We start from the raw sequence: 144179 nt of genomic DNA, 5'->3' as shown, positions 1-144179 counted from the left end.
TCCCTTTTCTTCCTCTCACTCTTGCCCTCCTTCTCAACCACATCCTCCTCCTTCGCTTCCTCCTCCTACTTCCTCCTTCTAAACCACCTTCTCTTCATCCTTCTCCACGTCATCTCCCCTCCCATCTCACTCCACCCTCCAACTTCCTCTATGCATCCTAATTTCCACTCAACTTTTTCCTCCTCCTCCTCCACCTTCCCTCTTCTCCCATCACTGCTCACCCCACCATCCAACCCCATTCCCTCCTCCTTGTCATCCTCCTCCTCTTGTTCCTCCCCTTTCCCATTGTTCTCCTTAGCCTCCAAACCCATTCCCTCCTCCTCTTCCCTACAAAATTCTCCTATTGTTTCTCCTATTCCTCCTCCTCTCCCTCTCTCTTTCCCCTTCTCCTCCTATTACACCTCATGTTCCTCCTCACTCCCCTCATGTGCGACCACCACATTCCCCTCCTCCACCCATTCCTCCTTTCTCACACCACTCCACCTCCTCCCCACTTCGGCCTCTTCCCCTACGCCTCCTCGACCTCCCCCTCCACTTCCTTGTCCTCCTATTATTCCTCTCCCTACCTCCCCTCATGCATTCCACCACCTCTGCAACAACCCCTCCTCCTTTATCTACCCCTATTCCTCCTCTTCCTCCCCCCCTTTGCTTCTCCTCCTCTCCCTCCATTTCTCCCCAATTCCTCCTCCTCCTCCTCCTCTCCCACCATTTTTCCCTATTCCTCTTCGCCTTTACCTCTGCCTCCTACTCGTCCTCTTTACCTATTCATATTCCCCCATTCCTCTTTTCCTTCACCTCTGCCTCCTCTACCACCTCCTCCTCAACCTCCCCCTCTTCTCTGATTACTCTAAATCCATTTCTCTTCCCCCTCTGCCTCCTCCTCGTCCTCTTCCCCCTCCACCTCTTCCTCCTCACCATCCTCCCCATTCTCCCCATCCTCCTACTACCCCTGGCACTCCTCTCCCTCTGCCTCCTCCCTCTCGCTCCCCCACCTCCTCCTTCTCCTCCTCCTCCTCGTCACTCTCCTTCCCCTCCTCCCCCTCCATCTATTCCCTCACCTCCTCTACCTGCCTCCTCTACCTCCCCATCCTTCCCCTTCTCCCCCTCCTCTTTTGTCACTTCCCCTCCGTCACTTCTTCCTCTACCCCCTCCTCCTCCTATCCATCCTCCCCCTCCTCCACTTCCTCCTCCACCTTCTCCCCCTCCACCACTCCTCCTCCCACTCTAGAATCCACCACCCCCCCTCCTCCTCCTCCTCTCCTCCTCGCACTCCAGCACCCACCCCCTACCTCCTTCCCCTCCACCAGCCACCCTCCCTACCTCTTCCCACTCCATTCTTCCTCTCCTGTCTATCCCCCTCGCCCCTCTGCCTCCTTCCCCTCCCCTCTTCACCTCCTCCTCCTATCCATCCCCCACCTCCTCCACTTCCTCCTCCACCTTCTCCCCCTCCACCACTCCGCCTCCCACTCCACCACCCCGCCTCGTCCTCCTCCTCCTCCTCCTCCTCCAGCACCCACCCACTACCTCCATCCCCTCCACCAACTACACCCCTGCCTCCTCCCGCTCCATTCTTCTCCTCTTATCTCTCCCCCTTGCCCCTTTAACTCCTTCCTCCTCTGCCTCCACCCCCTTTTCCTCCTCCACCTTGACCCCACTCCAATGACTCCTCCCCATCACCCATCCTTCACTTGCCTCCTCTTCCTACTCCTCCTTCCCCTCACCCTTCCCCCACCCACTTCCGCCTCCCCCCTCCCTTCGCCTCCCTCCTCCACACTTCCCCACCTCCTCTGCCTCCCACCAACCTGGCCTCCTCCCACTCCTCCAACTCACCCCCCCTTCAACTTCGCCCCCTGCGACCTGCCCGCCATACCCCCTCCCTTCTCCTCTACCACCTCCTCTTCCCCCTCACCTTTCCCCCACCCGCCGCCCCCTCCTCCTCCCCTCACCTTTCCCCACCCGCCGCCCCCTCCTCCTCCCCCCTCCCCAAACTCCTACACTTCCTCCTCAACCTCTGCATATTTGCTCCACCTCATCCTCTCCTCCCCCTCCTCCAACCCCACACCCACCACCTCCTCCGCCTCCTCCCACTCCCCCACGTGCTCCCCATCCCCAACCCCATCACTTCGTCCTCAACTTCTTCCTATTTCTTCCTCTGTCATCTCATCCTCTCCTCCTCCTCCTAAGCCTCCTAACAAAAACATAAAAAGAAAAAATAATTACATATCATTTAATTTTCTTTATTTATAGTTCTTACAAATTTTCATATTTTCTCCTCCACGTCATCCTCTCCTCCTCCTCCTCCTCCTCCTCGTCATCCTTCTTAAAAAACATAAAAAGAAAAGAAATTACATATTATGTGATTGTGTTTATTTATAATACTTACAAATTTTCATAGTTCTTTACGATAATAATTCACATATCAATACATAAATGATAGTCCAACAAACAATCTGCATAAGAAAATTGCAATATAAATAATTAATTATGCAAAGAACAATTTAAGTAATAAAATTTATATAAATAATGTCAAACGTTGTTGAGTGAGAACAAAAAGAACTCAATGTTTATTGATAATATCCATAACTATCTAAAATCAGTATATTAATTATATAAAAATTTTGAAAACCTAAATAAACCAAAAACACAATTATCATATACAGAAATTCTAGAGAACCAAACATAATTAACATACAAACACAAGAAACTTCTAAAAACCTCCACTGGTCATAAATGTAAGTAAGATGGAACACCCACATTTTTTTGATATGGTCATAAAAGGCTTCCTCGTCAATGGACCAAATCAAGTTTCCGAAATAGAAAATTACAAAAAAAAACCATAATACTAGTTGGTCATGGTCTTCAGTACCTTCATTGTTAATATGTATTTTTAATCTAATGGTGCATTAAGAAAATGTATTAATTGATCACCATTATACAAACCTGTAGTGCCCTGTTTCGAAATTGTAACTAGCATAGCACAACACAGAAAGAACAGAACAGCAGAGTGTTTGGAAATTGTAACCATTCAGCTTTGGTTGTTATTTGGGTTTATATCTCAGAAGAAAATTTAATTTCCTAGCAATGAGTGAGGACTAACTGCGATTGCGTGTGAGGAGAGACGGATATTGATAAGAAATTGCTAAGAATTTCAAATACATGAACAAAAGTATAATGGGGCAATAAGCAGAAATAAATGTTATCAATAGTTGCATAAACATAATTATAAACAAGACTTCCAAACAAGTGCTCAGCATTTCAAATATGTCAACAAAATTATCCATAAATACTATACATAATTGCATGAAAAAATATAAATAAAACTTTAAAATACGGATTGAAGGAAAAGCTTTGTTGAATAATGTTAAAATAATTTGAATTGACAGAAATGATTATTTGGAGCGAATGGAGTATTATTGGCAGATTCATAAGAAGCAGTGAAACATTTCAAAATTTGCCCACACCCTTGCAACTTGAGGTGGGACAACAAAAAGAGAATCACACAGAAAGCCTTGGTTGAAAGTTTCCAAAGCGAAAGGTGGCAAACAATCCCTAATCATTCAAAATTATCAAATGCTTTTTTATGTACATATTTTGACTCTAACAAATCTTTTATTATTTTTTTATGCCAGCCAAATTAAGAACGATTAAATATAGAGAGCCCTGTACTTGAGCAAATTTACCAAATTATGAATAAAAAAATAGTTATGGGGTTTTATGTAATCTCATATGTACAAGCTAATTTGGTCGTGGGTGAGCTGGATTAGATATTGAGCCTCTGCATCGGCAAGGAGGGAGTGTGGGGGAGCTGGAGAGGATAAAGGGGTAGCCCAACAACTGAGCAACCTCTGCATCAATATGGAGCTGGAGAGGATAAAGGGGTGACCCAACAACTAAGCAGCCTCTGCATCAATATGGAGGGTGTCTCGGGGAGCTTGAGAGGATAAAGGGGTGACCCAACAGCTCAGCAACCTCGGCACCTCGGCATCAATATGGAGGGTGTCTTAGGGGGAGATGGAGAGGGGTGTCTTGGGGACAAATGGAGAGGATAAAGGGGTAACCCAAATAAAATCCATATGGTCCACATATGCCTATAGAGAAAGCTCGACCCATTAAATCACAAGTCCAACATAACCGAGAAATTCAATGTAAACCAAATATATTGAATCCAAATATAAAACCAGAAATTCAATCTGAGTGATATCGAAGGGCACCTCGAGACATACAAGCAGAGGTATCTATGTTATAGTTAGAGAGCGAGAGAATAGGCAGCAGGACCGGTGACGTTTGACTAATCAATTCCTGAACATCTGGAAGGGATACCCTCCAGAATCCAACCCCACCTCCTGAACCTACTCATTCTCGATCTCCCAGGCAAGGAATGAAAATGGTAACCAAAAAACCGATATAGTGGTAACCAAATAACTTATATATATTTTTGGATAATAGGTAGGTTTCAGGCTTCAACTACGTCTGGTAAAAAAATATCACTGAAGAGCAAGTCACGAATGATAAAATAAATCAATGAAGAGCGTTCTGGGGGCCCTTGGATGTAATATGCTTAATCTAGAAATAGCTAATGCAGATTGCATCAATAATTCAGTGCAAAACCTGACATAGCTAATGCAGAAACAACCCCATATATTATTTACGAAACAGATAGAAAGATAAGGGAGAAGCTTACCCACTTTTACAAGAAATTGAATGCAATCTGAACAATCTCTTAATGACACATGCATTTGACGATGACTTTAAAACAGAGTCAGCCAAGAAAAGAAAATGTTGTGCTTACCTTCGAGGGATGAATCCACATTGATAGAAATGATATTTTCAAGGGTTGCGGTGCTGCTGAAGCCCTTAGATTCAATGTCTACATAGCAGGAATAATCTGGGAGAATGGCTGCTGCATTGGGAGACGATGCGTAAAACAAATGATGTGACCGAGAAACCCTGCAGCGTAAGTCCATCGCTCGATAACGAAACACAAAAGCCAATTCTAGAGCAAGCACCGGCCTATGCACTGTATACGAAGGTGTAATTACGCCCTTCAAAACCGGCTAAGGTAAGGGTCGCCGTTAACTCCATCTTTTAACAGCGGGCTCTCAAGAATTTCTCCTCCAGAAAAACGCTTCGGTTCCGGCAATATTCAAAAGGCATGCCCGATTTCTCTCGCTTTCTGTAACATGGATTCAGATGATCTAATTTAAAGAGCCAAGAAAGCCCTTCACCATGGATGCTCAGGATTTAACTTTAAAAACCAAGAAAAATGGATGCAGAGGATCCATTCTAAATTAAAAAACCAAGAAACCACCTCACCATGGATGCAGAGGATCTGATTTAAAAAACTAAGAAACCGCAAGCTCTGCGGAATAAAACTTTCCCGGTGGCCATTATTCGACGATGGTCACCGCCTAGATCCAACCATGATATTGTCCGGCCCTGTTTCTCTCCATTTATGCACGAAGTAGCGATCTATACTGCCGCCTCTCGCCAAGGATGTTGAGGATTTGATTTATAAAACCAAACAACACTGAACATCTCAATTTATTTACAGGAATGGAACTATGCCCATGATTTTTCTGAAAGCAGATTGATTTCTCTGTCATTCAGCTAATCTATTTTGCAATCCACAACCCATAATCAGAGTGATCTAGTACCGGAATGCCTCATTTACCTGTCATCGAGTCAAATGCACATTTAACTGTGATCCCTGCGCAGGGTTGTCTTGATTCAATAATTGATTACGCGACATGCCTCTTCCTTTTGCCTCTCAGGGAACACAAGCACGCCTCTGCCTCCACCTCTCAGATAATACAAGCACACCAGACAGACAGACACACCAAGCAGATGACAGAAACAGACCTAAGAACAGAGACCAAAACACATTCATATACAGACCCAATGCCAATGCCAATATGAATCCATAAATTTAATAGACTACTTAAGTAATCAACCTCCTTGACAGTTGAGAATCGAGATAACATGTTCGATAAGAAACGCCACATATCTCTCGCACTTTGCTATCACATACAACCAATTTTACTAAGAGCGGAGAGCTAGGATTGCCGCGCTGGTTATCTCGATGATGATGCCAATTCCGTTTGCAACTGGCGAATCAAATTATCTCTTGAATGATGCCAATTCTGTTTGCATCGGACGGCTCGGATTATCTCTCAGATGTGGAAAGATACTCCAGCTTTTTTCACAGCTACACAACAAAAGCGCAATCCATGTCATAGAACCAAACCAAAATACTTTAGTTTTTTTTATAGCAACAAAAGCACAATCCATGTCATCCAACCAAATCAAAAATAGTAATAGAAGCACAATCTATGTCATCTCAATGTCATCTCAGTAAAAATAGTAATAAAAGCACAATCCATGTTCTCCAACCAAAAATAGTAATAAAAGCACAACCTATGTCCTCCAACCAAAAATAGTAATAAAAGCACAATCTATGTCATCCACCCAAAAATAGTAATAAAAGCACAAAAATATAATCCACTATAGTGTTGGTTAATTTTTTTAAAATAGAAGCATGTAGATATAAAAAAAAGGGTCAAAACCCCTTTTCATGTCATCACAGTGACATTTTCATATCCTAGTTTAGGAGTTAAATAATTAAAACTAATTAAAATAATCAAAGAGCCCTCAGACTCTTGCCATAACCTATGTCAATTTTCTCCTCTAATAGGCATCACTATGAGTTAGTTATCATATATGTCAGTTTTCTTCTTTCATAGGCATCACTATGAGTTAGTTATCCTATATCTCAGTTTTCTCCTCGGATCAACTCTAAGAGTTATCCTATGTTGGTGTTATATTATGGGTGTTCCCACCTAATGGTCAATGCCTAAACTTCTATTTGTTAAACTACTCACATTTTTATAATCTATGAAACAATTAAGTAGATGGCATCAACTTGAGGAATGTTAAGATGAGCTTGTGTCAACACTCTTTGACACATATCTACACACCATGTCTCAAAATCTCAAGTTGTTTTCTTTACCCCTTTGCTCAACTAGCACCATTTCCTTCTCATGTTCCTACCTTTCTTTCTTTTTTCACAAAGATATCTACTAAGTTTGCTACGAAATTAGTTCAAAATCTCAATGATTCTCTCACTCCTCCACTGTTAATTCTTTTTCGTGAGCTTCTATAATTCATTCTTTCCTTTTCCACATTTTCTCAAAATGTCATATACTAGTTTCTTAATGCCAAAAGCCCATATTCCTAAATGTAGTCTGTCATATGTCAACACATATATGTTGATGAATTAATCAAGCCCTAATACAATTGAAACAGTTGAACTAAATTCTTGACGATCACAAGTATATTTCATCCAAGGCATCCAAAATTCAAATATGATAACTTCTTGGAGCCTATCATAGCTCTGATACCAAAATGAAATGGACCCACTCAGAATAATATTGTTTATGCATGTGCACAAGTGTGCCACTGACTTGCAGAAGACAGTGGTCTCGCAAGCAAGCACGGGGGAGAGGAGGTCTTGCCCGACGAATCTCATGGATGGGTGGAAAAAGGTAGCAGACAACGAAGGTGAAACTTAACCCAGGAGCTTATTTATCTTTCTTGAAAAGTACAGGTATGTGAAAATACTCCTGGATCAAACCTGCTGACCTGAAAACTTAGTCAAGTTTTATAAAATTCGAACATGTGTTTGCAAGTTCTTTAAGAGGAAAAAATAGAATAAGTGAAGTGGTAATAATAACCCTAGACTGGTAAGAGTAATTGAAATTGTCATAGTAGGCTAGGGTATGAAAACAATATTATTGGTTGATCTGTAATGAATAAAATTGTAATGTTATTTGCTTTTAAGAATGGTGTGAGTAGTAAAACTGTAACGATTAAATTATATTGGAACCATTGTACCAATTATTATGTAACAGTGAAGAAACAGTAAAAATAATATTAATCTGAACACCACTTGTAGCTACGGACTGGTGGGGTAAGCTGAATGGCTTAACCTGTAAGTCGAGAGAAACCAGAACAAGTGAACCTTAGTTTTCCAAGATTGGACACTTGTGTGAGTCAGAGTGAAAAATAAATGATTTAACGTGTGAGGAACGAACTAAGCCATAGGTTGGTTAACCCAGAAAATGGAGCAAATTCGGCTAAGTTATATTATTTCTCTAATGAAAATTAAGTAGCAGCCTAGACTCCTAACAATAAACCCTGAAGAAACCTCCAGGCTTAAGCAGGAGTGGCATTCGGGGAAGGAAACTCTAACAAAACCCTGACAAGGATTTAATCCTATAAAGTTCGCTAGTAAAAGCTGAGCGATATTAAGAGGAAATAGAAGAGCAGAAGCTCTGTTCATAAAATAGTAAACCCTACCCATTTCTTAACTTATAAACTCATCAACTGTAAAAACAAAATAACCTTCAAATAGAGATGCATCGTCACAAGTGAAAACGATCTCAAAAACTTAGCAGTATGCAAGGTTTTACAGCATAAGGAAATCATAATATTCTACACTGAGTAAATGAAGAATAGTAGCGTTCAAACAATATCTGGAGAAATGCTTACAAGTCAATTTAAATAATAGAGAATGCAACCTGTGTGTAAAATTCAGAATAAGACTTTCATAGAAGGAAACAAGATAATAGTTATGACTTCAAGAAACCATAAATAAGGTTGTAAAATGTCCATGGCTTCCATACAAATTCCATTAGGAAAAAAAAAATATAACTTATATAGAATGTCTACAAGGGCTGAGGCCGCTTGACAAGTCTCATTTCCAGAAAGGAGATTAAAAATACCAATAATTTACCGACAAGGAAATTACTAGGCTCTCGGCTAGAAATACATAACTACAACATTGTAGCCTAGAGAGCAACCTGAGTAGTAGGTCTGCGAAGAAGCTTCGTAAGGCTTTAGTGAGGCTTTAGAAGAGCCTTCCCCTCCGAGCAGTCGAATATAAAACAAACAATATCATGAAGCGGAGCACTCAGAACTCTATGAAAGAAAAGAGAAACCCTCATATGCCAAATGGGAAACACCTCGGACCATTGCTTACTTGGAAAACTTGTGTACCAGTGACTGCCAGATTCTGCAAACCTCAAGGGATGGCAACAGAGAATTTCTCACATTCAAACCCGTCAAACCCTAAGAACAGGGGAAAATAAAGTGATTAGTATCATGCAACCTAGTGTCGAAGAGAAATAAGGATAAGAAAAAAAAGAAAACATCAAATTTAAGAGAACTATACCACCGAGACTGAATTCGGAGAAGTCAACCGCTTACCATTAAAAGAGTAGCTCCAACTTTGATGGCTGGCCCTTTGTAAAGAGTTCCTGATACTTCCGAAGAATCAAATAGAGATGGGAGGGGTAAAGCTTGAACAGGCACCAAGAGTTGGGGAAACAAATGAGCCAAATTCCAACAACCCTGAATGAGTAAATCCGCTGAACAGATCATAGCCCTTGGATCAAAGAGCTGAGCGCACCACTGTTGATGGAAGAGAGAATCCCGAGGCGTCTAGCTAAGAAGGGGCAGCTTGCTCGTGCCACAAAGCCATGGCAGAGCCGGAGTTAATGTTAAAAAAATGCAAATGAATAGTCTAGAGATAGTTAAGACTTGGTTAAAATTAAATTCTTCACATCGGCCAGTTATGGGTATTTAATACAGGTGCAGTACACATGGATAAGTGTTCCTTATAGCACAGATTATGGTACAATAGTCGTATTAAAATATCAGGGTAAATATTGAACAATAAGATTTGAACTCCGACCAAAACCCAAGTAATAGATTTCTCGGAATAGTAGTTTAGCTTTCCAACCAAAGTTTCACTGGTTTCATTTATTTTTTTTGTTGTTTTTGTTATAGTTAATCCAGTTTTTGTTGACTAATGTTTCAGATGGAGGTATGACAATTTTGAATTTAATACACAATATAAATAGATCGTACTTTTAACAATAGGTGATATTTTATGTTAAAAATGGAAAATATAATAAATTTGATATAACGAAAAGAATATAAAACATTTCACTATTAAAAATAATAAATATGTTTTAAATAAGATTTTTACTAATATATCTAGTATTAGAACAATAAAAACAATTAAATGGGAAAAAACTACAATAATTTCATTATAATTTTATTTAATAAAATATCAAAATTCACTAAATTAATATCATGCAATATAAAGATCTAGTGGAAGAAATCTCTTCAATTTTGAAAGGAAACTATAGTAATTTCATTATGATCTTATTTATTAAAGTAATAAAGCAGGAGGAGGTGAAGGGGGAGGGGGAAGAGGCAAAGGGGGAGGTAGAGGATGCAGGGAGGAGGAGGCAAAGTGGGAGGAGGCGAAGGGGGAGGGGGAGGAGGTAGGGGGAGGTAGAGGGGGAAGAGGCAGAGGAGGTAGGGGAGACAGAGTTAGAGGAGGTGGAGGACAAGGCAGAGGGGGAGGAGTTGGAGGAGGCACGAGGAGGAGGAGGAGGAGGAGGAGGTAGGGCAAGATGGTGAGGCTGGGGGCAAGGGGGAGGGGCAAGGGGAGGTGGCAAAAGGGGGAGGTGGGGGAGGAAGAGGTGGAGGAGGAGGAGGCGAGGGAGGATGGGGAGGTAGGCGATGGGGAGGAGTTGGAGGGATAGGAGGTGATGGTGGAGGAGTGGGGAATAGGAGGAGGGGGAAGGGACAAAGGAGGAGGGGGATGAGCAGGCAGGGTAGGATGGGGAGGTCTAGGTGTGGTGTAAGAGAGGAGGGGGAGGAGGAGGGGGATGTGGAGGAGAGGAGGATGGGGGTTGAGGAAGAGGAGGGGGTAGGGAGGGAGAGGAGGGGGATAAATAGGGGGAAGAGGCAAAGAGGTGAGGGGAAGGAGGTAAAGGGGCAAGGGGGAGAGACAAGAGGAGAAGAATGGAGTGGGAGGAGGCAGAGGGGTGGTTTAAGGATGAGCACCAACACTGGAACACTTAGTGTTGTTCCAAGAACTCTTCCAAATATTGCATGAATTTAGGTCTTCTATTAGAGGAAGTTCTCCTCATTTTTTCAAGAGGGAGACCTTCAACACACGTAAAAAGGGAGAAACTCAACCTTAAAAGGGAGGTCTCAACTTGTGCTGGTTTAAGGATGACCAACAACTCTAGAATGCTTAATGAAATTCCTGGAATTCTTCCAAAACTATCAAGAAGCTGAAGTATTCTACTAGAGGAAGTGTCCCCAATTATTTTGAAGAGATGTCTCAAGCCCGCATAGATGGTTTAAGGATGATCATCAACCAAAGGCATGCTTAGGGGTAGCTTTGTCTCTCGCCACAACTCTGAATCTAGTATGGCAGGTTGTGGATCAAGCTCACTTGATGTGGATTTGAAGATGACCATCACTTCCCCCGTGTGAGATAAAAGGTGAGATGATGGAGAATACTCAACTACAAGATTGGTCAATACTCTAGAACATGTTCTAACATATGAATGAAATAAATTCTTGGCTATTGAAGCCCATTGTCAAGAAGCGATCCATCCAATATGAATCTTTGTTCTTATAGGAGGCTTGTTTTTGAAGCATTTGTTTGAAGAATGAGTGGTTTTATGACAATTCTCACATGGATGAAGATCATAAGAGTAATATTTCATATGGCCAACTTGGTCACAGTGTTGGCATTTAACAACTTTTGGCTACAAATGTGGAGGAGCATAATCTGGAACAAGTGAAGGTGAACTGTCATGAAGGAATCCAACACTCTGAAACTAGATGGGCTTTGAGTAATCTAGAATGTTAAAGGAAACCTCCTTATCATATCCAAGACATGTTTTGTGCTTTTTATGGACAAGCTCTTCCGAAGGTATGATGATGGGCTTGGTAAGCGTTTGTTGAATTTCTGCTTCTGCATTTAACTCTGATCTTGAGATGCGTAATTCATCTAAATAAATATTAATCTCATTGATATGATTATTTTATGGCAGCTCATGGGAGTCTATCTCAATTTTCTGAATAGAAATAGATTCATAATGATGACTCCATTGTTGTTATTCTGCTAGTTGGAGCTGAGATTCAAGCTGCAAAATTTCAATGTTTTGATTTTCCTTTTGTAAACAAGTTCGAATATTGAAGAGAGTGTCCCTAGTGATTTGGACCATCTAATAAAAATGGAATAAATTAGAGTATTTAGCAACTCTAATGTATCATCAAGTCTAGCCATTTTCTCCAACCTTATAAATAATATCTTAAGCTATAAATTGCACAAAACCCTCTTTTTTTATAGTATCTGCAACTTACAACCTTTTCTTTGAAAGGATTCTCTACACACTCTTCAATGAATCTTGATATGCTATGAAATTCAACTCATTAGCTAGTTCAATCGAATAATATATATACCAATACGGTCTTCAAAGAATATGACAACACTAGCATATGACAATGAATGATTGTTCAACTATATGAATGAAACACCAATGCATAGGAATATGTGTCAACGCATAGGTCACAGACATTTGAACCAGCTTGCCATACTTTGGATGGATGTTTGAATATATTTTTTGTAAACATCGTAGACAATACCCTATAAGATTTGTCAACTATTCTCTTCCTATAGATATTACCTAAAGATCTCCCATAGTTTCTCCTTTCACACACTTTGTACAATATTTAATATAACATTTGGAACAATCTAAAAGCGCTCTATAAACCGTTGTGGCTCTAAAACCGCTTTGTAAACCATCGAGGCAGTTCATTCACAATCAACCCAAAGGTTAAACTCCGTTAAATGTACGATCCTTCAAAGAAATTTTGAATAGACCGGTGATAGTGATGGGATATTGTATACCTGGGTTTAGGAGGAATTATCCTATGCATGAATATGTTTCTGTTGTACTTATCATAGTCGTTTTAATCATTTTCACGCTCGCAGATGCTCAGATGTCCCCGAATTTCAATGTTTTGGGAGTGATAACGGTCTATGGAGTTGTTCTAATGGATTCTTTCATTGGGATTTTACAGGAGGCAATATTTAAAAATGAATCTAGCCACTTCACATATGGAAATTTTTTTATGTTCAACGGCAGTTGGGCTACCCATTTTGATCGTACCCATGGGGCTAACGGGTGAGTTGTTATAAAATGATTAGGGTTTAGGGTTTATAACACTTTAGTAAATTCTTGTAATAGGCACTTAGAAAAGGTTACAAAACGATTTTTAAATGTTATAAAATTATTAGGGTTTAGATCTTAGGGCTTAGCATTTAGGGTTTTGGGTTTGTGGTTTAGGGTTTATACAAATGAAAAATGAACAATTCTTGGATAATGAAAATGACAAAACCTCCTTGCTATGTATAGGAGTGAGGGGTGACAATATAATCAAAGTTGATATAACAATAATAATATAAAGGCAAAAAAATAACAATAGTGGGCTTCTATGGGGCACACTAATAATAATATGGGACCAATAGGGGTACAACAACAACAATAAGGGCTACAATGAAAATAGAAATTGGGGAATCACTAGTATTTTAGGGACCTAACGTAAAATTCTTAGGGTTTGGTGTTTAAAATGTTATAAAATGCTTAGAGTTTATGGTTTAGGGTTTATAATACTTTAGTACATCCTTTTAATAAACACTTAAAAGAATGTTACAAAACACTTTTCAAAATATTATAAAATACTTAGAGTGTAGGGTTTAGGTTTTAGTGTTTAGAGCTTATAACACTTTAGTAAATGATTTTAATAAACATTTTAAAAAAAGCTACGAAATGCTTGTTAAAATGTTATAAAATACTTAGGGCTTAGGTATTAGGGTTTGGGATTTAGAGTTTAGGGTTTATAACATTTTAGTAAATGATTTTAATAAAAACTTAAGTAAAAGTTACAAAACACTTTTAAAATGTTATTAAATGCTTAGGATGTAGGGTTTAGGGTTTAGGGTTTGGGGTTTAGGGTTCACGGTTTGAGGTTTATAACACTTTAGTAAATGATTATAATAAACACTTAAATAAAAGCTATGAAACAATTTATGATTTAGGGTTTAGGGATTAGGGATTAGGGTTTAGGGTTTCGGGGTTTGGTCTAGGGTTAGGGTTTATAACAATTCAGTAAATGTTGTTAATAGACACTTAAATAAAAAATACAAAACACATTTTAAAATGTTATAAAATTCTTAGGGTTTAGGGTGTAGGGTTTACGGTTTGGGTTTTGGGGTTTAAGGTTTAGGGTTTATAACACTTTAGTAAATGCTTTTAATAAACACTTAAATAAAATTTACAAAACACTTTTTAAAATGTTATAAAATTCTTAGGGTTTAGGTTTTGGGATTTAGAGTTTAGGGTTTAGGGTTTATAATAATTCAATAAATTCTTTTAATAACACTTAAATAAATGTTACAAAAGAGTTTTTAAATTTTTGTAAAATTCTTAGGTTTTAGAGTTTATGGTTTAGGGTTTTGGTTTTAGGGTTTAAGGTTTAGGGTTTATAACACTTTAGTAAATTATTTCGATAAAAACTTAAATAAAATTTACAAAACTTCACCCTTTGTTAAATGGTGGAGGATTAATAACCATTTGTTGTTGCTAGGTTGGAAATGGGCTTGTCAAGGTAACAATTTGACAAGCAAGAGATTGTTGAATGAATTATCAATGAATCTCATCCATTGAGAGACACTAATGATTGAGATGGTCTTCCCCACAAATCTTACAAGGAAGATGTATTTTCTTCTTCTTCTCTTTTGAGCCAACCCCAACATTCTCTATGGTTTACGATGCTCCTTGTTCCTAACTCAAAGGTTTAGATTATTTCTCTTTCCTCTTACCTCATGATTACTAAGGGTTATTTGTCGATGTGGAATGAATAGAGTTAACCTCATTGGTGGGAACAAGAGAATTATGAGTCTGAGTAGGAGGCTTTCTAGCTAGTGTACCATAACATATACTCATTGACCCATTTGGAAGGTTGTGTCACCAATTCTTCAAGAAGAGATGGACCCCACTACACCAAAGGAATGGGTTCTTGGTGTATAATTCCCAGGATCAGTTGATGAGGAAGAGAAATAGAAATGATCTCATATAAGTTACCTACCTGATAATAGACCATATCAAGCTTATGGGCATGGAATGATGGCTCGCCCCTCAATTTGGTCTCCTACCATGGAAAAATATTCAATAATCCTAGGCATGAAGGACTGTATGAACCACTCACATAAGAATTCATTAAGGAACTTGGTTCTCAAGCGACTTCATCCTGTTCTCCACTCATGAATATGACTATAAATGTGGATGGAGGTATCCTAATGGAAGTTGGTGAGAATATCAGTTCTAGTATCATATCTAACATGAAATTGAGAGTGATTGAGAAATTCCAATGACAAAGACATGAAATTATCATAAATGGTGCACTCAAAGTCAATGTACCATTTGGAAACACCACCAATAAGAGTCTGCTAGAAAATAAGCAACCTTGAACTACCATCCATGAATGAGTTGGAAGAGCACCACAAGTTATAAGTGGTAATATGTGTTGTAGGGTCTTCTTTAGGCTTATCATTGAAATTCGGAATCTCTACTAACATTTTATGTGGTACAAGTGCCCATGCAAGGTTATGTTTGATGGAATTTTTCATTAACATAGGCAAATAAGACAAAGCAAGAGTTTCCAAGAAAGGTGAGCTGAACAATGCTTAGGGTTGGATAAATGCTCTTTATGGCCCAATTGGAGGTTGTGATCCACCAATAGGTTGGTTTGTAGTGTTAGGTTGACTTGTCAAAGTGGTTTGGATAGAGGTTCTAGTTGCAGTACTAATGTAAACATATTACTAGTTAATGCCTCCAGGGTGAATGCTTAGAGTGGAAAAACAATTTCCAAATGGTTGTTGAACTCGTATGCCAAAGGGAAATCCATGCAGGAAAATCCATTAATGCATGGGAACCACTATAGGAATTTCCTAATCTTGTTCACTATGTTTTGAGATCTCTAGGAGTGTAGAAGTAGGAATGCAATGTCCCCAGTTATTATCACTATATCCAGATGGGTGGTAGGGTTGTATGGAGGTACATTGAGTACTGTCAAGAAACTTGAAATTGTATTTTTCTCTTATACTTAAACTCCTACCATATCCCGATTTAAGAATAGTAAGACACTAATATGTGGTTGGATGCCAGAATGTGTTGTGGATTTAGTAACTCACATAGACTAGTTAAAGAGTGTGTGACCTTATTCCTCCACAATTATTACTCAATCTAGAAATAATAAGAGTTAATAAGGTTTCCATTATTATACCATTTTTCTCTTAATAAATTCGGGTAATCAAAATTTATACACTCATATCAGTTTTGAAATTATAATAAGTAAATTTTCAAAAAATGATGTTATGGAATCCTTTGCAATTATTGATAAAATATATGATCAAATTAAATTACAAATTAATTAAAATGTCTAAAATAGTTATTGGTTATGCATTTTTATAAGAAAAAAGAAATATTTAATTTATAAAAATAAAAATAAAAATAAAAAAATTTAAAAAAATCAATTAAACAACTTAAAAATTATATCGACTAGTAATAAAAATATTATAATAATATTTATTTTAAATAAAAAAATAGCTTTAAATTAAAAGTAATATGTAAGTTATGAAATTATACGTAAATTTGTTTAAGTTAATTACAAAATATTTGAAAAAAGTTTAAAACCTATTAAAAGTAAAAATAAATTTACAATAAAATATTTTATTGTCATTTTTAAAATTGAATTATTACACTTACTTACGTTTCTAATTAGTAAATTGTAGTTTTATGTATCAAGTTCAAATAGAATTATGAAATTGTAGTTTTATGTATTTAACAATCCATAAAAACTTCTTTGATACATCCTATTATTAAATGGATGGCATATTGGCTTAAATTCAAACTAAAAAACTCATTTAATTAAAAATCATTTTTATATTTTATTGAAAATAATGTAATCAAAATTATAAAACATTTAAAAATATATATAAGTAAATGTTATATTCTAAATAAATAAATGTTATACTCTAAATAAATAAATCTTATACTCAAAATATTTTCAAAACAAATGCTCTTCATTTTAAAAATATTATAATAAATTTATAAAAAAATATTTATAAAAAAATTTAATGCAATAGTCTAATCTGAGTGCTTTTTTGATCTAAAAGCAATATTTGATAAAATCTCGCACGGATTTTTTTAAACCCACATTATAGTTGTCAAACTTCAAGATACTTCAAGATTTTGGGTGCCCTAGAGGTTTTTTATGGCCCTGAATCAATTTCCACCATCAAAAACATGATTAAAACACTTCTACTGCAAGATTTCTTGAGATTGTTTTGCCTAGATTCTGGCCACTTTTGGTAGTCTGGCCAAATCCTCTGTCTCGATAAAGGATGCCTAAATTTAATAGCATAATATAACATATCTGAATATTAAAAAAGAAGCACCTGCTTTGAAGAGTTACTTGGTAAAAAAGGTGGAGTATTTATTATAAATGCATTGTTTTATGATTGAATCTTCATATTTGTAACCATCAATTTTTAAATATATAAATGATAAATAAAATTTTGAAGTGGAGATTTGAATGTAATTTAAAAAAAATAAATAATATGGGAATTAAAAAAAAATTAGCTTTTCTTATTACATAAAATTTGAAGTCTATATTTATAACTTGATAGGGATCAAATCTAATTCTAAAATTTAACTATCAATATTCCCCTGGGATAGCCTCAATGCCACTTCAATCGAGATAACTCATTAGTTCTATATTCATGGTTCTCTGTATTTTTTCTTTATATCCTTACTATTTCAACAAAATATTTATTTCTCTTATTCATTTCAGTCTAAAGATTTATGTGATGGAAGAAACATGTGCCATTCAGGGTATGCATGCATGAATTTTTGACATGGGCTAGGTTGAGATGCGAAATCAATTGTATACTTCGCACAGTTTATTCTCAAGTAAAGCATCCAATAGCATTTGAAAATTTGGAGACTATCCCATTGCAACATCTACTAGCCAATGATCAAACATTTATATTATCATAGGTTTTTACGATGGTGATTTTTATTTCATTAATAAATTATATGAAGTGATTTGAACAACGAAGAAGCCATGGTAGAAAACTAGGATAAAGATAATTGACATATGAAGTCACTGAATACACCATAGTAGCAAATAGGCATAAATGGAAATGTCGATCCAAAAAATTCACAAATCCAATGAAAAGTAAAAATAAAAACCCAAATGAAAAACAGGAGAGTAACCACGTCAAACATAAGGAAATTAAAGAGAGAAATAAGAACGGCTTTTCTTACCTCAGGAAAACACTCACATGGAAAAGTTTTGTGAGAGACCCTAAAGCTGGAAATGAAAATATTCTCTCTAAACAAAATTTCGCAATAAAGGTCAAAAATCCTATTAACAGAAATGTGGAAAACCTTGAATCACTAAGTGGAAGACTGGTACCCTTTTCTATTTTCTCGAACCCACGCATAGAAATTTAAAATCTATTAGATATAAACTCTTTAAAGCCGTGAGAAATAAATTATTCTAAGAAAAGAACAAAATAACTGTCAGATCAGTGAGATTTAAGGATAACAGTTACATGTTAGCAACCTCATAGTCACATCTAATAATAAGATATTAAACCACTTCAAACCACCATATTCTTTAGCTAAACCAGTATACCTTGGGGAGGATAGGTATGGGATCAAAGGAAAGAATTGTATATGATGCAAAATGATATGAGAAACCAAGAAGAGAAAACCCTGATCGAACTTACATATAACTTAGCTCCCAAACCCAACAATGTGAATGGTGAAGGAGACAATGAAGGGGGTAGTAACCCTAGTATTTTGTTGAGGGATTTCCCATCGTTGGGTCTCCAAGCTTAATTTATGTTGTCCCTATCTGACACATCACATAGGCACACCGATTCCCATTAAAGCAATCATAGCCACATTGCCATTATCCATATGGAATGGCATAGTGTGGTGGAGGTGCTTCAAAGTCAATGCATAAGAATGATAAATGGTGTGATGGAAATATATGTTCACTTTCAAAGCCATGGCCATGAGTTTCTAAATGTTTATAAACATTTTATCCAAAAAGATAACCAAAGGTTTTTACATGTTCATCACCTAGGTAATAAACCCTCCATGATGCAATGTGCATGGACCAACATTAATTATTTTTACAAGATACAGTGGTAGGGTGGAATATCCACCTTATTAACTTTAATCAGATGTTTTACAATGGAACAATTTTTTTTATTAAAATATGGTGTCCAATAAATTCCACTTGCTTAAGAGGAAAATAAAAATGATTTTGAGGTAGCAATGTGAACACAAAGTACACAAGCATGCTATACACTTAACTATTTAAGAAAAAATAATGTAAGGAAATGCACATATTGACAATAATGAATTAAGTAAGAATGCCTACAAGAAAACATAGAAACAAATAAATAAAAATAAAACAAAAAAAATTCTGAAAATTTTTGGGTGGAGTACATTATACTATTTTTTCTTTTTCTTTTTTTATATCACCATAATTTCTCCCTAAATTTGAAGTAACAATAATTTCAATGTTATCATTATTCTATACAATGACGCTTCCCTTTAGTTTTCAACAATTTAGCCAAGACTTACATCTTTGTGCCTTAGAGGTTTGAGCTACCAAGTGGTTTTGAGTGAATTTTCAAGCAATATTAGGAAATATCTCCTCTTCCATTTTGTTTATCTCATTATTTTATATTCAGTAAGTAGACGTAACCATCCTATCAAATGGGAAACACATGCTTCTATTATGAAAATATAATTTGGTGTATTGGCGTTAATTTTAAAATTCTAATTTATTAATGATTTTTTATTTGCTCTATCATTTTTAATGATTTCATAACTATATAAAAACATCACAACCACATTCACTGATGTGGTCAATATACGCCAATCAATGTCCTTGCATACTTCGATAGACATAAAAAGTTGGAAAATGTCGTCAATATATTTATTTTAACCCTATTAGTAAATGTGGTTGTAGTTACAACCGAAATGTGTATGGTGTATTTCTTGACCATGGCTGACCATGGTTGGTGAGGTTGTATGAGGTTGGTCAAGGTTGATGAAATTGACTATCATCAAGCTTACTGTTAAAAATATACATGGCGGAGGCAGAATATGAATGATAGACATTGAGTTGCATATATTATTGGCATGATATACATTTATAGTACATTGGATTGACCATTGGATTCCATATTCCAAGGTCTCTTGTAATCCAGTGGTTTTTCACCTTCCACACCAACCCATAGAGGATTAGGTGTCCAACATTCCCCCCTTAATATGAAGGGGCATGTATGAGTCCAAGAAAAGAGTTGTAATAGAAAATGTGCAAAAGTGGATGGCAGCACTAGGCTAAATGTGCTCTCTGGAATGTTGGTATAAGGGGGGTGGTTTAAGGATGAGCACTAACACTGGAACACTTAGTGCAGTTCCAAGAACTCTTCCAAATATGGCATGAATTGACTTCTTCTACTAGAGGAAGTTCTCCTCATGTTTTGAAGAGGGAGACCTTCAACCTTGAATGGGGGGTCTCACCACACGTAAAAAGGGAGGTCTCAACTTGTGATGGCTTAAGGATGACCAACAACTCTAGAATGCTTAATGAAATTCCTGGAATTCTTCCAAAACTGGCAAGAAGCTGAAGTCTTCTACTGGAGGAAGTGTCCTCAATTATTTTGAAGAGATGTCTCAAGCCCGCATAGATGGTTTAAGGATGATCATCAACCAAAGGCATGCTTAGGGGCAGCTTTGTCTCTGGCCACAACTCTGAATCTAGTATGGTAGGTTGTGGATCGGGCTCGCTTGATGTGGATTTGAAGATGACCATCACTTCCCTCGTGTGAGATAAAAGGTGAGATGATGGAGAAAACTCAACTACAATATTTTTCAATACTCTAGAACATGTTCTAACATATGAATGAAATATATTCTTGGCTATTGAAGCCCATTGCCAAGAATTGATCCATCCAATATGAATCTTTGTTCTTTTAGGAGGCTTGTTTTTGAAGCATTTGTTTGAAGAATGAGTGGTTTTATGATAGTTCTAACATGGATGAAGATCAAAAGAATAATATTTCATATGGCCAACTCAGTCACAGTGTTGGCATTTAACAACTTTTGGCTGCAAATGTGGGGAGCATAATCTGGAAAAAGTGAAGGTGAACAGTCATGAAGGAATCCAACACTCTGAAACTAGATGGGCTTTGAGTAATCTAGAATGCGAAAGGAAACCTCCTTATCATATCCAAGACATGTTCTATGCTTTTTATGGGCAAGCTCTTCCGAAGGTATGATGATGGGCTTGGTAAGCGTATGTTAAATTTCTGCTTCTGCATTTAACTCTGACCTTGAGATGGGTACTTCATATAAATAAATATTAATCTCATTGATATGATTATTTTATGGCAGCTCATAGGAGTCTGTCTCAATTTTCTGAATAGGAATAGATTCATAATGATGACTCCATTGTTGTTATTCTGCTAGTTGGAGCTGAGATTCAAGCTGCAAAAATTCAATGTTTTGTTTTTCATTTTGTAAACAAGTTCAAATATTGGAGAGAGTGTCCATAGTGATTTGGACCATCTAATCAACAATGGAATAAATTAGAGTATCTAGCAACTCTAATGTATCATCAAGTCTAACCATTTTCTCCAACCTTATAAACAATATCTTAAGCTAGAAATTGCACAAAACCCTCCTTTTTCTACAGTAGCTGCAACTTACAACCTTTTCTTTGAAAGGATTCTCTACACACTCTTCAATGAATCTTGATATGCTATGAAATTAAACTTATTAGCTAGTTCAATCAATAATATGTATACCAATACAGTCTTCAAAGAATATGGCAACACTAGCATATGACAATGAATGATTGTTCAACTATATGAATGAAACACCAATGCATAGGAATATGTGTCAACGCATAGGTCACAGACATTTGAACATGCTTGCCATACTTTGGATGGATGTTTGAATATATATTTTTTAAACATCGTAGACAATACCCTATAAGATTTGTCAACTATTCTCTTCCTATAGATATTACCAAAAGATCTCCCATAGTTTCTCCTTTCACACACTTTGTACAATATTTAATATAATGTTTGGAACAATCTAAAAGCGCTTTATAAACCGCCGTGGCTCTAAAGTTGCTATGTAAACCATCAAGGTAGTTCATTCACAATCAACCCAAAGGTTAAACTTCGTTAAATGTATGACCCTTCAAAGAACTTTTGAATAGACCGGCGATAGTGATGGGATATTGTATACGTGGGCTTAGGCGGAAGTATCTTATACATGAATATGTTTCTGATGTACTTATCATAGTTTTTTTAATCATTTTCACGCTCGCAGATGCTTAGATGTCCCCGAATTTCAATGTTTTGGGAGTGATAATGGTCTATGGAGCTCTTCTAATGGATTCTTTCGTTGGGATTTTACAGGAGGCAATATTTGAAAATTAATCTAGCCACTTCACATATGGAAATTTTTTTATGTTCAACGGTAGTTGGGCTACCCCTTTTGATCATACCCATGGGGCTAATGGGTGAGCTGTTCAGAGCATGGACCTCCTTCTCCCAGCATATATGCATTTATTTGGTGCTCATCTTTGAAGTGATGGCGACTTTCATTGGTCAATTATCAGTGCTCTATCTAATTAAAATTTTCGGTGCCATAATGACTGCCATGGTGACTAGCAGCCAGACAAGTTCTTAATTAATGAATCGATAAGAAGGACTTGGCTCAATACACAGGCATCCAACAGAGTTCAACAAACACACTAGCAAACAATGATGTGGGTATGGAGGCTAGAACGTTATGTGTATAAGTGATGCATAGATTTCAGGGCCTTCGAGTGGATGGAGCATCATAAATCATATGGTTAGAATGGACAGAGTGTCAAGAAGGAGTTACTAACGCAGAGAATGCAACTAAAATATAACTGATAGGATATTCATCAAATGCGAGTTACTAAGGCAGAGAATACAACTAAAATATAGTTGATAGGATATTCATCAAATGCAGGACTCATAGCCGAACTTTCATGCACATAGAAATCGCAAAATCATTGGCTCAAAATGAAGCAGAGCAAGAGAACGCCCACTTTGATACCATGTTAAACACATACATGGCAGAGGTAGAATATGACTGATAAACATTGAGTTGCATATATTATTGACATGATATACATTTATAGTACATTGGAGTGATCATTAGATTCCATATTCCAAGGTCTCTTGGACTCTAGTGGCTATTCACATTCCCCACCAACCCATAGAGGATTAGGTATCGAACACTTACACTAATGACAATGAGAAATGTTACATTAATGGTTGATGTGGTTAATGGGGTTGACCATGGATGAAGATGGTTAACCATTATTGACCATATTCAACCACAACAATATTGATTAACCATTATGGTTCACCATATTCAACCATAAATACTTTGGATCACCATGTTCGGCCATTCTAACCATGGTTGACAATGGTTAGGCATTAAGAGTCGATAGAGCATGGAATGTTCTAGGTTGATTATGGTTAACCGAAGATGAGCATGATTAATCAAGGTTAACCGCATTCAACCATAGAGACCTTGATCATGGTCGACGATATTCAACCATGTTTGACCATATTCAACCATGGTATAATCATGGTTGACCATGGTTGATCATGGATGACCATAAAGACATTTTTTTATCATTATGTTTGAAATTATTCAACATTAAAGACATTAGTTGACCATGTTGATCTAACCTAACCATAGAGATCTTGATTAAAATAAATAAAAATAACTCATTATAATATTATATAATTTTCTATGAAATTTCTTCCCAAACACGCCCCTATTATAATTCCACTCCACACTAAAATATTGTTAATACTGGAACCCAAAAAAATCAGACTTGTCACTAACAAACTCACATAAATTTGGAGGAAAGTATTAATGTAACAAAGTTCTAATTTTATATAGTCAGATATCTAACTGATCTGTTGGAATTTGGAGCAATGGTAACAAACTTTAATTTTATATATATAGAGATATGCGAGTAGGTATTTGTTGGTAATATAAAGAATTACCAACAAATTTGACATTTTAAGGATTGAGTTTCCATCAAGTGGGTCTTCCCCAAGACCACTAGAAGCATGACGATGATTATGCCATGCATTTTTTTTTGTTAGGATATGTACAATTTTAATATTCTTGAATTTTGTTGCAACCTGTTTCAATAAGGTAATATATTCATTATTTTAATTATTAATATCTTAATTTATTCAACGTATATTATAGCTTAATTTTTTTTTTTTTTTTTATATTTTATATATATATATTTTTTATATATTATATTTTCTTTATTATAAATATATTTTTATCATAATTGTAAAATTTAATTGAATTCTTTTAAAACTTTTCTAAAATTGAAAAGAGTTTTCCCACTAGATTTTCAGGTTGCATATTATTATTTTACTAAAATTTATTATTTTAATAAATAACATCATAATGAAATTACTGTAGTTTTCTTTCAAAATTGAAGAGATTTCTTTCACGAGATCTTTATATTGCATGATATTAATTTAGTAAATTTAATATTTTATTAAATAAAATTGTAATGAAATTATATTAGTTTTTTCTCATTTAATTGTTTTTATTGTTTTAATATTAGATATATTAGTAAAAAATCTATTTAAAACATATTTATTATTTTTAATAGTGAAATGTTTTATATTCTTTTTATTATATAAAATTTATTATATTTTCCATTTTTAACATAAAATATCCCCTATTGTTAAAAGTAGGATCTATTTATATTGTGTATTAAATTCAAAATTGTCATACATTAGTCAATAAAAATTGGATTAAATATAACAATTAAAAAAAAAACAAATGAAACCAGTGAAACTTTGCTTGGAAAGTTAAACTACTATTCCGACAAATCGATTACTTGGGTTTTGGTCGGAGTTCAAATCTTACTGTTCAATCTTTACCCTGATATTTTAATACGACTATTGTACACATAATCCGTGCTATAAGGAACACTTATCGATGTGTACTGCACCTGCATTAAATACCCATAACTGACCGATGTGAAGAATTTAATTTTAACCAAGGCTTAACTATCTCTGGACTATTCGTTTGCGTTTTTATTAACATTCACTCCGGCTCCACAGCTTTGTGGCACGAGCAAGCTACCCCTTCTTAGTTAGACGCCTCGGGATTCTCCCTTCCATCAACGATGGTGCGCTCAGCTCTTAGATCCAAGGGCTATGATCTGTTCAGCAGATTTACTCATTCAGGGTTGCTAGAATTTGGCTCATTCGTTTCCCCAACTCTTGGCTCCTGTTCAAGCTTTACTCCTCCCACCTCTATCCGATTCTTCGGAAGTAGCAGGAACTCTTTCTCAGGGGCCAGCCATCAAAGCTGGAGCTACTCTTTTAACAGTAAACGGTTGACATCTCCCAATTCAATATCCGTGGTATAGTTCTCTTAAATCTAATGTTTTATTTTTTTTCCCTATCCTTATTTCTCTTCGACACCAGGTTGCATGATACTAATCACTTTCTTTTCCTCTGTTCTTAGGGTTTGACGGGTTCGAATGTGAGAAATTCTCTGGTGCCATCCCTTGAGGTTTGCAGAATCTGGCAGTCACTGGTGCATAAGTTTTCCAGGTAAACAATGGTCCGAGGTGTTTCCCATTTGGCATATGAGGGTTTCTCTTCTCTTTCATAGAGTTCTGAGTGCTCTGCTTCGTGCTATTGTTTGTTTTATATTCGACTGCTCGGAGGGGAAGGCTCTTCTAAAGCCTCACTAAACCCTTACGAAGCTTCTTCGCAGACTTGCTACTCAGGTTGCTCTCTGGGCTATAGTGTTGTAGTTATGTATTTCTAGCCAAGAGCCTGGTAATTTCTTTGTCGGTAAATTATTGGTATTTTTAATCACCTTTGTGGAAGTGAGACTTGTCAAGCGGCCTCGGCCTTTGTAGACATTCTGTATAAGTTATTTTTTTTTTTTTTTTTTTTTTTCTAATGGACTTTGTATGGAAGCCGTGGACATTTTACGACCTTAATCACAGTTATACTGTTAATTTATTTATGGTTTCTTGAAGTCATAACTGTTATCATGTTTCCTTCTACGAAAGTCTTATTCCGAATTTTACACACAAGGTGCATTCTCTATTATTTAAATTGACTTATAAGCATTTCTCCGGATACTGTTTGAACGCTACTATTCTTGATTTACTCATTGTAGAATATTATGATTTCCTTATGCTGTAAAACCTTGCATACTGGTAAGTTTTTGAGATCGTTTTCACTTGTGACGATGCATCTCTATTTGAAGTTTATTTTGTTTTTACAGCTGATGAGTTTATAAGTTAAGAAATGGGTAGGGTTTACTGTTTTATGAACAAAGCTTCTACTCTTTTATTTCCTGTTAATATCGCTCAGCTTTTACTAGCAAACTTTATAGGATTAAATCCTTGTCAGGGTTTTTTCCTTCTCCGAACGCCACTCCTATTGTGCTGTTATTACTATTTTTACTGAGATGACATAGATTGTGCTTTTGTTGTGTAGCTATGAAAAAACTAGAGTATTTTGGTTTGGTTTGATGACATGGATTGCGCTTTTGTTGTGTAGCTGTGAAAAAAGCTGGAGTATCTTTCCACATTTGAGAGATAATCCGAGTCGTCCGCTGCAAAAAGTATTGGCATCATTTAAGAGATAATTTGATTCGCCAGTTGCAAACGGAATTGGCATCATCATCGAGATAACCAGCGCGACAGCCCTAGCCCTCCGCTCTTAGTAAAATTGGTTGCATGTGATAGCAAAGTGCGAGAGATAGGTGGCGTTTCTTATCGAACATGTTATCTCAACTGAAGGAGGTTGATTACTTAAATAGTCTATTAAATTTATGGATTGATATTGGCATTGGCATTGGGTCTGTATATGAATGTGTTTTGGTCTCTGTTGTTATGTCTGCTTCTGTCATCTGCTTGGTGTGTCTGTCTGTCTGGTGTGCTTGTATTATGTGAGAGGTGGAGGCAGAGGCGTGCTTGTGTTGCCTGAGAGGCAAAAGGAAGAGGCATGGAGCGTAATCAATTATTGAATCATAACAACTCTGCGCAGGGATCACAGTTAAATGTGCATCCTGACTCGATGACAGGTAAATGAGGCATTCCGGTACTAGATCACTCTGATTATGGGTTGTGGATTGCAAAATAGATTAGCTGAATGACAGAGAAATCAATCATTTCTGCCTTAAGAAAAATCATTGGCATAGTTCCATTACTGTAAATAAATTGAACAAATCATTGGCATAGTTCCATTACTGTAAATAAATTGATATGTTCAGTGTTGTTTGGTTTTTTAAATTAAATCCTCAACATCCTTGGCGAGAGGGGGCAGTATAGATCGCTACTTCGTGCATAAATGGAGAGAAACAGGGCCGGACAATATCATGGTTGGATCTAGGCGGTGACCATTGTCGAATAATGGCCACCGGGAGAGTTTTATTCCACAGAGCTTGCGGTTTATTGGTTTTTTAAATCAGAACCTCTGCATCCGTGGTGAGGTGGTTTCTTGGTTTTTTAATTTAGAATATGGATCCTCTGTATCCATTTTTCTTGGTTTTTAAAATTAAATCCTGAGCATCCATGGTGAAGGGCTTTCTTGGCTTTTTAAATTAGATCATCTGAATCCATGTTACAGAAAGCGAGAGAAATCGGGCATGCCTTTTGAATATGGCCGGCGTCGAAGCGTTTTTCTGGAGGAGAAATTCCTGAGAGCTCGCTGTTAAAAGATGGAGTTAACGGCGACCCTTACCTTCGCCGGTTTTGAAGGGCATAATTACAGCTTCGTATATAGTGCATAGGCCGGTGCTTGCTCTAGAATTGGCTTTTGTGTTCCGTTATCGAGCGATGGACTTACGCTGCAGGGTTGCTCGGTCACATCATTTGTTTTACGCATCGTCTCCCAATGCAGTAGCCATTCTCCCAGATTATTCCTGCTTTGTAGACATTGAATCTAAGGGCTTCAGCAGCACCACAACCCTTGAAAATATCATGTCTATCAATGTGGATTCATCCCTCGAAGGTAAGCACAACATTTTCTTGGCTGAATCAGTTTTAAAGTCATCGTCAAATGCATGTGTCATTAAGAGATTGTTCAGATTGCATTCAATTTCTTGTAAAAGTGGGTAAGCTTCTCCCTTATCTTTCTATCTGTTTCGTAAATAATATAAGGGGTTGTTTCTGCATTAGCTATCTCAGGTATTGCACTGAATTATTGATGCAATCTGCATTAGCTATTTCTAGATTAAGCATCTTACATCCAAGGGCCCCCAGAATGCTCTTCAGTGATATTTTTTTACCAGTCACCCAGAATGCTCTTCAGTGATATTTTTTTACCAGTCATAGTTGAAGCCTGAAACCTACCTATTATTCAAAAATATATATCAGTTATTTGGTTACCAATATATCGGTTATTTGGTTACCATTTTCATTCCTTGCCTGGAAGATCAAGAATGAGTAGGTTCAGGAGGTGGGGTTGGATTCTGGAGGGTATCCCTTCCGGATGTTCAGGAATTGATTAGTCAAACGTCACTGGTCCTGCTGCCTATTCTCTCGCTCTCTAACTATAACATAGATACCTCTGCTTGTATGTCTCGAAGTGCCCTTCGATATCACTCAGATTGAATTTATGGTTTTATATTTTGATTCAATATATTTGGTTTATATTGAATTTCTCGGTTATGTTGGACTTGTAATTTAATAGCTTGAGTTTTCTCTATAGGCATATGTGAACCATATCGATTTTATTTGGGTTACCCCTTTATCCTCTCCATTTGTCCCCAAGACAACCCTCTCCATCTCCCTCTCAGACACCCTCCATATTGATGCCGAGGTTGCTCACCTGTTGGGTCACCCCTTTATTCTCTCAAGCTCCCCGAGACACCCTGCATATTGATGCAGAGGCTGCTCAGTTGTTGGGTTACCTCTTTATCCACTCCAGCTCCATATTGATGCAGAGGCTGCTAAGTTGTTGGGCTGCCCCTGCTCAGTTGTTGGGCTACCCCTTTATCCTCTCCAGCTCCCCCAGACTCCCTCCATACCGATGCAGAGGCTCAGTGTCTAATCCAATCTCACCCACGACCAAATAAGCTTGTACATATGAGATTACATAAAACCCCATAACTATTTTTTTGATTCATAATTTGGTAAATTTTCTCAAATACCGGCTCTCTATATTTAATCGTTCTTAATTTGGCTGGCATTAAAAAAAATTAACAAAAGATTTGTTAGGTTCAAAATATGCACATAAAAAGCATTTGATAATTTTGAACGATCAGGGATTGTTTGCCACCTTTCGCTTTGGAAACTTTCAACCAAGGCTTTCCGTGTGATTCTCTTTTTGTTGTCCCACCTCAAGTTGCAACGGTGTGGGCAAATTTTGAAATGTTGCACTGCTTCCTATGAACCTGCCAATAATACTACGTTCACTTCAAATAATTCATTTCTGTCAATTCGAATTATTTTAACATTATTCAGTAAAGCTTTTCTTTCGATCCTTATTTTAATGTTTTATTTATATTTTTTTATTTATGGATAATTTTGTTGACATATTTGAAATGCTGAGCACTTGTTTGGAAGTCTTGTTTATAATTATTTTATGTAATATTGATAACATTTATTTCTGCTTATAGCCCCATTATACTTTTGTTCACGTATTTGAAATTCTTAGCAATTTCTTATCAATATTGGTCTCTCCTCACAAGTAATCACAGTTAGTCCTCACTCATCACTAGAAAATTAAATTTGCTTCTGAGATATAAACACAAATAACAACCAAAGCTGAATGGTTACAATTTCCAAACACTTTGGTGTTCTGTACTTTTTGTGTTGTGCTATGCTAGTTACAATTTCGAAACAGAGCACTATAGGGTTGTATAATGGTGATCAATTAATACATTGTCTTAATGCACCATTAGATTAGAAATACATCTTAAAAATGAAGGTATTGAAGACCATGACCAACTAGTATTATGTTTTTTATTGTAATTTTCTATTTCGGAAACTTGATTTGGTCCATTGACGAAGAAGCCTTTTTTGACCACATCAAACAAAATGTGGGTGTTCCATCTTACTTACGTCTATGACCAGTGGAGGTTTTTAGAAGTTTCTTGTGTTTGTATGTTAATTATGTTTGGTTCTCTAGAATTTCTGTCTATGCTAATTGTGCTTTTGGTTTATTTAGGTTTTCAAAGATTTTATATAATTAATATATTGATTTTAGATAGTTATGGATATTATCAATAAACATTGAGTTCTTTTTGTTCTCACTCAACAACGTTTGACATTATTTATATAAATTTTATTACTTAAATTGTTCTTTGCATAATTAATTATTTATATTGAAATTTCCTTATGCAGATTGTTTGTTGGATTATCATTTATGTATTGATATGTGAATTATTATCGGAAAGAAATATGAAAATTTGTAAGTATTATAAATAAACACAATCACATAATATGTAATTTCTTTTCTTTTTATCTTTTTTAAGAAGGATGACGAGGAGGAGGAGGAGGAGGAGATGATGTGGAGGAGAAAATATGAAAATTTTTAAGTACTATAAATAAAGAAAATTAAATCCCCGGATGCGGGTGCCACCTCGCATAGCCAGGAAGGGCCACTTGCCACGGCCGATAGGACACGCGACGGACGGAGTTCTTTAAGGCTCCTCGCCGCCACCTCCCTTCGCCAAGCAATGCAGAACATCAGCCTTAATGAAGGCGCAGGGACCATAGCTGAGGTTGATGGCCGCATTCAATGCGGGAGCACATCGAAGGAATGAGGGGGTCGATAAGAAATGCGATTTGGGGGCAGTTGATACCCAAAGCTATGGTGTTCATGCTCAGCATTCTGAGAATTCCGGGGTTATTGTGGAATTGGGGGAGGCTGGCCGACTGCTGGTCCTCCCTGGTTCATGCCTGCATTCATTTGTTTGCTACCCTGAGCCGAATTGGAAAGGAACTCTGTCTGAGGAAGAGGTTACTGGAAGAATGGTGCGGGAGAGAATGCCATGTCGTAGAGGCAGAGGTTCGGGGCGAGCCAGATCCTCTCGCGGGCCTGCAGCTGACTCACATCACCACTGCTGCTGCTGTTACTGCCATCGACGTGTGGGAGCTCCTCATGTGCAGGCTAGCCAATTTGTGGAAGCTGGAGGGTCCAACAATGGCGAGCCAAGGCTACCTGCGTTTGGCTCAGTCATCTTCACACTGGGCAATTCCAGAGAAAATTTGGGTATCAATGCCCACATATCTGTGTTATTCACCAGGATCCCGGAGGAGAATGAGGATGGCTTGCCTCGGCCACCTGCAATGGAAAATCCCTTGGACAACGAGGAAGGAATTCCCCTGGAGCAAGAAGGAAGATTGCCTCAGGCTCTGGCGGAAGATGGTCGAGTTGTTGACAAAGGTAAGAGGCCACTGGGGGAGGCTTCAAGCTCAAGGGGCTCTGCACCGCAGGAGCACGACCACCCATCCAGCCATCTGCGCGAACCTGAATTGCCAGCCTTCATGGACGGCTTACCAGAGGGACATGGTTGGGCTTGGATTCGTGAGGCTGAGCCCGAGGACGAGCCGGAGGAAGACGCGACCGAGGACTAGGCCCAGGTGGCTCTCCCGCATTCTGCCTGGACGCGTGTGGGATCGTGGTCGGTTCGGTTATCTCTCCTGTTGTCGTGTGTCTTTCTAGTGTTTTCTGTTCAATGATGTTACTGAGTCTTATGTGTCCTCCGCTGTCACTTGTTTTCTCTTCCGTTATGGATAGTAGCTTTTTTGTTTTGGGCCATAACCACATGCCCTGTATCCAATTGGCAAACTCTGCCCCTGCGTGGGTTTTACAGAGATGTTTAGGGACTTTTTGCTGGTGGTTTTTACAGAGATGTTTAGGCACTTTTGTTGGGGGGTTTTACAGAGATGTAACTGGTTTTTCGACTATGTCACAGCTGCCCATGGAGCCACTCCTGGACATGGGCAGCAAGAAATCTCGAATGTAAAGTTTCAGCTGTAAATATTAATACAAAAGTAGGTAGTGTTGCTTAGAAAAAAAAAAATAAAGAAAATTAAATGATATGTAATTATTTTTTCTTTTTATGTTTTTTTAGGAGGCTTAGGAGGAGGAGAGGATGAGATGATAGAGGAAGAAATGGGAAGAGGTTGAGGATGAAGTGCGGGGGTTGGGGATGGTGAGCACATGGGGGAGAGGGAGGAGGCGGAGGAGGAGGTGGTGGGTGTGTTTTACGGGTAAACTGGGCTTTTGCCCGTCAAATTCAAACCGTTGAGGATTCATGTTTTTTTTGTTTTTTTTTTAAATTTCAATTCTCGCGCTTTTCTGTTTTTTGGAAACTCATGGGTTGATGCTTTCTATTTTTGAAAATGCTTTTGTTGCCAGGACCATGGATTTTCCTTCAGTTCATGATTTTTCCGTCCACGCTGATGCTTTTGTTGCCAAGTTCATGATTTTTCTGTCCACGCTGATGTTTTTCTTGCCATGTTCCTATTTAATATTCATGAAAACTATTGTTGTACTCAATGATCGTTACAGATCTTGATATTAAGGAAATGAGCTCAGTTGGTTGTAGGAAGAATGGTTGTTTAGCTATATATTCTCGATCCGGTTTTGGTAATTGGTGAAGATGTCTTGTTTGTTAGTGTTTTCCTCATTTTTGGGGGATTCATTTATTCAAAATGCTAGTTGGCTAAATTAAAATGAAGAGATAAGCTACATTATCAACTTGAAGCAACATCTTTCAATGGCTAACGATTTCCCTTATAATTTATAAAAAGTCATGGTAACAAATATTCTTCCATACAATGCTATTAGATTGATACTATGTAAGATTGAGTCGTGATAGATTACAAATAATTTCAAACCTTTACTATGTAGATAAAGTAGAATGCTTGGTAATTTCACACAATTTGCTACATAGTGTTATAAGTTAGTTCAGCGTTTACCTTGATTACCCATAACAAAAATTTCTGTGTCATGACTACATATTTCTCTTACATGACATAATCTAGAATTTTGTTATGTTACCATCTTCAATAGTTAATGTGTTGCATTGAAGCATTATGATAAAATGAGTTAATGTGTTGCATTTAACCATTATGATAAAAATTTCTTCCTTGTTGTCTCAACAAGAGTTGCATACTTGGTATATCCTTTGGGTTTTATTTATTTTTATAATTTCACCATCAAATTTGACATTGAGTTGAAGAGAATCTATTTCAATTTCTCACAATTACTTTTACTTACAAGGTATGGTAATCATACATATCTTTTTGTGGTGTCTTCACAATTAGTTGTATAGCATTTGTGGATGCATCCTTTCTTTTGTTATTTTAGGTTCTTTTCTATTATTGAGTGGTTTTCCTCAATAGTCTATGCTCTTTTTTCAAAACAAGAACAAATTTTTTATTTATTTATTTTTTATTTTTTTCTGAAAATAGAAGAAATGATATTTCATGCTTAGCTCTTCATCTATGCCTGATGGGAAATTCAAAATAGGTGAAAACTAACCAAAGTAATTTTAATTTAATTAATTGTTTGAAATTGCCACAAAACTAATTAAAAAATCACCTTAGCATGTCTTACCTTATGGTTCTTATTTTAATTTTGAGTTGTTTGAAATAGCTCTAAGAGTAGGAATTTTCGATACAATATCCTCAACTTAATTTTCATGAAAATTTTGCAATACTAGAAAGGGTTACATATTTAGCACTTTGGCTATGCATGATGGAAAATTGAAAACTAAGAAAAATAGATATCTGGGTATTCCTTAGTCGATGGTACCAAATTTAATTTTCATTGTGTTTCAAATAGCCACGAGGAATACTAGATTTTAGTAAAATATCCTTGAGTTAGTCTCTGCAAACTTAATATCTTTTCGAACCTTTTTAGATTGTTGCACCTTTTAATTTGGGATTAACCTTCAGACCTAGTATTCGAAATGAAGTTTATTTATAGTTCCAAGGATAGAGAAGGAAAAGGTATCTCTTACTTTTCTAAATATATTTATTGCGACTATTGTTTGACTATATCATACCAATTTTTATTTATTTTGTTGAAATTAGGTTTTTTTGTATCATTAGATGCTAACGAGTAGATATGTGTGAAGGAATTTTCTAGAAAGAGGTAGGGAATTAATTAATTCACTGGGAATACTATAACTCTAAATGTAGAGAGTTATAACATTATTTGAATTTGTATATATATATGTTTGTGATTTTGAGAATGTTTTATGTATTTATGTTGATATTTTGAATTCAATTTGTGTACCATCTTTGTTTGTTCATTTGAAATTGCCTAAGCTTGTGTTTAGTTGAATTTCATGTATATGTGAGTGGTTTTGATGGTGTGTTTAGTTGAATTGTGTGTATACTTGTTTGAAATTTCTTATATATGAGTGGTTTTGACAATGATTATTTTCTTCTGTATTTGTGCACGAAATTGTATATTGTGTGTTTTCTTATTTGACCATGTATTTTGTATTTTTATTTTATTGAAATTACATATATACGTGAATGGTTGTATGAATATGTTTATTTATGAATATCTGTATCTAATTTGAAATTGTAATGATGTGTTTGTTGTATTGAATTACGAATTTCAATGTGTATGTATAATGTTTATTTTAATTTGTATGCTATGAGTTTACTTTTGTTTAAAGTTGCATAATCATATTTTAGTGTTTTCTTTTATTGATTTGAAATTGTATGTTGTGTATTTAGTTGAATTTGTATATTGTATGTTTGTTTATTTCAACCTTTACTTTGTATATTCCTTTATTTGAAATTGGATATATATGTGTGTGTGTGTGCGTGCTTATTTATGAATATTTTTATTGTAGGTGATTTGAAATTGTTATAGTGTGTTTGCTGTATTGAATAGTGATTGCAGTTAATTTTATAGCCTAAATAGTGTGTAGTAAATTTTGTATTTTGCTTTTGCTTATTTAATGTTGCAATGGCATGTTTGAGTGTTATTTTTTGTATTGACTTGAAATTGTATGATGTATGTTTCCTTATTTGGAATTGTATATTTTCTATTTAAATTTGTATTTTGTGTTTGATATTTAAAATTTTTAAATTGTATATTTGCTCATTTAAATTTGTATTCTAGGTGTTGTTTGAAATTGCATATACATGTCAGAACTTCTTTTTTTAAATGTTTGTATTGCTTCGTGGAATAATAACTGTAAAAGTAAAATATAAAAACACTTTGTAAAATGAAAAAAATTATTTACATAAATGTTGTAAAAATGAATAAAATTTTGATATAATACATAATTAAAGTTATTAATAAAACTATTGAAAATCAGAATTTTGAATTTAATACACAAATAAATAGATGGTATTTTTACCAATAGGTGACATTTAATGTTAAAAATGAAAAATGTAATAAATTTGATATAATGAAAAGAATATAAAACATTTCACTATTAAAAAATAATAAATATGTTTTAAATAAGATTTTTTACTAATATATCTAGTATTAAAATAATATAAAACAATTAAATGGAAAAAAAACTACAATATTTTCATTATAATTTTATTTAATAAAATATTAAAATTCACTAAATTAATATCATGTAATATAAAGATCTAGTGGAAGAACTCTCTTCAATTTTGAAAGAAAATACAATAATTTCATTATGATCTTATTTATTGAAATAATAAATTTTAGTAAAATAATAGTATGCAACCTGAAAATCTAGTGGGAAAACCCTTTTCAATTTTAGAAAAGTTTTAAAAGCATTAAATTAAATTTTACAATTATGATAAAAATATATTTATAATAAAGAAAATATAATATATAAAAATAAAAAAGCTATAAGAAAATTTAACTTGTAAGATACATTGAATAAATTAAGATATTAATAATTAAAATAATGAATATATTACCTTATTGAAACAGGTTCCAACAAAATTCAAGAATATTAAAATTGTACATATCCTAAGAAAAGAATGCATGGCGTAATCATCGTAATGCTCTTTGTCGTCTTGTGGAAGACCCACTTGACAAAAACTCAATCCTTACAATGCCAAATTTGTTGGTAATTCTTTATATTACCAACAAATACCTACTCACATATCTATATATATATATATAAAATTAAAGTTTGTTACCATTGCTCCAAATTCCAACGGATCAGTTAGATATGTCACTGTATAAAATTAGAAGTTTGTTACATTAATACTTTCCTCCAAATTTATGTGAGTTTGTTAGTGGCAGGTTTGATTTTTTTGGGTTCTGGTATTAACAATATTCTAGTGTCGAGTGGAATTATAATAGGGGCGTGAGCCAAACAGAAAATGAATTTCCTAGTCTCGGATATGAGCTTGCTGCCTTTCTTAGCAACCATCAAAGAGGTGGTGGTAGGTGGGACTACCTCTGGTATCTTGTATAATGAATTACCCAAAGAAATAATAATAGCGCGAGTCCTTGACTCATACACAGCATGTCGCCTTCGCAAGTATGGCTGGTCTAATAATACATCGCAAACATCTAGAGGTGTAACATCACACAATACATCATCTATGAATGGCGCTTGATGTTGTAGGGAAGGCAACACTACTAGCAAAATCAAAGATCTTGTCCTTCGTCAAGCCACCCAATACTGTACAATTGTTGGTGTGGTGTAGATGGTAGGCCCAAATACTTCACGACCTCTGTTGAAATGAGGTTCTTTTGGCTGCCACTGTCGACAATGAATATTAGCAGCGAACCCTTCACCCACACTTGTGAGTGGAAACGATGCTCCCCCTTTTTTGGATCTTCGGGGTCATTCTTCTGGATCTTGGCGGTGGCAATAGTGGAACTGGGCTTTGCATCAATAATCTTCTTCCATTTTCCATTCTCCTTGTTGGGTTCTAACTCAGGATTGAAACATGCATTTAATTCGGAAGCCTTCAACTCAACCACCAACATCTGCTTGGTTCGACACTCACTTGTGTTGTGAGTGGGGCTCTTATGGAACTCACACCACTTTCCTGTGTCCTTCTTTGATTGTTTGGTATTGTTATTTTCCTGTGGCTTCGACAGGTTATCTTGGGTCACCGAGCCTTGGCTTTGTCCTTTTATAAGATTTGCAGATCCAAAGTCCCACTTCTTTTGTTTAAAAATCTTCTTGATTTTGACAGCGTATCGGTATGTTGTACCGAGCAAGGAGATGTTTAGGAGCTTTATCTCTTCCTAGATGTACCTGTGTAGGCAGTTGTGGTATTTGAGTACCAAATGCAACTTAGGATCCTTGATATCCAAATGCGTGTGAAGGGTATGAAAAATGTTTGTGTATTCTGGCACATCTTGGTCCCTTCCCTGCCGCAACGTGGTCCACTTTATGTATTTGTCCTCATAGCTTTTGATAGGGTAGTACTATTCCTTGATGACATCTCGGAACGAATTTCAAGTGGGTGCGAGTGAAAATAGTGAGCCCGTACTTTTATCCTTCTACTTGTAGTAGGTTTTCCCCAATCCTTGACGTGCGGGGTTGCCTTTGGAAGAGTGAAAATAATCTTTTCGCGACTGGAAAAATCATGAACAGAAAAATACCCTTCTAGAAAATTTAACCATTTATCGACAATATCTACTTCTATCTGACCCTCAAATATGGGGATTTCAAAATTAACTTGTACCTTAAACGGCGTGGCATTTCTAGAGTAGCTGTTGGAAGTCGATGCGTTGCCTCTGGGTACCCGCTGAAGGATATGCGCAAAGCTCTCCATTATCACGTTCCTTTGTTGCTCGAGGGCTTCCTCGAGTGAGATTTTGATGGGATCTCTTACTCCTTCCTCTTTCTTTCAATCCACCACATGAGGTCGTCGAGAGTTGCGAGGATGGTCTTGCAAAGGTTCGACCAGTGCAAGCCCTAACTCCTTATATCCCGACCTTGTTGAGGACATGCAAAGAAAAACAGAGAAAAAACAGACCGCTCTGATACCACTGATGTGGATTTAAACATGAATGAAACAAATTACAAAGGTAACCATAAACACAGATATGCAACAGAAATAATACTTCATTTCATTAATGTAAAAAACTGAAATATGCTTACAAATAGAAATAGAAATAAACCAGCTAGGGCGATGGTAGATTATCTTTGAGAAGAGATGTAGCGACTACATGCCTCTGAACTGTCTTACAATGAGGTTAGAAGGCCTACTTATTATTTAGAAACAATGGAAAACCCTTAACATCCCAAAACCTAACCCTAGAAAATGGAACGCCAAATTGTGGGCCCTGTCTTGGATAAGTTGGTACATCAACTTCCTGGGGTCGTAACTTTGGCACTCGATTTTCGTTTGACGTGTACAATAGCTCGTTAGAAAGATATATCAGAGCACTAAAACTTCGGGAAGAGCAACATCCAACCATGGACCTATGCTTTTCCCAGATTTCCCAAAAAACGTTTTTTAGGGCCTCAAAATGGCTCTGGAAGTTCAGGACCCAAAAAACTACTAAAAATAGTAAATTGTGCTACAATTACGAAAACTGAAAAACTAAAAGGGACAGTTGTAGGGGTCCAAATGGGATAGGTGGGTGGCCAACAACATCCACCTGGATCATTTAAAATGTTATAAAATGATGAGGGATTAGGCTTTAGGGATTAAGGATTAGGGTTTCAAATGTTATAAAATGCTCAGGGTTCAGTGTTTAGAGCTTATAACACTTTGGTAAATGCTTTTAATAAACACTTAAACAAAGTTCCAAAATGATTTTTAAAATGTTATAAAATGCTTAGGGTTTAGGGTTTATAACACTTTAATAAATACTTTTAAACTATTTTTGAAATGGGTATACGGTTTAGTGTACAGGGTTTGTGGTATAGGGGTTAGGGTTTAGCATTTAGAGTTTAGGTTTTATAACAATGCAGTAAATGATTTTAATAAACACTTAAATAAAAGTTACAAAACTTTCTAAAATGTTATAAAATGCATATGGTTTAGGGTTTAGGGTTTGGGATTTAGGGTGAGGGTCTAGGGTTTAGGGTTTAGGATGTAGTGTTTGGGGTTTAAGGTTTAGGGATAAGGTTTTAGGTTTTATTATACTTTACTAAATTCTTTTAATAAACAGTTAGATAAAGGTTAGAAAACCTTTTTTAAAAGGTTATAAAAGGTTTAGGGTTTAGGGTTTGGGGTTTAGGGTTTAGCATTTATGGTTTTCTATTTTGGGTTATAACACCCCAGCAAATGATTTTAATAAACACTTAAATACAATATACGAAACACTTGTCACAATTTTATAAAACGGTTAGGGTTTAGGGTTTATAACACTTTAGTAAATGGTTTTAATAAATTCTTTAAAAAGGCTACAAAATGCTTTTAAAATGTTATAAAATGCTTAGGGTTTAGGGTTTAAGTTTTTGGGTTTGGGGTTTATAATAGCTTAGTAAATTCTTTTAATAAGCACTTAAAGAAAGTTACAAAATGCTTGTTAAAATGTTATAAAATGCTTAAGGTTTAGGGTTTATAACAGTTCAGTAAATTCTTTTAAGAAAAACTTAAAAAAAAGTAACAAAATTCTTGTTAAAATGTTATAAAATAATTGTGGATTAGAGTTTAGGGTTTGGGGTTTAAAATGCTATAAAATGCTTAGGTTTTAGGGTTTATAAAAGTTTACTAAATTCTTTTAATAAACACTTTAAAAAAGTTACAAAAATCTTCTTAAAATGTCATTAAATGATGAGGGTTTAGGGTTTATGGTTTAAACTGTTATAAAATGCTAAGGGTTTAGGGTTTATAACACTTCAGTAAATGATTTTTATAAACCCTTAAAAAAAGTTACAAATGGATTTTTAAATTTTTTTAAAATTTTGAGGTTTTACTGTTTAGGGTTTAGGGTTTAAAATGTTATAAAACGATTAGGGTTTATAGTTTACGGTTTATAACTCTATAGTAAATGATTTTAATAAACACTTAAAAAAAGTTATAAGATGCTTGTTAAAATTTTATAAAATGTTTAGGTTTTACAATTTACAATTATAACACTTTAGTAAATGCTTTTAATAAAAACTTATAAGAAAAGTTACAAAATAATTTTTAAAATGTTATAATATGCTTAGGGTTTAGGGTTTAATGTTTAGGGTTTGCAGTTTATGGTTTATGTTTTAGGGTTTAGGGTTTATAAGAATTTAATAAATTCTCTTAACAAACACTTAAAATAAAATTACAAGACAATTTCTAAAATGTTATAAAATGCTTACTGTTTAGGGTTTAAAATGTTGTAAAATGCTTAGGGTTTATTGTTTATATTTTATGGTTTAAAACATTTTAGCAAATTATTATAATATATATTTAAAAATGTTGCAAAATACTTATTAAAATCTTATAAAATACTTAAGTTTTAGGGTTTAAATATTATTAAATGATGAGGGTTTAGGTTTTAGGGATTAGGCTTTGGGGGGTAAAATGTTATAAAATGCTTAGGGTTCAGGGTTTAGGGCTTAGGGTTTTGAGTATATAACACTTTGGTAAATTATCTTAATAGGCACTTAAAAAAAGTTATAAAATGATTGTTAAAATGTTATAAAATTCTTAGGGTTTAAGGTTTTGGGTTTATAACACTTTAGTAGAGGCTTTTAATAAACACTTAAATAAAAGTTACAAAATGATTTTTAAAATGCGTATATAGTGTATAGGGTTTCGGGTTTAGGGATTAGGGTTTAGGGTTTAGCGTTTAGGGTTTATAAGACTTTAGTAAATGATTTTAATAAACACTTAAATAAAAGTTACAAAACACCTTTTAAAATGTTATAAAATGCTTACGGTTTAGTGTTTAGGGTTTGGGGTTTAGGGATGAGGGTTTAGGGTTTGGGATTTAGCTTTCAGGGTCTAGGGTTTAGGGTTTATAACACTTTAGTAAGTGCTTTTAATGAACAATTAGAAAAAAGTTACAAAATGCTTTTTTATAATGTTATAAAATGCTTATGATTTAGGGTTTAGAATGTAGGATTTAGGGTTTAAGGTTTAGGGATTATGGTTTAGGGTTTATAACACTTTAGTAAATTATTTTAATAAACACTAGAATAAAATTTACAAAACTGTTTTTAAAAGGTTATGAAATTCTTAGGGATTAGCATTTGGGCTTTGGGGCTTAGGGTTTAGAATTTAGGGTTTTGGGTTTATAAGACCTCAGAAAATTATTTTAATAAACACTAAAATAAAATATATGAAACACTTATTAAAATTTCATAAAATTCTAGGGTTTAGGGTTTATAACATTTTAGTTAATGCTTTTAATAAACACTCAAAAAGAGTTACAAAACGCTTTTTAAAATGTTATAAAATGATTAGGGTTTAGGGTTTATAACACTTCAGTAAATTCTTGTAATAAGTACTTAGAAAAAGTTACAAAAAGATTTTTAAAATGTTATAAAATTCTTAGGGTTTAGATCTTAGGGATTAGCATTTAGGGTTTTGGGTTTGTGGTTTAGGGTTTAATGCAAATGAAAAATGAGCAATTCTTGGATAATGAAAATGACAAAACCTCCTTGCTATGTATAGGAGTGAGGGGTGACAATATAATCAAAGATGATATAACAATAATAATATAAAGGCACATCAAATAACAATAGTGGGCTTCTATGGGGCACAATAATAATAATATGGAGCCAATAGGGATACAACAATAACAATAAGGGCTACAATGAAAATAGCAATTGAGGAATCACTAGTATTTTAGGGACCTAACATTAGAGCTTATAACACTTTAGTAAATGATTTTAATAAACAGTGAAAAAAAGCTACGAAATGCTTGTTAAAATGTTATAAAATACTTAGGGCTTAGGTATTAGGGTCTGGGATTTAGAGTTTAGGGTTTATAACATTTTAGTAAATGATTTTAATAAAAACTTAAGTAAAAGTTACAAAACACTTTTAAAATGTTATTAAATGCTTAGGTGTAGGGTTTAGGGTTTAGGGTTTGCGGTTTAGGGTTTATGGTTCACGGTTTTAGGTTTATAACACTTTAGTAAATGATTATAATAAACACTTAAATAAAAGTTACGAAACAATTTATGATTTAGGGTTTAGGGGTTAGGGATTATGGTTTAGGGTGTAGGGTTTACGGTTTGGGTTTAGGGGCTTAAGGTTTAGGGTTTATAACACTTTAGTAAATGCTTTTAATAAACACTTAAATATAATTTACAAAACACTTTTTAAAAGGTTATAAAATGCTTAGGGTTTAGGTTTTGGGATTTAGGGTTTAGGGTTTATAATAATTCAATAAATGCTTTTAATGAACACTTAAATAAATGTTACAAAAGAGTTTTAAAATTTTTGTAAAATTCTTAGGGTTTAGAGTTTATGGTTTAGGGTTTTGGTTTTAGGGTTTAAGGTTTAGGGTTTATAACACTTTACTAAATTATTTCGATAAAAACTTAAATAAAATTTTCAAAACTTCACCCTTCATTAAATGGTGGAGGATTAATAACCATGTGTTGTTGCTAGGTTCGAAATGGGCTTGTCAAGGCAACAAGTTGACAAGCAACAAACTGTTGAATGAATTATCAATGAATCTCATCCATTGAGAGGCACTAATGATTGAGATGGTCTTCCCCACAAATCTTACAGGGAAGATGGATTTTCTTCTTCTTCTCTTTTGAGCCAACCCCAACATTCTCTATGGTTTACGATGCTCCTTGTTCCTAACTCAAAGGTTTAGATTATTTCTCTTTCCTCTTACCTCATGATTACTAAGGGTTATTTTTCGATGTGGAATGAATAGAGTTAACCTCATTGGTGGGAACAAGAGAATTATGAGTCTGATTAGGAGGCTTTCTAGCTAGTGTACCATGACATATACTCATTGACCCATTTGAAAGGTTGTCTCACAAAGAGAAAGAGAATTCATAAAATTCCATTGTGCTGATCGACAGAAAGTCGAGAATTCATCAAAATCCATTGTGCTCATCGACAGAAAGTCGAGAGTTCATCAAAATTGCATCCAACAAAGGATATTAAAAATATATAACATATTTGCTCAAACCCAAAATAGAAGTGTAGGTGTCTTGGGGTTGCTAGGCCAAACCCATAGAGTTTTAAAGCATTCACATGATAGGCTTTGGCATTATGCTTATGTGCATCCTCGTTACCTAATTTTATTTAGCTTATGCTTATGAGCATTATGCTCAAATGAATACACTATCACAAACCAAATTTAATAAATAACAGTGATGCCATCCTTAGCATGGTTTCAAATATTATATTTTGACTTTCTAATCTCACTATACAATTATGGTTTTCAATGTAGTATCATTCTATATATGTATATTATTCTTTATAAAATATTATAATAATATCGTGGTTTCTAATGGAATTAACTTTTTAATAGCAATATGTCAACACGTTTTCTAATACTATGTTTTGACTTTCTAAATGCAATATACAATTATGGTTTTCAATGAAATATATTGGTAGGGGATAGTCATGGTGGTTATTGCCTTGGTCACTAGCAAACTTTGTATATGCTTGGCCATCTATAGAGGTTTCTCGATTTTGGATAATTAACTTAACCTCTTGATTTTGGGTAATTAACTTTAAAATGAAATAAGACATTCAATGTGTTCCTTGTAATATAGATATAAACAAAACATCTAAAGAAAAGTAATTGCACAATGATCCAGTCCAAGAAAACAAGGTTTTCCACAAACCAATTAACTCTTCTAGAAAAATTCAACAATTCCAATTTAATGGATTCAAATTTGTCAAAGCATTGTAGAATTTGTTTATGATAGGAAGGGAAACTCAAAGTATGAATGTAAGGAAAGAGAGATTAAGTGAAGGCAGGGATAAAAAATGCTAAAGATGTGGCTAGAGAGTTAATGGTATTTGAAGATATGAAGGAGATAGCTTGTGATTAAGAGTGGTAATGGTGTGATAATAGCACGGGTGTGTGAACACCATAAGGCTTTTGGTTCATGAAAGTGCATTTCCCTAGTAAGTTGTAAGGCATGTTGTTCAAACATACGTAACGTATAGGATTATGGATTGTTATAAGGCTTTGACGACGCATACATGTAGTGCATTGGAGCATGGAGTCACCAAGTTGTGAAATGGACCACTTGAATAAGTACTAGTGTGGCACGTCCACTAGTATCCTAGCTTGAAGGGGGGAATGTGACATCTCAAGTGAGATGGCTAATGAATGATTGGGACCAGGTTAATCTCCCCTAGTCAAGTTTAAGAGAGGGATTGTTAAGGTGGTTTGGGTAAACTTGTCTAGATCAGGTTACTAGAAGATTTCTAGCTCCAACTTCCTATGATATTATTCTTTAATACAAGTTCTCTAGCTCTCGTAATGTGAACAATTTTTTTTAGTTGTAAGTGAGAATTAATTAATATTAACTTCAAAATTTAGAAAAAAAAAATGTATTTTCTTTTAGCTATAAGTAATTTTTTGAAATTTAATAAAATTTTGGTCAAATTTGTCAATATAAATAAAGATTTTTCTGTCCTTATCATGTTGTACCAATTCTAAAAACTGGCATGACCAAAAATTCAACCAAAGACTAAGGTTTTGATTTTAGTAAAACTTGATCCGTCGATTCCACATATGACTGAATTTAGTGATCACTCAGGATTGAATTTGGTTATCAATCAGACGATATGGCTGAAGCGAGGCTTAATAATGAGAAATTGGAACAGTTTTTCGAAACTACAACAAGAAGTATTAATGAAAAAGAGAGACCATGTTTCCTATGAATAGAAAGCGCTTATGAAATTGAAGCGTCAATAAAATAGTCCCCCTCACAATTTTAGCTATTTCTCTGATAGTAAACTATTCTAAAGATCCATAAGTGGTTTTGCATATATTATATGATGATGATGTTGGAAGTTTATTTTCTAGGGGAACACGAACATGTGCCACTTTAACTGATATATTATTTTTGACAATCAAGAAGAAAAATCCTCGTACAGACTAGCTACCTTTATGGATAAATAGATGTATAAGTAGCAAAGGTTTATGGATAATTAGATGTATAAGTAGAAAATATTTATAGATTAAATGGTTAATAATTAGCATGGATTTATAGATTAGATAGGGGATAAATATGGATAGTTATCAAAATATTTGTGTCATTTGTAATGATAAGAATTTCTAATATTAGTATAGAAGTAAAAAGTGATAAAAATATTTATGTGACATTTGTAATAATGAGAATTTGTAATATCAATAAAGGTTTAATAAAAAAATAGTTTGAAAACTTTTAAATGCATCTGATGACAAAGAATATTCTCAACTTATTAATTTTAGACTATTTGTAATTTTTTTAAAAAATGAAAATTCTAAAATATACCATATTGGTCTTCCGACGATTAGGAGTTATGTTAAGGAATTCTTTAATATAAAGTTACCTGTTCAATTCCTCACTCCTTAATGTGAAATTACCTATTCAATTCCCCACCCTATTATCGAGGTAATATATTCAACATAATAAATATATAATCTTATTAAACTTTGTATATATATATATATATATATATATATATATATACACACAAATCCAAATCAATATATATTACAATGTAATTTTAGTCGATTAATGTATCACAATGAAATTTTAATCGATTAATGTATTCTTATGAAATTTCTATTCAGAAAATCTGATAAACATAAACGAAGTTTTTCTAGAAAATAGAAAATTTCTTATTTAATCCTTATGGGTCTCCAGTTCCCATCGATAACCCATGGAAAAAAAATGTCGTGTATATGTATTATCCAGTAATCTCAGAGGTCCCTTTAGTATGCTTGGAGACATGACAATTACAGTTCATATCAAACATATGATTGGACTTCCAGCGATGATTATTTATAACTTTTAAAGCCGTATACTTAGAGGTCCCTCTTGCATGTATGGAGACATGGCGATTACAGTTCATATCAAATGTGTGATTGGATTCTCAACTATGATTATTTTTTATCATAAGATGGTGTAGTCCTTGCGATACTCATCTCTCCCATATGACGGGTATCCATAGATGCTGCTGTTTGGATTCACATGGTACACAATAGGTATATTCTCCTCCTCCTCTTTCTCCTCCTTTGCAGGACCTACACTCAACAATCTGCTTTGTAGCCCAATGTTATGAAACCAGCTCAAGAAAAGATAGAAAAGATAGATCAACGCCATAGAATTTAGCCTCTTCGAGGGGGCAACCTCCTTTACATTACATAAATGAAAAATTCTTCGCTGATTCAAATGACAAAACCTCCTTTCTATATATAGGAGTCTAAAGAGTCACAATATAACCCAACCGACCTAACAATAATAATATAAAGCCACAAAAATAACAATAGAGGGATTTTATGGGGCGCAGTAATAACAATATGGGGACAATAGGGGCACAACAATATTAATAAGGGGTATAACTACAATAGTAATGGGGTAATCACTAGTATTATAGGGACACAACATGCCCCTGTCCTTCAAAAAAAGTGTTGTCCTCAACGCTTGAGTAGTTCTAGATACTTCTGTATAAAATTCTCATCCTCCCATGTGGAATCTTCAGCGGATAAGTTCTTCCACTTGATAAGATACTCCGAAATTGATCGATTTCATAGCTGTCAAGTTCTTGTTTCTGTGGCTGCTTCTGGTTCCAATATAATTTTTCCTTCCTCGTCAAGTTCTAGAAATATTGTTTGAACTGGGAGCTTGTCGCCTGTAACCTTATTTAAACATGAAACATGGAAAACTGGGTGCAATCAAGAAGCTGCAGGAAGCTCCAATTTGTATGTCATAGTACCAATCTTTTGCAACACCTTGTACGGACCATAATACTTTCGTGATAATTTATTATCCTTCTTAGCTTGCTTGAGAGAAATTTGTTTATATGGTTGTAGCCGTAGGAATACCCAATCACCTACATCAAAAATTCTTTCGCTGTGATGTTTATTTGCCTGTAACCTTATTTAAACATGAAACATGGAAAACTGGGTGCAATCAAGAAGCTGCAGGAAGCTCCAATTTGTATGCCATAGTACCAATCTTTTGCAACACCTTGTACGGACCATAATACTTTCGTGATAATTTATTATCCTTCTTATCTTTCTTGAGAGATTTGTTTATATGGTTGTAGCCGTAGGAATACCCAATCACCTACATCAATACTTCTTTCTATGCCAACACGAGGTTATCCTTTAAGAGTTGGAGGACTTGTTGTTGATGTTCGATGTGATGTTCCACTACCTGAACCTTAGAATTTTCTCTTAAATATGATGTGATGGATGGTGGCTGATACCCATAAAGTGCCATAAATGGGGTCATTTTTGTTGTTGTATGGAAGAAAGTGTTATACCACCATTCAGCCAGAGGCAACCATTTGACCCATTATGTCTGTTTATCAGATACAAAGCAACGAAGGTATCCTTCCAAACATTTGTTTACTATCTCAGTTTTCCCATCAGATTGAGGATGATAAGATGAGCTATGAGCTAACTGAGTACAAAGACAAGAAAATAATTCTATCTAAAAATTTCAAGTGAAAATGGGATCTCTGTCACTTACAATAATCTTTGGGTTTCCATGTAGCTTTTGAATTGTTTCCATAAATGCAGTAGAAACTGTACTGGCTTTAAATGGATGTGATAATGCACAAAAGTGTGCGTATTTGGTAAGTCTGTCAACTACCACCATGATGACACTCTTTCCCTCAGACTTGGGTAAACCTGTGATAAAATTCATTGAAACCTCCTCCCAACGTTGGCTTGGAATGGATAAAGGTTGTAATAGACTTGGTGTCTTAATTGTTTCAACTTTATTTTGTTGGCAAACCAAACATTCCGCCACAAACTTTTGAATATCTGATTTAAGGCCATCCCAAAAAAATTCCTTCTTAACCATGTGGTATATTTTTAAAAATCCCATGTACCCTCCTAAGGGAGAAGTGTGCAATTCCATAAGAATATTTTGTTTTAGCTGGGAATTCTTACAGAGGTATAAGCGATATTTGTACCATAGCGAATCATTTTGCCAGCTAAATGTATCAGACGTACTGGAATATTGTTGTAACTTTTGAAGAAGTTCCCACACTTCTTCTTCATTCATCCATTTCTCCCTTGCTTCGTTTATCCAATCTGGTTGGATAATAGAAATGGCACACAACAATGCTTCCACATCCTCATCCTTTCTTGAGAGTGCATCTGCCACCACATTTTGCTTCCCTTTTTTGTAGATGATTTCAAAGTCATAACCCAACATCTTTGTGACCCACTTTTGTTGCTCTTCAGAGGATAATCTTTGTTATAAAAGTATTTAAGGCTATCATGATTCGTTTTTACCTTGAAGTGTCTTCCCATTAGGTAGGGTCACCATTTCTTAAGTGCATGGAGTATTGCCAACATTTCCTTCTCATAAATAGCTTTGTGTAAAAACTTTTCCTTGATTGGATGACTTTCAAAAGCAATGGGTTTTTCATCTTGCATTAAAACAGCACCAATTCCATTTCCTGAAGCATCACATTTCACAATAAAGGTTTTTGTGAAGTCCGGTGTAGCTAAGACCGGTGCTTGACACATTGCCTCTTTAAGATGTTCGAAGGCCTTTGTCGCTTCCAGAGTCCATGAAAATGCATCTTTCTTCAATAATGTTGTTGGAGGTGTTGCTATTCTCCCATAATTCTTAACAAATTTGCGATAATACCCTGTCAACCTGAGAAATCCTCGTAGATGCTTTATGGGTGTGGGGATTTTCCATTCCTTAATGGCTTTAATTTTTCTAGGGTCTACCTTAAATCCTTCATGAGATACAATATGACCCAGATATTCCACCTCTTGGACTCCAAAGAAACATTTGGATATCTTTGCATAAAATTGTTTCTCCTCCAATAGTTGTAGCACCCTATCAACATGTTTAACATGATCCTTCCAAGACTTGCTGTAGATTAGTATATCATCAAAAAATACTTACACAAATTTTCGAAGGAATGGTTTGAAAATTGAATTCATCAAACCTTGAAATGTTGAAGGTGCATTACTAAGGTCAAAAGGCATGACCAAAAATTCATAATGACCCTCATGAGTTCTAAATGTTGTTTTCAGAATGTCTTCAATCTTCATTCTGATTTGATGATATCCTAAACGAAGATCCAACTTGGTGAAGTAAATTGATCCATGCAATTCATCCAGTAATTCATCAATGACAGGAATGGGAAACTTATCTTTAATAGTGAGCTTATTGAGCTCCCTATAATCTGGACACATGCGCCATGATCCATCCTTCTTGTGCACCAATACTACTGGAGCATAGAAAGAACTTTGACTCGGTTGAATTATACCAGCCTCTAGCATTTCTGCAACCATACATTCAATTTCACTCTTTTGGGCATAGGGATATCTGTACGACCTGATGCTTGGAGGAACACTTACTGGAATTAGATGAATAGCATGGTCATGAACACGCATAGGTGGGAGACCTTTGGGAGTCTCAAATACCTTGGAAACATCTAGCGAACATAATTGTGAAATTACACCTCCTTGTTCCTTTTTTAGAAGCTTTTTCATACCTTTAGAGTTGACTATCTTTCCTGGTTTCCCTGCAATAACCCTTGATTCAACTTCCTTTCCTTCCGCATAAAATTTGATGAAAAGTTCTTGAAAATTAAAAGCTATTGTACCTAGGGATTATAGCCATTGGACTCCTAGTACAACATCAGCACCTCCCATTGGAATGCAAAGCATTGGGCTAGTCAACACATATTCTCCCATGGATAGCTTCATATTATGGCACTTTCTAGAGAAATTTATTGTTCCTCCATTTGCAATCATCATTGATTTGTCCTTCTATCTTGATGGTTTGAGGAGTGGTAATTCCAGCCAATGCAATACAAGATATGGTCAGATTCATTTCTTCTCTATCTAGGATTTGTTCATGGAGTATATCCTCTTCTTTTGACCTTTCTTGCTCCTTTTCTTCTTCCTCTTCACAATCTATGTAGAATAATTTCTTCTCAAGACACTTATGACCTTTAGTGTATTTGCTATCACAATTGTAACAAAGCCCTTTTGCTCTTTTTTCTTCCAATTGTTTTGGTGTCAACCTTATAGGTTGTGGAAAACTAGGGGCAACAACACTTCTATCTTTATAGTTGTGAGTGGTATGCTTCCTGGTTACCATAATTTTGCTTTCCATTTTTTTTGCTAACCTGAATGCCTTCTCTAATGAATCAGGTTCCTAAAGGTGAACATCATGTTGGATATTATCCTTTGAAGACCCTATGAAAACATCAATCCTATGCTCCTCTAGAATATCTCTTACCCTTATGCTAAAATTTTGAAACTCCTCAGTGTGCTCCATTATTGAACCCTTTTGTTTGAGACTTATCAATTGACTAAAAAAAGTGTTGCTTTTTGTATCCTCATAATGTGCTATCAATTCTTCCGTAAAAATTGGCCAAGTGATAAATTGTTTACAAGAGCAAAGCCATTGGTACCATACAAACTGATTTGGTTCCAAATATAAAATTGCAATACGTACCTTTTTTGTGTTTTGCACATTATTGAGATCGAAAAATTGCTCCATCTGTAATATCCATGTTGCGGGATCCTTGCCATCAAACTTCCTCATATCAATTTTTAGAATATGGTGGGTCTTCGATCCCACATTAGAGTCTATTATATCATGATTAACATTTCTTTTGTTCGCATCATGAGTTTCCTTTACTACCTTTTCACCATTAGTAAGTATTTCTTGTAGAAAATTTGTCAAATCTGCCATGCCTGTCTTAAAATTTGTGTTCAAATCTATCTTCAAATTGTCCATCTTATCTTCCATGCCATTCGTCTTAGCTTCCACGCCATTTATCTTAGCTTTTGTTAACTTCTGTGAGCGTGACATTTGTTGCACTTGTTCTTGTAATTTTGATATATCATGTAGCATTTCTTCCTCTTCTTCATGAGTCATGCTAGAGCTTTTAGGTTCCTTACTAGGTGTTTGCATTTTCTTTCCTAGGGGCATCAGTTACCGATAATAATGATCTACTAGGCCTTTGAATTCCTTCAAAATAAATTTTCGAACCAATCTTAAGCAAAAATTTAAAAGAATCTACACACCTTTTCTTCACTTTGTAGGAGCTCAATATTGCCTCTGATGTATCTCTGTACTTTCAAAACATCCAATTCTAAAATTGCAACTTGTGGTAGCCCTCTGTGTCCTCTTTCCAATGCCACCAGCCTGATCCAAATTGGATTCTCGAAGGAAGAGTTATGCGAAATCTCCCACAGTGACCTGATTATAGACTAATTTAGTAGAGCGAACTTGTACGACGTGCCACAAGTCACTGTTTCAACCTTTAGCTCTAAAAAGTATATAGAAGAAACTACCGTCCATCCTCTTTCTGCACCTTCTTACGAAATTTCAATCCAATGCTCAGAGAAAAAGTTATGACGATTTTCCCTAGGTCACCTGTTCGGAATGTAATTCAGGAGTTTGCAAAAAGACCAAATTCCTCAAATCATATCTCCCCAAATATAGTGCAAAAAGCTCTGAAATTCGGACCCAAGATTTAGTGTGACGTCTTCTCAAATGGGTTTTTCAGCTTCTGAAACATCACAGAAAAAAATTTAAAGCGAAAATTCCACGATGACCTGTTTGGAGCAGCGAAACCCTAGAATCCAAAGCTCTGATACCAAATGTTATGAAACCAGCTCAAGAAAAGATAGAAAAGATAGATCAACGCCTTAGAATTCAGCCTCTTCGAGGGGGAAACCTCATTTACATTACATAAATGAACAATTCTTCGATGATTCAAATGAAAAAATCTCCTTTCTACATATAGGAGTCTAAGGAATCACAATATAACCTAGCCGACCTAACAATAATAATATAAAGCCACAAAAATAACAATAGAGGGATTCTATGGGGCACAATAATAACAATATGGGGACAATAGGGACACAAAAATATTAATAAGGGGTATAACTACAATAGTAATGGGGTAATCACTAGTATTATAGGGACCCAACACCCAATTTCCTTAATTTTTTTTTAAGATACACAGGATGTGTTTCTCCCATAGCAGTTATCTTTCCCTCCTTGTTGACTTCAATATAGTCCACTAAAACAGAGCACTCGCAACATTAGTAAAGGAGTATGAAACATCAAAACTCTAGTAAATCGATGGAAAATTTTTTTCCTATATTTGCAATAAAGGTAATGATTATTCATGCCTCCAGACCCTACAACAGCCTTCATGGCCCTCATTTTTCTTTTCTCATTGTCTATGGTCTATTTAAACACCATCTTCTGCACATCCAATTAACTGTTAAAACATCTCTAAATAATTCTGCAGTCATTCCCAAGAAACAGTACAAGATTAATAAAATGGACAATACATATATACCTTCGACATCTTGATAGTTGTTGAAGAAGTTAGAAAACGAAGAAAAAATTAATATCTCAACGTCCAAGCAGACCAAATTAGATACCAAAGTGGTTGTGATGAGTGCCCAATCAGTTGCACGAAGGAAATAAATAGTTGCAGGTGAGAGAAAAGTCAGACAGTCTGTTGTAGTGAACAATTGTAATAAACTTTGCATGATACTAGATAAAATAATAAAATAAATGTGAAGGGCCCTACACTTCACGTGTCTTGATGTAAGCAATAATCCAATTACACAAGGTTTCGATTGCTTTTTTAATTACTATGAGGCCAAGAGTGACATAAAAGAATGGAAAAAGGCAGTGAAAATATCTTGAAGAGTGACATAAAAAAATGGGAAAAAGTAGTAAAATTATCTTTCCATGCCACGGAGCGTAGAGCAAAAATCGGAGGTGAAAAGAAGGCAACTCAACCAATATTTGGAAAAAGCAGTCACACTTCAAATCAACGGTTGAAAGGGTCTCACCTGATCGAACAGAGCAGATTAAAAGTGTTGACGATTATTGATGCATAGGAAGGCCTATCAGCCTAAATATTTATATTATTAACATGATATTTATTTTTACATTTAAATTATTTTTTTAAGAAAATCAAAATTTTGATATGATTTTTTTTTATCTTAAAAATGATAAATGATAATCGGGAAAGTTTGAAATATGTATTTAGTGTTGAATAGTGAATTATCATTTATAGTTTTATGAATTAAAATTTACTTATATTTAGTTTCTTGTACACACAAAAATCATAATAATAAAAATATATTTATAACATAAAATTAATTTTAGTGTTTTTATGTTACATAAATTATTTTTTGTAACTTAGTCATATAGGAAAATAATTAAAATTTACATTAAAAAGAATCAAATTAATAATAATTATAATAAATATTTAATTGCTTTTTATTTCTTTAGTACAATGAAGATATGTAATTCTTTAACTAGCAAAGATGAAATTGAGTGACATTTAAATTAATATTTATATTAAATAATAAGTAAATAAAAAAAATATTTTAATGTCCATAATAATTAACATAATTTTATTTCAATTTGAGAGATATAAAATAATTCAAAAAAATTATTGTTGTCTTTTTTCTTTTCAATATATGGAAGATGTATAATTCATTTATTTAAAATTATTTCAGTATCAAAATTGGATAAAATATTTGAATATTCATTCCAACTAGTATATTTCAATATCTACTCTATACATATTAAGAAATAATATTTTGATGTTGATAATATATAAAATATTTCAATGCGATCCTTAAAGAAAATAATTTTATGCACTTTTTTTGTAAGAATGTCAAGAACTTCATATTAGCAAAAATGAAGTACAAAATTTACACAACCATAATATTGTCAGTTCTTCTGGCGGAGCTAGATTTCAGACCATCTTCCCACCATGGGAAAACCAATAGGTCATTGCTTGAAAGCTAGGGTGAAAGAAATATCTATTCGTGAACAAATCTAAAGTTAGTAGCATACATTACTGGTTATCGTAATACAAAAAAAGAATGTGAGAATTTTCCTTAGGGCTAAGAATACAAGTCGTTCAAAAAGACGCTTCAAACATTTTTCTTTCCTTTGGAGGTTGTTGAGCCATTAAATGTGTTATTGGGCCATAATTGTGCTTGTGCATCTTCTGGCTCCTCCTCAACGATAAGACAACCATAAGAACTCAAAGCTTGCTATGGTTGTGCCTTATTAGCTGCTCCACTCACTTGACATTTCAATTGAGTATCATCAATCATGATCAAAGGGGAAGGGCCCAGGGGAAGTGGCTGAGATTGGAAGGGAGTCTATGCCATCTTGGGAGCTAGTGCGGGAATGGGAGAGTGGGATAGGAGAGAAGGAGATGTCGAAGGAGTGGATAAGGTCCCATAGAGATTTGTGGAGACTATTAATTCATTAGAATTAACAACCTTCCTTATGGAAGCTTCTTTGGCTTGTTGTTTCTTCCATAACTGTCTAGCTAGTAAACTTTTGAGGCCCAATTCCTGCCAGCTATGTTCCTTAATTCATCAGCTTCCATGGAGGATACATTGTGTGGTATGCCTTCATGAATATTTGGAATGAAGACATTAGATTTTTTCATCAAAATCTACAGCATGGGTATGACGATCATAATCACATCCATCACCTCCATTGCTTACACATCTACTCTCGTGAACCATAGTATTAAGTGGGAGAATGAGGAGGAGGAATTTAGAATCATTGAGGGAATTGTAGCTTTTCTTTTGGAAGGAAATAATAGTATGACAGGGTGAGTGACGAATCATGAAAAAGTTGCGTGACAAAAGAGCAAAGAAATATTTAGACATACATAATTTTTTCCATCACGAAGCAAGTGAATGAAGCATTAATGTTAAGTACAAGGAGATCACACATAGGATATGGAGCAGCGGATTAGACATCATGAAAATCGATGGATTAGCATACTGAGTGGACATATAAAAGTTGGATGAGAGCCACTTTCCGTGTGAATGCATGGTGATGATAAATGCATTCAGGACAACCATCAATTGCCACCCAAATTAGGGGGGAATTTTATATCAACTTAACATTTATAAATAGAAAAAACTTGAAATTAAAATACTTTTTCCTTTGTTAAACTTTTTTCTTTCCACTCAGTAATATCAAGGAGATGTTAAATTTCTTTAATGCTTAATAAAATTTCATACGAGACATTTAGAAAATATTGATGGCAAGAAGAAATTCAGTGTAAACAATAAATAAATAAAGTGAAGGATATTTTTCATTTAATTAATTTGTGCTTTCTAATTCAATGACATCATGGAGATGTATAATTCCTTCAATATTTGATATGAATTAGAACTTAAAATACATTAATTATTTTTCCCTTTATGAACATTTACATCAGTTTATTTCTCCCTCAATGAACCTTTACATCAGGTTATTTCTCCCTCAATGAACCTCTACATCAGGTGATTTTTCCTTCTTATGCATTGATTCTCTAATAGAAAAATAGTTATCCAATTACTCCCCTTCAAATAAACCAACATATTTAGGATTTGGGCATTCAACACCATCTATAAGTTTTTCAACGCCTTGGTGTGTGTAACTATTATAGCAACTATTGTGTTTTCTTCTTCAATCAAAACTATAATAATTGTAGATCAATACACAATTTTTTGAAATAACACAAAATGCGCAACGAGATTGACTAAACGACAAAATATGTAATTAAAGTTAATTTCCTATATGATAAAAAAAATCTATTAAGACAAACTCACTATAAATCGACAATTTTCGAGTTCAAGAATATAGCCCACAAAGAAAAATGTTCATTACTTAGTATAACATGTTACAGAGTAAGTATCGTCAAGGGATTTCAACTTCAAAAATCATAATACACTGAACAATCTCTCAACCTCCAGTAATTCCATGTATTGCTCCTTTAGCCTTTCCCTCAAAAGTATAATTTCATTAAAGGAATGTTGTTCTAATGACAATAGATCCCCTACAATGAACCCATAGGAAATTGGAGCATAGGTCATTTTTCCGTACAAATAACCAAGTAGAACATATTTAACTTTCCTGATAAACATTTTAAAATAAAATACAAGATAAATATTGGATTATCTAAAAAGCCAAGAATCCCCGTTCATCCCAGAAAGTGAATTGGAAATTAAATTTTTTTCTTTAAGCTATTAGATATATAAAAAAAGTAATAATAATTTAACAAAATATGTTGAATACCCAAAGAATAAACAAAGCCATACATGATTCCTAATATCCTATGTTTCTCAAGTAACCAAAAAAAAGGAAGACATAAGGCTTCATATTTAATAAACAACATTAAGTTTAAATCAATGGTAATCAGATGAAACCAGTCATTCCCAAACAAATGGCTCATTAGACAATAAAACGAGAACTATATGTGTTTAAGGGACTAACAATTCTTTTCAACAAAATAAACACAAAATTTAAAAATTTAGACTTTCCCTTGAAAGTATAATTTCTTTAAAGGAATGTTGTTCCCATGTCAATAGATCCCCTACAATGACCACATAGGAAGCTAGAGCATACGTCATTTTTCCATACAAACAACTAAGTAGAACATATTTCCCTTTCCTAATAAATATTTTGAAATAAAACACAAGATAAATAGTGGATTATCTAAAAAGCGAAGAAGCTTCGGTCATGCTAGACACTGAACTGGAAATTAAATCTCTTTACCTAAATCATTAGATATATAAAAAATTAATAATAATTACACAAAATATGTGGAATACCCAAAAAATAAACAAAGTCATATATGATTCCTAATATCCTATGTTTCTAGAGTCAACATAAAAAAGGAAGAACATAAGGCTTCTTATTCAAGAAACCACGTTAACCTTAACCCAACACTTTTTACATCAATGATAATTAGATGAAACTAGTTGTTTTGAAACAAATGGATCACTAAATATTAGAACGAGAACTATAAGTGTTTAAAAGACTAACAAATTTTTTAAACAGAATAAAAATAAATAAGTAAAACTTGAGAAATGCCTCAAATTCTTGGCCAAGATATCAGATCTAAATGTTAAATATATTTCATGTACTTGAATGAATATATTTGTGCACAGATGAAAGCTTCCTAAATGAATTACTCATCATTTAATAGTAGGATATTAGATATGTGAAGAGATATGTTTTGGATTCATGAGACTCTAGCTTTCATTTCCAACAATGGAGAAGAGATTGGAAATTTAATATTTGAATTCAAGACATGAACCTTAAATTAACTTGCATATATCCACATCCAACTCCACCTCCTCCTCCTCTTTCTCCTCCACCTCCACAACCTTGACCTCCGCCCCCTCCTCCTCCTCCTCCTCCTCCACCTGCACCTCCTCGACCACCTCCTCCTCCTCCCCTTGCACCTCCTCGACCACCTCCTCCTCCTCCTCCTCCACCTCCTCGACCACCTCCTCCTCCTCCTCCTCCTCCTACTCATCCACATCCTACTCTACCACCTACTCTTCCACCACCTCCTGTTCCTCCACCTCGACCTCGACCTCCTCCACCACCTCTGCATATGCCTCCTCCTACTTGTCCTCCTCCTCTTCCTCCACCTCCACCTCCACCTCCTCCTCCTCCTTCGCTTCCTCCTCATCCTCCTCCTCCTTTGCTTCCTCCTCATCCTTCTCCTCCTCCTCCACCACCTACTCTTCCTTTACCTCCACCTCCTCCACCTCCGCCTCTGCCTCCTCCTCTTCCTCCACCTACACATGCTCTTCCTCCTCCACCTCAACCTCCACCTCCACCTCCTCTTCCTCCTCCACCTCAACCTCCACATCCTCCTCAACAACCTCCACCTCCATAACCTCGTCCTACTCCTCCACCTCCGCCTCCACCACCTCCACCTCGACCACCTCCACCGCCACCTCGTCAACCACATCCACCTCCACCTTCTCCACCACCTCCACAACCTCAACCTCCACCCTGCCCACAACCACCTCCTCCTGCTCCACCACCTCCTCCACCTCTGCCTTCGCCTCTACCTCCTCTACCTCTACCTCTACCTCCACCTCCATCTCCACCTCCAACCCCACTTCCACATCCTCCTCAACCACCTCCTCCTCTTCCTCCTACTCCTCCACCTCCACCTCCTCCTCCATGTCCATCTCCACCACCACCTCCAACATCTTCTCCTCCACCACCACCACCTCCACCTCCACTTCCTCCTCCACCACCTCAACCTCCACCCCGTCCTCCACATCCACCACCTCAACCTCCAACCTCCCCTCCTCCTCCTGCTCCTCCTCCTCCTCCTCCTCCACATCCTCCACCTCCACCATCCCCTCCACAACCTCAACCTCCACACCCTACTCCTCTTCCTCCTCATCCTCCTCCACATCCTCCTCCACCACCTCCTCTTCCTGCACCTCCATCTCCTCCACCACCTTCCCCTCGTATCCTCCTCCTCCTTCTCCTCCACCTCCACCTCTTCCTCCTCCTCATCCCTCCACCTCCACCTCCTCCTCTACCACCTCAACCTCCACCCCCTCCTCCACATCCACCACCTCAACCTCCAACCCCTCCTTCTCCTCCTCTTCCACTACCCCCTCCACCTCCACCTCCTCCTCCTCTTCCTCCTCCTCCTCGACCACCTCCTCCTCCTCCTCCTCCACCTCCACCTCCTCCTCCTCCACCACCTTCGCCTCCACATCCTCCTCCTCCTTCTCCTCTGCCTCCTCCACCTCCACCATCACCTCCTCAACCTCCACCTCTACCTCCTCCTCCTCAACCTTCACCTATGCCTCCTCCTACTGCTCCAGGTCCACCTCCTCCTCCTACTGCTCCAGGTCCAACTCCTCCTCCTCCACATCCCCTGCAGAACCTCAGCCTCCTTCTCCACCTCCAACTCCAACTCCAACTCCTCCACCTCCACCTCCTCCACCGCTTCCTCCTCATCCTCCCCCTTCTCCACCTCCACCTCCACCTCCTCCAGCTCCAGCTCCACCTCCACCTCTAACATCATCTCCTCAACCTCCACCTCCACCTCTACCTCCTCCTCCTCAACCTTCACCTATGCCTCCTCCTGCACTTCCACCTCCTCCTCCTACTGCTCCATGTCCAACTCCTCCTTCTCCTCCTCCTCCTCCTCCTCCAACTCCAACTCCAACTCCTCCACCTTCACCTCCACTTCCTCCACCACTTCTTCCACATCCTCCTCCTCCTTCTAATCTGTCGCCTCCACCTCCACCATCACCTACTCAACCTCCACCTCCACCTCCACCTCCACCTCTACCTCCTCCTCCTCAACCTTCACCTATGCCTCCTCCTCCACGTCCACCTCCTCCACATCCCCTCCACAACCTCGGCCTCCTCCTCCAACTCCAACTCCAACTCCTCCACCTCAACCTCCACCACCGCTTCCTCCTCATCCTCCCCTTTCTCCTCCTCCACATCCTCCTCCAGCACCTCCTCTTCCTCCACCTCCTCCTCCACCCCGTCCACCTCCTATACCACCTCTGCCTCCTCTTCCTCCTCCACCTCCAACATCACCTCTTCCACCTCCACCTCCACCTCCACCTCAACCACCTCTTCCTCCTCCTCATCCTACTCCCCCACCTCGACCACCTCCTCCTCCACCACCACCGCCACCTCCTCCTCTACCTCCTCCTCCACCACATCCACCTCCTCGTACACCACCACCTCTTTATTTATAGTACTTATTGATTCATTCTTTACCCTAATAATTCATATATCAATATACCTGATAATGTAACAAATAATATGTAAAAAAAATTGCAATATAAATAAGTAATTATGAAAACAACAATTTAATTAATAAAAATTTGTAAGATTTATATAAATAGTATGAAACGCAGTTGAAAAAGATCACATAGAAGTCAATGTTTATTCTTAATAGCCAGAACTATTTAAAATCAATAAATTAATTATATAAAATCTTTAAAAAATAAAATAAACTACCATCACAGTTATCATAAAGATAGATTCTGGAAACCTCTAAATATATTAATTATATAAAATCTTTAAAAAATAAAATAAACTACCATCATCACAGTTATCATAAACATAGATTCTGGAAACCTCTAAATATAAGTATAACACAAACACAACAATACTTCAGAAAACCTCCGCTATAATAATAATATTATAATCTCGCACATCTGCTCTGAAATGGAACTACAAATATGTTCCTCGTCATTGGGCCAAATCAGGTTAGGGTGGCCGAAACACAAGGTTACAAAAACAACAGTACTGTCGGTATGTATTGGTTCCGTAAATGCAGAAAACAAGGCTGGAAGAAGAGGCCGGGTTTCAAATGTTCCGTAAACAAGAAGTTCATTTTTAATGTTTGAAGTTCAATAAAAATTCAAATAGGACAACTTGACAATCACGCCATTCTTTGACGTTAAATGATGGGTTGTCTTATACTACATTATTTGTAAAAAATTAAACTGCATATTTCCAAAACAAACACTAATGGGATAGTGCATCGGCGTCTTTCCGAACAGAATAGATAGTCAACTGGAAAGGGATGACTCGGGAAGGAAATCTCACAATTATAGATGAATAGCCCACTATTTATTTGGTTAGGTAGTACAGATTTTGTGGCATTGATAGATGGATTGCTTTCAATTTGACTACCCTTCAGATTTGGGTTATACTTGATCCCCTGGTCAGAAATAGAAATAGAAACGATGGAACAATCTCTTAGTCCGTAGGGGATTTTTTTTCTATACGGACTTCACTAGAAACTCCTGGACGAAGAATTTGATCTCGTGCGGGCTTCACTGGAAACTGGACGATTTAAATGAAGATGGAAGTTTATCTCCTCCGAAGAGAAGATAAGATGAGATGAGGTCCAAACATTGCCGCTGAAATCTATTGAAAATGGCAATGAAGGATAGTCTTCAGGTTGGTTGAAATTGCGAAAATCTGGGTTGCACAGCTGGAGGAAGGATTCGATCTCCTGCGGGCTTCACTGGAAACTGGACGATTTAAATGAAGATGGAAGTCACTGTTTTACATGCTGGGCCACCATACAGCCAGAGCTAGTGCAGTTTCCTTGAAATCTATCGAAAATGGCAATGAAGGATAGTAATTGAATAGTTATTGTGCTTCATCAAAAATAAGCATCGTCTCCTGATCTCATGCTTCCTAGGACGGTTTGTTGAAATTCGTCTCAATGAATTTTATACTAATATGGAAGCCGAACCTAAGGGAGACCCTCAAAATCTTACAAGTGATTTTGAAAGCCAACATAGAATTGAAACCTAATCGAACTAATTATCAAAATCAACTCAACTAAGGCGAGGGAGGTTAAACTAGTTAAAGAAAACGAAATAGAGACTTTATGAGAAGAACAAATTACATTAAATTTAATTTAAATAAACACAGAGGAAGGAAATAAACAGACTACCTGAAACCAATTTGGAATAGTGAAACAGAATAGCACAAGGAGAATGAGGGTTTGCGTAGCAGCAGCAAGAAGAGCGCATTGTAATATAACAACTCTCGCCTTGGCGGTTGGTGGTTCCTGTGCATCGAATCATAAATGAATTTACTTCGATATATACATACAAAGGGACAGAGCGTATATCTAAATCAATAACCGAATCAAGAAATAGCAGAAGATCTTCTGGAACAGTTCCAGGGCTCGATCGATTGGATGTAGCAGAGGATCTTCTGGAACAGAAAGAGAATTCACCCAAAATCCATTGTACTTATCGACAGAAAGAGAAATCATCAAAATTGCATCTAACAGAGGTCCAGATCCATTGTCATCCCCTTGTGTCAACATACAAATTTTGGACATTAAATTTTATGTATGCAGACTCTCCACAAAGACACAAAAACCAGACACCCAAATGGAGGCTTCTCAGAAAACATACCCGCCTCATTTTCCTTTAACATAAAGCAGATAAATGATATGCCTGATTCTCTGTACCTCTTCCGCTCGCTTTCTTTGCTTTTTACAGATCAGCGGATATTTTGGCTTTCTTTGCTTTTTACAGATCAACGTATATTCAGGCTTTCTTTGGCTTTTTTCAGACAACACCGCTTTCACTCCGGCTTCTTAGGGGTTTCCCACAAACTCATGCATCATAGTTATTTGATATTTTAGGAAGGTCTCCCACTCCCACTTTTCCAATGCAAACATTTTTCAACCAACTCATCTTTTATTATAAATTAATTAATTAACTCTAAGTCAAAAAAATTAGGTAGCTGTAAACTTCCTTCCTATTTTGGAGTTTTTTTTTTTTTTTTAATTATTATTATTAATAGGGTTGAGTAAGACTATAAGCAAAAGTAAGAATTTATAAATTAAAATATATTTCTAAAATAATAATTTGTAAATTAAAATATATTAAAAAAATATCGAAAAGTTAGAACAAAAAATCATATATGGCAATTTTGTTTGCATTTCATACACAGCTCCCAAAAAAGTTGAGTGATAAGGTTTACATAATTTTATGGTAACACTCTATGTTTCACTGACATAATGATTATATATTCACAAAAATACTTAAATGAAAGCATTTTATTTCAATTTTACATCTTAGTTATCCTAAAATTTAAAAATATGTATAAATATTGTATATTAATAACATAATATTTATTTTTACATTTAAATTGTTTTTTTAAGAAAATCAAAATTTTCATATGATTTTCTTTATCTTAAAAATGATAAATGATAAATGATAATTGTGAAAGTTTGAAATATGTATTTAATGTTGAATAGAGAATTATTATTTATAGTTTTATGAATTAATATTTACTTATGTTTACTTTCTTTTATACACAAAAATAATGATAATAAAAAAGTATTTATGTTACATTAAATCCTTTATGTAACTTAATCATATAGGACAATAATTAAAATTTAAGATATATTATTTAAATAAATATTAGCAATAATAAGAAAAAATTAATGATAATTATAAAACAAGTATGAAGCCTTACTAACCACCATCAATGTAATTACTGCTGATGTGGCTTTCCATGAATAATGATGAGTAACTCTGAATTAAGAGATAGTAGTATTAAGAAATAGCAATATGTGATGGCTATCTGTAATCTTAGTTTAACAACTAAAATATGATAACTTTCCCACTCTTTAAAAAAACTTTAAATAATTCTTTTTAATAATCTTTTAATATCGATGTTTTAATAATAACCTTTTTTATAGTTTAGGTTTATTTTACTTATAAATATATTAAAATATTTTATAAATTAATTTAGATTATAATTTTTTTCGCTGTTTTCTTTTAAATTAGATCACATATTTTTAAGATTGATTGAGATTTCTTGTACTTTAAAATGAATCTTTGAACATATAAATGAATTAAAACCTTTAGTATTCTATAAACTCTCTATTATATTTCAAGCAAAATTGATTTTAAAAAATGCTAAAAAAACAACAAAACTTGTATTCATCCAATTACAATTTATTTTGAATGTGTTAATGGATAATATATTCCCATGTAAATAGTTATTTATTACCTGAATAGAAAATTGATGGTTGGCCACTGAAATTTATCACAATATGCTTGACTATATTCCTTACATAATCTACCAAATAAATTTTATTTTTCCGTTGATAATTGCTTTCCAGTATGGATATATATTGTGCCTTAACGTTAGATTGAAAAATAATAAAAATATTTACATTAAAAAAGCATCAAATTGATAATAATGATAAAAAATATTTAATTGCTTTTTATTTCTTTAGTAGAAAAAAGATGTGTAATTCTTTAACTAGCTAAGATGAAATTGAGATGACATTTAAATTAGTATTCATATTAAATAGTAAGTAAATAAAAAAAATATTTTAATGTCCATAACAACTAACATAATTTTCTTTCAATTTGAGAGATATAAAATAATTTAAAAAAATTATTGTTGTCTTTTTTCTTTTCAATATTGGGAAGATGTGTAATTCATTTATTTAAAATTATTTCAGTACCAAAATTGGATAAAATATTTGAATATTCATTCCAACTAGTATATTTCAATATCTATTCTATACATATTGAGAAATAATATTCTAATGTTGATAATATATAAAATATGTCAGTGTGAACCTTAAATAAAATAATTTTATACATTCTTTTTTGTAACAATGTCAAGAACTTCATATTAGCAAAAATGATGTACAAAATTTACACAAGCATAATATTGTCGGTTCTTCTGGTGAAACTAGATTTCGGACCATCTTCCCACCATGGGGAAACCAATAGGTCATTGCTTGAAAGCTAGGGTCAAAGAAATATCTTTTCATGGAAAATTTCAAAGTTAGTAACATACATAACTAGTTATCGTAATACAAAAAAACCTGTGAGACTTTTCCTCAGGGCTAAGAATACAGGTCATTCAAAAAGATGCTTCAAACATTTTTCTTTCCTTTGGAGGTTGTTGAGCCATCAAGTGTGCTATTGGGCCACAATTGTGCTAGTGCATCTTCTGGCTCCTCCTCAACGATAAAACAACCATAAGAACTCAAAGCTTGCTATGGTTGTGCCTTATTAGTTGCCCCACTCACTTGACATTTCAGTTGCATATCATCACTCATGATTGAAGGGGAAGGGCCCAGGGGAAGTGGGTGAGATTGAAAGGGAGTGTATGCCATCTTGGGAGATAGTGCAGGAATGGGAGAGTGGGATAGGAGAGAAGGAGATGTCGAAGGAGTGGATAAGGTGCCATAGAGATTCATGGAGACTATTAATTCATTAGAATTAACAACCTTCCTTATGGAAGCTTCTATGGCTTGTTGTTTCTTCCATAACTGTCCGGCTAGTAAACTTTTGAGGCCCAATGCCCACCACCTATGTTCCTTAATTCATCAACCTCCATGGAGGATACATTGTGTCATATGCCTTCATTAATATTTGGAATGAATACATTATATTTTTCGTCAAAATATACAGCATGGGGATGACGATCACGATCACATCGATCGCCTCCGTTGCTTACACATCTACTCTCCTGAACCATAGTATTAAGTGGGAGAATGAGGAGGAGGAATTTAGAATCACTGAGGGAATTGTAACTTTTCTTTTGGAAGGAAATAAGAGTATGACAGGGTGAGTGACGAATCATGAACAAATTGGGTGACAAAAGAACCAATAAATGTTTAGACATACATAATGTTTTCCAATGCCAAGCAAGTGAATGAGGCATTATTGTTAAGTACAAGGAGATCACACAGAGGATATGGAGCAGTGGATTAGGCATCATGAAAATCAATGGATTAGCATACAGAGTGGGCATATTAAAGTTGGATGAGAGCCACTTTCTGTGTGAATGCATGGTGATGATAAATGCATTAAAGACAACCATCAATTTTTACCCAAATTAGGGGGAATTTTATATCAACTTAACATTTATAAAGAGAAAAAAATTGAATATAATTTTTTTTTCCCTTTGTTAAACGTTTTTTTTTCCACTCAGTAATATCAAGGAGATGTTAAATTTCTTTAATACTTAATAAAATTTCATACCAGACATTTAGAAAATATTGATGGCAAGAAGATATTCAGTGTAAACAATAAATAAATGAAGTGATGGATATTTTTGATTTAAATTTGTGCTTTTTAATTCAATGACATCATGGAGATTTATATTTCCTTCAATATTTGATATGAATTAGAATTTAAAATACATTAACAAAAATGGAAGATTGGTATTTTGTATACAAAAGAATTGAAAAAATTATAAAGAATGATTCAAAAATTTTAGCAGTGCATATCTCATAATGATGGAGATGTGTAATTTTTTCCTTATTTATCTTGGAGTTACATACGACATGAATGTGTGTGTCTATGTGTTTACATTGTAGTAGTATAGATAAATATCAAGGTTTCAACTATATATAAATTAAATTGGTAAATGAAAAAGAAAATTATGATTAAAACATTTTAGTGGCGTGTAACTCAAAATGAAAGAGATATCCAGTTCTTTTTTCATTTAGTTTGGAGTTGACGCATGGAAAGATATATATATATATATATATATATATATATATATATATATATATATATATATATATATATATATATATATATATCATTTAAGTTGATTAACTTATCAAAAAGTTTGAAATAATTACCTGTAAATTAACTTATTTCAAACTTTTTGATAAGTTAATAAACTATATATATATATATATATATATATATATATACTTATTTTTTATATATATTATAAAATTAGAATAACATGAAGCTTAATGTTTACCTTGATGAGTGTGGCCAAACATGGGGGATCGATGGGCCAAGGGCCATAGAAAAGTTGTGTAGGACACCCAAAAGCTTCTACAAACATGTGAATGAGATTATTGCATGAACGATTCTTTTTTCTCAGAAGCTGATTTTTCTGGATATCGGAGTTTGGGAAGGTGGTAGGGGAATGTTGACTATGCATAGACCGCTAACCTATGCATGCTCATTAGAGTGGTTTCTTTAGAGTGAAAGGGTAATGCAAGCTAGAGGGGCTTGTGCTTTGGAAACTATGGTGTGCTAACTTGCACGGTTTGGCACCTCAGTGAGCTGAAGGGTGGTGAACTATCCTTTGGATGGTGAGACGTGGTGAGGACAAGAGAACTACTAAATTTTCTTGCTGCAGGAGTTAAAATGGGGTGGTTTTATTCTCTTCCTATGTTTAGTAAGAAATATGGCTATGCCTCTAGGCCCTAGGAGTTCCTTTCTAAATGGAATTTTGGATGTGGTGGTCGTCTGTTCTTTTTGGGTTTCCTCATCTTTACACATTCAAGAATTTGTCATGGTCCCTGTCATCTTTAGTGGTATTTGTTGCACGTATCTATCACCAAATTTTCTTAGGGTTGAGAGATGTAGTTTGAGATCCCAGTCTCACTACCTCTATCCTTGGTTTCTTGGGGTACTCTATTCAAGAGGAAGTATTATAATCATGGGGGTGCTTCTTCAGTGATAATTGTGGAAGAAATGTAATTTTTGAAAATTTTTACCTTGTTGAGTTTTGAAGCGAGATTTGATTGGCAAGATACAACATTTGGGTGGTTGAATTAAATTGGTCTTTGTGTTCTGGATTATATAGTGGGACTCTTAGACGAAGGGGGCATGTTGTTGTAAGGACTCTGGACACCACATATCTCCACAATGGTATGATATTGTCCACTTTGGGCCTAAGCCCTCATGGATTTGCTTTTGGACTTACCCCAAAAGGCCTCATACCAATGGAGATATTTGTCCATCCTTATATACCCATGATCCTCCCCACTTCTAGTCAATGTGGGACTTTGGTCGTATACCCAACAATCCTCCCCTCGAACAAAGGACCATCGAGCCTCCCCTCAAACGATTATCCATCCGTCTACTCTCTACCAACCAGGATTCTCCGCTCCAATGCGTTGGAAGCACACGCCTTACATGGAGCACCACCTGCCTCGAGAGCTTGCTCTATCCCAGGTCAACTCCTCTTCACCGTGTTGGGACTAGGACACGTCCATGAAGAATCCGGAGCACACCGCCTGTCTAACCGAGCTCATCCACGGATCCCATCGTGATATTACCGGGGCCCACCACCTTCATTCGGTATTCCGAGGATTCATCCACTTGGCTAACTTCGGGGCATGGCTCTGATACCACTTGTAAGGACTCTGGACACCACATATCTCCACAATGGTATGATATTGTCCACTTTGGGCCTAAGCCCTCATGGATTTGCTTTTGGACTTACCCCAAAAGGCCTCATACCAATGGAGATATTTGTCCATCCTTATATACCCATGATCCTCCCCACTTCTAGTCAATGTGGGACTTTGGTCGTATACCCAACGGTTGTGCAAGGTAGGTCACCTCACGAAGTCTTGGTTGGCCATTGTAGGCGCATAGGAGAAATGGAGGCTGATGAGGGTGTCGAGGCTATTTATGAGGGTGAATTGGATCATGAACATGTTTCATCACCAAGCCACGTGGAAGTACCACCATCTTTAGAATGTTTGTATAGGCAGTTGTAGATTCTTATCACATTGCTGGTGGAGCTAGGGAAACAGAGAGATGATGACTTGAATGAGGTGATAACATTCATGATTGACTGAAATCATAATAAATAGGAAATACTAGACAAGACGACTTCACTTATAATGAGCCAAATATTGACTAATAAGTGAATAGATCATATTGAGGGTCAGATTGACCACGCAGATATTCATGTTTACGGGGCCCCTAAACCCCCAAACATTTTTAATTATGGATAGGAACTGGTTCCCCCTCATAATCTTTGACGAAAGTTCTTTTCATATGTATTCTATGTGGGTTTTGGATTCTTTGTGCATTTATTTTAAGGACACATTGTAAATTTTGGAACTCTGGTATCACCTTTTGTATCTTTCTCCTAGTTAATAAATTTGGTTGGAATGAGGTCAGGGAAGAAGCATACCTCAAAAAAATTGTTGATGTATTTCAAAGAACTAATAGAATCTATTTGATCGAAAACAAAAACATGAAGGGTAAATTTCCAGTCTGGATTATAACCATAGCTTTAAAAAGTTGGTTAGATTCATGTGTTTCACATGTCATCTCATCATAGATTTCCATTCAAAATCTTATGTTGTTCCTTGTTGGAGTTATATTTCGGATGTTTTGATAAATTTATAAATAGTTGGAGACTTTAGTCATTAAAGAATGACAAAGTGAATTTGAATATCATTTACAACACTCTATACTACTTTATTTTGTCACATTTTGCAATACTTTATTCAAATTTGTTTACCTTCAATGTTGCTTAGTATTTTATATGAATTTCATGGATGCTAATTTTTGTCTTGTGAAATCACTTCTTGTTACTTTAAAGAATTTATGAAAATGTTCCAATTCACATCATATAAGTAGTGATATTGGATTATTCCACAACACATATAATATATTAATCTATTATAACATTTATGATAATAAAAAAATTGTCATATTCCATGTCTTTGTCCATTCCTTGGGAAAATAGTCACACCCATAGTTTTACAAGTGATTTATAACCATATCATTTAGATGTCCATGATAGTACTTATTCACAATACATGTCAATTGAAGAAGTGATTATACTCTCCATATAAATTTTCATTTCATTTACACCTTATTGATTATGGATATTCTTCTTCTTCTTCTTCAATCTAATAATTTATTATGTACTCCATATAGATTTACATTTACTTCTCAATTGAATAATAACTTTGTTTTTAATATTGCAAAAATTAGATTTATTTTAATAATTAGATTTCAGATAATTTTTAACCTTATCTTATTCAAAATTTAAATATAAACCAAAAAAATCAAATTTCAAATTTTTAAGTATATATAACATGACTTTAATTTTATTTTTAACACTAAATTTACGAAAAAACAAAATTATATTTTAATATCATATCTAATATTTTAGGTATTTTTATTGTTTTACATTTAAATCCATCATAATTTATTAATTCCATCTCTAAATTCCTAAATACTTTTTTTGGCATTTAATTCTATAATTATTAATATACATTTTTCAACAATCAATGGATTTATGAGCATGTCATCATATTGTTTTTATTTATTTATTTTAAACATATACCATGCTTTTTTCTATCTTTTTTTTATATAGATTTTATTATAATTTTATAGATTTTAAATATACAATTTTATTTAATTGCAGCTTTTATATGTTTAATTTTTAAATAGTTTAAATAAAACAAATAATTATAACAAAGTCAATATTATTTTTTCATTTTAATTACACTAAATACACACATATATTTAGTTAAATTTTCAAATGTACTAAAAAAGGCATCAAGATGTGAGGTAAGCGCTAATGAGTGCTCCATATTATCATGTACAAGCCATCAAAGGTATCTTCATGCCAAGACATCATGACCAAAAAGTGCCCTACATCACCATTAGAAGAGGAGAAGGGCTTATGTGGAATTAACTAGCTAAGTGTTGGCACTCGAATGTGATGTACACGCCCTATCTTGTAATATTAAGGATGACCATCATCATCTATTAGGTGGTGATGAGCCTCATCATTGGGGAACTTTATGGACCTTCATACACCTCCAAGCTTATTTAAATCAACTCTTATCATAATTCCTTACATATTTTGATTATATTTTGCTTAATGAGATGCATAAAAGTGAGATGTTATGTCTAGTGGACTAATGTGCATTGATTGTAGGTTTTTTAGAGAAAATCATAGCAATTTTGGCTAATTAAGGGCAGCATCTCGAATGAGACAAGGAGGAGAGATTATAGGAGATAGATCCTCCTCATTTAATCCTCACTCATTCGAATATTCCTCCATCAAATCACACTCGCTCGGAGTTGCAAGTAGCTGAGTCATGAAGATCAAAAGGCAGCCGAGCTAGTGACAGTTAAAGAACTAGTTCATCTTGAGTTTGGGAGTCGAGCCTCCCTAGATTTAAGGAACTCGTTGGATACTTCAGTTGTATAAATAAAGAGGCCTAGAGCCTCATTAGGATTCGTATTTTTGATGTAAAAGAACTAGGCATTTTCGAGTTCAAGAATTGTGGAAGACATTATTCTGTAATTTTCTGATATGATAATGAGAATGAGAATTTCCTTTATCCAACAATGAGTTGACTCAGAGGGCTGAAGCTCTTGGATTAGGGCCCAACCGTAGCAGCAAAGGCTCCTATTCTTGTATTTGTATGCTTAGTTGATTTCATAGATTAATAGTTGAATTGTTTTTAGCATTATTTCATTGCAAGTAGTTGTGGATTTGATTAGTTTGCTTCAATTTGTGCATTGATTTAGCAGTAGCTTAGGAAGATAAAGGAATATCAAAAATATTATAGTGGGTAGCTTTGGCCTCACTCCTCCCTTCAGGGACCATGGTTTGAGGAAAGAACTCTTATGTAGCCCTAAAAAGACAGAATTCTGATTTCTTCTGGAATTTAGGGTTTTCTGTTATTTAGGCTAACATTTTACCAGTTTTCAAGAATAGGATTTAATTGTCATTTCTGATATCTTCAGCCTTGCATTAAATGTTATAAATATTTCACATTATTATGCAAGTTTTTCCATGCATGAGATAGGCAACTAGATAATGAAATTATGTTTTCTTAATTGATTGAAAATCTTTTTTGTTTGACAAGATTCATGGATAAATGCCAGCGATTGATGCAGTGCAGGAGTTTTAGTAGTGTAGAGAGATCTCATGACTAAAAACCTCATCCTAACCTCATCCATCCATGATTATCACCTTTTCCGCTAATCCCTCACCAAATTCATCATTTCATAAGAACACTTCTCCAAGTTTGTTGAGCAAATCCAACCATCTCAAAAACACTATTTTGAGCTCTGAAGGAGCCCTAGCCACTCCCTTGCCTCATTTATCCCACCATTGACCTTCCCTCATCCCTACACCACCTTCCAAATCCCTCCTCTTGCTCTCGGCTGGATCCTGTAGGAGTACAGGGGATCATATAGTAGCATTAGGACATCGTGTAGGAGGCATTAGGACATCGTATAGGATGACCTGTAGTGGCCTGTTTTGAGGTCGAACTGTGGAGAAAACACCTAGGAAGAAAGGAGAAGAACCCTACTTTCCTCCCAAGCCATGTGACCATTCACCATCATCCCTAATCCAGCCGCCGCATCACCAAGAGCATTTAGCATTCACATTTTCACACAAAAAAGACAAAAAGGAAAAAAGAGTTATTTTGTTCATTTACATGCGCAGCGGTAGAATGTTTGGTTATTTTAGATTGCATGCATAGGATAGTAGGATTACACACATGTCAACTTAGCCATATTTTGAAGCAAAGCGTCTTAGCAATAGTTAGATGAGTGGTGTGTTTAAGCATTTGATCTTAGGTTTTCCTTACTACAGTAGACAAGATTTCAGTTAGAGTAAATTTCCCTTTTCCTCATTAGTAATAAAGCTTCTTCTGAACCAATAGAAGGCTAGTTTGAAAGACCATAGTGGTCTATCGCTAACTTAGCAGTGACAAAGAGTAGACCCATCAAAACTGCATGTGTATACAACACTATCACCTCCAAGTTTGTATGAACCCTCGGTTGATAAAGTAAAGTTGGTAGCCCCAGGAGTTCTAGCATTGTTGCTGCAATACTGGTGCTCATCACTTTTTGGCACCATTTCTAGGGAGGTGTCTGAGTAATATGTGATTTTTGCTTTTTTTCTTCCATTTCTTATCTCTGACATTCTGCTATCAGGGTCATTTCTGCAAAAGTAATTGTAAGTCAGTTTGCTTTCTTTTCCATTCCGCAAGTGAGATTTCATTCAAGCAGTTAGTTTCCATTCAGTTTGTGATTTCAACTCTGTAATTAGTCTCAAAGCTTGAAAAAAACACAAAACTAAGCAAAAACACTTCATTCATTCCTCATAGAAAGAGGGATAACTTAGGGAAATTTCTACCAAATACCCCCACCACTTCAAACATCCAATCTTACCTCTTCTTCGGTAGCTGTGAATTGGAGGACCCCTTAGGCAAACAACCAGAGATTTTTGAAGAGCTTACAGGGGGAGAAGAAGAAGGAGAACCCATTCCAACTGATCTAATTGCTGAAAATAGAAATGACAGAGGAGATAGAGAAACAATTGAGGGTGCCTTTCCCATCAGAGAAACTAACAGGGATACTAAGATAAAAAACATAAGCCCCTCTACTCTTCCTCATTTCCATGGCTTAACCTAAGAAGAATCAAATACTTTATTCTTTGGGTTTGTTTTCATATGCAAAATTTATGATTACACCACTAATGAGAAGAAGTTGAAACTATTCCCATCCACTCTTAAGGATGCAACTCTGCACTAGTTCATGTGTTTAACTGGCGATAACATCACAACCTGAGCTTAGATGCAACAATCCTTCAACAATAAGTATGGAGACTACTATAGGTCCAAAGACACTAAAGAGGAAATTTTTAGGATGACCTTGGGGCATGATGAATCCCTAAAGGATTATGAAGAAATATTCCAGCTTAGCTACAAAAGGGTCAGATACACACTTGATCGTGAGTCATTGAAGCTAGTCCTCCTCCGAGAGGTAAGGGAAGATCTTCTGGATACCCTAAACCTGCTAGCGGGAGGGGACATCTACCAATTACCCTATGAAGATATCAAGGCTATCTTTAGGAATCATTTTAGGGAATCTAGGTAAAAGGGTAGGGGCAGTCAACCAATGGGCATCCCACCCTCTTCCAACACATCCATAAAAGGTTAAATTGGAAATATACTGGAAGATTTCAAGAGTGAAATGCTTCAAACCCTTGCCCTACAAATGGACACTATGCACATCAAGAGAAAGAAGGAGGAAGTAGAAAGAACATTAACCATCTTCTGCCCTAGATGCACAAGGAGGCACCCTAGGAATGAATGTCCATTAAACTTGATCAAAACCTGCTCGGTCTATGAAGAAAATCATGCCACAAACGAGTTCCCTTATCTACCTGGACTAAAAGTTGTGTATTAGGGAACTAAAGGGGTGACTAAAGATCTCTTCTACATAAATCAAAGGAGACCTCATGGGCCTCAACCATACCTATAAGGCATGCAAGGGTCATCCCATGCATATTACAAACCTAACCAGAACACATCCATTCCCTCTTGGGGCCCCCCTGCTCATCCCTCCTGGTCTACACCTCCTCCTTGGTCTTTTGCACCTTAGTACCATTCCCAGCCAACCAGCCAATCATTTTAGCCATATACTCTGACACAGCCTTAGTGCAATGCACCTCCTGAGGGGTGGAGGCCCCCTTATAACAATGCTCCAGGTTTATTTCCTTCACCTCCTACTCAACCACAACTTTTACACCCTGCTCCACCTAAACAACCAAATATTCCTACCCAGCTAAATCTAAACCCGAACAATATACAGGCACATCAAGTGTATAGTGGAGAGACATCTTATCATACTTATGGTGTGGAGATTCAAGAAATCAACCTAAGATCTTGGAGAGTACTCCCGAAAAACCAATCTCCACCTCCACCTAGGGAGAGTGAGGAGGAAAGAGAGGAAAGCATGCCTAGAGTGAATACACCACCATTTCCTGAGAGATTGACTCATCCAATAAAACCTACCCAAAAAGAGAATGAACTTCTCAGTGAATTGAAAATCTATGTGTCAAAATTCCACTTCTCCAAGCCATTAAGGATGTACCCATTTCCAATAAGTTGATTAAAGAGAAGTGTTTCAAACATCCAGGGAGGAAAAAAAGAGACACCCCTACCATTAATGTCATTGGACAATTGTCTGACTTAATGGTCGGCAAGTAATTTGCCCAAAGTATTTGGACCTTGGAAGCCCTGTAGTAGATGTGCACATCAATGGCACCATTGTACCACACACTTTGATTGATCTTGGGGCTACCATAAATGTATTGACTAAGGACACCATGCTCATTCTCAATCTCCAGGGTTCATTAAAAAAGACCAGAATAGCCTTGCAACTTGCAGACCCTTCCATAGTAACCTCTGAGGGGATTGTTGAGGATGTGATGGTCTCCATTGACTCTTGGGAGTACCCTGTAGACTTCCTAGTTCACCAACCTAAGGCCAAGCTTACTGGTTATGCTCTCATACTTTGGAGGCCTCGATTAGGCACTGTCGATGCCTACATCGACTGCAGGGTTGGAAATATGACTATAAAAAATGCGCATATATCCAAGTAGTTAGTCTTTTAACCTCTTGCTCAACCATCTCTACAACATGAATTACCTTTATGGCTAGAAGAGGAGGAAGAAGATGAAATCTACTAAGCCCAACTCTATACCTTAGAAATAGCCATGGGAGGAGGACAACCAGATGAAGATGATTTGATTGAACACATACTCCAAAGTCCAGCTCCCGACACCTTTTCCTTAGAGGAAGTAGTAAAGGAAACCAAGAGTAACCATCAGATTAACTATGCTTAGTTGATTCAAACTATGCCCATGTCAGAACAATAGAATTTTTCCCTAAAAGAACTTTGAAAATCAACCCCTCTCTTTTTGTACACCAAGAAGAAAGATTATGGAACATGCTAAGGGAACATTTGGATGCCTTTGCTTGGAGTTACAAGGAAATGAAGGGAGTGCACCCTTGGTGTATACTGACCAGATTTATATCATAGAAGGTTGCAAACAAGTTGGAAAACCCAAAAGGAGAATGAATCCAGCTCTTAAGGATATAGTTAAAGGGAAACTGCAAAAGCCACTGGATGTAGGATTCACTTACCCTATCTCAAATAGTGAGTGGGTTTCTCCTTTGGTGTTGGCTCCAAAGAAAAATGGGAAGTGGAGGATTTTTTTCGATTATAGAGAGTTAAAAAAAGCAACAACAAATGACCATTTCCCTCTTCGTTTAATTAACCAAGTGCTAGATGGCATGGAAAGGAATTTTTTTTCTCTTTCCTAGATGGGTTTTGTGGGTACAATCATATCCATATTAGCCCAGAGGACCAGTATAAAACCACCTTCACCTATCATTGGGGTATTTTTTCTTATAGGGTCCTTCCTTTTGGTCTATGCAATGCCCTTGCCACTTTCCAGAGGGCAGCCCTAAGTATCTTTGTCGAGATAGTCCATGACGCATTAGAAATTTATATGGATGATTTTACACGCTATGGGTGTGACTTCCAGGAGGCTCTGTCCAACTTGGGCAAGGTGCTAAACAAATGCATTGAAATGAACCTGTCCCTTAGTATCGAAAAATGTGAGTTCTTAATGATGGTAGGGACTGTTCTAGGTCATTCAATATCCCAGAAAGGACTGCAGGTGGACCCAAATAATATAGCCATCATCCAGAGGGTCCCACCTCTGCAAAAATAGATAGATGTTAGAAGTTTTCTAGGTTTAGTTGGATACTATCATAGATTTATAAAAGATGTCAGCAAGTTAGCTTCTCCTTTATTCGGGTTATTGGCCAAAGACTAGGAATTTTTATGGTCAAAATGTTATGAAACCAGCTCACAAAAAGATAGAAAAGATAGATCAATGGCTTAGAATTCAGCCTCTTCGAGAGGGAAACCTCCTTTACTTTACACAAATGAACAATTCTTCGATGATACAAATGACAAGACCTCCTTTCTATATATAGGAGTCTAAGGGGTCATAATATAATCAGAGCCGACATAACAATAATAATGTAAGGGCACAATAATAACAATAGTGGGCTTCTATGGGGCACAATGATAACAATATGGGGATTACATGGGCACAATGATATAATAAGTGAGTTGTACTAATAACAATAAGGTGTTAAAATAGTGGTATAGGGACCTAACATGCCCCTCTCCTTCAAAAAGTGTTGTCCTCAACGCTTGAGTAGTTCTTGATGTTTCTGTATAAGATTCTTGTCCTCTCATGTGGAATCTTCAACGGGTAAGTTCTTCCACTTGATGAAATACTCTGAAATTGATCGATTTCGTAGCTGTCGAGTTCTTGTTTTTGTGACTTCCCAAGCTCCAATATGATTTTTCCTTCCTTGTCAAGTTCTGGCAATATTGTTTGAACTGGGATCTCCTACAACTTTTGAATGAGTGGCCACACGTCTTCATCCTTCTTCTGTTCATCCCTTGCTTCATTTATCCAATATGGTTGGATAATAGAAATAATACAAAACAATGCTTCCACATCCTCATCCTTTCTTAAGAGTGCATCTGCAACAACATCTTACTCCTAATCCACCTATACATTTTCCTTGACCACCTTCCCCTTCATAGGCTCTCCTCCTCCAACACCTCTTCCATCTCTCCTCTCAATTATATCCTCATTCCCTTCCTCCCCATATTGTAACTTCTCCACCACAAACCCCCAGCTTCCCTCACGTAACCCTTCAGATCCGTGTCCTCCTCCTCACAATTCTCTCCCACAAATTTTCCCAACCGAGGCCTCATCATACCCCTCTCGTCCTTTCCTCATTGGTTCCTCCACTACCACACCCTTTATTTCCACCTACTGCACCCTAAACCTCCTCCTCTATCATCGCCCTACTCCCCTACCTCTGTCTTACTCCAACTAGTCATATGCATCCCCTTTTAACCTCCCCTACCCACTCCGCCAACTCCTATAACTCCTCCTTCTCATCCCACCTTCCTCTAGCTTCTCCATCTCCCCATACACCTCCTACTTCCCACTCCCTTCCCCCTCCACCTCCTCCTCCCTACCCTTATTGTCCCTTACCCTCCTTGCCATTCCCTTTTCTTCCTCTCACTCTTGCCCTCCTTCTCAACCACATCCTCCTCCTTCGCTTCCTCCTCCTACTTCCTCCTTCTAAACCACCTTCTCTTCATCCTTCACATCATCTCCCCTCCCATCTCACTCCACCCTCCAACTTCCTCTATGCATCCTAATTTCCACTCAACTTTTTCCTCCTCCTCCTCCACCTTCCCTCTTCTCCCATCACTGCTCACCCCACCATCCAACCCCATTCCCTCCTCCTTGTCATCCTCCTCCTCTTGTTCCTCCCCTTTCCCATTGTTCTCCTTAGCCTCCAAACCCATTCCCTCCTCCTCTTCCCTACAAAATTCTCCTATTCCTCCTCCTCTCCCTCTCTCTTTCCCCTTCTCCTCCTATTACACCTCATGTTCCTCCTCACTCCCCTCATGTGCGACCACCACATTCCCCTCCTCCACCCACTCCTCCTTTCTCACACCACTCCACCTCCTCCCCACTTCGGCCTCTTCCCCTACGCCTCCTCGACCTCCCCCTCCACTTCCTCGTCCTCCTATTATTCCTCTCCCTACCTCCCCTCATGCATTCCACCACCTCTGCAACAACCCCTCCTCCTTTATCTACCCATATTCCTCCTCTTCCTCCCCCCCCTTTGCTTCTCCTCCTCTCCCTCCATTTCTCCCCAATTCCTCCTCCTCCTCCTCCTCTCCCACCATTTTTCCCTATTCCTCTTCGCCTTTACCTCTGCCTCCTACTCGTCCTCTTTACCTATTCATATTCCCCCATTCCTCTTTTCCTTCACCTCTGCCTCCTCTACCACCTCCTCCTCAACCTCCCCCTCTTCTCTGATTACTCTAAATCCATTTCTCTTCCCCCTCTACCTCCTCCTCCTCTTCCTCCTCCTCCTCTGCCCCTATTCCTCTTCCCCCTCCACCTCTTCCTCCTCACCATCCTCCCCATCCTCCCCATCCTCCTACTACCCCTTGCACTCCTCTCCCTCTGCCTCCTCCCTCTCGCTCCCCCACCTCCTCCTGCTCCTCCTCCTCCTCGTCACTCTCCTTCCCCTCCTCCCCCTCCATCTATACCCTCACCTCCTCTACCTGCCCCCCCACTGCCTCCTCTACCTCCCCATCCTTCCCCTTCTCCCCCTCCTCTTTTGTCACTTCCCCTCCGTCACTTCTTCCTCTACCCCCTCCTCCTCCTATCCATCCTCCCCCTCCTCCACTTCCTCCTCCACCTTCTCCCCGTACACCACTCCTCCTCCCACTCTAGAATCCACCACCCCCCCTCCTCCTTCTCCTCTCCTCCTCGCCCTCCAGCACCCACCCCCTACCTCCTTCCCCTCCACTAGCCACCCTCCCTACCTCCTCCCACTCCATTCTTCCTCTCCTGTCTATCCCCCTCGCCCCTCTGCCTCCTTCCCCTCCCCTCTTCACCTCCTCCTCCTATCCATCCCCCACCTCCTCCACTTCCTCCTCCACCTTCTCCCCCTCCACCACTCTGCCTCCCACTCCACCACCCTGCCCCGTCCTCCTCCTCCTCCTCCAGCACCCACCCACTACCTCCTTCCCCTCCACCAACTACCTCCCTACCTCCTCCCGCTCCATTCTTCTCCTCTTATCTCTCCCCCTTGCCCCTTTAACTCCTTCCCCTCACCTCTTTGCCTCTTCCCCCTATTTCTCCCCCTCCTCTCCCTCCCTACCTGCTCCTCTTTCTCCCCCCGCCATCCTCCTCTCCTCCACATCCCCCTCCTCCTCCCCCTCCTCTCTTACACCACACCTATACCTCCCCATCCTACCCTACCTGCTCATCCCCCTCCTCCTATTCCCCACTCCTCCACCATCACCTTCTATTCCCCCAACTCCTCCCCGTCGCCTACCTCCCCATCCTCCCTCGCCTCTTCCTCCCCCACCTCTTCCTCCCCCACCTCCCCCTTTTGCCACCTCCCCTGCCCCTCCCCCTTGCCCCCAGCCTCACCATCTTCCCCTTCCTCCTCCTCCTCGTGCCTCCTCCAACTCATCCCCCTCTGCCTTGTCCTCCACCCCCCTCCACCTCCTCTAACTCTATCTCCCCTACCTCCTCCACCTCTTCTCCCTCTGCCTCCCCATGCCTCCTTCGGCTCCCCCTTCGCCTCCTCCCACTTTGCCTCCTCTTTCTTTGCCTCCTCCTCCCTGCGTCCTCTACCTCCCCATTTGCCTCTTCTCCCTCCCCCTTCACCTCCTCCTGCTTCACATCCTCTTCCTTCGCCTTGCCCTCCCCACATCCTCCACCTCCTCCCCACCCCACTTCCTCCCACAACTCCTCCTCCTACTCCCCCTCCTTCATATCCTCCCTCTCCTCTACCCCTATGCAACCTCCTCTGCCTCCCTTCCCTGCCTCGAACCCTCCTGTGCCTCCTCCACCTCCTCCTTCTCCCACTCTCCTTCTCCTCCCCTGCCTCTTCCCCCCCTCCTCTGCCTCCCACCACAACCTAACCCCCCCGCTCCTCACCTTCTCCTCCTCACCATGCCCCTCCACTTCACCATCTCCTCGCCCTCCTCTACCCCTGCACAGCCTCCTCCACCTCCCTCTATCAATCCCCTGCCTCCACCCCTCCTCTACATACTCCACCTCCTCCTCCCGCTCCTGCTCCCCGTCCCCCCCACTGCCTCCTCTCACTTGCTTCCTCCTCCTCCATCTCCTTCCACTCCTCCTCCCCCAATCCTTCACCTTCTCCTCCTGCCCCGTCCCCTCCTCCTCTCCCTCCTCCCCTTCTCCTACCACACCTCCTCTGCCTCCACCCCCTTTTCCTCCTCCACCTTGACCCCACTCCAATGAATCCTCCCCATCACCCATCCTTCACTTGCCTCCTCTTCCTACTCCTCCTCCCCCTCACCCTTCCCCACCTCCTCTACCTCCCACGAACCTGGCCTCCTCCCACTCCTCCAACTCACCCCCCCTTCAACTTCGCCCCCTGCGACCTACCCGCCATACCCCCTCCCTTCTCCTCTACCACCTCCTCTTCCCCCTCACCTTTCCCCCACCCGCCGCCCCCTCCTCCTCCCCCCTCCCCAAACTCCTACACTTCCTCCTCAACCTCTGCATATTTGCTCCACCTCATCCTCTCCTCCCCCTCCTCCTCCCACTCCCCCACGTGCTCCCCATCCCCAACCCCATCACTTCGTCCTCAACTTATTCCTATTTCTTCCTCTGTCATCTCATCCTCTCCTCCTCCTCCTAAGCCTCCTAACAAAAACATAAAAAGAAAAAATAATTACATATCATTTAATTTTCTTTATTTATAGTTCTTACAAATTTTCATATTTTCTCCTCCACGTCATCCTCTCCTCCTCCTCCTCGTCATCCTTCTTAAAAAACATAAAAAGAAAAGAAATTACATATTATGTGATTGTGTTTATTTATAATACTTACAAATTTTCATGGTTCTTTACGATAATAATTCACATATCAATACATAAATGATAGTCCAACAAACAATTTGCATAAGAAAATTGCAATATAAATAATTAATTATGCAAAGAACAATTTAAGTAATAAAATTTATATAAATAATGTCAAACGTTGTTGAGTGAGAACAAAAAGAACTCAATGTTTATTGATAATATCCATAACTATCTAAAATCAGTATATTAATTATATAAAAATTTTGAAAACTTAAATAAACCAAAAACACAATTATCATATACAGAAATTCTAGAGAACCAAACATAATTAACATACAAACACAAGAAACTTCTAGAAACCTCCACTGGTCATAAATGTAAGTAAGATGGAACACCCACATTTTTTTGATATGGTCAAAAAAGGCTTCCTCGTCAATGGACCAAATCAAGTTTCCGAAATAGAAAATTACAAAAAAAAACCATAATACTAGTTGGTCATGGTCTTCAGTACCTTCATTGTTAATATGTATTTTTAATCTAATGGTGCATTAAGAAAATGTATTAATTGATCACCATTATACAAACCTGTAGTTTCCTGTTTCGAAATTGTAATTAGCATAGCACAACACAGAAAGAACAGAACAACAGAGTGTTTGGAAATTGTAACCATTAAGCTTTGGTTGTTATTTGGGTTTATATCTCAGAAGAAAATTTAATTTCCTAGCAATGAGTGAGGACTAACTGCGATTGCGTGTGAGGAGAGACGGATATTGATAAGAAATTGCTAAGAATTTCAAATACATGAACAAAAGTATAATGGGGCAATAAGCAGAAATAAATGTTATCAATAGTTGCATAAACATAATTATAAACAAGACTTCCAAACAAGTGCTCAGCATTTCAAATATGTCAACAAAATTATCCATAAATACTATACATAATTGCATGAAAAAATATAAATAAAACTTTAAAATACGAATTGAAGGAAAAGCTTTGCTGAATAATGTTAAAATAATTTGAATTGACAGAAATGATTATTTAGAGCGAATGGAGTATTATTGGCAGATTCATAGGAAGCAGTGAAACATTTCAAAATTTTCCCACACCCTTGCAACTTGAGGTGGGACAACAAAAAGAGAATCACACAGAAAGCCTTGGTTGAAAGTTTCCAAAGCGAAAGGTGGCAAACAATCCCTAATCATTCAAAATTATCAAATGCTTTCTTATGTACATATTTTGACTCTAACCAATCTTTTATTATTCTTTTTATGCCAGCCAAATTAAGAACGATTAAATATAGAGAGCCCAGTACTTGAGCAAATTTACCAAATTATGAATAAAAAAATAGTTATGGGGTTTTATGTAATCTCATATGTACAAGCTAATTTGGTCGTGGGTGAGCTGGATTAGATATTGAGCCTCTGCATCGGCAAGGAGGGAGTGTGGGGGAGCTGGAGAGGATAAAGGGGTAGCCCAACAACTGAGCAACCTCTGCATTAATATGGAACTGGAGAGGATAAAGGGGTGACCCAACAACTGAGCAGCCTCTGCATCAATATAGAGGGTGTCTCAGGGAGCTTGAGAGGATAAAGGGGTGACCCAACAGCTCAACAACCCTGGCATCAATATGGACGGTGTCTTAGGGGGAGATGGAGAGGTGTCTTAGGGGGAGATGGAGAGGGGTGTCTTGGGGACAAATGGAGAGGATAAAGGGGTAACCTAAATAAAATCCATATGGTTCACATATGCCTATAGAGAAAACTCGAGCCATTAAATCACAAGTCCTAACATAACCGAGAAATTCAATATAAACCAAATATATTGAATCCAAATATAAAACCAGAAATTCAATCTGAGTGATATAGAAGGGCACCTCGAGACATACAAGCAGAGGTATCTATGTTATAGTTAGAGAGCGAGAGAATAGGCAGCCAGAACGGTGACGTTTGACTAATCGATTCCTGAACATCTGGAAGGGATACCCTCCAGAATCCAACCCCACCTCCTGAACCTACTCATTCTCGATCTCCCAGGCAAGGAATGAAAATAACCAAAAAAACCGATATAGTGGTAACCAAATAACTGATATATATTTTTGGATAATAGGTAGGTTTCAGGCTTCAAATACGACTGGTAAAAAAATATCACTGAAGAGCAAGTCACGAATGATAAACTAAATCAATGAAGAGCGTTCTGGGGCCCTTGGATGTAATATGCTTAATCTAGAAATAGCTAATGCAGATTGCATCAATAATTCAGTGCAAAACCTGAGATAGCTAATGCAGAAACAACCCCATATATTATTTACGAAATAGATAGAAAGATAAGGGAGAAGCTTCCCCGAATCCCCACTTTTACAAGAAATTGAATGCAATCTGAACAATCTCTTAATGACACATGCATTTGACGATGACTTTAAAACAAAGTCAGCCAAGAAAATGTTGTGCGTACCTTCGAGGGATGAATCAGGGTTCAGTGTTTAGGGTTTGGGGTTTAGAGTTCAGTGTTTAGGGTTTGGGGTTTAGAGTTTAGGGTTTATAAAACATTAGTAAATTATTTTAATAAACACTTAAATGAAAATGAAAAAATTCTTTTTAAAATGTTATAAAATTCTTAGGGTTTAGGGTTTAGGGTTTAGGTTTGGTGTTTAGGGTTTAAGGTTTAGGGTTCTGGTTTAAGGTTTAGCATTTAGGGTTTATGATTTAGGGTTTAGATTTTGGGGTTTAGTATTTAGGGTTTAGGTTTTATAATAATTTAGTAAATTATTTTGATAAACACTTAAATAAAAGTTTCAAAGCGCTTTTTAGAATGTTATAAAATTATTAGGATTTAGGGTTTGGGGTTTAGGGATAAGCGTTTGGCATCTGGGGTTTAGGGTTTAGGGTTTATGTTTTGGTAATTCTTTTAATAAACACTTAAATAATGGTTACATAATTCTTTTTTAAATGTTATACAATACATAGGGTTTAGGTTTGGGGTTTAGGGTTTTAGGTTTAGGGTTTCGGGTGTAGGGTTTAAATTTTATAACACTTTACAAAATGATTTTAATAAACACTTAAATAAAATTTAAAAAATGATTCTTAAAATGTTATAAAATGCTTAGGGTTTATAAAATGCTTAAGGATTAGGGTTTGGGGTTTGGGGTTTAGCATTTAACATTTATAACACTTTATTAAATGCTTCTAATAAACACTTAGATAAAAGTTACAAAACACTTTTTTAAATGTTATAAAATTGTTAGGGTTTAGGGTTTAGGGTATTGGTTTTGGGGTTTAGGGATTAGGTTTTTCTGTTTAGGGTTTATGGTTTATAACATTTTAGTAAATGCTTTTAACAAAAAAAAAAAAAAATTAAAAAACCACAAAATGCTTATTAAAATTTTATCAAACGCTTAGGGTTTAGGGTTTTACAAAGTTACAAAATGCTTGTTAAAATGTAATAAAATGCTTAAGGTTTAGGGTTTATAACTTTAGTAAATGATTTTAATAAACACTTAAATAAAAGTTAGAAAACGCTTGTTAAAATGTTAGAAAATAATTAGGGTTTAGCACTTGGGGTTTAAAATGTTAGAAAATTCTTAGGGTTTAGGGTTTGGGTTTGTGGTGTGGGGTTTAGGGTTTATGGTTTATAATGCTTTAATAAATTATTTTAATAAACACTTAAATAAAAGTTACAAAAGTGCTTAGCGTTTAGAGTTTATGGTATATGGTTTAGGGTTTAGGGTTTAGGGTTTAGAAAACTTTAGTAAATGGTTTTAATAAACGCTTAAATAAATGTTACAAAACACTTTTTAAAATGTTATAAAATCCTCATGTTTTGGGGTTTGGGGTTTAGAGTTTAGGGTGTATAACACTTTAGTAAATGATTTTAATAAACAGTTAAGTAAAAGTTACAAAACTATTTATAAAATGTTATAAATCACTTAGGGTTTAGGGTTTGGGGGTTTAATGTTTAGGGTTTAAGGTTTAAAACAAACTAGTAAGTTGTTTTAATAAACACTTAAATAAAAGTTACAAAACACTTTTTAAAATGTTGTAAAATGGTTAGGGTTTAGGGTTTATGGCTTATAACACTTTAGTAAATTCTTTTAATAAACACACAAAATAACATAAAAGACATTTGTTGATCAAAGCGATTCTAGATTCAATGGTAATAAAAGGCTCCAAAATTCAAATGTAGCGAAATTTTGGAGGGTCTTATAGCAACGATAACACTTGTGGACTCACTATGTGAACTTCAACTTATGTGTCCAGAAATAGCTTTTAGTTAAGGGCCAGACCTTCAGGAAGTATTGATTTCCTCGACCTCCCCTCTTTGACCCAGTTTTACACATAGCATCTCAATTTTCTCAGCTTGGTTGGAAGACAGACAAAACATACACCATATCACAATTGTTTCAATATAAGAAAGGCTAATGTGCATGACAATTTATGATTTTCGTAATATGATTTTCCATGTTTGGTGTTGCTCTACTGCCAGCAGGCCTAGATAGTACCCTGATGAATTCACTTCAATAGCACAAAAGTTTCTTCGCTACCAGTGACCCTGGATAATACCCTGACGAAGTCACTAGCTTCACCTCCCTACACCAGTAGCCTTTCTCTTCTTTCACCCTTTATTTATTTATCTTAATAGAAATGTGCATTGGCACTTATTGTTTCAATGAGTGGAGGAGGGATCCCGACTTATTGAGAGCAGAGGATGTTTCCCCTTCGAAGAATTTTTTTTAGGACCTCTGATATTTATTTGCTCGCTTAATATTTTCCCCTTTTCCCTTCTCTACTAGACTAGACATGTGCTAACACATAAGAAGACTTACACCAAGTTGAGCAGTTTAGATACTAGCATATGCACGAATCTAATAGGTTCCTTCAAGGTTCTCCTATTGGTCAAATCATATTTTCCATATTTCCTTAACTCAACCTATGGGATTTTCCCAAATAAACAAGGAGACTTAACATTAATACGTCAATTTATTCATGAAAAGGTTTGATTGAGTTAATATTTTTGTATAGAATAATGTAGTGATTGATTCATGTTCATTTGCCTGAAATGTTCTATTTTAAAATGGCTAAATATGTTTATTTTTAAATATGTGCTATGCTAATTTTCATTAGAAATAAAAAAAACTCCTCCTTGCTTCGAGATTATAATCTCTACTAACAGGGTCAACCGCGTGAAGGTGTAAACTTATATGCCCCAAAATCTTTTCATTGTATATGGGCTCTTTTACTTATCAACATGCGGAGATGATTTAATTATATTGATTTAATATGTTTAATGATTAATGATGTTAATGGATATTTTTTAAAAACATATTAATTTATTAACATTAATGAAAATAAATTATTATAAAATTTTGCATCAATAATATTATTATTGGTGTGGTAGAAATATTTATTAATTATAGTTATTATATTGATTTAATATTTTAAATGATTAATGATGTTAACGGATATTTTTTAAAAACATATTAATTTATTAACGTTAATGAAAATAAATTATAATAAAATTTTGAATTAATCACATTATTATTGTTGTGGTAGTAATATTTATTAAAAATAGTTACTAATTGTATTTTTTTATCTTAAAATGTTATGTTATCAAAATATTTATGTTTTGTTGCAAATTTTCAAATTAACTTATTAATGTTTAGATGGAAAATGACAAATAGGAAGAAAATAAATAAATAATAATAATAATGTTGAAAATTTAATTTAAAAATAAAATAAAATTATTAAATAAGATTAGTATTTATATTGTCATTTTTAATTAAATTTATACATTTTCAAAATGATAGAAATATATTTTAACCAATACAATTAAAAAAGAGAGAAAAAATACAAATCTCATTATAATTAAAACTCAATATAATAAATAAGCATTAAAATATTATACAATAAAAATATAAGACTTAATTAAATCTATATAAAAAACACACCTTCAAGTTTATAATAAAATTCATGCCTAATACAAATCAACATAACAAACGCAAGGGTTCATTGAAAAAACACTTAGTAAACATACTTAATCAATTTCAAATAAACAAAGATACAATATACAATTTCAAATGCAGTGGAATATAAAATTTAAACACATACATTCATATACATTGACAAAGCCACCTACACATACAAACATTTGACAAAACATATTCTCACATGTATATGAAATTTCAGACAACGCCTAGAATACAAATTTAAATAAGCAAATATACAATTTAAATTTTTAAATATCAAACACAAAATACAAATTCAAATATAAAAACACATAATATACAATTCCAAATAAGGAAATACACATCATACAATGTCAATGTCAAGTCAATTCAAAGACAGACACTCAAACATGCGATTGCAACATTAAATAAGCTAATGCACAATATATAAAGTAAAACCTACGCACTTATTTACACTATAAAATTAATTACAATCACAATTCAATACAAAAAACACACTATTACAATTTCAAGTCACATATAATACAAATATTGATATATATATCCAATTTCAAATAAAGAAACATACAAAGTACAAGTTGAAATAAAGAAAGATACAATATACAAATTAAAATCTACATTATACATTCACATTGAAATTCATAATTAAAAACAACAAACACATCATTACAATTTCAAATTACATACGTATATTCATAAATAAACATTCATACAACCATTCATATATAAGCAATTCGAACAAGCAAACACACAATTCAGCTAAACACGCGGTCAAAACCACTCACATATACATGCAGTTAAACACACGATTTCACAATTTCAAATGAATAAACAAAGATGGTACACAATTTGAATTCGAAATATCAACATAAATACATAAACATTTTCAAAATCAGAAACATATATATAGAAATTCGAATAAGTAGATATGTATCCTACTATTTAACCAAGTATATATAAGAAGCTAAAGTATATGTATTTACTCTTATCTAATTATATAAATATATAAAATAATACAATATAAAAAGCTTTAAAAACCAATGAAATAGAAAAGGGCCAACAAAATAAGAAAAATTCCAATATGAAGGGCTTGTTAACTAGAGAGATACTTAGGGCCTTTCAATGCATTGAGGAAGATTGTATAATTTGTATTTGTGTAAAAATATTTAAACTTTTTTCAATGTAAGTGTGTTTTGGCTTAAATTCAATTGGGAAAAGTGTTATAATATGAATGGATGATCATTGAATTGTAAGATGACATACTTGAAATATAAATGTTGTAAAGTAAATGTGTCTTAAAAAAATGTGTTGTGATGCATATGAGTTTAAAGAAATATGGTCAACACAAACAAGAAATACTACACTACTCAAAGAAGAATGGGGCCCCATCCTCCTTGAGCACTTGGAAGGAGTATATTGAACCCCTTCCATAAAAAATAACTTTATTAATAATTGTGTGCATAATTCTCTTAGAATATTTAAGAAAAGAATAATATATAACTACATCAATATTTACTTTGGGAAAATCCCTTTTTGCAAACTAGAAAGTGAGGTTGTTCCTATAAGTAAATGTGCATGCAATACCACATAAATATTAGAGAAAAATATATATTTTTAACAAGACATATCCAAAATTATCAATTTCTTTTTTATATAAAAATAATAATCATTTACATTGCATATCTAAATAATGAAAACAAGAATTATCAATTTCTCTTTTATATAAAAGTAATAATCATATATATATATATATATATATATAATGAAAAAAATTATGAATTTATTTTTTATATGAAAGTAATAATTATTTATATGGCATATATAAATAATGAAAACACATTTACCTTCCTTACCACTTTTCCTAAACGTATATGTAAAACAGTTATTTATGAGTCATTCATAGAAACAAGCTTCCAATAACATACACATCATAAATAAATAAACAAATATTGTTATTCATGGAATAATCCAAAAAATAATAAACATAATTTAAATAACAATGTATATGTAAAACAATTATTTATGAGTCATTCCTAGAAATAAACCTGCAATAATATACACATCATAAACAAATAAACAAATATTGGTATTCATCAAATAATCCAAAAAATAATAAACATAATTTAAATAAAAATATATATGTAAAACAGTTATTTATGAGTCATTCCTGAGTCATTCCTAAAAACAAGTCTGCAATAATATACACATCATAAATAAATAAACAAATATTGATATTCATAAAATAATCCAAATATATATATATATATATATATATATATATATATATATATTTAAATAAAAATATATATGTAAAACAGTTATTTATGAGTCATTCATGAAAACAAAATAAATAAACAAATATTGTTATTCATAAAATAACCCAAAAAATTATAAAACATAATTTAATTAAAAATATATAGTATGAATTACAATTATATACTGTAACTAATGATACAATTAATTTGATTTTTAAAATGTATGGGAGGTTAAATATAAAACAACATATGTAGAAGGCCATTTCAATTTATGTGGCTTAAACTATCTTTAGGAAAAAATAGTAGGAACGGTAGAATTCCCAAAGAAGGTGAACAACTATACATATATAACTGAGAATTCCCAATTGACACGAAAGAGGTGAGCTAAGCTCAATAAAATTTGAATAAACCAATAACTCATAGAAGGGAGCTTAGCTGTATGTATATATATTATTAATTTGGAAATGGATATTATATATTAATTTGAAAGTTTAATAAAAGGAAGGGTAACCGCAAGATGATAGAAGCGGGAAGATGGTTCCATTACTAAGTTTGAGCAGCAAATAAATTCATCGGTGGGTGGGTTTAATTGACACATAACACAATATACAGAGAAATGCATACACGGGTAGTTAAGGTGAATCTGAATCCAGAGACATGCATGCATACACAGGTGGATAGAATTGGTATGGTTAAAATTATGGAGGAGGAAACAGAGCCTTAAATGTAAAACTCATTCGTATGGTGGACACATTTGACAAGGAAAGAAAGCCTTAAATCCAGGTCTTGTCAATTTTTTGAGGAGGAAAAAGAGCGTTAAATCCATGGCTCAAAAAATTATTGAGGAGGAAACGTAGCCTTAAATGAAAAATCCATTCAATTTAGTAGAACAAGGGAAAAATTATTGAGGAAATAGAGCCTTAAATCCATGGATGGTGCACTTGGCACAACACGCTACGAAAAACAAAAAGGGAAAATAACAACCACCAAACCACAGGTTAAAGGAACAAAGAACACAAGACACAACCATGACACAACCATGGGTTAATATAATAAAGAAGAAGAGGTTTTATACAAGAAAATAAATTAATAATATAGAGACAATGATGCTTGAATTCCTAAGGGATAGGATAAATTGGTGATGATAGAGCCAGAGACATGCATACAAGGACCGATTTAAGAAAAACTATGAATTATTGAGGAGGAAGCAGAGGCTTAAATTCAATATAAAAATGGCTAAAGCACCATGTTTAAACTAATCAGAAGGAGAGATATAGATACAAATACCTGAAATTGGGATTAGATTTCAATTCTTCAGCTAAATAGGCTAGGAAACCACCTATTTTCTAAATTCACTCATTTCCTTGCCAATAATTTACAATGCACCCAACAAAAATATAAGGTTATGAAATGTAATTAGTTCTCGCACTAGAGCGGAGATGAACATAATAAACAATGAAATGAAATTAAATAGAATTGAATTCGATCCATACCATTTCTGAGAAATAATTGATCTCTATAAGCCCAAAAAACTATTAAACAACTCAACTCAAATCAACTGCCCAACCCTGCCATTCCCTTCACTTCTATTCTCAACCTCCTCCTCTCACAGAATGTCACATACTCGACCTAAACATCGACAGAAAACAGACCCAAAAATCAAACCACAGACACAAGCATACCAGATTGGATATAGACATAAAGACTTAATATAGATATATATGGGGATTCCCAAACTCCCTCCCTTCAACGGCTATAAGAGTGTTTTACAGCCTCTAAATTGAGGGTCAGGGTTGGAATTTGGATCCCTCTTTACCCATCGTACATTTTCTTTTTACGTTGTAGGTCTTTATGCTGCCCTTCAAGAAATGTTATGTTTAAAATTTTGTCCTTCCAAAGGTGATGTTTTAATAATAAATTAACGCTTCACTAATAAATGTTTCATTAAAAGCACATATCTATCATAAGAAAAGAAAAAAAAATGACCATAACACATAAATGACTTATTGAATTTTGAAATTTGGTTTACAATAAAATCTCCATAACTCTGAAATCAAATGTCCTTGACTCAGACATTCCATAACATGATATTACTAAGGAGTTCTTATGGGACGTATATGATGACCAACAAAGTAAAACTATGAGATGGATTATCCTCTGCATCCTTTCCATGATCATAATAACATGGAATCAACGTGAGGGTCCACCGTGGAGATTTTGTAGTCAAGTAAGTACAATGTATAAAAAGTGTTCTAGTATTTCATAAGCTTCATGAGCCCTATCTTTCAAATCTTTTAAGTGATATGTTGAGACACTTGATATCTGGTGTAGATTGTAGTCAAAGTGACACTTCCATTGTTCCATAGGTGATATTGTGACATAGGATAACTTTCATAAGTGAGTGGTGAGTTGGTGACACCGTGACAGATCTTTGGCTGAAACAATCCAATAAAGGTTGGTGGCCAATACACTCAGGGAGAGTAAGTGGGAACAAGCAAGATTTTGGTTCAAATTTAGTGTGACAAGGAAGAGGTTTTGTTCTTTTAGCTATGTAGGTTTGATGATGCACTAACACACTCATGGATTGATTGTTTAATTCATTCAAGTGAGAATTTTAATGATGTTTGCATAAGAGGTAGATAAATATTCATTGGATTTCAAGGAAACTATTTGGACTTAGATTCTAATCCAACTTACCCTAATCAAATGAATGAATTGTGAGTTATTGAACGAAATTCCTTCTAAGGAGTATGAAATATATATGATTTCTTCCCCTTATACCTTCTAGGTGACACTTATGGGGATTCAATCATATTAAGATTGAGCATCTGAAGAGATCTCATCATGAACAAAACATTTCAAACTAAGCCAAATTTGTTGTGTTGTGGGCACACACACACACACACACACACACACACATATATATATATATATATGACATTATTTGATATAAAGTCTCTATTAGACTAGATGCTTATTGATCACTAAGTTTTGTAGACATATATTTAGGGAGACTAGGTAATAACCTTTGTTGAATGGTCTCAAATCCATTTTCCTGGTTGTGTGTCCTTAGGATTTGGTGCTTTTGTGCCAGTTGTAAGTATCATAATTCCTACTTTAATAAAAATATGTTTCACTTTCTATGTGTGTGCATATTTGAATTCACTTGAGAGCTCTCTTCGATTGGCATGGTCGACTCACATGCACCTCAAGCTCATCAACAAGAAAGCAGATCAATGAAAGGTGAAAAGGGGCCTAAATATATTTACCCATGGAAAATTGAAATCTTGCAAAATTAATTGCACAAAAGAAAATAGAGAAAGACTGAGAATGTGAAGCCTAGGAATAAAAATACGCAACATTGTTATCTATAAGTATATAATTTCTATTTGTAATAATTCCTAAAGTATAAAGAGCCAGACAGAGGTCATTTCTAGAAGGTTTTGTCAAAAAAGGCTTCCAAGGTAAGATATCTACATTATCATGTTTACAATTGAGTTCTTCAACACCATTTCTACATTTATTAAGTCTAATAAATTAAAAAATAGTTTTCAGTGATGTTTTAGGCTCGTTTCATTCTGATGGTATTGTACAATTAATAAATTAGGTTTTGTTTTACTTCCAATTAACGTATTACAAGTATGTGTTTAAATAACACACCTTGTTGGTGATGGATAGAGTAAAACATAAACCATTAAATATACACACACTTCTTACAAATTTTTAAAAGAATTGTGTTTATAAATTGGAATTGTTGACAATTTTTTTTAGTTCTATGGTATGTCTAAAATTGCTTTTGTTTGGCTAAGAGTTTGATTTCATGGAATGTAAGGAAATAGGTTAATAGGCCAAGACTAAGAGGTATATGGTAAGAGTGAAAGTCAAACTTGGACTCGGAGTAGGGTAATTCCAGGGAGTGGTTTTTCTACAATAACCATGATGAGTCAACCTACATTATGGATAGCAACCAGTGAGACCATGATGATTCAGCTTGCATTATGGATAGCTGCCAGGGATGATTGTCCTCAATGTGAATTTCACCACTGAATTATAATCTTTTTTCCCAATTTTTTTTCAAAAAAAATGGGACAAAAAATATTAAAATATTATAGAAAGCAATTCACTAAATTCACTTAATATATTTCAAGTATATTTTTAACTAAAACATCATAAAAAAACATTAAAATTTTTTAAAGATTTATATTTATCAAATTTTAATTATTTAAAATTCCAGAGTTTTTTAAATATACTTAATTAACTTTATACATTAAAAAATAAAAATATTTAATCCACACAAATCTACAATTTTTTACCATATCTATAAAAAATACCATACTTAATTCCAATCCAAAAAAAACTATAAAAAACTAAAATACTTAATAATAACCGAGCTCTGAATAGCGAGATGGTCATGAATGCGAGTCTTGTCGAAACCACAATCACGGAACTTATGATGCAAACGAATTTTAATTTCAGCCGACCATTTCTATAAAATAAAGTCGAGGAAACTGCCCTCTAAAGCACCTGGATTTTTTAATGTTCATTTGTTAATAAGATGATTATTATTATAGTGTTCCAAGTTGAAGTGGAAAGGTGTCACTCTTAGGATATGATATTAATAACGTTTTCAAAAAAACCTTAACCGTCAAAAATACTTTCTTCATCATTCCCCACACGACAGGTCAGACGGTTATTTATAAAAATTCAACGTATTTTACGCGTAAACTGGTCTTTTGCCCGTCAAATTCCAACCCTTGAGGATTCATTTTATTTTTTTTTTTTTTTAATTTCAATTCTCACGCTTTTCTTTTTTTTGAAACGAATGGGTTGATGCTTTTGCTTTCTTTTAAATTTCTATTCTTGTGCTTTGTATTTTTGAAAATGCTTTTGTTGTCAGGACCATGGATTTTCTGTCAGTTCATGCTTTTTCCGTCCACGCTGATGCTTTTGTTGCCAGGTTCATGATTCTTCTGTCCACGCTGATGCTTTTGTTTTCATGTTCATGTTTTTTCCATCGAGGTTGCGCTGATGCTTTTGTTACCAGGTTCATGCTTTTTCCATCCAGGTTAGGCTGATTCTTTTGTTGTCAAGTTGGGTTGATGTTTTTGTTGCGAGGTTCATTCCCACCCAGATGATTTTGTCGCCAGGTTGATGATATTTCCATCCAGCCTTTTGTTACCATGTTCATGTTTTTTCCATCGACGTCGAGCTGATGATTTGGTTGTCAGTTTCATGCTTTTTGCGTTCACGCTGATGCTTTTTTCGTCCAGGTTAGGCTGATGCTTTTGTTGCCAGGTTCTTGCTTTTTCCGTCCACATTGGGTGGATGCTTTTTTTGTTTTTATTCTCTTTCAATTAATGCTTTTTCCGAAGGGAAATCTCAAATGCACAATAGGGTTTCAATTCATGTTTTCGTTTATAATTATTTTATTTATTTTTCAGATGTTTGAAGTAGGGTGTTGAAAGGATTTAAGATGGGAGAGTGTGACAGATATATTATGTTATTTATTTTTAATTTTCTTTAATAGTTGTTATATGAAATTTATTGGATATTAGTATAATATTTTATTTAAAATTGTAAAGCAATATGTGTAGGGTAAGTATTTTGATAAATTTAAAAAAATGTTTTTAATAAGTTTTAAAAAGGGCAAGTGGAATTGTGTGTGCGAATCTTTATAATGAGGCATGCTCTTTGGTCTTGAAAGGAATATAGCAATTAGTGTAGCCTATAAATGAAATGGCTAGCAAACTCAAATGAATATCTCATGATATGTTTCACATAGCCAAGCCAAAAAAAAAAATATCATGAACATCTCAAAACTCCTAATTAAATTTGTATTTAAAACTCATAATTTATTTGTGTCTTCCATAAACTTTTTCTATTTATTATTGGAGTAGGATTCTTGTCCATTTTACTTATAGAGGAAAGAAACTTACTAAGTTCTTTTAGAAATGTAACCAAATATTGTTTATTAACACTAATGTAATTGGATTTGAGATTTAACGGTCTATGAGGCACTTGGGTGGATGGGATTTTTTTAAACCAATTTGTGTGAACTGCAAGTCAGATATATATTTCTATGAATTATTATTTAGTAGTTAGAGTCTCAACTATCACTACTCTTCCATTTTTATAGGTAGCCCAGTGAAAAACATTTTTTTTTCTTAATTTCCTAACAAGATGTGCAAACTGTAGAAGACATTTTTTAGCAGGCAAGCTTTCCCTCTCTTGAATGGCTACTATGCTCAATGTCCCAATTTGATATGGCTTTTTGAAACTTATGATTTTTTTTCCTACCCACATTTTGGTTTGATCTTAAGTATGTGCTTAATAGTTTTCTCAAAGTATGCATTTCACCATGAACATTACAAGTGCTTAAATTAAAATCCAATTTAATTAACTTGATTGTGTGTTCCTATTTAGTATTCATGAAAACTATTGTTGTACTCAATGCTCGTTCCAGACATTGATATTAAGGAAATGAGCTCAGTTGGTTAAAGGAAGAATGTTGGTTTAGGTATATATTCTCGATCCACTTTTGGTAATTGGTGAAGATGTCTTGTTTGTTAGTGTTTCCCTCAATTTTGGGGGATTCATTTATTCAAAATGGTAGTTTTTTGAATTAAAATGAACATCTAAGCTACATTATCAGCTTTAAGAAATATCTTTCAATAACTAACGATTTCCCTTATAGTTTATAAAAAGTCATGGTAACAAATATTCTTCCATACAATGCTATTAGGTTGATACTATGTAAGATTGATTCATGATAGATTAAAAATAATTTCAAACCTTTACTATGTAGATAAAGTACAATGTTTGGTAATTTCACACAATTTGCTACATAGTGTTGTAAGTTAGTTCAACGTTTACCTTTAATCGTTGATTACGCATAACAAAAATTTCTATGTCATGACTACATATTTCTCTTACATGACATAACTTGGAATTTTGTTATGTTGTCATCTTCAATAGTTAATGTGTTGCATTGAAGCATTACGATAAAATGAGTTAATGTGTTGCATTTAAGTGTTATGATAAGATTTTCTTCCTTGTTGTCTCAACAAGACTTGCATACTTGGTATATCCTTTGGGTTTTATTTATTTTAATAATTTCACCATCCAATTTGACATTGAGTTGAATAGAATCTATTTCAATTTCTCACAATTACTTTTACTTACAAGGTATGGTAATCATACATATCTTTTTGTGGTGTCTTCACAATTAGTTGTTAGCATCCGTAGACGCATCCTTCTTTTCTTCTTGTAGGTTCTTTTTTATTATTGAGAGGTTTTCCTCAACAGTCTATGCTCTTTTTTCAAAACAAGAACAAAATATTTTGTTCTTAAAATAGAAGAAATGATATTTCATGCTTAGCTCTTCATCTATGCCCAATTGGAAATTCAAAACAAGTGAAAACTAACCAAAAAAATCCACCTTAGTATGTCTTACCTTATGGTACTTATTTTAATTTTTAGTTGTTTGAAATTGCCACAAAACTAATAAAAAAATCACCTTAGCATGTCTTACCTTATGGTACTTATTTTAATTTTTAGTTGTTTGAAATAGCCCGAAGAGTAGGAATTTTCGATACAATATCCTTAACATAATTTTCATGAAAACTTTGCAATACTAGAAAGGGTTACATATTTAGCACTTTGGCTATGCATGATGGAAAATTCAAAACTAAGAAAAAATAGATATCTGGGTATGCCTTACTCGATGGTACCTATTCTATGTTGTGTTTAGTTGAATTTGTATATTGTATGTTTGTTTATTTCAACTTTTACTTTGTATACTCCTTTATTTGAAATTGGATATATATGTGTGTGTGTGCGCTTATATATGAATATTCGTGTTGTAGGTGACTTGAAATTGTAATAGTGTGTTTGTTGTATTGAATTGTGATTGCAGTTAATTTTATATCCTAAATAGTGTGTAGTAAGTTTTATATTTTTCGTTTGCTTATTTAATGTTGCAATGGCATGTTTGAGTGTTTTTTTTTTGTATTGACTTGAAATTGTATGATTTATGTTTCCTTGTTTGGAATTGTATATTATCTGTTTTTCCATTTGAATTTGTATTTTGTGTTTGATATTTAAAAATTTTAAATTGTATATTTGCTCATTTAAATTTGTATTCTAGGTGTTGTCTGAAATTGCATATACATGTCAGAACTTCTTTTTTCAAATGTTTGTATGTGTGGGTGGCTTTCTCAATGTTTGTGAATGCATGTGTTTAAATTTTATATTCCATTACATTTGAAATTGTATATTGTATCTTTGTTTATTTGAAATTTATTAAGCATGCTTATGAAGCGTTTTGTCAATGAATGCCTATGTTTGTTATGTCGATTTGTATTGGCCATAAATTTTATTATAAACATGAATATGTGTACTTTTATATATTTAATTAAGTCTTATTTTTTTATTGTATAATATTTTAATGTTTATTTATTATATTGAATTTTAATTATAATGAGATTTGTATTTTCCTTTTTTCTTTTTTAAGAGATAAATTTATATCATTTTTAAAATGTATAAATATAATTAAAAATCCATATATATATATAACAAACATCATGTTAACCTTTTAATTTACATGTTAATTAATATTTTATTATTGAAAACTATAGATAACATTGAATCTCTCTTTTCCTCTCCTTTTTTGGTCGCACAGAGATTGAAATTAAGAGAATGGACGCTAATTGCAGCATTCCTAGAGCCTTCAGTTCATTATCGAATTCTACTTCAATAAATGGATTGCGAACAATGAGTAGTAGATGAAGGCGATAGTGAGCGAAATGTGTATCACGTCTGCCGACACACAGAGATTGGAATCGCCATTACAGACTACAAGGGGCTTCGCGAACCATTTCCGCCTGAGAACGCCACGACCGCGTTGATAATCTGGAGGCGATAATCCCCTGTCCTTATGATAATTCGCGTAATGGGTCAGATAAGTCACATGATAAGCCGCATATTTAAAGTGAGATAATCGCATATCATTCGATAATCAGCGTATACAATGCAAATAACTCGCATATCGCATAATAATTTACAAATGCGCCTCACCTAATTCGCATTTCGTGTATTTTGCTTATAGAATATCGCGATTAGCCAGTGTTATGCGATTTATGTCGTTTAGATACGCGGTTATATAAGTCAAATATGCTTCTTATCAAGCTCATATACCATTTTTCTCCGCGGAATATGACAAATAAGCGAGTTATCTTCTTCGGGTATCCAAATTATGTACGCGTAATATACCACTTACCTACACAATTTATGAGTTATATGCTCGCATTATATGAGTTATCTACACAATTCGCGGATCCGACATGTGACTTATCAACGGTAACATGGTTTCTTAGGTATGCGAAATATCTTGGTCCACCCGGTTTGGTTTGTTCAGTCCCGGTTTGGTTGGTCAGCTTTAGATATGCGAGGAAGATTGGAGAAAATGCAAAGATTCAGAAAGGCTATTGTCATTCGCAAAATTTGAATAATAATGGGCGCATCAGGGCCAAGTAAGTTTAGGGATCAAACGCTCCGTATCTCCTTGCCTGTGCATCACATCTCCGAGCAACAGAACAGGAGGTGATTCCTGCCACAGTCAAAACTCAATTCAGGAGCAATCTAGGGCGTTAAAGCGCAAGGCGTCCGGAGGCGATTAGACAAAATGATGCATATGCAAAAGGAATTGGTGGAAGGGAGAAAAACAGAAGCGGCGGCTAAGCTTGGCCAAGACTGTTCTCCTGGGGAAACACCAATATCGAAAGACGCGCTAGCAGGCAGTATGCCCAAACGCTGGTGCTTGAGAGGAATCTCAATTTATAGAATGGAAATCCAAGCAAACCGAGGAAGGAGAAGCGAATGATGCAGAAGAAGAAACCGCTGAAAACAACGAAGATCCAGACAAACAATTTCAAATTTTCCTTTCACAGCATTGACTGTGGTCGTTTGTACCTCTTTCACATATTATGGCTCCCACGAAAATTTGGAAAGCTTGATATATACATATATCTATATATACATTAGTCTCGCAAAGTAAAGAACGTTTAGTTCAGCGTTATGTGCGTGGCATTAGGAGGATGCTTTTCAACTCGATTTTTATCTCTTCCCTGGACAGAACAAGAGCAATATTCATGTCTCTGCTATTAAACTTTAACCACTCTAGTGTCGCCTAATATTTTAATATAAAAAAGAATTAAGACGTGGCATTGGAGGAAGTGGTTTGAAAATTTAATGTGAAGGTCAGCACTCGAGCACGATGAGATTTAAAAGGAGTTATTCTTTACTGTTGTGAATCTTACTGTGTTAATTTAACCGCGTTTCAACTTCACAGATGAATTTAGGGTAAAAGAGGTGTGAAATTTTAAAACCCTATACATGGTATAATTAAACTTAAGTTAAAAATGGAAAACAAGCGCAATGGTCAACCAAGACCACTATGGTTGTAATGGCTGAACATAGTCAACCATGGTAAGCCATGATCAACCATGGTCACATATAGTCAACCATGATCAATGGTAATGGTCAATAAAAATCTCTAGGGTTAGAATCATCTAACTTGGTTAACCATGATCAACCACCCTAAACCAACATCAAGCATGGTCAACCATGGTCAATTAACCATAATGATCAATGGACATCACCTTGGTCACCCATGATCAACCATGCTAGCATATTAGGGTCAAACAAGACTTGTATGGTTGAATTGGTATGGTATAATGGTAAATCAACATATCTATGGTCAACCACAATGATCATTCAACATATCTATGGTTAGCATGGTGCAACATGGTTAATCAACATCCCTATGGTTGAAGATGGTAAATCAAGGTCTTTATGGTCAACTATGATTAACCATGGCCCATTGTGATTAACCTTGATGAACAATAATGGTCAATCAATGTATCTATTGTTAGGCTAGTTTAGCATGGTCAGGCTAGTTTAGCATGGTCAACAGACTATAAAGTTGAACAATGTCAACCATAATTATAAGCAAATGTCTCTTTGGTTATTCATGATCAACCATGGTCACCTATGATCAACCATGGTCAACCACAATCAAGCCATGGTTGGTGCTCAACCACAATCAACCCATGGTTGGATATCATCAAATGATCTTTAATCAAATGAGTGTTTTTCTTTTCTTTTCTTTTTGTTTCAAATCCAAATTTAACCCAATATGGATTTCATTTAATATAAGGATGTCTCAAATAAGTTTTTATTGGTTTTGTTTTTTCAAACTTGTGTGTCATATTCTATTTGAAACAATTTACTAATTAGCAATGTAAATAGGTAAATGTAATTACTCAATTTAAAGATGATATATATATATATATATATATATATATATATATATATATATATAACTTTTATTTTTACTTTTGAATAGTTTTTAAACTTTTTTAAGTATTTTGTGATTATCTCGAACTGAATTTGTACATAATTTCATAATTTACTTATTACTTTTAATTTAACACTATTTTTTAAATTTAAAATAAATATTTATTATAATATTTTTATTACTAGTTGGTATAATATTTTAAGTTGTTTTTGGGCCTGGAGTTGTTTTGGGGCTCATCTTCCTTAGAAGGAAACGAGTTAACATCTCAAGATCCAGAGGCATCTCACAGGAGTGAAAGCCTACCCCCTTACGAACCACCAACTCGTTATTCCACATGAAGTGGTTTTCCTAATAGCTGTGATGAGTCGATTATTCCACATAGCCCAATTTTCCTTTAATATTGATGATGAGTGGGGTTATTCTAGGTGCCCTGGTTTTCCTTAAATAATGGTGATGATTCAGGGTGCCATGGTTTTCCTTAAATAATGGTGATGAGTCAGGCTACAACAAGAGACTGGTTTGACAACCAGGTAATGATAGGTTTTCCCACCGTGTGAAAAAAATATATCTCAATTTGTTTAATTCATTTTTATTTCTAAATTCAAGTGGTAAATTTTTACTTTTCTTTATAAATTAGAATGTAGTAAATTTTTATCCTTCTTATTATAAAAATGCATACGCAGCAATTATTTTGAACTTAAAAACGAATTTATAATCTATTTTGATCATATATTTATCAATGATTTCAAAGGATTCAATATACTCCACTTCCTTTAAAATTTACTTATTATAAATTCAAAACCGATATCATTGTACACCTTTTAAATACCTTGACTTTATTGAGAGTGAAATGGTACAATAATGGAGATCCTATTAAATCTTATTGTTTCTAGAGTGAGTAATAGTTGTTAAGGAATAAGGTTACACATTCCTTAGCTAGTCTATGTGAGTTACTAATCCACAACATATCATGGCATCTAACCACATAGTAAAAATGTCTTACTCTTTTTAAATTGGGATATGGTAGGAGTGCTACTAGATGAGAACAAAAGAATTTCACCTTTCTTGATAGTACTCAATGTACCTCCATACAATCATGTCACTATGTGGATATAACGATATAGTGATAATAAATTTTGACAATTCTTTCCTACTTCTATGATCCTAAAGATGTCGAAACACAGTGAACAAGCATAGGAAATTCCTATAGTGGTTCCCATGCATTAATGGTTTTTCTTGCATGGATTTCCCTTCAGCCTATGAAGTTAACAACCTTTTGGAAATCCTTTTGTTGCTGGGGGCATTAAATAGTAATAGGTTTACATTGCTATGAGAGAAAACACCTCTAGCCAAATCACTTTTGGGTGGAGGAGCTATCCCACCCCAAGCATCATTCAACTCACCTTTCTTGGAAACACTTTCTTTGTTTGATTTTTCTATGTTAATGAACAATCCCATTAAGCATAACCCAACATGGCCATGTGTCCCACATAAAATGCCAATAAACATTCCTAAGTTCGATAGTGATCCCGAAGAAGATCGTGAAACCCATATACCACTTATAGCTTATGGTGCTCATCCAACTCATTCATGTATGGTAGCATATGGTTTTGCTTATTCTGGTGGACTCTTACCAAAGATGCTTCCAAATGGTACATTGACTTTAAGTGCAACACTTATGATAATTTCACGTCTTTAGCATATGATTTTGTCAATCACTTTCAAATCCATGTTAGGTAAGAGATTAGAGGAAAGATTCTCACCATCTTCCATCAAGATAACTCCACTCACATTTATTATAATATTCATGATCATAAAACAAGATGAAGTCCCTTTGCAACCAATTTCCTTAATGAACTCTTGCATGAGCGGTTCATACAGTCCTTCATGCCTAGGATTATTGAAGATGTAGCCATGGTAGGAGCCCAAATTGAGGAGTAATGCATCATACCATGCCCATAAGCTTGACTTGATATATTCTCAAGTAGGTACCTTATATGAGATCATTCCTAATGCTCCTCATCATCGACTGATCCTGTGAATGACAAACCAAGAACCCATGCCTATCATGTAGTGGGGTACATCTCTTCTGAAAGCATTGGTGAGCCAGCCTTTCAAATGGTTCAAATGAGTATATAGTCTAGTACCCTAGCTAGAAAGCCTCATATTGAAACTCCTAATTCTCTTGTACCCACCTTTGTGGTCGAGTCCGTTGAGTCCACATCAACAACAAACCTTTACAAATTAGGAGATAAAAGGAAAGAGAATAAATCTAAACCTTTGAATGAGGAACAAGGAGCATCACAAACCCAAGATAATGTTGTGGGTGTCTCAAAAGAGAATAAGAGGAAAAATTATTTTCCTTGTAAAATTTTGGGAAAGACCATCTCACGCATTAGTGCCTATCTATAGATGAGATTTATCGACATTTCTTCCATCAACATGTTTCTCATCAACATGTTAATATGACAAGTCCTTTTGAAGCCTAGTATCAACACATGGTTATTAACCCTCCACCATTTCACCAAGTGCGAAGTGGGGAAGACACTTCCAATAATTCTCATATGACTCTGATAGATCCACTAATCCGTGCATCAATCCTTCTCTTGAGGACAATAGAATTTTTGGAGAAATGGCGGATGTTGATCACGAGTTGAGTCCTTCTCATGGCATTGAACTTAATTCTCGCTCCTTTTATATGATTCAAATGGGCCCATATATCCCTAGATAATTCCTTTCTTGAGGATATAAGTATGTTTGGTGAAATGGTTCTTGTTGAACCTAAGTTGAGTTCTTACCATTATGTCTAACTTGATACTTATTCCAATGCATATGATTCTAATGAGTCCACTAATCCTTGGATACTTTCCTCGTATGTTTGGTAAAATGGGCCCTACCAAATTTGAACCGATATATTCCCATGATGTTGAAATTGACCTTTACTCTTCACCCTACTAGGATGCTAATCATTCTTGTTCATGTGACTTCATTGATACTATGATGCACTTTGATGAAATCCTCATGGAAGATATGATGATATCTAATCAACCTAGGGAAGAATCACCTCATCCTTTGTCCTTTCTCCGTTGTTCGAAGCACTTGAATGATGACTTTCACTTCCTCATTTCTTCATGAAATGTCTATTGGATGAAATATCCTGACAAAACTCATGATGCACCTTTTGAAAGAAATCTGGAAAATGCTTCTCTTGATATTCCCATCAATGCTTCTATGATTCCAACCAATTTTCCTCCTTATGAGCTCAGTACTTACATCACCCTTTTCCCCATTATTTATGTAATTCTTCCTTCTTCCAATGAAATTATTATTGGTATTATCCCCATATTGTAGAAAAATTCCTCCACGCTCAGTGTATTTATCTAGGTTATTTGATGGAATGGATTTCTACAATCATTCCAATTATGAAAATCAAGGTTTTTCATGTCTATGTTGATTATAAGGATCTGTGTAAGAATAGGAAAGGTAATATCCATATTTTTCTCTACCATATGAATTTTACCTCACGTATCTCTCACTTGGGTAGCCAAAATTGTTCTTGTCATGAAGAAACACAACACTTGTCACATTTGTGTAGAATTCCACTTGTACAAAGTTCAATGATCCTGGCGGGAAAATTGTTGCAAAGCCCCTCGATAGGCTATCTCCTTAGAAACACCATGTCTAATCCTCTGGAAATGGTTCCGTATATATGCATTTAGTATAACTTTTAATATCTACACAAGATGTATATTTTCTACCTTTAGGAATTTATCAAGATTCTTTATTTTCAAACAATGTTTGACCTAATAAGATCTCCTATACTAACCTTCACTACTCTCTCTATTTTCTCTATGCGTATGCATGCCCCTTGTCCTTCAAGTGTGATTAAATTCCTATTGAATGTGAACTCCCAGGTATTCTTGTGTTATACTTGACCACATCAACCATTAACTATGATAAATCATACCCTACCAAACATACGTGGGATTCAACATTTAATTTTTTGTATGGATCCATATTGATGGATAATCATTTCAGATTTTTACTTTCTTATCCTTTTCCTCCTATTATTTTTGAAATAAATAGGTCTTAACTAAAAATTTGAGTGTTTTATGCTCGTTAATGATATATTTATTCCCAATTATCTCAGCTTTACTAAGGTAAATCCTTCATCTTTATTCCAAGTTGGAGATTCTTGGAGGAAATTATATGTGGACAAATCACTAGCACTTCTATCTATATCCCATCCTTTGTTTATACAATGTCCTCTCCTTCCTCCACTAACTCGTTATCTTCATCATGCCAACACATGAGTGCTCAGCAAGAAATCTTCTTTAGAGATCCATTAGTCCTTCTTTGGAAAATTTCTACCTCACTCCCAACTCTTCAACATTTTTTCCTAGTAATGTCCTACTGGAACTAATTTTTTTTTAGCAATATCTAAGTTATTGAGTTATTTCTCTCACATAAAATTCCATGTGGTCATTCTCTAGTTAGAGGTTCCTTCTATGATGTCCAAATTTTGAATTTAAACCTTGTTAAAACCTTTACACTAGAATGTTATTTACCCTGTCACCACATGTATTCCAACCACACAATATGTTTATACATGAATTACATTGTTGTATCAAACCTTGATAATCACATAAGTTTGAATAGTATAGAGGAGTTATTCCTCCTTTCTCCCCACACTATACCTAACAAACTTTAAAACAATTGCTTAATTACTTTTATTACGTACCCAAATGTTTCCTCTTTTTTGAAGTTGTAGTCGTTAAGAACCCTTTAAAGTCTAACTATAAGTCTTTCAATACATGTAGCACCTACCAAGCCAAATTATTAAAACTAGACTTCCAGTCATAAAACACTTATATATAGAAATAACTTAGGAACAAAGAGTGTAAAATTCCACATGTAAGGAAAAGTGAGCCACATAGAAAAATAGACACAAATATCTAGAAGATAAATTAAATCATTGAAGACTCTTTTATGAATTTGAAATAGAATTACATGCATGGATGTTTATCAGTGATATCTCCATTTCAAATACATAGATCAAAATATAACTAAGATGTTTTAGTTGTAGGATGCTAATTGGACCTAGTTTTGAAGTGGCTTACAACATGCAAAAATTCATTATGCTACATCTTTATTCCACACAAATTATTCTCTTATATCTGGGTTTCACAACATAATCCCACAACTTCCCCATGGTAATGTGATTATTTTACAATAAATAATTTCATTAAAAAAAAAATTATCATTAAATTTTATAGAATGAGTAAATAAAACCTAATAAAATTTTATTATTTTTTTAAAGATAAATGAATAAATATATAAAAATAATATTTTAAATTGTAATTATGATAATTATGTCTTTTTATAAAATGTCATATTTTGTAAGAAAATGTTATTTATTTTCTTCATTGGTAAAAGTTTACTTTCGTTGAATTATAGCACTAATTTTTAATTTACAATATGATGTTAGTAATAGTAAATAATGACCAAGAACATTTTTGGTTGTTCATAAGTTATCTACATTTCATTTTGGACTTAACTTTTATCCTATATATGAAGAAAAAGATTGGGACAACTCATAGAATATAATTAACGTTCTCAATGTGCGTGTCACCATCCTACCTTTTTCTATGTACATAATATAATAGTTTTTTTTTATTATTTTCTTTTCTTACTTATTTATTAAAATCAAAATTGAACCATTTTCCTCTTCGAATTTCTCTTCTTAATTTCTTATTTAAGAAAATCAAAAGGAGGCATCATAATTGCAGTGTTAGGTTTTGCATAGGAAAATTCAAGTGTTCGACTTTGTGAGTGGATAAAAGATATATTTTTTCTTGTTTTGTTAGCATTCTTCACATAATTTGCTTGTAAAACGCCATATCACTCCATCTAGATGTCATGGCATCGCAACTTCTGTGATTCCTATGAATTTCGAAGGTCATGTGCAATGTTTTAAGAGCACACTCAATTGATCATTTACTGGAGTACGATAGAACAATTTGTAAGATACAATGATGGTGATGGAGATGGGTATGCTAATGTCAATGTCGTTTCCTCAACGTATGACACTAAAGGTATGCAATGAATTCCTATCAAATTGAATTATCTTAACATTATTGAGGCAAGCCTATTTTAACATCATTTTTTAAAGTGTAGTTTAGAAATGTTGTTCTAGAAAATTCTAACCTATATAATTCTTGGTACATAGATGTGTACACCACAATAAAATTGTAGGTCCACTTGGAGAAATTCCCTCCCCGCATTAATTTCCAAGAAGGCTTTCAGACGAGATACTTTTCTTCATTACAACTATTTTGGATGGCATTTATCATGTATTATTCAATGGTATTAATATATTGAAAGATTTCCTTTCCATTCCTCACCCCAACTTGTCCTTGCCTCATCCTACTACTCCTAATCCACCTATACATTTTCCTTGACCACCTTCCCCTTCATAGGCTCTCCTCCTCCAACACCTCTTCCATCTCTCCCCTCAATTATATCCTCATTCCCTTCCTCCCCATATTGTAACTTCTCCACCACAAACCCCCAGCTTCCCTCATGTAACCCTTCAGATCCGTGTCCTCCTCCTCACAATTCTCTCCCACCAATTTTCCCAACCGAGGTCTCATCATACCCCTCTCGTCCTTTCCTCATTGGTTCCTCCACTACCACACCCTTTATTTCCACCTACTGCACCCTAAACCTCCTCCTCTATCATCGCCCTACTCCCCTACCTCTGTCTTACTCCAACTAGTCATATGCATCCCCTTTTAACCTCCCCTACCCACTCCGCCAACTCCTATAACTCCTCCTTCTCATCCCACCTTCCTCTAGCTTCTCCATCTCCCCATACACCTACTACTTCCCACTCCCTTCCCCCTCCACCTCATCCTCCCTACCCTTATTGTCCCTTACCCTCCTTGCCATTCCCTTTTCTTCCTCTCACTCTTGCCCTCCTTCTCAACCACATCCTCCTCCTTCGCTTCCTCCTCCTACTTCCTCCTTCTAAACCACCTTCTCTTCATCCTTCTCCACGTCATCTCCCCTCCCATCTCACTCCACCCTCCAACTTCCTCTATGCATCCTAATTTCCACTCAACTTTTTCCTCCTCCTCCTCCACCTTCCCTCTTCTCCCATCACTGCTCACCCCACCATCCAACCCCATTCCCTCCTCCTTGTCATCCTCCTCCTCTTGTTCCTCCCCTTTCCCATTGTTCTCCTTAGCCTCCAAACCCATTCCCTCCTCCTCTTCCCTACAAAATTCTCCTATTCCTCCTCCTCTCCCTCTCTCTTTCCCCTTCTCCTCCTATTACACCTCATGTTCCTCCTCACTCCCCTCATGTGCGACCACCACATTCCCCTCCTCCACCCACTCCTTTCTCACACCACTCCACCTCCTCCCCACTTCGGCCTCTTCCCCTACGCCTCCTCGACCTCCCCCTCCACTTCCTCGTCCTCCTATTATTCCTCTCCCTACCTCCCCTCATGCATTCCACCACCTCTGCAACAACCCCTTCTCCTTTATCTACCCCTATTCCTCCTCTTCCTCCCCCCCCTTTGCTTCTCCTCCTCTCCCTCCATTTCTCCCCAATTCCTCCTCCTCCTCCTCCTCTCCCACCATTTTTCCCTATTCCTCTTCGCCTTTACCTCTGCCTCCTACTCGTCCTCTTTACCTATTCATATTCCCCCATTCCTCTTTTCCTTCACCTCTGCCTCCTCTACCACCTCCTCCTCAACCTCCCCCTCTTCTCTGATTACTCTAAATCCATTTCTCTTCCCCTCTGCCTCCTCCTCCTCTTCCTCCTCCTCCTCTGCCCCTATTCCTCTTCCCCGTCCACCTCTTCCTCCTCACCATCCTCCCCATCCTCCCCATCCTCCTACTACCCCTTGCACTCCTCTCCCTCTGCCTCCTCCCTCTCGCTCCCCCACCTCCTCCTTCTCCTCCTCCTCCTTGTCACTCTCCTTCCCCTCCTCCCCCTCCATCTATTCCCTCACCTCCTCTACCTGCCCCCCCACTGCCTCCTCTACCTCCCCATCCTTCCCCTTCTCCCCCTCCTCTTTTGTCACTTCCCCTCCGTCACTTCTTCCTCTACCCCCTCCTCCTCCTATCCATCCTCCCCCTCCTCCACCTTCTCCCCCTCCACCACTCCTCCTCCCACTCTAGAATCCACCACCCCCCCCCTCCTCCTCCTCTCCTCCTCGCCCTCCAGCACCCACCCCCTACCTCCTTCCCCTCCACCAGCCACCCTCCCTACCTCCTCCCACTCCATTCTTCCTCTCATGTCTATCCCCCTCGCCCCTCTGCCTCCTTCTCGTCCCCTCTTCACCTCCTCCTCCTATCCATCCCCCACCTCCTCCCCCTCCACCACTCCGCCTCCCACTCCACCACCCCGCCCCGTCCTCCTCCTCCTCCTCTAGCACCCACCCACTACCTCCTTCCCCTCCACCAACTACCCCCCTGCCTCCTCCCGCTCCATTCTTCTCCTCTTATCTCTCCCCCTTGCCCCTTTAACTCCTTCCCCTCACCTCTTTGCCTCTTCCCCCTATTTCTCCCCCTGCTCTCCCTCCCTACCCGCTCCTCTTCCTCCCCCACCCATCCTCCTCTCCTCCACATCCCCCTCCTCTCTTACACCACACCTATACCTCCCCATCCTACCCTACCTGCTCATCCCCCTCCTCCTATTCCCCACTCCTCCACCATCACCTTCTATTCCCCCAACTCCTCCTCGTCGCCTACCTCCCCATCCTCCCTCGCCTCCTCCTCCTCCACCTCTTCCTCCCCCACCTCCCCTTGCCCCTCCCCCTTGCCCCCAGCCTCACCATCTTCCCCTTCCTCCTCCTCCTCCTCCTCGTGCCTCCTCCAACTCATCCCCCTCTGCCTTTTCCTCCACCTCCTCTAACTCTGTCTCCCCTACCTCCTCCACCTCTTCTCCCTCTGCCTCCCCCTGCCTCCTCCACCTCCCCCTTCGCCTCCTCCCACTTTGCCTCCTCTTTCTTTGCCTCCTCCTCCCTGCGTCCTCTACCTCCCCCTTTGCCTCTTCTCCCTCCCCCTTCACCTCCTCCTGCTTCACGTCCTCTTCCTTCGCCTTGCCCTCCCCACATCCTCCACCTCCTCCCCACCCCACTTCCTCCCACAACTCCTCCTCCTCCTCCCCCTCCTTCATATCCTCCCTCTCCTCTGCCCCTATGCAACCTCCTCTGCCTCCCTTCCCTGCCTCGAACCCTCCTGTGCCTCCTCCACCTCCTCCTTCTCCCACTCTCCTTCTCCTCCTCCGCCTCTCCCCCCCCTCCTCTGCCTCCCACCACAACCTAACCCCCCCGCTCCTCACCTTCTCCTCCTCACCATGCCCCTCCACTTCACCATCTCCTTGCCCTCCTCTACCCCTGCACAGCCTCCTCCATCTCCCTCTATCAATCCCCTGCCTACACCCCTCCTCTACATAATCCACCTCCTCCTCCCGCTCCTGCTCCCCGCCTCCCCCCACTGCCTCCTCTCACTTGCTTCCTCCTCCTCCATCTCCTTCCACTCCTCCTCCCCCAATCCTTCACCTTCTCCTCCTACCCTTCTCCTACCACACCTCCTCTGCCTCCACCCCCTTTTCCTCCTCCACCTTGACCCCACTCCAATGACTCCTCCCCATCACCCATCCTTCACTTGCCTCCTCTTCCTACTCCTCCTCCCCCTCACCCTTCCCCCACCCACTTCCGCCTCCCCCCTCCCTTCGCCTCCCTCCTCCACACTTCCCCACCTCCTCTGCCTCCCACCAACCTGGCCTCCTCCCACTCCTCCAACTCACCCCCCCTTCAACTTCGCCCCCTGCGACCTGCCCGCCATACCCCCTCCCTTCTCCTCTACCACCTCCTCTTCCCCCTCACCTTTCCCCCACCCACCGCCCCCTCCTCCTCCCCCCTCCCCAAACTCCTACACTTCCTCCTCAACCTCTGCATATTTGCTCCACCTCATCCTCTCCTCCCCCTCCTCCACCCCCACACCCACCACCTCCTCCGCCTCCTCCCACTCCCCCACGTGCTCCCCATCCCCAACCCCATCACTTCATCCTCAACTTCTTCCTATTTCTTCCTCTGTCATCTCATCCTCTCCTCCTCCTCCTAAGCCTCCTAACAAAAACATAAAAAGAAAAAATAATTACATATCATTTAATTTTCTTTATTTATAGTTCTTACAAATTTTCATATTTTCTCCTCCACGTCATCCTCTCCTCCTCCTCCTCCTCGTCATCCTTCTTAAAAAACATAAAAAGAAAAGAAATTACATATTATGTGATTGTGTTTATTTATAATACTTACAAATTTTCATAGTTCTTTACGATAATAATTCACATATCAATACATAAATGATAGTCCAACAAACAATCTGCATAAGAAAATTGCAATATAAATAATTAATTATGCAAAGAACAATTTAAGTAATAAAATTTATATAAATAATGTCAAATGTTGTTGAGTGAGAACAAAAAGAACTCAATGTTTATTGATAATATCCATAACTATCTAAAATCAGTATATTAATTATATAAAAATTTTGAAAACCTAAATAAACCAAAAACACAATTATCATATACAGAAATTCTAGAGAACCAAACATAATTAACATACAAACACAAGAAACTTCTAAAAACCTCCACTGGTCATAAATGTAAGTAAGATGGAACACCCACATTTTTTTGATATGGTCAAAAAAGGCTTCCTCGTCAATGGACCAAATCAAGTTTCCGAAATAGAAAATTACAAAAAAAACCATAATACTAGTTGGTCATGGTCTTCAGTGCCTTCATTGTTAATATGTATTTTTAATCTAATGGTGCATTAAGAAAATGTATTAATTGATCACCATTATACAAACCTGTAGTGCCCTGTTTCGAAATTGTAACTAGCATAGCACAACACAGAAAGAACAGAACAACAGAGTGTTTGGAAATTGTAACCATTCAGCTTTGGTTGTTATTTGGGTTTATATCTCAGAAGAAAATTTAATTTCCTAGCAATGAGTGAGGACTAACTGCGATTGTGTGTGAGGAGAGACGGATATTGATAAGAAATTGCTAAGAATTTCAAATACATGAACAAAAGTATAATGGGGCAATAAGCAGAAATAAATGTTATCAATAGTTGCATAAACATAATTATAAACAAGACTTCCAAACAAGTGCTCAGCATTTCAAATATGTCAACAAAATTATCCATAAATACTATACATAATTGCATGAAAAAATATAAATAAAACTTTAAAATACGGATTGAAGGAAAAGCTTTGTTGAATAATGTTAAAATAATTTGAATTGATAGAAATGATTATTTGGAGCGAATGGAGTATTATTGGCAGATTCATAGGAAGCAGTGAAACATTTCAAAATTTGCTCACACCCTTGCAACTTGAGGTGGGACAACAAAAAGGGAATCACACAGAAAGCCTTGGTTGAAAGTTTTCAAAGCGAAAGGTGGCAAACAATCCCTAATCATTCAAAATTATCAAATGCTTTTTTATGTACATATTTTGACTCTAACAAATCTTTTATTATTTTTTTTATGCCAGCCAAATTAAGAACGATTAAATATAGAGAGCCCTGTACTTGAGCAAATTTACCAAATTATGAATAAAAAAATAGTTATGGGGTTTTATGTAATCTCATATGTACAAGCTAATTTGGTCGTGGGTGAGCTGGATTAGATATTGAGCCTCTGCATCGGCAAGGAGGGAGTGTGGGGGAGCTGGAGAGGATAAAGGGGTAGCCCAACAACTGAGCAACCTCTGCATCAATATGGAGCTGGAGAGGATAAAGGGGTGACCCAACAACTAAGCAGCCTCTGCATCAATATGGAGGGTGTCTCGGGGAGCTTGAGAGGATAAAGGGGTGACCCAACAGCTCAGCAACCTCGGCATCAATACGGAGGGTGTCTTAGGGGGAGATGGAGAGGGGTGTCTTGGGGACAAATGGAGAGGATAAAGGGGTAACCCAAATAAAATCCATATGGTCCACATATGCCTATAGAGAAAGCTCGACCCATTAAATCACAAGTCCAACCTAACCGAGAAATTCAATGTAAACCAAATATATTGAATCCAAATATAAAACCAGAAATTCAATCTGAGTGATATCGAAGGGCACCTCGAGACATACAAGCAGAGGTATCTATGTTATAGTTAGAGAGCGAGAGAATAGGCAGCAGGACCGGTGACGTTTGACTAATCAATTCCTGAACATCTGGAAGGGATACCCTCCAGAATCCAACCCCACCTCCTGAACCTACTCATTCTCGATCTCCCAGGCAAGGAATGAAAATGGTAACCAAAAAACCGATATAGTGGTAACCAAATAACTGATATATATTTTTGGATAATAGGTAGGTTTCAGGCTTCAACTACGACTGGTAAAAAAATATCACTGAAGAGCAAGTCACGAATGATAAAATAAATCAATGAAGAGCGTTCTGGGGGCCCTTGGATGTAATATGCTTAATCTAGAAATAGCTAATGCAGATTGCATCAATAATTCAGTGCAAAACCTGACATAGCTAATGCAGAAACAACCCCATATATTATTTACGAAACAAATAGAAAGATAAGGGAGAAGCTTACACACTTTTACAAGAAATTGAATGCAATCTGAACAATCTCTTAATGACACATGCATTTGACGATGACTTTAAAACAGAGTCAGCCAAGAAAATGTTGTGCTTACCTTCGAGGGATGAATCCACATTGATAGATAAGGGAGAAGCTTACCCACTTTTACAAGAAGTTGAATGCAATCTGAACAATCTCTTAATGACACATTCATTTGACGATGACTTTAAAACAGAGTCAGCCAAGAAAATGTTGTGCTTACCTTCGAGGGATGAATCCACATTGATAGAAATGATATTTTCAAGGGTTGCGGTGCTGCTGAAGCCCTTAGATTCAATGTCTACATAGCAGGAATAATCTGGGAGAATGGCTGCTGCATTGGGAGACGATGCGTAAAACAAATGATGTGATCGAGAAACCCTGCAGCGTAAGTCCATCGCTCGATAACGAAACACAAAAGCCAATTCTAGAGCAAGCACCGGCCTATGCACTGTATAAGAAGGTGTAATTACGCCCTTCAAAACCGGCTAAGGTAAGGGTCGCCGTTAACTCCATCTTTTAACAGCGGGCTCTCAAGAATTTCTCCTCCAGAAAAACGCTTCGGTTCCGGCAATATTCAAAAGGCATGCCCGATTTCTCTCGCTTTCTGTAACATGGATTCAGATGATCTAATTTAAAGAGCCAAGAAAGCCCTTCACCATGGATGCTCAGGATTTAACTTTAAAAACCAAGAAAAATGGATGTAGAGGATCCATTCTAAATTAAAAAACCAAGAAACCACCTCACCATGGATGCAGAGGATCTGATTTAAAAAACCAAGAAACCGCAAGCTCTGCGGAAAAAACTTTCCCGGTGGCCATTATTCGACGATGGTCACCGCCTAGATCCAACCATGATATTGTCCGGCCCTGTTTCTCTCCATTTATGCACGAAGTAGCGATCTATACTGCTGCCTCTCGCCAAGGATGTTGAGGATTTGATTTATAAAACCAAACAACACTGAACATCTCAATTTATTTACAGGAATGGAACTATGCCCATGATTTTTCTGAAAGCAGATTGATTTCTCTGTCATTCAGCTAATCTATTTTGCAATCCACAACCCATAATCAGAGTGATCTAGTACCGGAATGCCTCATTTACCTGTCATTGAGTCAGATGCACATTTAACTGTGATACCTGCGCAGGGTTGTCTTGATTCAATAATTGATTACGCGACATGCCTCTTCCTTTTGCCTCTCAGGGAACACAAGCACGCCTCTGCCTCCACCTCTCAGATAATGCCAATGCCAATATGAATCCATAAATTTAATAGACTACTTAAGTAATCAACCTCCTTGACAGTTGAGAATCGAGATAACATGTTCGATAAGAAACGCCACATATCTCTCGCACTTTGCTATCACATACAACCAATTTTACTAAGAGCGGAGAGCTAGGATTGTCGCGCTGGTTATCTCGATGATGATGCCAATTCTGTTTGCAACTGGCGAATCAAATTATCTCTTAAATGATGCCAATTCTATTTGCATCGGCCGGCTCGGATTATCTCTCGGATGTGGAAAGATTTTTTTCAGAGGAAAAAAACTGTATAGGTTATATTGAGATCATATAAACTTCTGATAGTTACATGGATCGAAAAAATAGTCGATCATAAAGACTCTTAAAAAAAGGATCATTCCATCAAAATGGAGCCAAAAAGAAGAATGATTGTTCAACATAGAAACAAGCGGCAAGGGCTGCCCAAATAAGAAAGAGAAGAGAGATGCGCATGAGCATAAAAAATGACCATCACCAGATGTAGAGAACCTTAGACAGGAGGCATGGAACCAGTGATCAGCGAGATGATGGGCTCCAGCGGAAGATGGGAGTCCCGAAAAACACGGCAGCATCGCCACTTCCAGATATGCCAGACGGTAAGGAGGAATAAGGCGTGCCACAATGGTCGTTGAGAGGACCACCAGTTGAAGGCTTCCTGAACCGAGGAGAAAAAAAGGATGGGAAAACCATAAATGGAGGACAGCTCGATCCAGATAGCAGAGGAGACTGTGCAGTGGAAGAACATGTGGATGTTCGTTTCCAGCTCAGAACGGCAGAAGTTGCATCGACTCGGACCGTGCCACCCTTTTGCTTGAAGAACGTCCCAGGCAAGGTTCCTGTTGTAGAATAGAAGCCAGCCGAAAAGGATGGATTTAAGAGGGCAGATGGCTTTCCAGAATTTGAGAGGAAAAAGTGAGGGGGATGGCGGGATGTGAGATGAGAGGGCGGAGTAAAGTCGTCGGACAGTGATGGGGTGGATGGAAGAGTCCGGGGACCAGATGAGATCGTCTTTGGTTCCTAGTTGAAGGATGTTCTGGCGAGAAAAAAGGAGGGTGGCGGAGGACCAATGGGGACGGAGGGGAGGAGGGATATGAAGTTGAAGGTCCGATTTCCAGATGGGCTTCAGAGAGGACCATGAGTCAATGAGCTTGGACCAGGTGAAAATACCCCTAGAGTGAAAGAAGGTGAGGAGAGCCGGGGGGATCTGAGATTCTAAGTCATGTAAGGTAGGGTCAAGTGCAATAAAAACAGATGAACCAGTAAAAAAAGTCCATTTAAGATTACTCAAGAAGAACCGTTGATTCTTACGAAAGCAGCACCAGATGGGAGATCCGTGACAGATCCCGAGAGATGATCTTCTGAGCCAGTATTCTAAGTTCCGTCCTTTTAAATACTTCTGTTTGATTAGAGCAGACCATGGGCTGTTCCCGAAAAAACCCCTGTGCATGGATTTGCAGATGAGCGCGTTGCCAAAACGCCTCATATTTATGAGACCCCAGCCTCCATTCTTCTTGGGGATAGTGATAAGGTCCATCCTTGCAAGATGAATTTTCGATTGAAAGGAATGGCCGCCCCAAAGGAAATTGGCAGCAATTGACTGAATGATTTTGAACTTTGGCAGGGAGGACGAAGAGATGACCCCAATATACTGCTAGTTGGGAGAGAACCGCTTGAACGAGAACAAATCTACCAGCAAGGGATAAAAGCCTCAGTTCCCATTTGGAGATTTTGTTGTAGAACCTGTCAATGAGCCACAACCAATCTGCGAATTTGTTATTTTTTACTTTGAGGCGGAAACCGAGATATGAGAGGCCGTCTGAAAGGAGAGCGAGGTTGATGCCGAAATGACCCGCTATCCAGAGAGCTGTAGCTAGGTTGGAATTATTATGGTAGAGCTTTGTTTTCTCATTGTTGATCAATAGGCCTGTAGCGGCTCGAAACTTCTGAAAGATGATATATAAGCATGCCCAAGAAGACTTACAAAGCATTGCAAAGATTAGAATGTCATCAACAAAAAAGTTGTGAGAGAGAGAGATATCCTTACAGATCCTAACAGGCTTACACCTTCCTTGAGCGACAGCAAGATTGATGTGCGAACTAAGAGAGTTCATAACCAAAATGAAGAGGAGAGGGGACAGTGGGCATCCCTGACGGAGCCCTCTTTCAGCTTGGAAGAAAGTCGATGGGATTCCATTGATAATGACAGAGTAATGAACGGATTCAACACATGCCATGATCCAGCTGCATGCACGCGGTGAGAGGCCAATTTTAGCAAGGAGAACTCTGATGAAGCTCCAACTAACACAGTCGAAAGCCTTTGAAAGATCAATTTTGAGGGCGGCCGCATCGATGTTCTTAGAAGAGATGGCGAAAAGGCCTTCTTGAGCAAGGGCGACAGCATCGAGGATAAGCCTATCTTTTAAAAAAGCGTGTTGCTGTGGAGTAATAAAGGAGCTGAGAGTTTTTTTCATGCGTTCAGCAATAATCTTGGAAATGATTTTGTAAAGAACATTGCACAGGGAAATGGGCCTGTAATTCCCGAAGGATGTGGGATTTACTTTTTTTGGAATTAAAGCAATGAAGGTGGCCGATAGGGCGCTGTTGATGTTCCTATCTTGGCAAGTGGCATTGACCATGTTGAGGAGGTCATTTTTAAGGAGATCATAAAAGTGAGAGTAGAATTCCACCGGAATACCATCTGGCCCCAGACTCTTATCTTTCTTGAAGCCTTTTATGATGCTTGAAAGTTCCCCGTCAGTTATAGGCCTAAGGAAGACCTCATTCGCGGCATCGTCAAACATGGTCGGAAGGTGGTTAACCACCCACAACATGTCATAGATATCGTTTTGTTGACGCTTGTATTGGGCGCTGAAGAAGGAAGTGGCCGCGGCGGAGATATCAGCCTGTGAGATGAGGGAGTTACCATTGATGTCATCCATACTCCATATCGAGTTCCTTGTTCTGCGAGCGCTGGCAAAGTTGTGGAAAAATTTTGTGTTTCTGTCGCCCTGTTTGAGCCAGAGAGCTCGACTTTTCAATCTCCATGATGCCTCCTCTTTTAGGAGCAAAGCTTGTTTCCTTTTTTCCAGGGACCAAAGGAGAACCTTTTTGTCAATGGTGAGGCCATGCAGATGGATGGTTGACGAGATCAAGTTTATTTCGCGAGTGATGTTGCTGAGATCCGGGAGTCTGATTGCTTCTTCTTGATTTGCCAAGACTTGACTCCCTCCCTGAGCTTATTGATTTTTTCGCGAAAAGTGAGGAAGGGAGCCTCTTCTGAGAGAGTGATATGTCCCCAGGTGGAATTGACAAAGGCCTCAAAGGATTCATCCTGTAGATAAACTGAGTTAAACTTGAAAGAGTAGCCCATTCTTCGTTGATCGCTGACCCAAGCCAGAAAGATGGGCTTATGATCAGATGTGTTGGCGTCTCCAGTTTTGGCAATGGGCATCCCCCATTCTTCAATGATGGTTGACGACAGCAGGAATCGATCAATTCGCTTAGCAATGAAGGCGCGACCCAGTCTGCCATTGTCCCACGTGGGGGCCATGGGGGCCGGAATGATATCTACCAGATCTCTATTGAGGAGCTCTCCACGCATTTTGTTCGCCAGACTATCCATAGAAGAGCATTGACCCCAGCATTCTTGTGAGCTGAGCGTGAAGTTCAAATCTCCTGCAATGATCAGAGAGTGAATATCAAGGATGCCTGAGAGGAGAAAAGAATCCCAGAAGGGGAGTCTGTTCTTGTAAGGCGCATATACATTGAGCAGGTTGATAGGGCGGGGCCTTCCACGAATGGACGCCGAGATAAGAATGCCAGCTTGACACTTATATGCTTTAGCTTTGACCATAAGAGGGTTCCATAGGGAAACCAGGCCCCTCGACAGTCCATCAGCACTGATCGCAGACATGTGCCAGGAGGGGAACATTCTTCTGAAGAAGGCCAAAGCAGTCGAACTGGAATGCATGGTTTCCTGTACAAAAATGATATGAGGACTAGCCGATAGGAATGTCGCTTTCAGAGCCAAGTATTTGGGGGCCGTTCCTAAACCCCGAATGTTATATGAGACAAGGAAGGTCATTTGGAAGGTTGACCAGCCTGACTTGCTCTAAGAGGCTGAGGGAAAGGAGATTCGAGGATCGGGACGTCGATGAGAGGGAGGTTTATGACACCCAAGTCGGTTGCAATCGACCGGCCTCTGAAGTGCCGGCTACCTCCTCTAGTCTTTTTCCTGACGGTGATATTCTTGGCGGAGTCGGGGCTGATGGAGGGGAAGGATGGCTTATGGATTGTGAGCGGCTCAAGAATGGATGGATGACGGTTTAAAAGAAGATCGATATCGATGTCAGGTTCATTGAGAGGGGAGGAGGCAGGTGAGTTGAAGGGGGTCGGAGAAGGTTGCTGATCTTTGCTTTTGGGAGATGGAGAGGATGAGGAGATTTGAATGGGATGAGAGCCAACAACGAAATCTGCAACATTCATAGGAGGCGGGGAAGGAACCGTGTTCTCTTCTGGCTGTTCCGGAATGGGGGGGCATGAAAAGTCCGCCATATTCATGAGGGGGGGGGACAGCGGGGGGCTTTTAAACTCAGCGAGGTTTGGCGAATCATCTTTGTTGGCCAGCAGTTGATCGCCAGGTTGGTCAGAGGATTTGAAAGAGAAATGCCTCCCCGAGAGACTGTCGCTATCGGAGATAGAATGTGGATCCTTTGCCTTTGTGGAGCGGAGGGGCCTCGGACGCCTATATTTGCATTCATTAAGAAGATGTCCTGTGCGGTGGCAAGATGAGCATCTGAATGGGATGCCCCAAAAGTCGATTCTTTGACAAATACGGGAGCCCTCCCAAATGATCTCCAATTGCTCGGGATAGCCACCCTTGTAAGGCCTCTCAATGAGGATCCAGGCAATTCGCTTGTCCTTTTCCCCGCGAATCCATGGGTCAACATAGATAAATTTTCCAATCGCGTTGCCAATTGTTGCGAGAGTATCCTGCGTCCATAGCTCGAGCGGAAGGTTGGGGAGCTTTAACCATATCAAGCTATGAGATGGTGTATTTTTAAGAGGGTCAAAGCCCATATACCACCGCGAAAGCGAGAGGAAGCTCCTCCCCGATACCCAAGGCTTGTCTAAGACCATTTCCAAGTCCTCCTGCTTTTGAAAGTGGAAAGAATACCATTCTTTCATCATGCGGGAGATGATGGGAGTGTAGCCGATGATAGGATTCCAAGTTTTAGAGATCCATGCTCTCATGTCCGCCTCGTCCAATTCAGGGAAGTACCATTTCCCAACAAGAGCATACTTCTGTAAACTGTCAATGCGCTCGGCCAGTGAAGGCCCAGAGACCGTGACCGCCTTTGGGGGGGGAACCGTCTTAGCTGGAGCTTTGTTTTTGTTCCGGCGGGACAACTGACAATGAGACGCGAAAAGAGGAGGGTCCCTGTGCCGAGAAGGGAGGGAAACCGATAATGTGTCATGCCAGCTAGGATTCCCGCTGGCAGCAAAGATGGCCTCTTCTGTTTCAATGGCCGCAGCCAGGAGAGCCCTTGTACCCGGGGAGTCACTGTCCACAGCCATCCCGAGACAGATGTGAGATCCCAAAAGAGGGTCCCCGTACGACCCAAACTTAATTAGGAACCGTCGAAAATGTTACCGACGGAGAGAGATGCCTGGATAGAAGGTAGAAGGACGAAGGAAGAAGCTGGAAGAAGTACGATGACCCAGCTGTGACCAAATCCCAACAAAAGAGAAGGACAGGATGCTGACAAAGAATAATCTAGAGGAAGGATATGGAGGCGCGGGTGACGTTGAGAGACCGCCAAAACCGCAATTCCCATGCAAGGTGGTGAGCAGTGGAGGCAGTAGCTGCAGAGAGGATGGTGAGGAGTAATTAAGGAGAGCCGGAAAGTTGAATTTTGAAAAAAGAGACCGGAATAGCAACCGGAAAGATCCAGGCCTTCCCGGAGAGAGCCTTAAGCTTCCGAACGATTGTTACAGTCGATACAGCAGCAACAACACTGAAAGACAAACCACCATTTCCCAATTCGGAATCTGAAATCCTGACAGGGGCGATAAATATAGAAGGAGGCTTTAATTCTCTTGACTAGAGTGCAGAGCATATTAGCCCAGCTGATGAAGAGCAGGGAAACAATAAGCCGGAAAAAACCCCCCCCCAGAAAAGTGAAAGAATTCTAAGACCCAGAAGACCACAATGATACCAGGAAGGATTAATGAACCATCTGTTGAATAAACTATTGCAGAAGTAACTAAAAGCATGAATGAAACCAGGACCCCGATAAGAATAAGCCCGTGTTTGAAACCTTTACAGCTACGATGATAAACCAGACCGAAACCATAAACATTGAAGGCAAAACAGTTAGAGACATACCTGGAGCTGCGCATAGGACACCGGAAGCAGGAAGCCGAGCCATGAACGTCCGAGAAATGAGACCAGAGGCGTGAGCCTCCGGCCCGCAGGACCGGAGGAGAGAAAACCGAAATGAGAGGGCCGAGACAGTGTTAAATAGAGGAGGAAAAGAAGCGAGCTTGAGCCACGTCTCGCCGGGAGGAGGAGAAGACGTGTCGCAGTTCGTGCAGGGTGGAGACTAGGAGGCCGAGTGTCCTGCCATGCATGGGGCGGCTAGGAGCGCCAATGCATGGGCTAGCAGTTGTAGCGTGAAGAAAGTGGAAGCTGGCCGACTGTTGAAGATTATTGGCTGTAGGGCGGTGAGTGCTGGCCAGTAGTCGAGGTTAATGGAAGCTGGTAGGCGTTCGTTGGTCGATGGACGCCATGGCTAATGGAAGCTCCCCGTCCGGCGCGCGCGCGAGCTCCCCCTATTTTTACTCAAATATAAATCTCTCAGATGTGGAAAGATACTCCAGCTTTTTTCACAGCTACACAACAAAAGCGCAATCCATGTCATAGAACCAAACCAAAATACTTTAGTTTTTTTTATAGCAACAAAAGCACAATCCATGTCATCCAACCAAACCAAAAATAGTAATAGAAGCACAATCTATGTCATCTCAATTTCATCTCAGTAAAAATAGTAATAAAAGCACAATCCATGTTCTCCAACCAAAAATAGTAATAAAAGCACAACCTATGTCCTCCAACCAAAAATAGTAATAAAGCACAATCTATGTCATCCACCCAAAAATAGTAATAAAAGCACAAAAATATAATCCACTATAGTGTTGGTTAATTTTTTTAAAATAGAAGCATGTAGATATAAAAAAAAGGGTCAAAACCCCTTTTCATGTCATCACAGTGACATTTTCATATCCTAGTTTAGGAGTTAAATAATTAAAACTAATTAAAATAATCAAAGAGCCCTCAGACTCTTGCCATAACCTATGTCAATTTTCTCCTCTAATAGGCATCACTATGAGTTAGTTATCATATATGTCAGTTTTCTTCTTTCATAGGCATCATTATGAGTTAGTTATCCTATATCTCAGTTTTCTCCTCGGATCAACTCTAAGAGTTATCCTATGTTGGTGTTATATTATGGGTGTTCCACCTAATGGTCAATGCCTAAACTTCTATTTGTTAAACTACTCACATTTTTATAATCTATGAAACAATTAGGTAGATGGCATCAACTTGAGGAATGTTAAGATGAGCTTGTGTCAACACTCTTTGACACATATCTACACACCATGTCTCAAAATCTCAAGTTGTTTTCTTTACCCCTTTGCTCAACTAGCACCATTTCCTTCTCATGTTCCTACCTTTCTTTCTTTTTTCACAAAGATATCTACTAAGTTTGCTACGAAATTAGTTCAAAATCTCAATGATTCTCTCACTCCTCCACTGTTAATTCTTTTTCATGAGCTTCTATAATTCATTCTTTCCTTTTCCACATTTTCTCAAAATGTCATATACTAGTTTCTTAATGCCAAAAGCCCATATTCCTAAATGTAGTCTGTCATATGTCAACACATATATGTTGATGAATTAATCAAGCCCTAATACAATTGAAATAGTTGAACTAAATTCTTGATGATCACAAGTATATTTCATCCAAGGCATCCAAGCAAGCAAGCACGGGGGAGAGGAGGTCCTGCCGGATGAATCTCATGGATGGGTGGAAAAAGGTAGCAGACAACGAAGGTGAAACTTAACCCAAGAGCTTATTTATCTTTCTTGAAAAGTACAGGTATGTGAAAATACTCCTGGATCAAACTTGCTGACCTGAAAACTTAGTCAAGTTTTATAAAATTCGAACATGTGTTTGCAAGTTCTTTAAGAGGAAAAAATAGAATAAGTGAAGTGGTAATAATAACCCTAGACTGGTAAGAGTAATTGAAATTGTCATAGTAGGCTAGGGTATGAAAACAATATTAATGGTTGATCTGTAATGAATAAAATTGTAATGTTTTTTGCTTTTAAGAACAGTGTGAGTAGTAAAACTGTAACGATTAAATTATATTGGAACCATTGTACCAATTATTGTGTAACAGTGAAGAAACAGTAAAAATAATATTAATCTAAACACCACTTGTAGCTACGGACTGGTGGGGTAAGCTGAATGGCTTAACCTGTAAGTCGAGAGAAACCAGAACAAGTGAACCTTAGTTTTCCAAGATTGGACACTTGTGTGAGTCAGAGTGAAAAAGAAATGATTTAACGTGTGAGGAACGAACTAAGCCATAGGTTGGTTAACCCAAAAAATGGAGCAAATTCGGCTAAGTTATATTATTTCTCTAATGAAAATTAAGTAGCAGCCTAGACTCCTAACAATAAACCCTGAAGAAACCTTCGGGCTTAAGCAGGAGTGGCATTCGGGGAAGGAAACTCTAACAAAACCCTGACAAGGATTTAATCCTATAAAGTTCGCTAGTAAAAGCTGAGCGATATTAAGAGGAAATAGAAGAGCAGAAGCTATGTTCATAAAATAGTAAGCTCTGTTCACACGTATGCTCTAAAATGGAACTACAAATATGTTCCTCGTCATTGAGCCATATCAGGTTAGGGTGGCCGAAACACAAGGTTACAAAAACAACAGTATTGTCGCAGAAAAATGTTCTGTAAACAAGAAGTTCATTTTTAATGTTTGAAGTTCTGTAAACAAGGACAACTTGACAATCATGCCATTCTTTGACGTTAAATGATGGGTTGTGTCTTATACTACATTATTTGTAAAAAATTAAACTACATATTTCCAAAAAAAACACTAATGGGATAGTGCATCGACGTCTTTCCGAACAGAATATATAGTCAACTAGAAAGGGATGACTCGGGAAGGAAATCTCACAATTATAGATGAATAGCCCAATACTTATTTGGTTAGGTAGTACAGATTTTGTGGCATTGATGGATGGATTTCTTTCAATTTGACTACCCTTCAGATTTGGGTGATATTAGATTTTGCTGAATTGATCCCCTGGCCAAAAATAGAAATAGAAACAATGGAACAATCTCTTAGTATGTAGGGGATTTTTTTTCTATACGGACTTCATTAGAAACTCCTGGACGAAGGATTGGAAATTGGACGATTTAAATGAAGATGGAAGTTTATCTCCTCTGAAGAGAAGATGAGATGAGATGAGGTCCAAACATTGCCACTGAAATCTATTTAAAATGGCAATGAAGGATAGTCTTCAGGTTGGTTGAAATTGCGAAAATCTGGGTTGCACAACTGGAGGAAGGATTCGATCTCTTGCGGGCTTCACTAGAAACTGGATGATTTAAATGAAGATAGAATTTTGTCTCCTCCAATGAGAAGATGAGATGAGATGAGGTCCAAACATTGCCGCTGAAATCTATTGAAAATGGCAATGAAGGATAGTCTTCAGGTTGGTTGAAATTGCGAAAATCTGGGTTGCACAGCTGGAAGTCACTGTTTTACATGCTGGGCCAAAATTTGATACACCATAAAATAAAAAATGTAAATCCTTATAATGAAATAAAAGTTTGTATAGAAGGGTGGTTGGATAATTAGAAGATCTAGTTTCGTGGTCAAATAGAACTTCTTGAATTACATCTGCAAGATTTGAAATGTGAATTCCTCTTCTTTTCCCTTCCCTGGCTAACTGATTGGAAAATTCAATTTCAAATTCCTGAGTGTGATGTTGTTGTTCAGAAGAGGGACCAAATCCTAAAAGCTTGGCTCAAAGAAATTGAATTTATGTCATTAGGAAGATGATTGAGATGATTGTGCTATTGCAAGTGCTGGTGTTGAATTCATAGGGAATGTTGTTTGATAAGTATTTGATGCAAGCACTTGAATATCTTGATCAAATATGGACCATTTCCATGCAAATATACTTTCATGGGTATCAAATGCTTTAAAATATCTCAAATATTGTACCTTGTTGGCTAGTGATATGTGCCCTGACAATTCTTGATAAACTAGTATTGGATGTTCTAATAATTTCACTTCATTAATAATTCCATGAAAATAATAAATATAGTTGAACTTTATTAACGATTCCATGAAAATGATCAATAACATTGGTAGATTATACTTTTACTCTCTTCCCTTCTCTAAACCACTGTCTTTGCTCCTCTTTTATTTGGGATTAATATGTTTCTCCTATAAAACTTAATTCTCATGGGTAGACTTTTCTCGAGGTTGAGTTACTTGTCGTGAGTACAATTCTCAAAATAGAAGTTATTGAGTTTATTTCTGATCAGATGTGGGTGATATATATATCTAGAAAATAAGAAAAACATTGGGCTCTGTGATATAATGTTTTTTCTAACTCCTCCTTTTCTTGGGAAAATTCTTGGTGAGCCTTTTGAATTATAGTGGATATTTTTTCATTCCCTTTAACTATCACTCTATCTTGAAATTTATTTACATGAGGAGTTAGTTGCTCACCGTGGTCGACCAATTGTTGTAGAAACTATTGGATTGCAATTCTCCTTGGAATGTTTATATTATGTTTTTTTATTTCCTGGTTCTAACATTCTAACTAAATATCCCTTTATGTTGTTGTCTCTCCTAAATCTTTCTACCATCCAACATCCTTATTTTAAATTTTTTCTTCTCTCCTCTCATAGAATTTTCTAGGGCTTGAAATATTTGTTTATCTCAAGCATGCCTTAGGTCAGGTTTCTTACTAGATGTTTCGTTTAGCCTTTCTTTATTTATGGAGCTCAAGTGTTGGGTGTATTTGACTCTACTAGAGGAACTTATTCGTCAATTGTAGGGGAGGTTGAGGTAACATCTATTTGTAAATTAACTTTCCCTAGAATTTCCTTTAATATATCTTTTGACATAGTATTCTTGTATGGGACTTCCGGAGTACCAGCCTTCTTGGATGACATTTTATCTTGATAACGCTTTCATTCTACAACTGTTGTGGTAGTCTCGCGGGGTGAATTAGAATTCAATTTGATGTCTAGCACTTTTTTTTTTTCTTTTTGCATTCACCCAAATGTCCTCAATTCTATGTGTGTGTCAAACTTGAATTTTCTATACTAACTTTGGTTGAAATGAATAGTTGATGTTCCTGAATTTTTTTATCTACCTTCATTATATATCTTTTTATTTCAATGAATACATCTTTGACATGTCGAAGTTAGTTCAATGTGTCTCGTCCAATAGATGATGCTAGAAATTGTTGCAATTCTACTCTTCTTTACCATTTTTCCCTTTTCTTGGGTATGCTCCAACACTTCTCACAAAATTGAGTCTAACTTCTATAGGTATTGTGGTCCTTGTACTTAAATAAAAGTTTCAAAACTCTTGTTAAAATGTTATAAAATGCTTAGGGTTTAATGTTTATAACACTTTAGTAAATGCTTTTAATAAAAACTTAAAAAAATAATAAAACTCTTGTTAAAATGTTATAAAATACTTAGGGTTTAGAGTATATGCTTTAGCGTTTATGGTTTTGGGTTTAAAATGTTATAAAATGCTTACAGTTTAGGAATTAGTTTTCATAACATTTTGGTAAATGCTTTTAATAAACACTTCAAAAAAAGTTATAAAAAGCTTGTTAAAATGTCATTGAATGCTTAGGGTTTAAAATGTTATAAAATACTTCAGGTTTAGGGTCTAGGGTTCATAAGACTTTAGTAAATTATTTTTATAAATAGCTAAAAAAGCTACGAAACACTTTTTAAAATGTTATAAAATGCTTAGTGTTTAGGGTTTAGGGTTTAGTTCTTATAACACTTCAATAAATTCTTTTAATAAACTCTTAAAAAAAGGTTACAATACACTTTTTAAAATGTTATAAATTGCTCGCGGTTTAGGGTTTAAAATGTTATAAAATGTGTAGGGTTTAGAGTTTAGGTTTTAGGCGTTATAAAACTTTAGTAAATCCTTTTAATAAACAATTAGAAAAAAGTTATAAAACACTTGCTAAAAAGTTATAAAATGCTTAGGGTTTAGGATTTATAACAATTTAGTTAATTGTTTAAATAAACACTTTAAAAAAAATTGCAAACACTTGTTAAAATGTTATAAAATACTGGCTTTAGGGTTTGGGGTTTAAAATGTTATAAAGTGCTTATGGTTTAGGGTTTAGGGTTTAGGTTGGGGGTGTGGGTATTAGGTTTTATGTTTTATAGTGATTTAATAGATTCTTTTAATAAACACTTATAAAAAAGTTAAAAAACAGTTTTTAGGGTTTATGATTTTTGGGCTTTTTAGGGTTTAGGGTTTATGGTTTTTTAGGGTTTATTTTTTTATAGTTTATGGTTTTTTACAGTCTTTAGGGTTTTTTAGGGTTTATGGTTTGGGGTTTAAGGTTAAAGGTTTAGGAATTAGGGGTTTAGGGTTTATAGCACTTTAGTAAATCGTTTTAGTAAAACTTAAATAAAAGTTACAAAACACTTTTTAAAATGTCATAAAATCCTTAGGTTTTAGGGTTTGTGGTTCATGGCTTAGGGTTTAGGGTTTAGGTTTTCGAATTTATGGTTTAGAGTTTATAAGACCTTAGTAAATGCTTTGAAGCTTTAGGCTTTAGGGCTCAGGGTTTATAAGACCTTAGTAAATGATTTTAGGGTTTATCCTTTATGCTTTAAGCATCAGTATATAGGGTTTTGGGTTTGGGGTTAAGGGTTTAGGTTTTATAACACTTTAGTAAATTCTTTTAATAAACACTTAAATAAAAGTTACAAAATTCTTTCTAAAATGTTATAAAATTCTTAGTGTTTAGGGTTTACCGCTTGGGGTTTAGAGTTTATGATTTAGGGTTTTGGGTTTAGAGTTTAGGTTTTAGAGTTTGTGGTTTATGATTTATAATATTAAAGTTAAAAAAACTTTTTTAAATATTAAGAAAAATAGAATTTAGTGTTTAGGGTTTAGGGTGTAGGATTTATAAAACTTTCGTAAATTATTTTAATAAACACTTAAATAAAAGTTTAAAATGCATTTTAAAATGTTATAAAATGATTAGGTGATGCAGAAGCATCTAACCCCTCGTAAATTGAAGACGAATCGGAAGCTGAGCGAAGAGTACGTGGATCAGAGGAGCTGAATTGAAGGAGGAAAAATACGGAAAATTTGCTTTAAAACAGATTTAAAACGGAAAAGATGTGATCATTGCATTAAGATAAGCATGAATCGAGATCCTGGAGCGAGGAGGATGTGGACAGCGTAGCTGAACGAAGAAAATCTGCTTTAAAATGGATAAGATGGATACAACTTACTATTGTTAGCTGCGTGCATGTATTTGGAGAGTTTTGTTAGAGAAAAACAAGGATCGGTTCTGATCGGATCCTTCTGATTTAACATTTCTTATGCATATAAGACAGAGATCGAGATCGTGAAAATATCTAGAGTGATAGATATAGACATGTATTTGTGAGTGAGAAAAAAAAAATGTAATCAGTGTCGATATCATGACTAAGGTTGCAATGCCTTAGTTATATTTTGTTTGTATATATTCGAATATACATATTATGTTGATTTACTGCGTGTTGTGTGATGGTGTTTTATAATTTTCATTTACGAGTTGAATCTTCTTTGTTGCGTACTCATATATTTTGGGCCATGAGCGAAGGAACTCCAACATGCCACGGATCCATTTCCAGGATTTTGGACAGTCTTGAAAATTGAAAGAGATGTGTCTGCGTAGCCTGTTAGAGGTGGATCTCCATGTCTCAGATGGATCACAAACTTTGTTCCAGGGAGCTCCCATGCGGTCATCAATGTATGGCTGGTTGCTCTGAGAATTGTCCTCCTTGTAAGCATTTTTGCGAGAAATGTTGTCTGCACGGTCAACGCATTTTTATGTGTGGAAATTTATGCTTACCTTGCATAGAGAAATGTGAATGGAAATGCGAGCATCATAGTTGTGATCTCCCCTGCCATGAACCATGTATCACGCGAGGTTCGAGATTTTTAATGAAAATGGATTTTGGGCTTACCCCAAGATTCATTTTCATCAAGTGGTATCAGAGCAGGGAAATGATTTCCTACGAGAAGGAGAAAGAATGCACGCAGAAGGGGAAAGAGGTACAGTTGTGGTAAAGCTGGAGAGTTTATGGTCTTACTGTCGTACAGATGGCGGCAGCGGAAGATGAGAAGATTTGCAGCAACCTAGAGCAAGGTGTGCTCAATTGGTTCCAGAGAAGAGAACCAGAAGGATGCCAAAAGACCGAGTGCAGAGGGCTTGGTGAGGTATCGTGTAACAGAGGAGACTGTTACTGCAGAGGTTGGTTGCATCTCACAGAAGATCATAAAAGCAGTTCTATTGAAGAAATACAGTGGGTAGAACTGCTAAGGACTAGGAGAAGTATATGACCAGGAGGTCATAATTTTTTTTTACCTCGGAAGTCTGATGCAGAAGCATCTAACCCCTCGTAAATTGAAGACGAATCAGAAGGTGAGCGAAGAGTACGTGGATCAGAGTAGCTGAATTGAAGGAGGAAAAATACGGAAAATTTGCTTTAAAACGGAAAAGATGTGATCATTGCATTAAGATAAGCATGAATCGAGATCCTAGAGCCAGGAGGACGTGGACAGTGTAGCTGAACGAAGAAAATCTGCTTTAAAATGGATAAGATGGATACGACTTACTATTGTTAGCTACGTGCATGTATTTGGAGAGTTTTGTTAGAGAAAAAAAAGGATCGGTTCTGATCGGATCCTTCTGATTTAACATTCCTTATCCATATAAGACAAAGATCGAGATCGTGAAAATATCTAGAGTGATAGATATAGACAGGTATTTGTGAGTGAGAAAAGAAAATGTAATCAGTGTCGATATCGTGACTAAGGCTGCAATGCCTTAGTTATATTGTGTTTGTATATAATCGAATATACATATTATGTTGATTTACTGCGTGCTGTGTGATGGTGTTTTATAATTTACATTTACGAGTTGAATATTCTTTGTTGCGTACTCATATATTTTGGGCCATGAGCGAAGGAACTCGAGCATGCCACGGATTCATTTCTAGGATTTTGGACAGTCTTGAAAATTGAAAGAGACGTGTCTGCGTAGCCTGTTAGAGGTGGATCTCCATGTCTCAGATGGATTACAAACTTTGTTCCAGGGAGCTCCCATGCGATCATCAATGTATGGCTGGTTGCTCTGAGAGTTGTCCTCCTTGTAAGCATTTTTGCGAGAAACGTTGTCTGCACGGTCAACGCGTTTTTATGTGTCAAAATTTATGCTTACCTTGCATAGAGAAATGTGAATGGAAATGCGAGCATCATAGTTGTGATCTCCCCTGCCATGAACCATGTATCACGTGAGGCTCGAGATTTTTAATGAAAATGGATTTTGGGCTTACCCCAAGATTCATTTTCATCATTAGGGTTTAGGTTTTAGGGTTTGGGGGCTTACAATTTAGGGTTTAGGGTTTAGGTTTTATGGTTTAAGTTTTATAACATTTTAGTAAATGCTTTTAATAAATAGCTAAATAAAATTTTCCAAACACTTTTCAAAATGTTTTAAAATGCTTACGGTTTAGGTTTTAGTGTTTATAATACTTTAGTAAATGCTTTTAATAAACATCTAAATAAAATTTAGAAAACGCTTTTTAAAATGTTATAAAATACATAGGGTTTAGGTTTTAGGGTTTCAGGTGTAGTGTTTGGGGCTTAGGGTTTAGGTTTTATAACATTTTAGTAAATAATTTTAATAAACACTTAAATAAAAGCTACAAAATTATTTTTAAAATTTTATAAAATGATTAAGGTTTAGGGTATAGGGTTTAGGGTTTGGGGTTAATGGTTCAAGGCTTAGGTTTCAGGGTTTATAACAATTTAGTAAATTATTTCAACAAAAAGGTTAAATAAAAGTTACAAACCACTTTTCAAAATGTTATAAAATACTTAGGGTTTTGGGTTTAGGTTTTAGGGTTTAGGGTTTAGGGTTTGTAACACTTTAGAAAGTGCTTTTAATAAACACTTAAATGAAAGTTACAAAACACTTTTTAAAATGTTATAAAATGATTAGTATTTGGGGTTTTGGGTTTGGGGTTTCGGCGTTAGTGTTTACGGTTCATGTTTCATGATTTAGGGTTTATAAGGATTTAGTAAATTCTTTTAATAAACACTTAAATAAAAGTTGAAAAACTCTCTTTAAAGTGTTGGAAAATGATTAGGGTTTGGGGATAAGGGTTTAAGGTTTATGGTTTATAAGGGTTCAGTAAATCATTTTAATAAACACATAAATAAAAGTTACAAAACACTTTTTAAAATTTTATAAAATGCTTGGAGTTTAGGATTTAAGGTTTAGGGTTTAGGGTTTCAGGTTTGGGATTTAGAGTTTAGGGTTTAGGGTTTAGTGTTTATAATGCTTTAGTAAATTATTTTAATAAACACTATAATAAAAGTTACAAAATGATTTCTAAAATGTTATAAAATGATTAGGGTTTAGGGTTTAGCGTTTAGGGTTTGGGGTTTATGGTTTGGGGTGGTTTCACGTGTTTATTTCTTATAAGACTTTAGTAAATGGTTTTATTCAAGGCTTAAATAAAAGTTACAATATTCTTTTTAAAATGATATAAAATGCTTAGGGTCTAGTGTTTATGGATTGGCCTTTGGGATTTAGGGTTTAGGGTTTTGAGTTTTGATTTTGGGTTTTAGGTCCAGGGTTTAAGGTTTAGATTCTAGGGTTTATAACACTTTAGTAAATGATTTTCATAAACACTTAAATAAAAGTTACAAAACTACTTTTAAAATGTTATAAAATGCTTATGATTTAGGGTTTATGGTTTAGGATTTAGGGTTTTGGGTTTCGGGTTTAGAGTTTAGGTTTTAGAGTTTATAACACTTGAGTAAATGCTTTTAATAAACACTTAAATAAAAGTTACAGACTCCTTTTTAAAATTTTATAAAATGCTTACTCTTTATGGTTTAGAGTTAAGGGTTTGAGGTTTATTGTTTGTGGTTTAGGTTTTAGGGTTTGAGGTTTATTGTTTGTGTTTTAGGGTTTAGGGTTTAAGGTTTTGATTTATGGTTTATAACATTGTCGTAAAAGATTTTAATAAACACTTAAATAAAATTTACAAAATACTTTTTAAAATGTTATAAAATGCTTAGCATTTATGGTTTATGGTTTAGGGTTTGGGGTTTAGGGTTTAGGGTTTAGGGTAGAGTGTTTAAGCTTTATAAAGTTCTTGGGGTTTACAATTTAGCATATTTTGTTTAGAGTTTATAACGATTTAGTAAATTATTTTAACAAACACTGTAATAAAATTTACAAAATGATTTTTAAAATGTTATAAAATGATTAGGGTTTAGGGTTTAGCGTTTAAGGTTTATGGTTTATAAGACTTTAGTAAATGGTTTTAATGAAGGCTTAAATAAAAGTTACAAAATCCTTCTGATATAAAATTATTAGGGTTTAGTGTTTACGATTTGGCCTTTGGGATTTAGGGTTTAGGGTTTATAATACCTTAGTAAATGCTTTTAATAATGACTTAAATAAAAGTTCTAAAATGCTTTTTATACTGTTATAAAATGCTTAGGGTTTATGGTTTTGGGTTTTGATTTTGGGTTTTAGGTTTAGGGTTTTGGTTTTAGGGTTTAGGGTTTAGGGTTTTAAGTCTAGGGTTTAAGGTTTATAGTTTATGGTTTAGGGATTATAACACTTAAGTAAATCCTTTTCATAAAAATTTAATTAAAATTTACAAAACACTTTTTCAAATTTTATAAGATGCTTAGAGTTTAGGGTTTACAGTTTAGGGTTTAGGGTCATGGGTTTATGGTTTATAGTTTAGAGTTTACGGTTTATAGCACTTTAGTAAATGTTTTTAGTAAAGACTTAAATAAATGTTACAAAATGTTTTCAAAATTGTTATAAAATGCTTAGGGTTTAGAATTTAGGGTTTTGGATTTAGGGTTTGGGGTTTAGTGCTTTTGGTTTATGGTTTGGGGTTTAGGGTGTAGGGATGAACCACCCCACCTTAAGGGGGTATTTGCTGCTACATATTACACATAATGCATTCATCCCGTTGAGCCTCAAGGAGTTATGAAGAAAAATAAATAAAAGGAAAAAGGTTTATGAAGAAGGGTATCTCATGTACCACAATTTTCTCCCTCCTACACACACATAACCAGGTTTAGGGTTTAGGGTTTAAGGTTTAGGGTTTATGGTTTATGATTTAGTGTTTAGGGTTTGGGGTTTAGAGGTTAGGGTTTAGGGTTTATAAGACTTTAGTAAATGCTTTTAATAAACACTTATATAAAAGTTTCAAAATACGTTTTAAAATTTTATAAAATGATTAGGGTTTAGGGTTTCAGGTTTGGGATTTAGGGTTTAGGGTTTTAGGTTTGGGGTTTTGGCTTAAGGTTTTGGTTTTAGTGTTTAGGGTATATAACATTTTGGTAAATTCTTTTAATAAACACTTAAATAAAAGTTACAAAACAATTTTAAAATGTTATAACACAGTTAGGGTTTAGGGTTTGGGGTTTGGGGTTTGGGGTTTGGGGTTTGGGGATTAGGGTTTATGGTTTATGTTTTGGGATTTAGGGTTTATGTTTTTGTGTTTAGGGTTTAGGGTTTATGGTTTTGTGTTTATGGTTTAGTTTTTATAACACTTCAGTAAATTCATTTAATAAAAACTTAAATAAAAGTTACAAAATTCTTCTTAAATTGTTATAAAATTCTTAAGGTTTATGGTTTAGGGTTTAGGGCTTTGGGTTTAGGTTTAGGGTTTAGGTTTTGGGCGTTAGGTTTTAGGGTGTATGGTTTAAGCTTTATAAGAATTTATTAAATTCCCTTAATAAACACTTAAATAAAATTTAGAAAATGCTTTTAAAAATGTTATAAAATGCCTATGGTTTAGGGTCTAGTTTACAAGTTTTAGGGTTTAGGGTTTAGGGTTTTGGCTTTATAAAATTTTATAAAGAGCTTTTAATAAACACATAAACAAGATAACCAAACACTTTTTAAAATGTTATTAAGTGATTAGGGTTTAGGGTTTAGGGTTTCGAGTTTAGGGTTTAGGGTTTATGGTTATAACACTTTATTAAATGCCTTTAATAAACACTTAAAAAGATATAAAAATGTATTTTTAAATGTGATAAAATTCTTAGTTTTTAGGGATAGGGTCTATGGTTTAGGGTTTGGGATTTATAACACTTTGATAAATTATTTTAATAATAATATTAAAAAAAAAGTTACAAAATGCTTGTTAAAATGTTATAAAATGCTTAGGGTTTAGGTTTAGGGTTTAAAATGTTATAAAATGCTTAAGGTTTAGGGTTTACGGTTCACAAGACTTTAGTAAATTCTTTTTGTAAACACTTACAAAAAGTTACAAAATGCTTTTTAAAATGTTATAATGCTTATTGTTTAGGGTTTAGAGTTTAGGATTTAGGTCTTATAATACTTCAATAAATTGTTTTAATAATCACTTAAAAAAGTTACAAAACACTTTTTGAAGTGTTATAAAATGAATAGGGTTTAGAGTTTAGGGTTTAGGGTTTTTACAACTTTAGTAAATCATTTTAATAAAAAATTAGAAAAAAGTTACAAAACACTTGCTAAAAAGTTATAAATTGCTTAGGGTTTAGGTTTGAGGGACACTTTAGTAAATTCCTTTAATAAACACTTTAAAAAAAGTTACAAAACTCTTGTTAAAATTTTATAAAATTCTTAGGTTGTAGGTTTTAGGGTTTAGGGTTTATAACGCTTTAGTAAATGCTTTTAATAAACACTTAAAAAAACTTACAAAACACTTATTAAAATGTTATAAAAATTTTAGGGTTTTAAAATGTTACAAAACGCTTGCTAAATTCTAATAAAATGCTTAGGGTTTAGGGTTTATAACAATTTAATATATTATTTAAATAAAGACTTAAAAAAAGTTACAAACACTTGTTAAAATGTTATAAAATACTTAGGGTTTAGGGTTTGGGGTTTAAAATGTTATAAAGTACTTATGGATTAGGGTTTAGGTTGGGGGTGTGGGTATTAGGGTTTAGGGTTTATTGTTTATAATGCTTTAATAAATTTTTTTAATAAACACTTATAAAAAAGTAAAAAATAGTTTTTAGGGTTTTGGGGGTTTTGGGGTTTTTAGGGTTTATGGGGTTTTTAAGATTTAGGGTTTTTAGGGTTTAGGGTTTATGGTTTTTTATGCTTTAGCGTTTTTTATGGTTTATGGTTTTTTAGGCATTTTAGGGTTTAGTGTTTTTTAGGGTTTAGGGTTTGGGATTTAAGGTTAAGGTTTTAGAGATTAGGGGTTTAGGGTTTATAGAACTTTAGTAAAGGGTTTTAGTAAACACTTAAATAAAAGTTACAAATCACTTTTTCAAATGTTATAAAATCCTTAGACTTTAGGCTTTCAGGTTTAGGGCTTAGGGTTTAGATTTTGGGGTTTAGGGTTTATAGTTTATAAGACCTTAGTAAATGCTTTCAATCTTTAGGCTTTAGGGTTTAGGGTATATAACACCTTAGTAAATTATTTTAGGGTTTATCCTTTAGGATTTAAGCTTTAGGATATAGGGTTTTGGGTTTGGGGTTTGTTGTTTAGGTTTTATAACACTTTGGTAAATTCTTTGAATAAACACATAAATAAAAGTCATATAACACTTTTTGAAATGTTATAAAATTCTTAGTGTTTAGTGTTTATCGTTTGCGGTTTACGGTTTGGGATTTAGAGATTCAGGTTAAGGGTTTAGGTTTTAATGTTTAGGGTTTAGGGTTTATGATTTATAACACTAAAGTTACAAAATGCTTTTTAAAATATTAAAAAAATAGCATTTAGGGTTTACAATTTAGGGTTTAGGATTTATAACACTTTAGTAAATTATTTTAATAAACACTTAAATAAAAGTTTAAAATGCTTTTTAAAATGTCATAAAATGATTAGGGTTTATGTTTTAGTGTTTGAGGGTTTAGGGTTGAGGGTTTCAGGTTTATGGCTTAAGGTTTATAACACTTTAATAATTTCCTTTAGTAAACATTTAAATAAAAGTTTAGGTTTTACGGTTTATAACACTTTAGTAAATGCTTTTAATAAACACCTAAATAAAATTTAGAAAACGATTTTTAAAATGTTATAAAATACATAGTGTTTAGGTTTTATGGTTTCAGATGTAGTGTTTGCAGCTTAGGGTTTAGGTTTTATAACACTTTAGTAAATTATTTTAATAAGAACCTAAATAAAAGTTGCAAAATGATTTTTAAAATGTTATAAAATGATTAAGGTTTAGGGTATAGGGTTTAGGGTTTCGGGTTTACTATTCAGGGTTTAGGATTTAGGGTCTATAACAATCTAGTAAAAAGTTAAATAAAAGTTACAAAACAATTTTCAAAATGTTATAAAATACTTAGGGTTTAGGGTTTTGGGTTTTGGGTTTAGGTTCTAGGGATTACAGTTTAGGGTTTATAACACATTAGAAAATATTTTTAAGAAACACTTAAATGAAAGTTACAAAACACTTTTTAAAATGTCATAAAATGATTAGTATTTAGGGTTTGGGGTTTAGGGTTCATGTTTTAGGATTTAAAGTTTATAAGGATTTAGTAAGTTCTTTTAATAAACATTTAAATAAATGTTAAAAAACTCTTTTTCGAATGTTATAAAATGCTTATGGATTAGGGTTTGGGGTTTAGGGTTTAAGGTTTAGGTTTTATAAGGGTTCAGTAAATGATTTTAATAAAAACTTAAATAAAAGTTATAAAACACTTTTTAAAATGTTATAAAATGCTTAGAATTTAGGATTTAAGTTTTAGGGTTTCACGTTTGGGGTTTAGAGTTTAGGGTTTAGTGTTTAGGGTTTATAATGCTTTAGTAAATTATTTTAATAAACATTGCAATAAAAGTTACAAAATGATTTTTAAAATGCTATAAAATGATTAGCGTTTAGGGTTTAGAGTTTTGGGTTTTTATTTTCAGTTTTAGGGTGGTTTAGCGTTTAGCATTTATGGTTTATAAAACTTTATTAAATGGTTTTAATCAAGGCGAAAATAAAAGTTACAAAATTCTTTTTAAAATGATATAAAATGCTTAGGATCTAGTGTTTACGGTTTGGCATCTGGGATTTAGGGTCTAGGGTTTATAAGGCCTTAACAAATGCTTTTAATAAAGACTTAAATAATATTTCCGAAGCACTTTTTAAACTATTATAAAATGCTTAGGGTTTAGGGTTTTGGGTTTTGATTTTGGGTTTTTGGTTTAGAGTTTATGGTTTAGGTTTTAGGGTTTATAACACTTTAGTACATGCTTTTAATAAAATCTTAAATAAAAGTTACAAAATGGTTTTTAAAATGTTATAAAATGCTTAGGATTTAGGGTTTAGGCTTTAGGGTTCCAAGTTTGGGGTTTTGGGTTTAGAGTTTAGGGTTTAGGGTTTATAGCACTTGAGTAAATGATTTTAATAAACGCTTAAATAAATGTTATAAAATGCTTAGCGTTTATGGTTTAGAGTTAAGGGTTTGAGGTTTATTGTTTGGGGTTTAAGGTTTAGGGTTTAGGGTTTTGAATTTATGGTTTATAACACTTTCGTAAAAGCCTTTAATAAACACTTAAATAAAATTTACAAAACGATTTTTAAAATGCTATAAAATTCTTACCTTTTATGGTTTAGGGTTTAAGGTTTGGGGTTTGGGGTTTAGGGTTTAGGATTTAGGGTAGAGTGTTCAAGGTTTATAAAACTCCTAGGATTTAGGGTTTATGGTTTTGTGGCTTAGGGTTTAGGGTTTAAGGTTTAGGTTTTAAGGTTTATAACACTTTGGTAAATTCTTTTAATAAACACTTTAAAAAATGTTACAAAACAATATTTAAAATTTTATAAAATGATTAGGGTATCGGGTTTAGAGTTTATAAAACTTTAGTAAATTATTTTAATAAACACTTAAATAAAAGTTACAAAACCATTTATAAAATGCTATAAAATGTTAAGGGTTTAGAGTTTAGTTTTAGGGTTTAGGGTTTAGGGTTTGGGGTTTAGGGTTCATGGTTTTGGGTTTATAACACCTTAGTAATTTTTTTAATAAACACTTAAGTAAAAGTTACAAAACACTTTTTAAGATGTTATAAAATTCTTAGCATTTAGTGTTTATGATTTGGGGGTTAGGATTTATGGTTTAGGGTTTGGAGATTGGATTAAGGGTTTAGGGTTTAGCGTTGAGGGTGTAGGGATGAACCACCCCACCTTAAGTTGGTATCCACTGCTACATTTTACACTTAATTCATTCATCTGATGGAGCCTCGAGGAGTTATGAATAAAAATAAATAAAATCAAAAATGTTTATGAAGAAGGGAGGAAAAAATAAGGTCGGTGTATCTCATGTACCACAATTTTCTCCCTCCTACTCTCACATACCGAGGTGTTGTCTTCCCTTATTATAGATACTCATAAAATTCTTAGGGTTTATGGTTTAGGGATTAAGGTTTGGGGTTTAGGGTTTAGGATTTAGGGTTTATAAAATCTTAGTAAATTGTTTTAATATGGACTTGAATAAAAGATACAAATAGTTTTTAAAACGCTATAAATTTCTTAGGCTTTACTATTTAGGGTTTAGGGTTTACGGTTTAGGGTAGAGTGTTTAAGGCTTATAAAATGCTTAGGGTTTAGGGTTTATGGTTTAGATTTTAAGGTTTATAACACTTTAGTAAATGCTTTCAATAAACACTTAAATAAAAGTTACAAAACACTTTTTAAAATGTTATGAAATTATTAGTGTATAGGGTTTAGGCTATAGGATTTAGAGTTTAGGGTTTAGGGTTTAGGATTTTAAGTCTAGGGTTTATGTTTTAGAGTTTAGAATTTAGTGATTATAACACTTTAGTAAATGATTTTAAGAAAAATTTAAATAAAATTTACAAAACACTTTTTAAAATGTTATAAAATACTTAGAGTTTAGGGTTTAGGGTCATGGGTTTATGGTTTAGAGTTCAGGGTTTAGGGTTTACAGAACTTTAGTAAATGTTTTTAGTAAACACTTAAATAAAAGTTACAAAATGCTTTTAAAATTGTTATAAAATGCTCAGGGTCTAGTGTTTAGGGTTTATAATTTAGGGTTTAGAATTTATGTTTTTGGATATAGGGTTTAGGGTTTAGGGTCTATGGTTTAGGTTTACACGTTTGCAGCTTAGGCTATAGGGATTTAGGTTTAGGGTTTAGGGTTTATAACACTTTATAAAATGCTTATGGTTTAAGTTTTAAGATTTTGAGTTGAGGGTTTATGGTTTGGCGTTTAGGGTTCATGGTTTCAGGTTTATAACACGTTAGTAATTCTTTTAATAAACACTTAAATAAAAGTTACAAAACACTTCTTAAAATTTTATAAAATTCTTAGGGTTTAGTGTTTAGGATTTGGGGTTTAGGGTTAAGGGTTTAGGGTTTAGGGTGTAGGGATGAACCACCCCACCTTAAGGGGGTATCCACTACTTCATATTACACATAATGCATTCATCCCGTGGAGCCTTGAGGAGTTATGAAGAAAAATAAATAAAAGGAAAAAGGTTTATGAAGAAGGGTGTCTCATGTACCACAATTTTCTCCCTCCTACACTTACATACCGAGATGTGGTCTTCCCTTATTATAGATAGTCATAATATTCTTAGGGCTTATGATTTGGGGATTAGGTTTTGGGGTTTATGGTTTAGAATTTAGGGTTTATAATATTTTAGTAAATTATTTTAATAAGCACTTAAATAAAAGTTACAAATAGTTTTTAAAATGTTATAAAATTATTAGGCTTTAGCATTCAGGGTTTAGGGTTTATAACACTTTAGTAAATGTTTTTAATATACACTTAAATAAAAGTTACAAAACACTCATTAGAATGTTATAAATTAATTAGGGTTTAGGTTTTAAGGATTAGGGTTTAAAGTTTATAACGCTTTAGTAAATTCTTTTAATAAACAAGTAAAAAAAGTTACAAAACACTTTCTAAAATGTTATGAAATGCTTAGGGTTTAGGTTTTGGGGTATAAGGTATTGGGATTATGGTTTGGGGTTGAGGGATTAGGTAAAAGTTACAAAACACATTTTGAAATGTTATAAAAGGCTTAGGGTTTAGGTTTTGGTTTAGGCTTTATAGTTTAGGTTTTAGCTTTTATGGTTTAGGGTTTATAACACCTTAGTAAATTATTTTGATAAAAACTTAAGTAAATTTTACAAAAGTCTTTTTAGAATGCCATAAAATGCTTAGGGTTTAGGGTTTATAAGACTTTAGTAAATTCTTATAATAAACACTTAAATAAAAGTTATAAAACACTTCTTAAAATGTTATAAATTGCTTAGGGTTTACGGTTAAGAGTCTAGGGTTTATAATACTTTAGAAAATCCTCTTAATAAACACCTAAATAAAAGTTAGAATTTTTTTTAAGATGTTATAAAGTGCATAGAATTTAGGGATTGACGTTTATTGTTTGGGTTTTCGTGTCTAGAGTTTACGGTTTAGGGTTTATAACACTTTAGAAAATGATTTTAATAAACACTTAAATAGAAGTTACAATATGTTTTTTAAAATGTTATAAAACTATTAGAGTTTAGCGTTTATGGTTTAGAGTTTAGTGTTTAGGGTTTAGAGTTTAGGGTTTAGGGTTTAGAGTTTCAGGTTTTTAGAATTTATGGTTTGTGGTTTACAGTTTAGGGTTGAGGGTTTATAACACTTTAGTAAATTATTTTAATAAACACTTAATTGAAAATCACACAACACTTTTAAAAATGTTATAAAATGCTTAGGGTTTAGGGTTTAATGTTCATGGTTTAGGGTTTAGGGTTTAATGTTTATGATTTAGGGTTTAGGGTTTAGTGTTTAGGGTTTCTGGTTTTGTGATTATGGTTAAGGGTTTATAAAACTTGTGTTTATACCATTTTAAAATGTTATAAAATGGTCAGGATTTAGGGTTTAGGGTTTAGGGTTTGGTGTTTGGGGTTTAGGGCTTATGGTTTAGGTTTTGGTGTTTAGGGTTTATGATTTTGTGTTTAGGGTTTATGTTTTAGGGTTTATAACACTTTAGTAAATTATTTTAATAAACACTTAAATAAAAGTTACAAAATTCTTCTTAAATTGTTATAAAATTCTTAGGGTTTAGGGTTTAGGGTTTAGGTTTTGGGGATTATGTTTTAGGGTATATGGTTTAAGGTTTATAACAATTCAGTAAATTCTTTTAATAAGAACTTAAATAAAAGTTACGAAACACTTTTTAAAATGTTATAAAATGCATATGCCTTAGGTTTTACTTTATAGGGTTTAGGGTTTAGGGTTCATGGTTTATAAAACTTTATTAAGTGTTTTTAATAAGCACTTAAAAAATGTTAGGGGTTTAGGGTTTAGGGTTTAGGGTTTAATTTTTGGGGTTTTCAGCCTAGGTTTAGGGTTCAGTGCTTAGGGTCTACAACATTTTGGTAAATGCTTTTAATAGACACTTAAATAAAAGTTACAATTTTTTTTAAACGTTATAAAATGGTTAGGGTTTAGGATTTAGGCTTTGGGGTTTGGGGTTTAAGGTTTAGTGTTTAGGTTTTGGGTTTAGGGTTTATGTTTTTGTGTTTAGGGTTTAGGATTTTGTGTTTATGGTTTAGTGTCTATAACACTTTAGTAAATTCTTTTAATAAATGCATAAATAAGAGTTACAAAATTATTCTTAAAGTGTTATAAAATTCTAAGGGTTTATGGTTTAGGGTTTAGGTCTTGAGGTTTAGGATTTAGGGTTTATAAAATTTTAGTAAATTCTTTTAATAAACACATCAAAAAAGTTACAAAAATCTTGTTAAAATGTCATTGAATGTTTAGGGTTTATGTTTGGGGTTTGGGGTTTAGCATTTACAGTTTACATTTTGAGGTTTATGGTTTGTGTTTTTGTGTTTAGGGTTTAGGGTTTTTTGTTTATGGTTTAGGTTTTATAACACTTCAGAAAATTATTTTAATAAACATTGAAATAAAACTTACAAAATTCTTCTTAAATTGATATCAAATTCTTAGGGTTTATGGTTTAGGGTTTAGGGCGTGAGGTTTATAACAATATAGTAAATTCTTTTAATAAACACTTAAATAAATGCTACAAAATGCTTTTAAAAATGTTATATAATGCTTGGGGTTTAGGGTTTAGGGTTTGGGTTTTAGGGTTTAGGTTTTAGGGTTTATAAAACTTTATTAAGAGCTTTTAATAAACACTTAAAAAAGGTTACAAAACACTTTTAAAAATGTTATTAAATGTTTAGGGTTTAGGGTTTAGGGTTTAGGGTTTAGGGTTTGGAGTTTAGGGTTTAGGGTTTAAGGTTTGGGTTTAGGGTTTAGGGTTTAGGATTTAGGTTTTATAACACCTTAGTAAATTATTTTAATAAACACTTAAATAAAAGTTAATAAAATGCTTAGGTTTTAGGTTTTAGGATTTGGGGTTTGGGTTTTATGATTTAGTGTTTAGGGTTTATAACACTTTAGTAAATTGTTTTAACAAACACTTAAATAAAAGTTATAAAACTCTTATTAAAATATTATAAAATTGTTAGGGTTTAGGGTTATAACACTTTATTAAATGCTTTTAGTAAAAACTTTAAAAAGTTACAAAAAAGTATTTTAAAATGTCTGGTTGATTCCCGGAATCAACCAGCCAGCAAAAAGGCGGGCGGCTGGTTGATTTCCGGAATCACCCAGCCACTAGCCGGGCGGTCAGCTGGTGGCTGGTTGATTCCCGGAATCACCCAGCCAACGGCCGGGCAGGCGGCTGGTGGCTGGTTGATTCTCGGAATTAACCAGCCACCAGCTACCTGCCCGGCTGGTGACTGGTTGATTCCGAGAATCAACCAGCCACCATCCGGGCGGCCAGCTGGTGGCTATTTGATTCTCGGAATCAACTAGCCACCAGCGCGGGCGTGGCTGGTTGATTCCCGGAATCAACCAGCCACCAGCCGGGCGCCGGGCTGGTGGCTGGTTGATTCCGGGAATCAACCAGCCACCAGCTGGCCGCCGGGCTGGTGGTCAGTTGATTCCAGGAATCAACCAGCCACTAGCCACCCGCCAGCTTTACCCATCCACCAGACGAGCGGGCGGCTGGTGGCTGTTTGATTCCTAGAATCAACCATCCACCATTCTAGGAATCAACCAAGCACCAGCCGATGGCTGGTTGATTCCGGGAATCAACTAGCCACCAGCTGCCCGCCCGGCTGGTGGTTGAGTGAAGCCGGGCGGGCGGCTGGTGGCTGGTTGATTCCCGGAATCAACCAGCCACCAGCTGGCCGCCAGGCTGGTGGCTCGGTGATTCTGGGAATCAACCAGCGACCTGGCAGCCCGGCTAGTGGCTGGTTGATTCCCGGAATCAACCAGCCACCAGCTGGCCGCCCGGCTGGTGGCTGGTTGATTCTGGGAATCAACCATCCACCAGTAGCTCGCCCCCCGCTGGTGGCTGGTTGATTCTGGGAATTAACCAGCCACCAGCCGCCCGCCCGGGTGGTGGATGGTGGCTGGTTGATTCCCAGAAAAGCGGGCGGGCGGCTGGTGGCTGGTTGATTCCCGGAATCAACCAACCACTAGCAGCCCGCCCCCGGCTGGTGGTTGGTTGATTCCAGGGAATCAACCAACCACCAGCCGGAGGTGGGCTGGTGGTGGCTGGTTGATTCCGGGAATCAACCAGCCACCAACTGGCCGCCCGGCTGGTGGTTAGTTGATTCCGGGAATTAACCAGCCACCCGCCCGGCTTCACCCAACCACCAGCCGGGCAGGCAGATGGTGGCTAGTTGATTCCCAGAATCAACCAGCAACCATTCCAAGAATCAACCAGGCACCAGCCGATGGCTGGTTGATTCCGGGAATCAACTAGCGACCAGCCAGGCAACCAGCTGGTTGATGGTTGATTCTTGAAATCAGCTGGTGGCTGGTTAATTCTTGGAATCAACTAGCCGACAGCACGGTTGGTGGCTGGGTGATTCCGGGAATCAACCAGCCACCAGTCGCCCGCCCGGCTGGTGGCTGGGTGATTCCCGGAATCAACCAGCCACCAGCTGGCCGCCCGGCTGGTGGCTGGTTGATTCTGGGAATCAACCAGCCACTAGTAGCTCGCCCCACGCTGGTGGCTGGTTGATTCCGGGAATCAACCAGCCACCAGTCGCCAGCCCGGTTGGTGGCTGGTTGATTCTCTGAAAATCCGGACGGGCGGCTGGTGGCTGGTTGATTCTCGGAATTAACCAGCCACCAGTAGCCCGCCCCTGGCTGGTGGTTGGTTGATTCCAGGAATTAGCAAGCCACCTGCCGGGCGGCGAGCGGGTGGCTGGTTGATTCCCGGGTGGGTGGTTAATTCTGGGAATCAACCAGCCACCAACAGGGCGGGCGACTGGTTGATTCTCAGAATCACCCAGCCACCGCCGGGCGGGTGGCTAGTGGCTGGTTGATTCCCGGAATAAACCAGCCACCAGCCGAATGACCAGTGGAGGCAGGTTGATTCCGGGAATCAACCAGCCACCAGCCGGGCGGCCAGCTGGTGGTTGGTTGATTCCCGGAATCACGGAGCTACCAGCCAGGCGTGCGGCTGGTGGCTAGTTGATTCCCGGAATCACCCAGCCACCAGTCGGGCCACCACCAACTGATTCCGGGAATCAACCAGCAACCAGCAAGCCGCCTGGCTGGTCGCTGGTTGATTTCCGGAATCAACGAGCCACCAGCCGGGCGGGCAGCTGGTGGCTGGATTGAATTCCCGGCTGGTGGCTGGTTTTCCCGGAATCAACCAGTCACTGGCTGGTGCCTAGTTGATTCCTGGAATGGTTGCTGGTTGATTCTCGGAATCAACCAGCCACCAGCTGCCCACCCGGCTGGTGGCTGGGTGAAGCCGAGCGGGCGGTTGCTGGCTGGTTGATTCCCAGAATCAACCAGCCGCCAGCCGGGTGGCCAGCTGGTGGCTGGTTGATTC

The 144179-nt window shown here is 36.2% G+C and overlaps 1 protein-coding gene across 2 annotated transcripts; it reads left to right on the top strand.

Moving 5' to 3' along the window:
• Positions 1-25101: 25101 nt before the first annotated feature.
• LOC149173949 (uncharacterized) lies at positions 25102-28128 on the top strand. 2 transcript variants are annotated; one of them, XM_089422492.1, is made up of 5 exons: positions 25102-25485; positions 25590-25678; positions 26645-27170; positions 27413-27573; positions 27716-28128. In XM_089422492.1, exons 1-3 carry the CDS (start codon positions 25246-25248, stop codon positions 26730-26732), a joined length of 417 nt encoding a protein of 138 aa, XP_089278618.1. In that variant the 5' UTR covers positions 25102-25245; the 3' UTR covers positions 26733-27170; positions 27413-27573; positions 27716-28128. The 2 variants fall into 2 exon arrangements, with proteins under 2 accessions (XP_089278618.1, XP_089278617.1); XM_089422491.1 differs by having other exon boundaries at positions 26645-27573.
• The last annotated feature ends 116051 nt before the right edge of the window (positions 28129-144179 follow it).

The sequence above is a fragment of the Pinus tabuliformis genome, chromosome 4_1 (assembly GCF_031772625.1).
Source record: "Pinus tabuliformis cultivar Carrire ecotype Pingquan chromosome 4_1, CPIR1, whole genome shotgun sequence".
Lineage (NCBI taxonomy): Eukaryota > Viridiplantae > Streptophyta > Pinopsida > Pinales > Pinaceae > Pinus > Pinus tabuliformis.
This window is presented reverse-complemented; position numbering and strand designations above follow the sequence as displayed.

What these genes read in the sequence shown, in the direction of transcription:
- LOC149173949 (XM_089422492.1), top strand. Translation starts at nt 25,246, where the DNA reads ATGGTGCGCTCAGCTCTTAGATCCAAGGGCTATGATCTGTTCAGCAGA. An exon ending in CTCCCAATTCAATATCCGTG is followed by an intron (nt 25,486 to 25,589) that starts GTATAGTTCTCT and finishes CTCTGTTCTTAG; the next exon opens with GGTTTGACGGGTTCGAATGT. An exon ending in CTGGTGCATAAGTTTTCCAG is followed by an intron (nt 25,679 to 26,644) that starts GTAAACAATGGT and finishes TTTGTTGTGTAG; the next exon opens with CTGTGAAAAAAGCTGGAGTA.